This window comes from Schistocerca nitens, chromosome 6, assembly GCF_023898315.1.
Source record: "Schistocerca nitens isolate TAMUIC-IGC-003100 chromosome 6, iqSchNite1.1, whole genome shotgun sequence".
Taxonomy (NCBI): Eukaryota; Metazoa; Arthropoda; class Insecta; order Orthoptera; family Acrididae; genus Schistocerca; species Schistocerca nitens.
In genome coordinates, this window is record NC_064619.1 from 171,673,720 (window position 1) to 171,804,999 (window position 131,280).

A 131,280-nucleotide genomic window follows, 5' to 3' on the forward strand; every position below is an offset into this window, starting at 1 on the left:
TTGATATTGCTACATCATATCTGTATACCAATTCTTCATATTGTCCAACAGGCTTTACGTGTTTCCCTGTACCATACTGATCTCTTCATGACAGTTTAAGCAGTTTGGATCACAGTCCACAATACTTCTGAGTTCAGAGGTGATTGGTAGGAAGCTAGAAGTTCCTCAGACAAATAAGGGACTGGTTCCACATACGCTTGCTGTATAAGTGAACTTTGAACCACAGGTTCTGGTAACAGTGAGATTCTTCATGCTGTTACTGTCCTTGCCTTCAACAACATTATTACGAAAAGCTAAAATATGCCATTAGTTCCAGTTTTCTGATTTTATTTTATTTCCACATTTTTTACAGTCGAGCATTAATCGCCTTATAGAACAATCAAGTTATTTTTGTCGGTCTGCTAAATAAATTTGGCTTTTATTAATCTTTTCTACAGAAGTAGTCAATTTATGCCACCACATGGCATAACATTGAAATTTTCACTAAATGTCAGAGGTATTACTTGGAGACTGGCCATTTCTTTACTTACAGTTTTGGAGATAAGTTTCTTGATGTGTGTAACATTCACTTTTATGACAGTGATGTTTTTGAATTTTCAGCACAGCTTGTACAGTCATTTACTTACCTTCATTACTTACACACAGCCAGTTGACATTATCATTTGCGATATTTTCCTGTGACCTGTTAGAAATAGGTTCTTTTCAGCAGTTGCCGGAGAGCACCAGGAAACAGTTGTGTGCAGCTACGATGACGTAGAAGCCCATATGTTCATATGTATGTATAAAGCATTAAGAGAGCTGACATTATGTGATGAAAGAAACAGGACATCGGAGGATACTCCATGAGCATCAGAATTTCGTAAACCATATCAAAATGCTCAATTCACGTTGAAGTATAGATTTGTATGTCCAGTTTCACAATGAAGTACGCCCCTACCTGATATTAAGCTTTTCTGTGTGGTTTGGTTGGTTGGTTGGTTGGTTGGTTTGGGGAAGGAGACCAGACAGCGTGGTCATCGGTCTCATTGGATTAGGGAAGGATGGGGAAGGAAGTCGGCCGTGCCCTTTCAGAGGAACCATCCCGGCATTTGCCTGGAGTGATTTAGGGAAATCACGGAAAACCTAAATCAGGATGGCCAGACGCGGGATTGAACCGTCGTCCTCCCGAATGCAAGTCCAGTGTCTAACCACTGCGCCACCTCGCTCGGTTTTTCTGTGTGGTTTCCAGGGTTCAATACTGTATTATCTCATGTCTCGTTCTTTATTATGGCATAATGCCATACGTACCTGAAGATAAACATGTGCACTTGAAACTCAGCGAAACGTTGAAACTGGCCAATAGCGTGAAACGAAACACTTAGTTTCAAATAAACTGACTACTTCTGCAGAAAAGGTTAATAAAAGCCAAATTTATTTAGCAGACCGACAAAAATAACTTGATTGTTCTACAAGGCAATTAATGCTTAACTGTCAAAAATGTGGAAATAAAATAAAATCAGAAAACTGGAACTAATGGCATATTTTAGCTTTCCGTAATTATGTGAATGTATTTTAATTTACTTGATAGCTCCCCACCGCAGAAATCTGTTTTGTTTTAATTTGACATGAGAACTGTAAATGAAGATGAAAAAGTAAAATCACAAAGTAAACATAGGTCACATGGACACTACCCTCTCCCAACTACAACTCAGAATGCTCTGCACATGTGCGAATCTGACAGCTTGGGCACACCAGAAAATATTTTTGTGGTAGCATCTGACTGCGTGCTGCTCCTACTGACACAGCTAACAGCCAGAAGTAGGAGAAGGTACTGCTCATTCGTGACTCAACTGAGCATGTGCATAAGCCCACTAGCAGCTGCCCAAATGAAACTAATGTAAATAGTTGTGGTGCCATGCTCATTGGAAGCAATATGTTGTAATGAAGTATTACTTAGCCTTCGTCCTAAAGCATTTGACACATTTTGTTGTTGGCAGACACTTGTGTGTGCACTGTGTTTAGCTATTGTAAATATCACATTTACTTTTTTCTCTCATTTATGTTTTATTGCTGCAGTAGTGAGATACAGTAAAATTCTTTGTTATAGTGGCAGTTCTTACCAATCAAAATTACACAAATTTATTAACTGAAAACTAAAACATGAAAAATTCCTGAAATTTTTTTTAAAAAAAGAAAAAAAAAAAAAAAGAATCCTGTGGTTTTCCTGATTGCCCCGGGGTCTATACACCCTGTTCTTACAGGGTGCTAATGTAAGGCAAGTGGCAGTTCCCCAGATTCAACACTAGAGGCTAGAAATGGGGCTGGACCTGCATCAACCTGCAGTACACAATCTCCACACAGGTATTCTGAAGATAAGTAGGTAAGAAACGCGTGTACACACACACACACACACACACACACACACACACACACACACACACACACAGGGCAGTCAAAAATAGTCAGATAATCTCATAAGGGTGTTGCAGAGGAGGTCATGCTGAGAAATAATAGTTACGAAAACAACTGAGTACGCTATGTAGTTTCAGAATTAATTAGGATGTAATGTAAATTAGCCAACAAGGCCACTGTTCATGCAAATTCAAGTGGCCTGTGTAGTGTCCCTTTTGCAAAATTCACCATTATTGAGGTACAACGTAAATAAAAATGACTGAATGTGACTCAAAATGAATTGCAAACATTGATTTATCTGTGAAAGGTAATAACACTAACTGTAAAAATATACAATATAGATCGATAAATGCAGAAAAGACATTTTTATTGTATGAGATTATAATGTGATTATGTTTGTAAGAGTATAAAATACAATGCAATGCTCATTCTTCTGTCTAGTCTGTTTTGTTCTGTTCGTTCTGGTGTTAGCTAGAATAAGGTACGCAAGCTATTGTGCTGCGCTAGCATTTGTTTCTGTCGTAACGTAATTGCAAATATTTAATGGTGTAAACTGTGTCCTAGTAAGAATATATTAGTATAAAGTGATCTCCGTGTGTTATTTCAAGAACCTACGCCACATTTATCTTATGAAAAGAATATTTAATGAAAATTATTTAGCATGTTTCCAGCTGATGTGGAGCGAGTAACAGTGATCTCTGACTTAACAATTAGCCGCCATTACGCGGTACATTTAAAAATATTTTTTCACAGCACAATGTCTGACAGCTGGAGCTGAATAAATTATGTAAAAATATTCAGTGAGATTAATTGAAGTAATGTTATTAAAACTTGTCTATTTTCTGTGATAGTGAAATGGAGCTGAGTAATACTACGCTATTGCATTTACAGTAATTTGTAGGGAGCCTGGCGCTCGATAAAACCAGATATAATACGTAATTGGCAACCTACGAAATTCATTATTTTGCTTATTATATCTCTTTTGTATTTTTTTGAAAGCTAAAAGTAAAAACTAACTCCACTAAAAATCATTAACAGATCACGATAAATCAAAGGACAAACAAATTTACTAGGAGAGTGTTTCCTCTAAATAAATAGTTACATAATTTTTTTAAGAGATATAATACCTGCCAAATTGATTTCAGTTGTTCTCATAGCTTAGATGATAGCATACGAGACTGCACAGCCTTCAGCTTGGGTTCAATCCTTACTACCACCCCACGTCCAATTTTTGTACTGCTATTTTCCGGTTTTGGGAAATCTAATAAAGAACACGTTTAGCAACACTGTCTCTGGCAGCCACTTGAATCTGCATGCACAATGGCCTGATTGGCTAATTTCTATGACAATTAAAATGGAAACGGCACAAAGTATCAACATTTTTTACTATTAGCTCAGGTGGACAAAAGCTTTGCAGGTGTGCTTGTGCATGCACTAAAACACACACACACACACACACACACACACACGCACGCACACGTAAAAGCTGTCTTTTCAGCCTATTCCTCACAACTGTGAGCCATTGTTGAGTTCCTGTAAAAAGCATTACAGTGGCCTTCTTACTAAGAACATCATATTGTTAAATAAAACGAACTGATCAATGGGGCTGACATCAATGAAGGTGCAATGACAAGAAATGATGAAAACTGCTGCAGTGTGACGGCAGTTGAATATCTGTGCCATAAAAGTACATGTTGTTGTTCTTTTTGTTACCTTCAGTCCAAAGACTGGTTTGATGCAACTCTCCATGCTACTCTATCCTGTGCAAGGCCTTTCATCTCCAAATAACTACTACAACCTACCTCCTCCTGAATCTGCTTTCTGTATTCATTTCTTGGTCCCCATCTATGATTTTTAGCCCCCACACTACCCTCCAATACTAAACTCATGATCACTTGATGTTTCAGAATGTGTCCTATCAACTGATCCCTTCTTCTAGTCATGTTGTGCCACAAATTCCTTTTCTTGCCAATTCTATTCAGTACTTCCTCATTAATTACCTGATCTACTCATCTGATCTTAAAATTCTTCTGTAGCACCACATTTCAAAAACTTATAATCTCTTTTTGTCTAAACTGTTTATTGTCATTATTTGACTTCCATCATGGCTACACTCCAGACAAATACCTCCTGAAAAGACTTTCTGACACTTAAATCTATATTCAATGTTGACAACTGTCTCTCCTTCACACACACTTTCCTTGCTACTGCCAGTCTACACTTTATATCCTCTCTACTTCGGCCATCAACAGTTATTTTGCTGCCCAAATAGAAAAACCTGTCTATTACTTTCTGTGTCTTGTTTCCTAATTTAATTCCCACAGCATCACCTGATTTAATATGACTACTTACCATTATCCTCATTTTGCTTTTGTTGATCTTATATCCTCCTTTCAAGACACTGTCCATTCCATTAACCTGTCCTTCCAAGTCCTTTGCTGTCACCGAAAGAATTACAAAGTAACTGGCAAACATCAAAGTTTTTATTTCTTCTCCCTAAATATTAATTCCTACTCCAAATTTTTCTTTGGTTTCCTTTACTGCTTGTTCAATCCACTCCCTCCTCAATCCCTGCTTCTCGGTACATATGTGCAACTAATACAGCTGAGCTTATTCAGAAGAGGCAAAGTTAACAAGCATTATTAAACATTTGCTTTGCAATTTAGCTTATTATTAATACTAAGGTATTCAAATGTCAACATATAAAATAATCAATGTATATAATTTCGTTTTCTACTTTATACATATTCATTTACCCATAAATATTTTCTTATGCTAAATAAAATATTTGTGTAATGATCTTGTAATTAGAAATGTTCCATACTTTTATTGTTTCCCAAACCATCAGCAAACTATTAATATTTTATTGATTCAATCAACACGCCTTTTACTTGTTATGGCTAATGTGTATGATTCTAGTAGTCAGCAAATTTATACTGCGACTGCACTCAAATAACATGAGAAAAATTTTCAGTTAATTTCTGATTACTAATATTCACACTCCTCCATGGGAAACTCATCAACAGAATTCCTGACACAAAGTATTTGTCAGCAACCTATGATTTATATGTTGTGAACATATCAGCTGTAAAAAGTATAGTATTTGTATTTTCCTATTTCTTTCTGGGTGATAAATTACCTTAACACAGAGCACAGTACACAACTCACTCGAGAGTATAAAGTAGTAAAACTTCAGGAGGAGGATGATTAACCATACCTGAATAAAAGTAGCTTGCTTGCAAGTCAGCTGGCGCAGAATGTGGACCACTACCGTATTTTAATGTTGTTAAACTAGTATTGGCAACAAAAGAAATATGTACACTTTGCAACCAAGTTCAGTTATTTAATAATGTTCTGTTAAACAATACCAAAATATGTTTATTGTAAACTTAACACATTCACAACTTTAGATGGCAAACAAAGATGGAAATTAACAAGTTCACCCAAGAAGGAGTGAGTGCTCTTTAAGCAATGAAATAGGCCTGTCACAATAATTTTTTTGTCTACGAGAAGTCTCAGTAACTAGCAGCTGCGAAAACATTAGCAAGAAATTATAGTACAAGAGATCTTTCAATTGACGACACTTTACTAACTCAAAACTTAAGTCTAAACTTGAAAAAGCACACACTTACACAGTACATTAAAAATGTGACACACTCGCAAGAAGTTCATTCTATTGCACAAATGCAATAATTTACAAATAATAATTCACAATATTCAACTGACAGTGTCAGGTGCTGGTGGAAGGAAGACAGTGTTAGGAGACAATGACATTTACAAAATAATGCTTTTGATGTGGCTTTGTATCAATGTCCATTACATCATTGTTAAATATTTAATAACAAAAACAATGGTATATAATTTCATACTCTTAGTAGCAACATATAGCAACTAAATGAGAGAAACCGAAGTTACCAAGGGTAAAGATGGTCACACCGTCCGATCACAATAAACAAGTGTAACGGAAGTAAAAAATTGTAATCACATTGTCCACAGTTCTTTTGGAAATAACTGATAATAAAACTTATCTTCTATTCATTTAACAATTTTTGTTTCTAAATGACTAATCACATATCACAAATAATTTCTGTATTTTCATTGCTTTCAGAGCACAGCATCTGTATTCTTAGTCATGCAAAATTGTTTATTCTGTCAAGTTTCATTCAGAGGTTAAAAAGAAAGCTCAGAAAAATGCGACTCCTGTTAGAATAATAAATATCAACATGCAGGGAATAACCTACACCCACAATATCAGTATCACCAACTGTAGAAAACACATTTGTTCATGATTCCTATTCCTTTACTGTCCCACAATTGTCAAAGTCACTTCATAGGTAATGACTTCAAAGTAACATTCACATTATATGAAATCATCATAATCGTAATCTGCATAGGCTGAATATTCATTCACAATTGTCTGAAACAAAGTGTATATACAAATTACACAATGGCCATGACAAAACAAGTTTATAAATCATTCAGAAATTGTTAAGTTCAATTCAATTATCTCTTGTGAGGGGGGGGGGAGAAGAGAGGGGGATAGGGGAGGGAGGAGAGGGCAAGGGGGTGGGGGAGGGGAGGGGAGAGGAGAGGAGAGAGGGAGTGGTAAGAGATGGAGGGAGTGGTAAGAGGGGGAGGGGGGAGGGGGAGTGGTAAGAGATGGAGGGAGTGGTAAGAGGGGGAGGGGGAGTGATGGAGGGGGAGAGAGGGAGGGAGGGGGAGAGATTAAGCTGAAAATAAGTTTATAAGCTAAGCAATTATATTAAACTGAAACCTTTGGATCGTGCAAATATTTATTCAGATCACCAGTGTGACACTTGTTCTTCACGTCTATCACAAAGTTAATAGTAGTTTGTAGGATGCACTGGCCATGTATGCACTGATGCAAAAAATTAAGTCCCCATTACAACTAAAATAACAATTTTCTGATATCAAAGGAGAACGCTCTGAGATGATGACGCAGAAACAGGGGTAGCTCTTCACATTAGAGACTATGCTGTTGTTGCAGTAGACAATGGTCATCAATCATATGCTATTAGAGGTAACTGATAGAATACTGCCAAAATAAAAAAAAATAAAAAATAATAAAAAAATAAATAAAAGGCTGTGACGAAGGCAGAGGTAATCCATAACACACACCAATGAGAAAAATACATGTTCAGAATCTGACCCCTGCGCATAAGTAGGTGAGTTAGAATTGAAGGGCGAGGAAATGCAGGGCAGCAATCTAAGGGATAGAGGATAGGATATTGTCAGGGACAGGAAAAAATTGTTTTACTTTATGGCTCATTTTGTAAGTATCACACCCTCCTTAAATGTTGTGTTGAAAACGAAAATATACTCATCAGTTACATAATATTCATAGAAATTACAGATAAAATTTATTAGAAAAGAAATGATTTACATTAAACACATTAAATTTAATAAATAAAATTAAAATAACTTTGTCACAATGTACTGTTGAATAATTTCCAAAGGAACACATTGTCATAACTTCAAACTTCTCTTCCAAGACTTTTATCGCTGATCTGTCAACAATTTGTACAGCTTGAAAAATAGTTAGCCAGAGTTTAAAATTGGAAATGGAAGACTAACGGCCTTTGGCTCAAGGTCCAACTCAATAGTGTTCAAAGATCCCTTCACCTCTGCCTGAAGTATTCATCCCATTATATTTCTCAAAAGCTTGCTGGTTTAATCACCAAAAACTCATAGCAATCTTTACTTTTCACGTGGAATGCAAGTAATGATTTTATCCAACAATGGCAGATTTCTCAGTATCTTTGTGCAACAAACTGTACCAAAGATAACATGGTTTGGGGAGATCTTTACCACAGTCTGTGTAGTATGCAAGAATAAATATGAAAAATCACAAAATATGGCACTTTGGCTGCACAAATATGTAAATCAACACGGTGCCTGCTCAGTTTGGTTCTATCCGCTAATCAGAGCGCAGGGCATGTGGCATCATGCAAACAAGTTTATGTCGGTAACCAGGACAGTGAGACTATTTATTTCAATATTTATTCAATATTGCCATTTCATGAATGAGGTTTGTGATGACAAGATGGTCTATTACAAAGACTGGGGCCTATTTTAGGTTGTGATGTAATCAGGCAACATGTCAAACTGCACAACCATGATTTATTCATTTGCACAACTGAAGAACCATACTTTTAAGTTTTCCATATTTAAACTTGCATATTACAAAATTTGTAGTTTAGCTGATGAATCACATTAAACATCTCAAAAAATAAATAAGTAAACAGAACAAATAAATACATTCCTTTGCTGTATAATAAGTTGTGCAAGTGTTGGGAATGTGACTGGAAAGGAGATCACTGGAAGTATGATATTTTCATTTGACATCACTATCACTTACCAATATTAGCAAACTGTCACCTTTACATTTACAATATTTTTACATATGAATATAGGAAACTGCCAATTTCGCATTACATCACTAAAAACCATAAATTTCTTTTTGTTATTTGCTTTATTGTTTACAAAAAATTTTCCTATCCTTAGGCATTGTTAATGACTTTTGAATGCACAACACAATATTTTATGAATTGGAGTGCCTCAAGAATACATACTAGTGGGAAAAGATAACACTGAAAAGGTCAATAAAACTTGTCACCAAATAAATAACCTTTGCAATATGAAAACAGTTCATAACCTGTAGTTAAATTGCTACAATACAGAATGCTTCTTTGTTAAAAACAAGACACTCCTGTCACCAAAGCAAATGGAATAGTTCAAGACGTGATTGAACAGATTGGACTGGTGGGGTTATAAAGTGACCAAATTGCGAGGTCATCAGTCTCTCCATACAATATATATCAAGCCCTGGGAAGATTCCTCACAAAGAAAAGACAAACCTTAATGACCCTATTGTAACTGAGAATAAAATCAATAAAACCAAGACATAGAAGCACAAGTGGAAGCGAAGGAGGATCATAGGGTGAGTTGGTCCACTTAGAAAGCAGCTGGAGCCAACCAGGACATGTTATGCAATGGAGAGACATCCTCTGTATCCAACCAGTGTTCTTCACCCCCCCCCCCCCCCCCCATTACAACACAAAAACTAGCAACGCGGACAAGTTTATAAAATATCAAGAATGATAACTACAAACGAGACAGTAAACAGATGTAAAAGAATAAAAACATTAAAAAGGTGGGGAGGGAAGGGACCAGCCGGACCACCAAGCAAGGGCAGCCCAGCTGATATGAAATACTTATCATCCAATTTTTCAAAAATCATTAGGTTAAAAAATTTGATTTTTGCACTTCTTACAGTCTGATATCTTTACTCAACAAAGAACTGACTACTTTCTGTTATTCACCACACTTACTCTGCTGCTTAAAATTAAGTAAAACATTGCACAAAATTTTTAAGATTTTGCAGAGGTAAAAAGGCATTGGGCATTGGGGTAAACTTTGTTAATGATTTGATTTTGGCTCACACATTGCAGTTTAAAACTGAGAACAGAGCGATTGCTCGTTTCATTTTGAGTTATTGGAATTTATATCCATGGACAGTTGCGCACGATGCAGCCATTTACATCCTTGGGCATCATGAATCATGTGGTCATAACAATCATAATTTCTCGTGAATAACTGAAGGTATTGAAGTGTTTTGCAAAGGACAACCCACAATGACGCATATTTGTATGATACATACTTGAAACCTCATCATTCACCAAGGTATGGAACTAACTTATCCACAGTAGTGAGAGGTCGGTGGCTGAGGACGTGTACGGATGTCCAAAGCACTGTAGGAAAACCAAACGGTGTGTGTGCAGCTAAAGGGTTAAGAAAGATAGACAGAAAGATGGGACTGACAAGAAGACAATGACAGCGAATACCACAGGTGATCAGGAAACATCAGAAGACACTATGCAAAAGCTGGCAAATTTTAAAAAGCTGAGAAACATGTAACAATAAGAAATAGTAGCAATGAGGGAATAATAGAAAATACGAAGAAGATGAGCCCAGCCTTCAGCATGAACAGAGATATTTGAAGGGATAGGCAGAAGAAACCGTTAACTCACAAGACAGTTTTTGAGATATTGCATGTTATATGTTTGGTTAAATTCAAAGACGTGAACATAATCACAATAAAACAAAACAAATTATTTAGGAGACAGTACTTTCTAGCAAATCACACAGGAATCCTAAGTGGAGTGGTTAGAGAAGGACACACATATGCAGAAGATAACTGTTCAGTAGCATGAGGACAATATCAAGAGAGATCAGATAGAAAAGACCAAGATATGTGGGACATGGGATCAGAAAGAATATCGCTGTATATGGGGAACAACCAGTGGGCAAGAGGAAAGACAAGAATGAGGGTTGTTGATTTAATAGGGTGTATAAGCGGACAAGGATAAGAAAATTCCCGGATTATTTCCAGGTAAAAATTAATTTTCTCACATTTGAAAATACACTTTTTCTGTGTTAAGTGGCAGTATATGTTTCCTCGTAACTGTAAAAGAAATAAATCCTTTGAATGGCTATGGTTTTATACACTGGCGTAGAATTTCTCAGCAGTATAGAAAAATTGGGGGGGGGGGGGGGGGGGACACATGTTTTGGAAATATCTTTGATGTGTACCAACATGTACACTGCATATTTTCGTATTACGAAAGTATAAATGCGAATTCCACCAAATACTGCATGTTACTTTCCGAAGCATTGAAATCGAGATTGCAATGGGCTTTTGTAAGCCAGTCACAGCTCATATCACGTGATCTCACCATCCGATGGTAGCGGATATTCAGAGCATAGGAAACGTGATGTAGTCAGCCAACAAGAACATCGCTGAAACTTCCTGGCAGATTAAAACTGTGTGCCCGACCGAGACTCGAACTCGGGACCTTTGCCTTTCGCTGGCAAGTGCTCTACCATCTGAGCTACCGAAGCACGACTCACGCCCGGTACTCACAGCTTTACTTCTGCCAGTACCTCGTCTCCTACCTTCCAAACTTTACAGAAGCTCCTTTCTTTCAGGAGTGCTAGTTCTGCAAGGTTCGCAGGAGAGCTTCTGTAAAGTTTGGAAGGTAGGAGACGAGGTACTGGCAGAAGTAAAGCTGTGAGTACCGGGCGTGAGTCGTGCTTCAGTAGCTCAGATGGTAGAGCACTTGCCAGCGAAAGGCAAAGGTCCCGAGTTCGAGTCTCGGTCGGGCACGCAGTTTTAATCTGCCAGGAAGTTTCATATCAGCGCACACTCCGCTGCAGAGTGAAAATCTCATTCTGGAAGAACATCGCTGTTAAGTGGTGCAAACACACAAATAGGAAAAGAGAATGGTTTAAATTAATATACACAGTGTTGCTACAAGAAAAGCAAAGTTTTCATGTATAATATTGGTCTCTCAGATTTGTGGAGACGTAGAACCACTGGCTCACCCCACAATAATACTGCTGCCCTACAGCAGCGAGAACAACTTTATCTTTACCAGATAAGTTCTCTGTAGTACTTGCTCTATTCTACACGCATTGTGTATACGCTGCGAGAATAAAAGTATTCATAGTAAGTGACGGCAGTGCAAGTGTTTATTTATCATCATAATTACCACACCCGCTCTCCAATGCCTATAGATTAAGAAGCTCCAAGAGAAGCTAAGCTTTCACATATAATGATGATCTCTTTTGCACGTGTTACACTTTTAAGATACATCACACAAAAGAAATCTTCTGGGCTCAAAATTCTTCTAAATAGCTCTTCCTCAAAGAGTTGATTTTTAAATGAGAGTCAAATGCTCCGATTTAAGAAATCAGTTTCAGCAGTTGCCAGAGTGTGCCAGATAACAGGCGTCACCGTTCTTGCGCAGCTACGATGACGTAGGAAGACCATATGTTCGTACGTGTAAGACATTGTGTCATAAAAGAAACAAGACATCAGAGGATACTCCAAGAGCATCGTAATTTCGTGAACCATATTACAATGCGTGATTCAGCTTATAGTGCACATTCGCATGTCCAGATTCCCAATGAAGTAGGCCTCGACCTGACATTAAACTTTTCAGTGTAAGCTTTCTTGGACTACCAGTACTGTATTATCTCAGGTTTGGTTTTTTATTATGGCATAACGCCGTATGTGCTAGAACATGAAAACGTGCACATGAAATGCAGCAAACAGTTGAAACTAGTCAGTAGCATGGAATTAAACACTTCGTTTCAAATAAATCAACTGCCTCAGCAGAAAAGATTAATAAAAGCCAAATCTCTTTAGCAAACAGACAATAATAACTACATTGTTCTGCAAGACGATTAATGCTCGACTTTCAGAAATGTGGAAATAAAATATGACATGAAACTAACAACATTCTAGCCCTTCATAATTATGTGAATGTATTGCAATACACTTGATAGCTCCTGGTCACAGAAATCTGTTTTGTTTTCATTTGACGTGAGAGCAGTAAATGAAGAGGAAACGGCAAAATCACTAAACGTAAACAGGGGTCACGCGGAGACTACCCACCTCCGCAATACAACTCAGACTGCTCTGCGCATCTGCCTCACATCTGCGATATTTCCGAACCCCTGCCCCAAGCATTTGAGATAGAATGCCAAAAATTTAAAAAAAATCAACTTTTCAAAAAATGTTCATATTGTAGCACATATCTTTCTGAACAGTCTGATGCATAAAACACACATGTTTGAGGAAATGTAAGACACGATATTTGGTCTTCAGCATGCCAAAGTGCAGTACCATGCCTCCTCACACAGCATTCTTCTATTGCATGTCACTGTATTTCCCTCTGTGGAATTCAAATGTGTATATTTTGTAATGGACATTATAAAACTGTATTCACAACAATGGGAATTAAAATGTCCTGTGGTGTCTCTCCTGCTCCCAGTCGCCCTGCCCCTCTAAAATAAATAAATAAATACAAATAGTATGCAAGACTGGTGTGATTCCTCGATCTGATTATGTCTATTTTGTGACTGTCTGCTAGATGATATGAAATAGTCCTGTCTAATGTTGCAGCAGTTCTAACACACACCAAATAAACAAGACTGTTTTGGCACAAATGGTCATTTTTATAGCTCGACAGAATGTAATTCTAAAAGTATCAATACCACATGCCAATTAGGCCTACTAATAGCAAAAAGCTTTATGTTAGGAAATAGTTTCACATTTCGTTTATACGCTCCAGCTTCTCTAGCATGAGACAGAAAAGTAGTAGTATGAAATTTTTGTGTAAATTTGTAATCGTCATATTCTTCCATAATTTGTGTGATGTCCCCATTTCTTCTCCTTCCTCGTTCCAATGAACAATCTTGTCATCACTAATTCTGTAACTATTCCTGCCAGTGTTAAGACTAATTCTCTGGTTAGCTTCACTAACCCTGCCACAATCACCAGTTTATTCTCTGGTTAGGCTTTATTATGTGTCCGTACAACGTGTTTTCTGCACTAATCTCAGAATTGAACTTAACAGCTGCTAGCTGGGGACTTTTCTGACAAAATTTCATTTTTTTTTTTTGGATACACCGAGTAGATAATATTTAATCTTTCTTAACCGTTATTCCTGTTTGTCATTTATTTGCACTCTGGTGGTCTAAATCTATGGATTTTCTACATCTACATCTACATCCATACTCTGCAAGCCACCTGACGGTGTGTGGCGGAAGGTACCCTGAGAACCTCTATCAGTTCTCCCTTCTATTCCAGTCTCTAATTGTTCGTGGAAAGAAGGATTATCGGTATGCTTCTGTGTGGGCTCTAATCTCTTTGATTTTATCCTCATGGTCTCTTCGCGAGATATACGTAGGAGGTAGCAATATACTGCTTGACTCTTCGGTGAAGGTATGTTCTCGAAACTTCAACAAATGCTCGTACCGAGCTACTGAGCATCTCTCCTGAGGAGTCTTCCTCTGGAGTTTATCTATCATCTCTGTAACGCTTTCGGAATTACTAAATGATCCTGTAACGAAGAGCGCTGCTCTCTGTTGGATCTTCTCTATCTCTTCTATCAACTCTATCTGGTACGGATCCCACATTGCTGAGCAGTATTCAAGCAGTGGGTGAACAAGCGTACTGTAACCTACTTCCTTTGTTTTCGGATTGCATTTCCTTAGGATTCTTCCAATAAATCTCAGTCTGGCATCTGCTTTACCGAAGATCAACTTTATATGATCATTCCATTTTAAATCACTCCTAATGCGTACTCCCAGATAATTTATGGAATTAACTGCTTCCAGTTGCTGACCTGCTATTTTGTAGCTAAATGATAAGGCATCTATCTTTCTACGTATTCGCAGCACATTACACTTGCCTACATTGAGATTCAATTGCCATTCCCTGCGCCATGCGTCAATTCGCTGCAGATCCTCCTGCATTTCAGTACAATTTTCCATTGTTACAACCTCTCGATACACCACAGCATCATCTGCAAAAAGCCTCAGTGAACTTCCGATGTCATCCACAAGGTCATTTATGTATATTGTGAATAGCAACGGTCCTACGACACTCCCCTGTGGCACACCTGAAATCACTCTTACTTCGGAAGACTTCTCTCCATTGAGAATGATATGCTGCGTTCTGTTATCTAGGAACTCTTCAATCCAATCACACAATTGGTCTGAAAGTCCATATGCTCTTACTTTGCTCATTAAACGACTGTGGGGAACTGTATCGAATGCCTTGCAGAAGTCAAGAAACACGGCATCTACCTGTGAACCCGTGTCTATGTCCCTCTGAGTCTCGTGGACGAATAGCGCGAGCTGGGTTTCACACGACCGTCTCTTTCAAAACCCATGCTGATTCCTACAGAGTAGATTTCTAGTCTCCAGAAAAGTCATTATACTTGAACATAATATGTGTTCCAAAATTCTACAACTGATCGACGTTAGAGATATAGGTCTATAGTTCTGCACATCTGTTCGACGTCCCTCCTTGAAAACGGGGATGACCTGTGCCCTTTTCCAATCCTTTGGAACGCTACGCTCTTCTAGAGACCTATGATACACCACTGCAAGAAGGGGGCAAGTTCCTTCACATATTCTGTGTAAAATCGAACTGGTATCCCATCAGGTCTAGCGGCCTTTCCTCTTTTGAGGAATTTTAATTGTTCCTCTATCCCTCTGTCGTCTATTTCGATATCTACCATTTTGTCATATGTACGACAATCTAGAGAAGGAACTACAGTGCAGTGTTCCTCTGTGAAACAGCTTTGGAAAAAGACATTTAGTATTTCGGCCTTTAGTCTGTCATCCTCTGTTTCAGTACCATTTTGGTCACAGAGTGTCTGGACATTTTGTTTTGATCCACCTACCGCTTTGACGTACGACCAAAATGTCTTAGGATTTTCTGACAAGTCAGTACATAGAACTTTACTTTCGAATTCATTGAATGCCTCTCGCATAGCCCTCCTCACACTACATTTCGCTTCGCGTAATTTTTGTTTGTCTGCAAGGCTTCGGCTATGATTATGTTTGCTGTGAAGTTCCCTTTGCTTCCGCAGCAGTTTTCTAACTCGGTTGCTGTACCACGGTGGCTCTTTTCCATCTCTTACGATCTTGCTTGGCACATACTCATCTAACGCATACTGTACGATGGTTTTGAACTGTCCACTGATCCTCAACACTATCTGTACTTGAGACAAAACTTTTATGTTGAGCTGTCAGGTACTCTGTAATCGGCCTTTTGTCACTTCTGCTAAACAGAAAAATCTTCCTACCTTTTTTAATATTGCTATTTACGGCTGAAATCATCGATGCCGTAACCACTTTATGATCGCTGATTCCCTGTTCTGCGTTAACTGTTTCAAATAGTTCGGGTCTGTTTGTCACCAGAAGGTCTAATATGTTATCGCCACGAGTCGGTTCTCTGTTCAACTGCTCAAGGTAGTTTTCAGATAAAGCACTTAAAAATATTTCACTGGATTCTTTGTCCCTGCCACCATTTATGAACGTTTGAGTCTCCCAGTCTATATCTGGCAAATTAAAATCTCCACCCAGAACTATAACATGGTGGGGAAATCTACTCGAAATATTTTCCAAATTATCCTTCAGGTGCTCAGCCACAACAGCTGCTGAGCCAGGGGGCCTATAGAGACATCCAATTACCATGTCTGAGCCTGCTTTAACCGTGACCTTCACCCAAATCATTTCACATTTCGGATCTCCGTCAATTTCCTTCGATACTATTGCATTTCTTATCGCTATAAACACGCCTCCCCCTTCACTGCCCAGCCTGTCTCTATGGTATACATTCCAATCTGAGTTTAGGACTTCATTACTGCTTACGTCTGGTTTCAGCCAACTTTCTGTCCCTAGTACTATATGGGCATTGTGACCGTTTATTAATGAGAGCAGTTCTGGGACCTTTCTATAGACGCTCCTGCAGTTTACTATTAGCACATTAATACTGCTATTCCCTGTTGCATTTTGCCTACTCCTACCTTGCCGCGTCTCAGGAGGCGTCTTGTCGGGCCTAGTGAGGGAATTCTCTAACCTAAAAACCCCCATGTGCACTCCACATTGCTAGTAATTATAACAAAGCTGACCATTCGCAAACCCCATCAATCACATAACAAACAGCGATTCGCATTCACCCGTCTGGCTTTATTCCGCTCAGCTCATATAGCTCTGTCCCCTTTTGTCTGCAAGAAATTTTATTTCTAGATGCAATCGAGATTCCTCTGGCAGAGACATCACATACACTATGCATGCATTCCAAAATCAACTTATGATTCATTCAGAAATCAACTTGGAATACGTTAAAAAATGCTAAGAAATCAACAGTGATGTGTTTCAAAATCATATGAATAATCCATAGACCAATATGCGTTGGATGCTAGACGCTTTGTGAAACAAGGCTTTTCCCCTCAAGAATATGAATTTGCCCCCCCCCCCCCCCCCCCAAGGCCTCTACATCTGGGCTTGGTGCGCATGCGTTAATCTGTCAGCTTGGGCGCAGCAGTAAAATTATAATGGGTAGCATCTGGCTTCTTGCTGCTACTGCTTATACAGCTTTAGGCCGTGTCCTACGTGAGCAACAGCTTCAGGCGACAAAACACAACCGCACGTGTAATTACGCAAGTGTCCTATGTGAGCGACATCTGTGTCGCTGCCTGTCTCCCACTGCAACTGGCGACGTTTGAATTCAAACATGTTTGAATCTTGTCGCTGCAGCAAGCACGACAGCCACGTGTCTTCTCGGCAAAGCAGTGGAGTGGACGCGATGGCAGCTATGAAATACTTAACATCCGATTTTATGAAAACTATTCGGTGAAAAAATTTTACTCTTCCGCAACCTATAGCTTGATATCTTTAAACAATGAATGTCTGAATTTATTTTCGTTATTCATCATAGTTGCTGTGCTGCACGAAATTGAGTACGTGGCTGGACGAAAATTTTAAGAATTTGCAGAGGTAAAATCACATTGTGTAGACTTTCCATATTGTTCACTTAAGGCCATACATTATTGGGCATTAAATGTAACCAGAATATCTAAATTGTATTTAAATTGAGACTGGAATGATATCACTTTTCATTCTTGAGATATTGGTTGTTATATCCGCAGACGGGTCGCTTGCGGTGCGTCCGAACCTTTCCTGCACTTCAGGAATCAAGTGGTCGTAAAAATCATCGTATCTCATAAAAGGTTCAAGATATCGAAACAATGAATTTTGGAAATGACAGCACGCAGAAAGAACTATTTTATCATATGATTTAATACTCAATACATTTTTGTAAACGTGTGAGCAAAACTAAAGCAAGACTCTATAAATCACACCATAAGGTTTTGTCCAAATTTTCACATAGCCAAACAAAGGGAGAGAAACAGGTAAACGGGGTATGAAAGTGACCAGCATGAGGTCTAGTTTGGCATGAAAAATATTTAACTGCTTGAAAATAATCAGGGTAATTAACGAAAATATAATTAATAAGCTGAGGAAAAAATGAAATATTTCATGAAAATCTGCTGCCAAGCTATGTAAATGAAGTGTCAAAAATTTCATCTGTTCAAGACCTAGCTATTTTGTACTTAAAAAGACACATTGGTATGGTATTTAAATGTCAAAAAGGCTTTCTTCGAATAAAGTACATGAGGAAGGCAAACAAGGAGTCAGTAAGATCATGCTTTCTGAATACAACTTGAAATTAAGAAATGAAAGAAATCAGTCAAAAATTTATGACGTGATTTCTGTAAAAGAAATAAGTACATCAGAGAAACATTCTACGTGCCTCTGAATGATGCTCGAAATCATGAACAGAAAATGAGGTGCACCAAACATTTCCCTAATATTTTTTATTTATACTTTTAGACAAATCATTACACAAAACGTTTAGCTTTCTTTTCAAAAAATTTTTAAGTTTTACTTTTACAGACTATTTAGAGTAATTGAAACACTTGGCCTTAACACTGACTGCTGTTGAATTACGTTTGCAACATCAAATATCTGTAAAATTTCATGGGTCACTGTAATTTATCAGGAATTAAATGTGTGTGATATACTGGAATAGGTGAGAAGATCAAGGTTTTTGGCAAGCCCTTAAAAATATACTTATTGATGCAATGTAAACAGTATGCATAAAACTTAGTATACAGAATTGTAACTGAGTCAGTAATAATACAAGGATGTCTCGGAATCAAATCCCAGACCTTTTCCTACCATGAAATCACGAACTGTAAACGCTACCCCTACACCACAGCTAGCTTTCATTTGCTGGTATCAATCTGTGTACTTATCTTTGCATTTAGCGTAGTTAGTCATGTAGTAGTCATTCCTCCGCATTTATTGGCTGTTAAAAGTTCTTGATCATATAAAACAACATTCATATTTAATTTATTGATGAGATAGTCGAATGCTCCTCTGCTCATTCACATGTATTCTAAGAATTTGTCTGGTGATCTTCGTAGTTGATGATATTTATGAAATTCTCCATGGAGGTTCCTCCCTTTGTAAATTTCATGCACATCTTTCCTTTTCTCTTTATTTTCTTAAGTAAACCTAATTCTGTAGCCCTACTCTCCAGCTGCAGTATTCTACAGTATACGGAGGCCGTTTTATAGAAACAGCTGGTTGGCTCTAACAAGGGAACCTCCCCATCGCACCCCCCTCAGAATTAGTTATAAGTTGTCACAGCGCATAGGCCTTGAAAAACTGAACACAGATCAATCGAGAAAATAGGAAGAAGTTGTGTGGAGCTATGAAAAAAAAAAAAAAAAATAAGCAAAATATACAAACTGAGTAGTCCATGTGTAAGATAGGCAACATCAAGGATAGTATGTGCTCAGGAGCGCCGTGGTCCCGTGGTTAGCTTGAGCAGCTGCGGATCGAAAGGTCCTTGGTTCAAGTCTTCCCTCAAGTGAAAAGTTTACTTTCTTTATTTTCGCAAAGTAATGATCTGTCCGTTCGTTCATTGACGTCTCTGTTCACTGTAATAAGTTTAGTGTGTGTGTTTTGCGACCGCACCGCAAAACCGTGCGTATAGTAGACGAAAGGACATGCCTCTCCAATGGGAACCGAAAACATTTGATCGCAAGGTCATAGGTCCACCGATTCCTCCACAGGAAAACACGTCTGATATATTCTATACGACACTGGTGACGGCATGGGCGTCACATGACAGGAATGTGTTGTCGACCCACCTAACTTGTACACTTGGCGAATGGGTAAAAAGATTCTTCTGCCTTGACCGATTGAGGTTTTCTTGTGGATGTTTCGATGTTTCTTTAGGTGTAGCATCCCCATACTACGGCGCAGTTACCTCGCATCGGACGGACGGACAGATAAAAATTGTCTGAAAATAAAAAATTGAAACATTTCACTCGAGGGAAGACTTGAACCAAGGACCTCTCGTTCCGCAGCTGCTCACGCCAACCACAGGACCACGGCGGTCCTGAGCTCACACTCTCCTTGATGTTGCCTATCTTGCGCATGGACTACTCAGTTTGTATACTTTGCTTATTTTTTTCATAGTTCCACACAACTTCTTCCAGTTTTCTCGAATAATCTGTGTTCAGTTTTTCAAGGCCTATCCACTGTGGCAACTTATAACTAAATGCGATGGGGAGGTTCCCTTGTAAGCAGCCATCTCGTAGCACACAGGACACCCAAGATTTTCGCCCGATGCTGCTGCTTGTCGCTGGAGTGTTGTGTATCCTGAAGTTGCTTGCTGTCGCTCGCTTCTGTCGTTCACATAGGACATGGCCCAGCCACACTTCAGTAGCCAGAAGCGGGTGAAGGTACTACTCATACGCGACAAATGCTAATGAGCCCGCTCACAACTGCTCAAACAAATGTGATGTAAACAGTTGTGACGTCACGCTCATCGGAGGCAATTATGAAGCATTGCACAGTCTTCCTACAGCCTTTGACATATTTTGTTGGTGGCAGACACTTGTATGAGCACTGTGTTTTGTTGTTGTATGTGGCATATTTCCTTTGCAACTGAAGTTTTATTTTCGTAATTTCTCTCGTTCATGTTTTATTACTGCAGTATTATGCTGTGGTAACGGGATACAGCAATATTCTTTGTTAGAGTAACAGTTCTTACCAGCCGAAATTACAAAAATTTAACTGAAAACTAAAACAATGGTAAATTCCTGGAATTCAACAAAATTCCCAGGTTTTCTCCTGGATGAAAGAACCCCCGCATTTTTCCCGGATCTCCCGGGTCGTATACACCCTGTTTAAGGAAGAACTGATCAGAATTGAGGATCAAGGTGGAATGGAAGGAAAACTGGAGAAGCAAGTACACATCAACCAAGGTGTCATAGATCAACGATAGAGAAGGATACAGGAAAAGAACAGTGTGCCACCAGTGGAGCAGGAAAGAAGAAAGAATACAGAAGCTCTCAGAAGCAAGTTGGAAGAGGAGAATAGAAAGAATGAAGAGATTCTGAAAGGAAAAGTAGATAATGCAATCCATGAAGCGGCTATCCATGGTGCAACATAGGATGTAATGAAAGAAGCAGAATGGACTTCCATTGCCCATTTCCTAACTTGAAGTACCTAATGCTCTATAGAAAACATACTTTTTTTCAATATTTCATTACCTTTTTTTCATCTGACCTCAGCTAAAATTTCACTAATTTTACTTATATCAATCCAACAACCTGAAATTGCACATCTCTGAAAATATTAAAATTATCCAGTGACAAAAACTGCATTACTCATTTACTGGATGTATGCAATTATAAAATGAAAGAATTATGAATGTGATGATTTAATGATACAGGGATTTATATTTAACTTCAGCTGATACATTTTCACAAAATGAAAATATTATACAGAGCAAGAGCTTCTGCATTTTTAATGCTACATTATCAAAATGTTCACAACACAAAACCACATATTGGAGCAAAAAGCTGTAAAGAATGTACAAACATATGCAAAACTTACATTGTCACCCTCAACTCTGAGTTTTGCCTTTCCTTTGCCCTTCTTTTTGGCTTTGTCACCTTTTTCTATCTTTGATTTTTCCAAGAACATGTTTTCTATAGTGTTTTTCAGTTTCTTAAGATCTGTGCTGGACACTGTTAAAAACAAAATATTAAATTCATGTGATATCCAAACAAAAGATTAAGCAATAAAGCTAAGCTCATGCCAAGATGCAATTACATACTTTGCATTATGATTTACAGTACAATTTATGCCCAACAAAATTTTAACAATAATTGACACCAGCCCAGAACCTGTTTTAGCTGAAATACTATCAATATTTCTTCAACTAACAATTATCAAGTTTACTTGGAACAACTATCAGATGTAAAATTTATTTCTGGTTTCTCATGCAACTGTTCTCTCTATTGTTAAGTTATGCTCCGAGCGAAATAGGCAATGAATTTTGCAACTTCAAAAATCACCCACAATTTAAAAATGCAAAGTATTAATAGGTATGGGATTCATATTTCTAACTGCAGTATGTATTTTGGCTCATTTACAGTTTGTTCAGATCCGTTATTTTGAATTACTCATAATATGTGCTATAATGCTGAGAAAGTTCCATTACAAATTTTCTAGAAGTTATTTAGTCATGAGACAGATAAATAAAATTAGTTAACACAATTATATCTATCAAAATATCATCTAGGGGGAAAAAACACCATAAGCCATAGCAACAAGTAAATTTTTAAGTACAGGAATTCACTTAAAAACATGATCAATGAGTCAAAAAACGTTTAGCACTTAGAGATGACTAGCAACTGTCTCGTGGAAATATCACTATCAACACTATGCCTGTGTAACCATTGAAGCATTTGTGAGGTAATAGGTTTTGAGGTGTCACCATGTCACCAAGGAGTAATAGGAATTTTCACATTTCTTAAAGAATCTATTTATTCACTAATGACAATTTTGTTCCCTTCAAAGTAATCCCCCCACGCAAACAAAATACTTGTGCCAGCACTTTTACCAATCCTGTAAGCACTTCTGCAACTCACTTTCCATCATGTGTTCAGCTCCTTCAGTGATTCTGTTTTTATTTCATCAATGGTGGCAAAATGACATCCTTTCACAGTTTTCTTCGGCATTGGAAATAAAAAGGAGTTACAGGGGTCATGTCTGGCAAATATGAAGGATGAGGCAACATACTGGTTTTGTTTTTTGCCAAAAAATCATGAATAAACATTGAAGTGAGAGCATTATTGTGATGCAATTTCCATTAGTGGTTTCGCCATAATTCTGATCATTTTCTTTGGGTTGCTTCACACAAATGGCACATAACTGACCGTACAACCAGAAGGCAGGAACTCATGATGCAATATCCTCTGTAATCTAAAAAACAGTGAGAAGCACCTTCACATGTGATCTAACTTGTCAAATTTTTTTTCAGTCTTTGCTCCTCAGCCAGTTATCATTGAGACAACTGGGCCTTGGTTTCGACGTCATACCCATATACCTATGTTTCGTCACCTGTTATAACCTTCTAAAGAAGTTCTGGGTGGTTGTTGACTTCATTTAGCAATTTCTGAGTGATGTCCAAGCGATGCTGTTTTTGGCTGAAATTCAGCAATTTCAAAACAGTCTTGGTCACTACATGTTTCATGCCCAAAACATCCTAAAAGATTGCTTGGCATGAGTGTAAGGATATGTCCACATCACCAGCAACCCCTCTGATGACGATTCAGCAATTTTGCAGAACCATTTTCTATATTTCGCCAACATTGTCGTCAGTAGCTGATGTGCTAGAGCACCCAGGGTGGCTGTCATCTCCAATGTGCTCTGGACCCTCTCCTTAATACCACTCGCAAACTCTTGTCTTACTCATAGTAGCCAAAAGCCACGGTCAACATTTCGAATACAGTGTTGCAGTGTATTCCACTTTGCAAGCAAAATTTAATGCAAATTCTTGGCTCCATCTTTTCCTAAAGTAGAAATTCACTGAACACTCATAAACATGTATAACCTTTTCCAACTGCAAACAAACTAAATAATCAAAAGAGCTGAAATTGCAAGCATACAAGTGCACCACCATGATTTAGAAAAAAATAAATAAATAAATTTACAATCAAATGTACAAAGTCCACGAAATTAAAAAATTCCCATTACTTTTTGATCACACCTTGTGTAATATGCTTAGTTAAAACTAAAGTGGCAACAGGTGGAAACAGGAAATTTCATGCTTTCGAGACCAGTGGCTCCTTCTCCTAATAGAGGAGAGTAACAGGAAGAGAGAGACTGGTAAGGGTTAAGATACATACAAAATACAAGAAAATAACAACCTGGCCACAGATGAAGGAAGATTTAGTGAACAGGATGAGAGGGTATTAGAGGAAATTTGAAAACCTGAGAACTTTGAAGTGAACGGAAGGGGACTACTACCTGTACACTCCAAGAAAATAGGTTGTCATTGCGGGATAGCTGTCAGCGCCCATTGAAAACATTCAGTTTGTATCGTCTGAGCTAGCCCCCATGCCAAGTATCTTCAAGGCAGCCGTGAATAGTAGTAGTCACAGATAAGTGAAGAGTAACTTCTCACTCATTTCTCTCTTTCAAAGACCCTCTATCTCATTTTCTAAGTTCTCAAGTTCTTCAGATATACATTGATCCCAACAAATCCATACATATAACACTTATATATATTAACACTTGGTTCAAGAATCATGAAAGAAGGTTGTATACCTGGAAGAAGCCTGGAGATACTGATAGGTTTCAGATAGATTATATATTGGTAAGACAGAGATTTAGGAACCAGGTTTTAAATTGTAAGACATTTCCAGGGGCAGATGTGGATTCTGACCACAATCTATTGGTTATGACCTGTACATTAAAACTGAAGAAACTGCAAAAAGATGGGAATTTAAGGAGATGGGACCTGGATAAACCGACTAAACCAGAGGTTGTACAGAGTTTCCGGGAGAGCGTAAGGGAACAATTGACAGGAATGGGAGAAAGAAATACAGTAGAAGAAGAATGGGTAGCTTTGAGGGATGAAGTAGTGAAGGCAGCAGAGGATCAAGTAGGTAAACAGACGAGGGCTAGTAGAAATCCTTGGGTGACAGAAGAAATACTGTATTTAATTGATGAAAGGAGAAAATATAAAAATGCAGTAAATGAAGAAGGCAAAAAGGAATACAAACATCTCAAAAATGATATTGACAGGAAGTGCAAAATGGCTAATCAGGAATGGCTAGAGAACAAACGTAAGGATGTAGAGGCTTATCCCACTAGGGGAAAGACAGATACAGCCTACAGGAAAATTAAAGAGACCTTCAGAGAAAGGAGAACCACTTGTATGAATATCAAAAGCTCAGACGGAACCCAGTTCTAAGCAAAGAAGGGAAAGCAGAAAGGTGGAAGGAGTATATAGAGGGTCTATACAATGGCGATGTACTTGAGGACAATATTATGGAAATGTAAGAGGGTGTTACTTGAGGACAATATTATGGAAATGTAAGAGGGTGTAGAAGAAGATGAGATGGGAGATATAATACTGCGTGAAGAGTTTGACACAGCACTGAAAGACCTGAGTCGAAACAAGGCCCCGGGAGTAGACAACATTCCATTAGAACTACTGACAGCCTTGGGAGAGCCAGTCCTGACAAAACTCTACCATCTGGTGAGCAAGATGTATGAGACAGGTGAAATACCCTCAGACTTCAAGAAGAATATAATTCCAATCCCAAAGAAATCAGGTGTTGACAAATGTGAAAATTACCGAACTATCAATTTAATAAGTCACGGCTGCAAAATACTAACACGGATTCTTTGCAGACGAATGGAAAAACTAGTAGAAGCCGACCTCGGGGAAGATCAGTTTGGATTCCGTAGAAATGTTGGAACACGTGAGGCAATACTGACCCTACGACTTATCTTAGAAGCTAGATTAAGGAACGGCAAACCTATGTTTCTAGCATTTGTAGACTTAGAGAAAGCTTTTGACAATGTTGACTGGAATACGCTCTTTCAAATTCTGAAGGTGGCAGGGGTAAAATACAGGGAGTGAAAGGCTATTTACAATTTGTACAGAAACCAGATGGCAGTTATAAGAGTCGAGGGACATGAAAGGGAAACAGGGAAGGGAGTGAGACAGGGTTGTAGTCTCTCCCCGATGTTATTCAATCTGTATATTGAGCAAGCAGTGAAGGAAACAAAAGAAAAATTCGGAGTAGGTATTAAAATCCATGAAGAAGAAATAAAAACTTTGAGGTTCGCCGATGACATTGTAATTCTCTCAGAGATAGCAAAGGACTTGGAAGAGCAGTTGAATGGAATGGATAGTGTCTTGAAAGGAGGGTATAAGATGAACAACAACAAAAGCAAAATGAGGGTAATGGAATGTAGTCGAATTAAGTCGGGTGATGCTGAATTTTGCTATTTGGGGAGCAAAATAACTGATGATTGTTGAAGTAGAGGGGATATAAAATGTAGACTAGCAATGGCAAGGAAAGCGTTTCTGAAGAAGAGACATTTGTTAACATCGAGTATAGATTTAAGTGTCATTCTGAAAGTATTTGTATGGAGTGTAGCCATGTATGGAAGTGAAACATGGACGATAAATAGTTTGGACAAGAAGAGAATAGAAGCTTTTGAAATGTGGTGCTACGGAAGAATGCTGAAGAATAGATGGGTAGATCACATCTAATGAGGAAGTATTGAATAGGATTGGGGAGAAGAGAAGTTTGTAGCACAACTTGACTAGAAGAAGGGATCCGTTGGTAGGACATGTTCTGAGGCATCAAGGGATCACCAATTTAGTATTGGAGGGCAGCGTGGAGGGTAAAAATCGTAGAGGGAGACCAAGAGATGAATACACTAAGCAGATTCAGAAGGATGTAGGTTGCAGTAGATACTGGGAGATGAAGAAGCTTGCACAGGATAGAGTAGCATGGAGAGCTGCATCAAACCAGTCTCAGGACTGAAGACCACCACAACAACAACAACAACAACAACAACATATATAGTCTCATCCTGTCTGTCAAGTCTCCATCAATTGAGGACCTGGATGACTTTTCTTGGGACCTTTCTTAGATCCTAAGTGTTATCGGCCTCTCTTACTCCAACCTTTAACTCTCTTCTATTACAATGTGTATACGCAGACAAGGAAAAAGAATTCTCAGAATTTTCCTGGGAAAAATACACTTTTACCTGGGTGAAAATACACTTTTTCTGGGAGAAAATATTCCTTGGAACTGCAAAACTTATCAATTCCGTAAGTGGTAAAGGTTTTATACACCACTTCCTAGCACTTTTAAGAAATGAAACCCAGCAAAAAAAGTAATGAGTTTTGGGAAGATCTTTGATGTGCAGCAACATGTACACTGGAAATTTTCGTGTTACTGAAGTATTAATACAGACCCCCACAGCACATTAGTTTCTGAAGCACTGAAATACAGATTGCTACATGCTTTTGTCAGCCAATCACAGCTCAAGTCACGTTATCTTGCCAGCAAATGAAAGCACATGTTCAGAACATAAGACACCTGATGTAGTCAGCCAATAGCTACATCACTGATAAGCAGAGCGGATAAACAAATAGGAAAATTAATATACATGTAGTATAGCTAAAAGAACAGCTAACCTTTCACATACAATAGTTTTTCTTTCTTTCTTTTTTTGCAAGTGTTACCCTGTAAGATATATCAAACACAAATAAGCAAGTAAAATTTCAAATGATGACATAAATTTCTTGTTTTCTGGGCCCAAAATTCTTCTAAGCCACTGGTCCTCAAAGTCTTAAGTTTTGAATGAGAGTCAATCGCTCTGAAACTTAAGAAATTCATCGCACATTTTCACATGTAACATAATTCACCTAGTGGAAAACGAAATTTACTTTGAAAATAATGCTTCTCGAACCACCATTTGGAATATTTTCCCGCGACCCGCTAGAAACGTTAACTTTTGTGACATCACACTCACCGAAAGCAGGTGTTATGAAGTATTGCATAATCTTCGTCGTAAAGCCTTTGACATATTTTGCTGTCAGTGAACACATGTGTACACTGTGTTTTTTTCGTAAGTTTTACATTGGTGTTTCTCTCTCGTTTGTGTTTTATTGCTGCAATATTATTCTACAGTAGCAAGCTAAAGTAAAATTCTTTGTCGGAGTATCAGAGTACCAGTCAACATTATAAAAATTTAACTCAAAAGTAAGGAAACGAAAAATTCCTGGCTTTCTCCCGGATGAAAAAAATCCTGGGTTTTCCCCAGATTTTCCGGTTGTCCTGTGGCATATACCCTCAGTATTACAAACTCCTGCTTTCCAAAAAGTACAAGTTACGGCCTTTCTGCAATGTGACTATCAGAGGTGAAAGGGGGGATGGGAGGGGAGGGGAGGGGATGAGAAAGAAGGAAATAGACAAACTGTTGCAAGTCCTGTGACAGTACCACCTGTCACTTTGTAGACTTTCCGTGAATGCTCTCTGGAATGCAGATGATGTATTGTATTTAGACCCCTGTTGATTTTTGTTATATACGCCACAGAACACACACTAATGTCCAAGTAACTAAATTAACCAAGGAGATATATTTTTTCTTTTATTAACCTAACAACCCTACATCAGGGTAAAATTATTCATGGTTGAATAAATACTAATACTAATTTGTTTTCATTGCAAAGTCATTTGCATTGATTCCAAATGGTTCTTGGTATGCCGAAAAATAGTGCTAAGTTAGCAGCTATTTTGGGGATACCGAAGCATCTCAACATTGCTCAGATAGGCCACATAATACATGTAGATGGAGGACTGTTTTTGTGAAAGAATATGTCACGATGTTACCACATGGGTGCAAAACATGAGACATTACATGTCTGCAATCTATCGCTGTACTGTAGTTTTTTTATTTTCTCTTTTCGAAACAACTATTCCTGAATAAAATTTTTCACCTGCTATTCAGGTGAACTTTCATTTTTTTGCTGGAAGTGATGCTAAACCATTGTCAGCTGTTCATGTCTCCCAGGTGTAACCACAGAGTGTCAGCAATCCTGGAACCTGCACCCTAGTGCAAGAAGCAGAAACAACGAGGCTGTGTCTTCTGTGAAACAGAATGACAATGATTCTCCCTTTGAGAAAACTGCATGTGGGCCCAGGACAGCTGTTGCATCTCATGTCAATGGATAACAATTTGAGAATAAGCATGCCAAAAATCTTTTTATAAATTATGCAGTTGTTTGATTCATAACACATATTAAAACCATGCCATTTTTGTTATTGGGGGGGGGGGGGGGGGGGAGGGGTATTCTCTCATTCCATAATTCTGTTAGTAGAACTGAATTGTACACTTTCTGCTTGAAGATCATCCCATGATACACCTTGTGAACACAATATGAAAATACATATTACTACCATCAACAATCCGAGTTACCAAAAGAAATCATGGCAAAAACAGGCTACTACTGCACATTCAACGTGCTCTACAATCTTGTGGTTATCCTGCCTTCCTTACATATAAATGATATAAACGGATAACATGTTCATATAAAAAAAAATCAATTTTTGAAAATATAACTGGATGGATATAATCAAGGGAGAAAACACATATAAAGGTCAAAGTAATGTCCAAGCTTTCGAAGTCGGTGGCTCCCTCTTCTGTCAGAATGGTGGAAGGTGTGGAAGAGAGATGAAGGGAAATCAGTAGAGTCTGAAAAGACTTACCACACAGGATGAGGAGGAGATACACGTTTCTCATTCTGTCTGGTAAGTCTCCCCTGACTTGGTATTCTGGGTGACTTTTCCAAACTCTCCCCATTTCCTAATCCTTGCAAGTCCTTTTCCTTCATACCTCTTCTTTCCCGTTCAACACTTCTGCCAGAAGATAGAACCACAGGTTACGAAAGGTTGCACATTTCTTTACCTGTATTTGTGATCTCTCCTGCTGCCACATGGTAACATGTTCAGTAACTTATACTGCACAAACAAAATTTATCAAAAACATAAAATTCATTTTCAAACTGGAAAAGGTTTGTTAGATCATTTAGTCTTTCACTTACAATTCACACATATATTCCTAATTAGTTCCTCAGCAAATTCAGGAAAATGAGGAGACTTTGAATAATGATTAATCTTTTTACAGAGAGCTTCTCTGAATTGGTCAAATTCCTCTTTGCTGTCTGGATTCATTCCATCTATTCCAGTTGATACAGTTTCTTTAACACCTGAAAGTAAATACAGTATCAGAATACTACTATTAACAATACTGCAAAGGCATAAAGCCCACAAACTTATAACATGAAAAATACAGTTACGTATATAGCCAGCTAGTCATGTTTTCACAGAGAAAATGTATCTTATGTGTAAACCTACTAACACCTTTCACACTGTGAATACAAAAATCTCCTGCAACCAAGATAGGTCGGTATTTTTTATTTTGTTTCACAATGAGCAATTTCGGCAGTATATTGCTGTCATCGTCAGATCCTCAACATACTGATAGTCAAGCCATTACAAAAAGAATTTACCACTTTGTACAAACAAATTATCAGTGATAAGAAGCACATAAGCACTTGTCTACATATCTTCAGAGAATTCTTATTAAATATGCATTCACACAAAGGTTACAATGAGAACACTTTCCATATATAGGAAAAGACACCACATTGGCTTGTCCAACACAAAAGAGAAAATATAAAAAATTCCATTGTGCCAACTACGTGCCCAGGAGCAGAGGTCAACAAAATAGAAAGTGCAGTCATCGCCATAGCACATCACAAGAGAAACAGAGTGGGCAAGCAGCCTATGGTAGAGCAACCTGTTCCATAAATGGTCAACAGGTGGTGTGTATGTGCCATGTCAATACTTGACAGTCTTATAGTCAGGGTAATTAATTCTTACAGAATTACTGACATTCTTACAAAAACTATACTGGACAATCAGTACACCATGAGATCCCAAATACACAAACGATGGACAGAGTACTTGATATCTACATAGATATGTATGGGATGTCCTAAGCTTAAAATGTTAAATTGGCCAAAAGTTAGAAACATTTTCTCGTGAGTCATTGAGCCTATATTCTCGATCTTTTACAGAACACGAACGTATGTGCTACTTTTATGAATTAATCATTTTGGAAAAAAGACACACACATTTCATTTTTTCTAAATGTTAAAAAAGTTATACATTTTAACAAGTATTATAAAACACAAAACCCTTAATACAAAATAATTTCACAGATCTCTTAATTCAGATATATCAGAAGGCCTTAGGGAACAACACCTGAGAATTTCATTTTTCTACAATAAGTAGACAGAGAAAATGGACATTATATGCAGAAGAAAAATTGAAGTTATGGGAACTGAGCTTTAAAGTTTTTACTTCAATGCATACCTGCTTCATAGTTAGTGTCATCAGAATTGTCCAACAGCTTCCACTTGACGACTCTCCTATGCTGTCTAGCCATCTTTGAATAGATTTTTACTGCATTACCTGAAGACCTGAGCCGTTCTATGTCTAAACAAACCATAGCATCTGCAGTTCGTAATCCTATGCAGAGCTCCACCTTCTGCAACATTTTGTACTTTTGTACAGAGGAAACAGCATCATAAATGCCAAAATGAAGAGTGTTTATACCCAAAAACATAGTTATAGGTAGTCTTTTCCGTAACACATTGTTCACACACTCATTTTTATTTTATTTTGAGTCGAGTCATGAGGACATTTTTTTAGTCCAGTAATATCTGTGAGGTCTCAAAATATTGGTTCTATTACGCAAACTATGGCAGGAGGAATACAATGAGGGTGATTGTAAAATCACCTTGCATCTACAGTACTTGCACCAACTACCTTCTTCATGAAGACACAGTTCACATTGGGGATTCTCACTCCTTGAATCTCTCTCTCTCTCTCTCTCTCTCTCTCTCTCTCTCTCTCTCTCTCTGTGTGTGTGTGTGTGTGTGTGTGTGTGTGTGTGTGTGTGTGTGTGTGTGTGGCTGGGGGGGGGGGGGGGGGCAGCGGCAACCCACAACCCAGCCAGCACTTTTCATTCTTCATCTGCTGTATTCTGCCTAATTGCTAGACCATAGCACTTCTGAATATAGTTTATAGCAGCGGCTGACAGACTGTTTTCCCATCACCAAATTTCTTGCCCTTGAGCCTCCAAAGTCTTGAGCTCATCCTTTTCTGAACAGGACCAACACACGCTAGTTTGCAAATGCTGACACTGTTCCCATAGGGACTCAGTTCCTCAATTTCTCTGAATGCTTTTGAGTCACTAACTCCAAGAAAATTTGTGTGTTGAATGTTGTGCCATTTTTCTGAGTGTTGATAAATACTTCTTACTCCAGCAAATTCCATACTACCAATTGGACCATAATAATTTGTCATGTAATGATTTTCATGTTTACTTTCCCTTCTATCCTTGCATCTGCAATGCTTGGAAAGTACTGATGATGTTTGGTTTGTGGGCCGCTCAACTGCGTGGTTATCAGCACCCGTAGAAATTCCCAACCCTTGCTCAAGTCCAATCTAGACACCTATATGAATTATGATGAAATGATGAGGACAACACAATCACAGTCATCTTGAGGCAGGGGAAAATCCCTGACCCTGCTGGGAATCAAACCTGGGACCCTGTGCTCAGAAAGCGAGAACGCGACTGCGAGACCACGAGCTGTGGGGAAAGTACTGCCACATCAACTATCTTGCCAGTGCACACACCTGTGTGTGTAGCCTCTCTTCTGATAGCTCACTTCAAAAGCTACAGACAAGCAAGCCCCTTTATTATTTTTTCAAGAATAGCTTCCTCAACAGCATATTTCATATTTTCCTGTGCTACATCTTCAATAGCAAAATCTCTTGTAATGATGTGTTTATCAAATATTGAGGGTAGAGCATGGAGGTTCAGCACGCCACATAACATGGCACCTGCAGCCCAGCCATTACCTGTAGACCGTAATCAATAAACCAGTCTAGCGTATGTTTGCAATAATTGCACATTAACTCTAATTCGCAAGCTAGTCCTACATGTATGTTTTCAGTGAAACACTACATTTTCCACATTGTTTGCAGCACACACTGCTCTCTAAACATCTATTATCTTGTATTTTGTAGTTCCAGCATTTAGTTTCTTGTATGGTTCTTCAATTCCAGCTAGTTTTGAAGCACTTTCAGTTGTAATGGCAGCAGCATCACTCAATGTATCACCATCAGTGTAGAGATTAAGCAATACTCGGATGTCGAATACTGCTGAAGACGATGAATCAGACGATTTCTGAGTACCCTTTACTTCTTGGCCAATTTACACACTTTTTAAATACCTTCAGTCTACATCTTGGTATGCTGAAGGGATGACAATTTAATGACTTCACCATATGTTGACTTTCACAACACGCAACAGATTTATTCACAAAGCAAACAATACAAATCAGACAAAATCGATAGTCAACTGTCTGTAGCCAAAAGAAAAGATAACTTTTCTGTGCGCTACATAATTCTGAAGGGGAGACTAAATATTTAAAAAATGCATTTTCCCAAAATTTGATTTTCTAACCGAAAAACTTATTCTGTACACCCCTAAGGCAAATACTGCTGGCTCTAGTGTGAATAGGCATAACACAAATCGTGTGCTATTTTCATATACCATAATTCACACACCATAGTGTGGGTGACAAAGTGTGATCTCACAGACCATAAATCCAGATTCTCCTCTAATGTGGTTGAGATATGATTGCACTTTCTAGTTCCTTCACCCCCACTCCTAGGCATCCAGTTCACACACCAGATATTTTAAATATTCATTTTTATGTGTTCAAATAGAAAGTGTTATGTATGGGTGCCATGTATGAATGTTAATAACAATTTTCTGCAGGTATGTAAACAAATGCTCACATACTTCTCATCATTAACAATGGGCTTGTACACTGTGATAAATTCTCTTTGCAATTCTTTACTATTGGTACATTGAGGGTCCAATGACGACAGCAAGTTATTGTCAAAACTGGTCATTGCGAAATAAAAATATAAACACGAAGTGATCTTGGCTGCAGAAAAATTTTTCTGTTCACCAATGACAGACTGCTACCTGTGAACATTTGCACCCTATTCCACATTATAGCAAGCTCTACAGCTTCAACACTTAAACATAAACATATTCCTAAAACAAAGCAGTACACCAACTACACATCTTCATTTTCTTAGATTAAAATATTAAGAGTTCATTAAATGCATAGTCATAGTAGTTTTCAATATGCTGTAGTAACACTACATTGAGAGAATGGTATGGAAGTGGGATTGAAGTGTAATGCTGTAGGATTGCTTACCGAATGTCTCCATTGCCACTAGCAAGTCAGCTTCTTCTTGTAGTTTCTGTTGTCTCTTTTTTTCTGCTTGAAGTTCTTCAGGTGTCATTGGTTTATTCAGTGCCTCCTTGGCCTGTGCTTTTCTCAAGGCTTCTTCACGATGTTGTCGCTGAAAATACAGTTGAAAGTAAGACTGTATACTTGTATTTGAACTATTTTGTCTCACGTCAGAGAATAAACTATTTTATGTTTATGTTTTCTTCAGCCATTTAAGAGAGGAGTGTGGGGAGAAGAGGTATTTAGGGCCGCTCACAAAGACAACTGCGGGGTAAGTAAAGTTTCACGAAGCAAAATTGACAGCCTATGAAGTGATAATAGTGCTTTTTTTATTCATTTAAAGCACCTATCAATCAGAAACACACCTGCAGCAGAACCATACACGTAAATGAAAACATATTTATAATTTTTAGATGATCATTAAAAATAAACATACTGGTACAATGGAGACATAACTTGTCAATATATAAAATTAAAACTACGATGTGTGATCTTATGGCACAACATTAGTGCAAGAAAACTGAAAATTTCATCACCCTCAACCTCCAACTACCATCATCTGAGATGATTCTCTGGGCCAGAAGCAGAAGCACTTATAATAATTTCAACAACAATGTTTTAATGAGATAACTCTTCCAGTACTCCTTTTCAAATTTCTGTACCTTACTGTAGGGGCCTCTCCCAGGCTTATGACCAACGGGCTCAATGAATCAATAACAGCTGCCTGCAGACAAGAAACCTGTTCTATTGTGCTCCAGGATATTTAACACACTGATACCATAGCTTTCATGTCATACTTACATGGTGGGAAACAGATGATTTTGTAGCTTGCTCTGTAGCCACAGTATTACCTATGTAAGCTTTATTGGCATTTATCAATGCAAATACACTATCCTATCACATTCAGACTGAGGAAATCCCATTCTCAATGTTGTGTCATATTGTGATGGGGTCTAACTTTATGTAGTCGTATGGAACATTGGTGGAAGACTGGACAACAGTTATTTCAGGGCCAACTGTATACAGCATTTGACATTAGGTTAACAAAGAAAATAACCTCAGATAAAGCTTAACTCAGAAATCTGTTCTGTATAAATGTTAAATCCACATCATATCACTGTGAAGTAGGATGAACTTTTGACAGCTAAAAATCTGTAGATCAAACTCGGGGGGGGGGGGGGGGGGGGGGGGGGGGGGGGGGGGAATGTAATTGTCAATGAACAATGACGTGACATTGTAAAACAACACTTTTGTTTTGTGTACTGAAATAATGAAATAGTTGCTATAAACAAGTAAATATGTGATACTATGCCACTCCCACACTGCTGAAGCTTGAATTATTATCCCCCCCCCCCGATTTGTAAGGTTACGTTAAGGAAATTATCAACTACTATGTAAGCAGTGAATCAGATAACAACTGACCTCATAACAATTCTTGGAGACATCTCATAATTTGTGTGATTAGCTTAAGGGCATTTTATAGAAACTAAGCTGCAGAGTAAGGAAAATTAAAAATATTTATCTAGATTTGGACACCAGCCAATAATGACTGAACATCCTGTATAAATGTGCCCTCTTGCCTTGACCAGCAGTAACTATACAATGTGCATTAATTTTTTAACTACCAAACACGTGTTTAAACAGTTATAACAACTGCATGTGCATGGGTGCATAAATTAAAAGCAAGTCTATGTAAGTTATTTACTAAGGTGATATGTGCAAGGCAGTGTTCATGTGATTGTTTCGATAGCTCAAGAGGCTGCACTCTGGCATATAGTGCAGAGGATCTCAAGCTCAAACCCATTCAGTTCTCAGATTTTCTTTCCCCTTGGTACTACTTTCTTTACTGTATTGGTCATAAAGAAACAACACTAAATTTTGAAACCATACCATGTTTTGTCTTTTGAGCCTTCTAGGTCGCTGGAGGGCAGTATTCTTTGTGCAAGAACCTTAAACAATATCAATTATATTGTTTCCTTTAAAGATATCTCAGTATTCCAGCATGTCTACTGAAGACGACAAAGGATGAACCCCTTCTTGCAATCAAATGATAAATCATTTAAGATGAATTTTCGCTGGGAGAAAAATAGTGTGCAGAAATTGAGAGAGTATCAGTTGAAATTCATCAAAAGAAACCTGCTACTGACTCTAATGTGGATGCTACTTTTAACATAAAGATTTTATGCTATAGGCAGCTTTCAAATAGCAATGCAATTTGAAAAAGATGTAGCAAAAGCTTACAGAGCTGGCAACAAGGTATTAGGCTGCATTGCCTCACTAAAAAACATATTCGTCAAAATGCCTGTAGAAGATAATGACATGAAAACCCAGTGTGATTTTTGTCAAATTGTATGTTTTCCTTTTGTCTTAGGTGCAACTGACTGTACCCAAATTCCCATCAAGTCTCCTGGTGGCAAAAGTGCAGAGATATTTAGGAATCGTCATGGGTGGTTTTAGTTAAAACATAAAAGCAATCTCAGATGCTAAGCTTAATCAGAGTGTATTAAAATGTACACAAAGCAACGCGTATAACTTCAGGATGGAAATCTGTCTACAAGCTTGCAGTATCATGAGAAAGGGAAGTTAACAGTAGTCACAAGGCAAGAGTGCGGTGTCTATTCACAATATATTTACATCAAAACAATTACACCACTTCCTTGTTGATCACAGAGACTTTATCATTTTCTCCATTCTATTGTGTTGTCATATTGGCCCAATATGATTTCCAGCAACAAATCTTGTGTGTATGGGGAGAAATTTGAAGATCACTCTTTTTTCTGTTTACTTCCCTCCATTTTTACAATAAGACATCTTTTATAACAAATACAATTAATATATGAATGCTGTGTATCTATGATGTACAAATAATATCTGCAGTCAAATTGCAATCATTGTGTCGACAGCCAATTTTAGCAGTGCTGCCAGGCATATTTCATGCTAACTTAGACCAAACTGGAATCTCCTTTGGTGGATCCAAGTTTAGTATTACAGAATAGAGCATAGTCTTAACAGAGTTCAGTTTTCTGAAATAATGTCAAAACTGACCTCCAGTCACCAACATTTATACAATCGGCCCTCACATCAGTTCTTAAAATGTTGTGAATTCATCTGTCTAGAACTTGAGTTGATATTCTAGAATAAACCTCTTCCGCAAACAGTAATAATTATTCTGGAGCAGTAGTAACATACACTAAATCACCAACATTCTGAAAGTATTTAAGAATAATGAGATTACTGTCTAATCCAAACATGTCTCTACAGAAGATTACAGTATCTCTTCTGCTAAATTTCCTCTGGACAAGGAAATATCACTATCAGAGTGCAATGTTTACCCACTAACAATAAGCTTGCCAGTTTACACTACTTCCTAATCTTATGTCATGAGTTCAAGCATGATTTTCTGCAAGTTATGCATTATTATACTTTCATTTTTAAGTATATCATTACATTGATCAGGTACTTCAAGATAATTTATGTTAATAACATCATTATTTTAATGGACTGTCAGATGTGATCGAAGTTCTTTTCCCTGCCCAGGGATCTAACTGGCTAGCCTCAACAAATTGTGCAGAAGTATGTTCTTTACAGTTTTAATACTTTTTAATATACATGTGGCAGCACATTCTACTGACTAGCTAATGGAAAAGCAACTACTGCCTTTGTGTCACAAGTTTCAACAATTATTGTTATATTCTGCCCTTTCTGAGAGCTTTCTGCTCTGAGGAGTTAAGTTTACACATGCAATGGATGAGCAGCTGTGTCACTAGTCACTGATCCTCAGAAAATCCAGAAACAATATTACAGAATCATAAACAACATTCAACAATGAGAGCACTAAAAATATTGCAAATATCTTTACCTTACATTTGTTGTAGTATCTCTAAAAAGATTGTCTAGAAACAGAAAATAGTGCCTAAGTCTAAAACATGTGCAAAGCCAGCCTGGACACTTTTCCTCTATGGCTTGTATGTTGGCAATACGTTAGTTTTGCTTAGCCAAAAGGAGACAGTTTTGGATAACCTATGAAAGGCACAAAAAGAAACAATCTATTTCCAATACCGTAACTGACATCATTCAATGTGCTTTGTAGGTTATTTGTAGTGTCTTTAAATTTTCACCACCAGAGCTTACATATAAGGGTCAGTCCAAATGAAGTGGTCCAATAAAAATTAATTTGGTTGCTTGACCATTTTTAAATATTTTAATTTTTTATATGTGAGTACCCTCTAATTCAGAAGTTCAAAACAGTTTTAAAAAAAAAATTTACCGTTCACCTTTAATGGTGGCCATTTTCGTTTCTAAGCGTGCGACAATGTTTCAGTTTAGAGATGTAGCAAATATATGGGTTAAGTTACAACATTGCAATTGACATGATTGTTTTTACAGAAGTGTCCTCTACAACATTGTCTACTACACAAAATACCCTAAATTCAAAAAAACCAGTCAAAATGACCTCCACAGCTTAGTACCCAAATTTTCAAAAATCCACTTTTTAAGCCCAAAAATAACAAACAAGGAGTGATTTATGAGAGTCTGTTTTTTTTCTTATAGTTAGTTCTCATACACTACTACCCTCATATAGAGCAAGAACACTCACAAATGTTTTCTTAATTTTTTACGAATTTTTGAAATTTGAAAATTTTCATTTTTTGTTAAGTTTGGGGTTATCACCTCAGGTGGGACTGCGTATAAAAATATGATTTTTGCACATTTTGTACACCTATATGATAGCAACATACTGTAAAAATTTCAACATTGATATCTGACTGTGAACAAAGATATGAATTTTTGAAAATGAGGAGATAATTCAAATTACAACTGATCTTATGGCTGCTGCCTACTCATGTGTGATATTGGTGGGATATAATCAATTATTATTGAAGTAAGGTACTGAATTATATACAAAAGTGGAAACATCACTGAAATTAAAGCGGATGGAGGTTTGTGTGTGTGTGTGTGTGTGTGTGTGTGTGTGTGTGCGCGCGCGAGCGAGAGTGTATACCTGTCCTTTTTTTCCCTTTAAGGTAAGTCTTTCCACTCCTGGGACTGGAATGACTCCTTACCCTCTCCCTTAAAACCCACATCCTTTCATCTTTCCTTCTCCTTCCCTCTTTCCTGATTGAAGCAACCTTGGGTTGTGAAAGCTTGAAATTTGTGTGTGTGTGTGTGTGTGTGTGTGTGTGTGTGTGTGTTATTGTCTCTATCAACATACCAAGGCTTTCTCATTTGGTAAGTTACAGCATCTTTGTATTTATATATGTAACATTTATATTATATCTAAAAACAAAGATGCTGTAACTTACCAAACGAAAGCATTGGTATGTTAATAGAGAGAATAAAAAACACAGAAACACACACACAAATTTCAAGCTTTCGCAACACAAAGTTGCTTCATCAGGAAAGAGGGAAGGACAGGGAAGACGAAAGGATGTGGGTTTTAAGGGAGAGTGTAAGGAGTCACTCCAATCCTGGGAGCGGAAAGACTTACCTTAGGGGGAAAAAAGGACAGGTATACATACGCGCGCGCACACACGCGCGCGCACACACACACGCGCGCGCGCACACACAGACACACATCTGCACATATACAGACACAGGCAGACATATGTAAATGCAAAGAGGTTGGGCAGAGATGTCAGTCGAGGCGGAAGTACAGAGGCGAAGATGTTGAATGACAGGTGAGGTATGAGCGGCGGCAACTTGGAATTAGCGGAGGTTGAGGCCTGGCGGACAACGAGAAGAGAGGATATACTGAAGGGCAAGTTCCCATCTCCGGAGTTCTGAAAGGTTGGTGTTAGTGGGAAGTATCCAGATAACCCGGACGGTGTAACACTGTGCCAAGATGTGCTGGCCGTGCACCAAGGCATGTTTAGCCACAGGGTGATCCTCATTACCAACAAACACTGTCTGCCTGTGTCCATTCATGCGAATGGACAGTTTGTTGCTGGTCATTCCCACATAGAAAGCTTCACAGTGTAGGCAGGTCAGCTGGTAAATCACGTGGGTGCTTTTGGGACAGGTTTTACACTGGGGGCAGTTACAAGGGTAGGAGCCAGAGGGTAGGGAAGGTGGTTTGGGGATTTCATAGGGATGAACCAAGAGGTTACAGAGGTTAGGTGGATGGCGGAAAGATACTCTTGGTGGAGTGGGGAGGATTTCATGAAGGATGGATCTCATTTCAGGGCAGGATTTGAGGAAGTCATATCCCTGCTGGAGAGCCACATTCAGAGTCTGATCCAGTTCCGGAAAGTATCCTGTCAAAAGTGGGGCACTTTTGGGGTTCTTCTGTGGGAGGTTCTGGGTTTGAGGGGATGAGGAAGTGGCTCTAACTATTTTCTTCTGTACCAGGTCAGGAGGTTAGTTGTGGGATGCGAAAGCTTTTTTCAGGTTATTGGTGTAATGGTTCAGGGATTCAGGACTTAAGCAGATTCGTTTGCCATTAAGACCTAAGCTGCAGGGAAGCGACCGTTTGATATCGAATGGGTGGCAACTGTCAAAATGGAGGTACTGTTGCTTGTTGGTGGGTCTGATGTGGACAGATGTGTGAAGCTGGCCACTGGACAGATGGAGGTCAACTCAGCCAATGAACACACCCGTCAACTCCTATCCCTAATAAAAGTCCTCAATCTTTCCTCTCCCACATCCACACCGGCTGTTCAGAGCATCTTCCTACAGGCCAACCGCAAATTAGAACAGCGTGCCACCCTCCACCTCAACTCAACTCAACTATCCAATCTCCTGGTTTCCCACCTTCAGAAAGGCAACTCACTCACCCTCCACAACCTTTCCGACAAACCTCAACCTCCTCTCATTGCACACAGACCCAGTCTCTCCCATCTACTCAACCTCTAACTTCCAGCTCCACTCCCCCCAAAACTCAAAATTCTAATAAACACAATCTGGAACCACAACACCCCAATCCGAAACCTCTGTCCTATACAAAGGCCTCACCTTCAGCCCTACTCCCAGATTCAACCAAAGAGCCCTCGTCAAAGATTTACTGTCCTACACTCGTACTCTCTGCTGGAAATATCACTTTGCCACGAAGAAAAATAATCTTAATCCTACTCCTAATGATCCAACTCCCCAAGACACTATCCAAATTGAACCCTGCCTGCAACAGTTCCGTCCTCTGTCACCCACCTCCTCTTCCTCAAAATCACCCTCTCCAAACCTTCCAGGAATTTCTCACTTCCAGCCTTGCCTCTCAATCCTTCTTGAAAAACCTTAATCCTACACCCAACATCACCACAGCTGAAGCCCACGCTATCCGTGATCTGAAGGCTGATCGATCTATCGTAATTCTTCCGGCTGACAAGGGTTCCACGACCGTGGTACTTGATCGTCGGGAGTATGTGGCTGAGGGACTGCATCAGCTTTCAGACAACACTACATACAAAGTTTGCCAAGGTAATCCCATTCCTGATGTCCAGGCGGAGCTTCAAGGAATCCTCAGAACCTTAGGCCCCCTACAAAACCTTTCACCTGACTCCATCAACCTCCTGACCCCCACCGACACCCCACACCCCTACCTTCTTCCTAAAATTCACAAACCCAATCATCCTGGCCGCCCCATTGTAGCTGGTTACCAAGCCCCCACAGAACGTATCTCCACCTACATAGCTCAACACCTTCAACCCATTACATGCAGTCTCCCATCCTTCATCAAAGACACCAACCACTTTCTCGAATGCCTGGAATCCTTACCCAATCTGTTACCCCCCGGAAACCATCCTTGTAACCATTGATGCCATTTCCTTATACACAAATATCCCGCACGTCCAGGGCCTCACTGATATGGAGCACTTCCTTTCACGCCGATCACCTGCTACCCTACTTAAAACTCTTTCCTCATTACCTTAGCCAGCTTCATCCTAACCCACAACTACTTCACTTTTGAAGGCCAGACATACCAACAATTAAAGGGAACAGCCATGGGTATCAGGATGGCCCCCTCGTACACATCCTCGCTTAGAGGAAGCCTTCTTGGTTACCCAAGCCAGCCAACCCAAAGTTTGGTACAGATTTATTGATGACATCTTCATGATCTGGTCTCACAGTGAAGAACTACTCCAGAAATTCCTCTCCAACCTCAACTCCTTTGGTTCCATCAGATTCACCTGGTACTACTCCAAATCCCATGCCACTTTCCTCGACGTTGACCTCTATCTGTCCAATGGCCAGATTCACACATCCGTCCACGTCAAACCCACCAACAAGCAACAGTACCTCCATTTTGACAGTTGCCACCCATTCCATATCAAACGGTCGCTTCCCTACAGCTTAGGTCTTCGTGGCAAACGAATCTGCTCCAGTCCTGAATCCCTGAACCATTACACCAATAACCTGAAAAAAGCTTTCGCATCCCACAACTACCCTCCCGACCTGGTACAGAAGCAAATAGCTAGAGCCACTTCCTCATCCCCACAAACCCAAAACCTCCCACAGAAGAACCACAAAAGTTCCCCACTTATGACAGGATACTTTCCGGGACTGGATCAGACTCTGAATGTGGCTCTCCAGCAGGGATACAACCTCCTCAAATCCTGCCCTGAAATGAGATCCAGCCTTCATTAAATCCTACCCACTCCACCAAGAGTGTCTTTCCGCCATCCACCTAACCTCAGTAACCTCTTGGTTCATCCCTATGAAATCCCCAAACCACCTTCCCTACCCTCTGGCTCCTACCCTTGTAACTGCCCCCGGTGTAAGACCTGTCCCATGCAACCTCCCACCACCACCTACTCCAGTCGTGTGACCCGGAAGGTGTACACGATCAAAGGCAGAGCCACGTGTGAAAGCACACATGTGATTTACCAACTGACATGCCTACACTGTGAAGCCTTCTATGTGGGAATGACCAGCAACAAACTGTCCATTCGCATGAACGGACACAGGCAGACAGTGTTTGTTGGTAATGAGGATCACCCTGTGGCTAAACATGCCTTGGAGCACGGCCAGCTCATCTTGGCACAGTGTTACACTGTCTGGGTTATCTGGATACTTCCCACTGACACCAACCGATCAGAACTCCAGACATGGGAACTTGCCCGTCAATATATTGTCTCTTCCAGTTACCCACCAGGCCTCAACCTCCGCTAATTTCAAGTTGCCGCCGCTCGTACCTCAGCTGTAATTCAACATCTTCGCCTCTGTACTTCTGCCCTGACTGACATCTCTGCCCAACCTCTTTGCATTTACACATGTGTCTGTATATGTGCGGATGTGTATATATATATATATATATATATATATATATATATATATATATATATATACACACACACACACACACACACACACACACACACACACACCTGTCCTTTTTTCCCCCTAAGGTAAGTCTTACCGTTCCCAGGATTGGAATTACTCCTTACCATCTCCCTTAAAATCCACATCCTTTTGTCTTTCCCTCTCCTTCCCTCTTTCCTGATGAAGCAACCTTGTGTTGCGAAAGCTTGAAATTTGTGTGTGTGTTTCTGTGTTTTTTATTGTCTCTATCAACATACCAACACTTTCGTTTGGTAAGTTACAGCATCTTTGTTTTTAGATATATTTTTCCCACGTGGAATGTATCCCTCTATTATATTCATAACATTTATATTATTTTGACGAATTTAAAATTATTATTTTAAATTAACATCCTTCGAGATACAACTGTTCCTAAACCTGATGGTGAAAGTTAAGAACAGTTTTTCTTCAGACAGCTTCTGTGATACAGAATCAGACCACCCATTCGATGTGGTAAGTAAACTGTGTCACTAGTAGCTTTCTTGAATGATGTTCTTGGGCCAATAGGGTGGTAAAAATGCACAAAAACATCATTGTTTTCCAAACTTATTCTTTCAACCTCTGCAAGCCACCACTGTCAATCATTCACACATGCCACTATGACATTAAACGTTAAAGACAGAGATGTAATTTTACTGACACAATGATCCTCATAACTTTCGGTTTATGATGTTACATAGCATCGAACTAAGTTTTCTGCAATGTCAAGGAATTTGTGGAAATGCCTTGTTCCTTTTATTGCTATAGAGTTTTCAAATGTGGTTTGAAGTGTTGTTTTCATATGCAGAACCACTTCTTTCTTGATCAGAAAATTGGTAATGCCTTTAATATTATCCTTGCAAAAGATATACATGTCCTGTACTGTGAGAATTTGGTCTGTGGTTGGTCTTTGTAGGCTGGCTTTATTTATTTCAGGTTTTGTTGTACCTCCTATTCAATCACATGCATTTTTACCATATAAGGAAAAAAAAAACAGACTCTCATAAATCGCTCCTTGTTTGTTATTTTTGGGCCTAAAAAGAGGATTTTTAAAAATTTGGGTACCAAACTTTGGAGGTCATTTTGACTGGTTCTTTTTGAATGTAGGGTATTTTGTGTAATAAGACAATGCTGTAGATGATACTTTTCTAATTGCAATGTTGTAACTTAACCCAGTGCAGAAATATTCAAAATTTTGCTAACTTCTCCATACTGAAACATTGTAGTGCGCCTACAAATAAAAATGGCCACCATCCAGTAAAGGTGCAAGATAAATTATATTAAAAAACTGTTTTTAACTTCTAAAATATAGGGCAATCACATATTAAAAAAAATTAAATATTTAAAAAAGGTCAAGCAACCATCACTGGACCACTTGATATGGATTGATCCATATATTTTTGCTACTCGTTAGGAATGTATACTGTAGATTGGTTTACAGTGTAGTCTGAGGTCACACTTAGGTTTACAAGTACCAGTTTGGTTGAGAATTGGCAAAACCAACAAACATATTACGGTAAGAATCTCAAGTACATTCACTGAATACTTCAAGCAATTATTTAGAGGACAGTTATGGATCACAGGTTACGTATGTGTCACATTACTCTGGCGATATTTTGGCTAAGTAACATGCACCACACGTGTAATTTTTTTTTAATCCTCTGTAATTCTGTCTTTATACCGATGGCAGATTTGAAATCTGAATATATTCACTGGTTACTTAAATCCACCTAATGACTTATGTTTCCACCACGCCACACTGTGAGTGCTGCCAACTTTGCTTCAGTACTCATACAAGTAGCAGCACTGCCCCTGATCTAGCTATTTAAGCAAATGTACAAAATATAGAATCTACTAACTACACAGCAGAAGCATTTTTTGGAGGACGGGCACCGGCCATCACCTGCACTACACACTAAGTGACTGTTTTAATTCTTTCATTGTATCCCAGCAAAGGACTTCCATTATTGTATTACCAAATACCACAATAATACATGGCTACAACAACATATCCACTTAATCCTCAATAATCTGACACCAAGCAACAACCCAATATTTTATTATTGTAACTTGTAAGAACACACATTAAAAAAAAGTTTTGCATCACCTCTGTTCCGAGGGTTCCGGAACCTTTTTATTGCTCGTGAAAACCACACATTGCCTGTTGTACCATAATACAGAGAGACCTTCAGAAGTGGCAGTCCAAACTGCTGTACACACTGGTACCACTAATACCAGTAGCACATCCTCTTGCATTGATGCATGGCTGTATTCATCGTGGCATACTATCCACAAGTTCATCAAGGCACTGTTGGTCCAGGTTGTCCAACTCATCAATGGTGATTCGGTGTAGAGCCCTCAGAGTGGTTGGTAGGTCATGTTGGCCATAAACAGCACTTTCCAATCCACCCCTGGCTTGTTCGATAGGGTTCACGTCTGGAGAACATGCTGGCCACTCTAGTTTAGCAATGTTGTTATCCTGAAGGAGGTCATTCATAAGATGTGCATGATGGGGGCACGAAGTGTTGCCCATGAAGATGAATGCCTCGCAAATATGCTGCCGATATCATTGGACTATCGGTTGGAGGATGGCGTTCATGTTTCATATAGGAGTTACAGCGCCTTTCATGACCATCAACAGCATACATCAGCCCCACATAATGCCACTCCAAAACTGCAGGGAACGTCTACCTTGCTGCACTCACTGGACAGTGTGTCTAGGGCATTCAGCTTGACCAGGTTGCCTCCCAACACATCTCCGATGATTGTCTGGTTGAAGGCATATGTGATACTCATCCGTGAGGAGAACTTGATGCCAATCCTGAGCGGTCCATTTGGCATGTTGTTGGGCCCATCTGTACCGCACTGCATGTTGTCGTGGTTGCAAAGACGGACCTTGCCATGGAAGTCAGGAATGAAGTTGCGCATCATGCGCCATGCGTCGTGCAGCCTATTGCTCACAGTTTGCGTCGTAACATGTAGCTGCACGAAAAGCATTATTCAACGTTGCGGCATTGCTGTCAGGGTTCCTCCGAGCCATAATCCATAAGTAGTGGTCATCCACTGCAGTAGTAGCCCTTGGGCGGCCTGAGCGAGTCATGTCACCGACAGTTCCTGTCTCTATATATCTCCTCCATGTCTGAACATCGCTTTGGTTCACTCCGAAACACCTGGATACGTCCCTTGTTGAGAGCCCTTCCTGCCACAAAGTAACAATGTGGACATGATCGAACCGTGGTATTTACCATCTAGGCAGGGTTGAATTACAGACAACACAAGCCGTGTACCTCCTTCCTGGTGGAATGACTGGAACTGATTGGGTGTCTGATCCCCTCTTTCTAATAGGTGCTGCTCATGCATGGTTGTTTACATCTTTGGTCAGGTTTAGTGACATCTCTGAAGAGTCAAAGGGACAGTGTTTGGGATACAATATCCACAATCAACGTCTATCTTCAAGAGTTCTGGGAACCGGGGTGATGCAAAACTTTTTTTGATTGGTGTAGTTCAAGCACTGATTACATTTATTGCTTTCCTCATTCAAACCTTCCATTACTACTGAAACAAATAATGAGGGGAAACACCTTTCAGCAGCAATTGAAATTTACATTTGAGGTGGTGAAACTGCAAATTCTTGAATTTTTTCTGTGCAGCTTAGTGCATCATATGAAATGGGTATACAATATTCTGTCAATGGAAAATTCAAACAAAGAAACGTACCTCTTTTTCAGCAATTTTTTCTTGTAAGTTCTTTTGAGGCTTCTTTGACTGGACTGGCTTGACAGGTTCCTGTTTTTCAACATCTTTCTTCTCTTCCTCCTCCTCATCTTCCCAGTTATCCTAGAACAGGAAAAACGAACAGTAGGACCATTGCAAACATATTAATAAAATGTAACTAAGTGGAGTCTATAAGAAAAACTCTTAAATAAAATTTTTCCTGACTGAGGAATTATTATGCTTTCTTCCTAGCAGCTGAATTTAGTCTTTGAACAAACTTGTTCTTGGTCACTTCAATTCTCTCTCTCTCTCTCTCTCTCTCTCTCTCTCTGTGTGTGTGTGTGTGTGTGTGTGTGTGTGTGTGTGTGTGTGTGAGAGAGAGAGAGAGAGAGAGAGAGAGAGAGAGACGAATTAATTTTTCCACTGGAATCATTGCTTTCCTAATGACAATCTTTTATCTTTACGGTCGTGTCTAATTGGAAATGAAGTTAAAAATAGTTCAGAATGTTAAAGCTGTAGTTAGTTTTCTTCATGAAATTAAGGAATTTTGAGTTCTGAAATATACATTTAGAAACATCTTTATGAACAACATGATGAAGACTTTGTAAAACAGCATTTTCATACATTGAAGTTTACTTCATGTAACATTAATGGATCCACACGAAGCATAGTTTCAAATGAAATGCAGCTGCTTATTTAGCATTAACAAACCACTCAAATATCTGTATCTAAAAATTAACACTGAACTGCCTAAATGCATACTTTTCAGCACACTAATACTGGAATTATCTGGTTAGAGTGCATAAGCTGCTGCTTTTTTCAATAGTGTGTTTCAATCTCTTAAGTGAACTGCATTAGTCTTACAAACTATTTCAAAGAACTGATATTATATGATATTTATTTATTTTTATTTATTTAGATTTTTTGTGTGGAGTCATCAATATGATGGCTTTTGCAAACATCAACTACAGTTACAAACACAAAATATATTTAGATCTTAGCCTTACCGGTAGTAATTAAACAGTAAATTGATGCTTGTCAAAAGAAATATCTTACACATATTAAGACAGCCAATAATTTTTTTATACTTTATTTAAACCTAACCATTTAAAATTTGCCATGTGAATAGGGAGACTTTTCAATTAAGAATTCTTTTAGTTTTGATTCAAATTGCCTTTTATTACTGTTTTTCATGGACTGGCAGTTTATTATACCATATCAATCCTCCCTGAGTCACTGATTCACTTGTGGATTTAAAAGTTACGACCTTATTGTCAATTTGATGTGCAAGTTTGGTACACTGTTTCCGATTCAACAGGTAGGTGGGGTGGATAGAAGTTTCATTGATGCATCACTAATACTGAAGGCCCACAGTTTTTTATAAGAGAATCTCTTGGTTTACTGAGTCAAAAGGTTTGCTCAGGTCAAGGAATATTCCGGCTGTGCGCATAGCCCGTTCCATATTACTATATACTTAATGGAAGAAACTGGTAACAGAAGTAGGTGTCCTTAGGTCTTTCCTAAACCTATGCTGCAATTCGGTAAGCATTTTGTGTCTTGAGAAAAATTTAACACCTGTGAGGCATCAGTTGAAAGAGAGAATATCGAATACAGTAGTGGAAGAAACTGAAAGAACCAGAATCTCTTAGCCATATAAATATAAAAAAACATATTGTAGTAAGATTGCACTTATTCATTACAGTTACAGATTACCAGCTTATTCTGTGTCAAAAGGTTATGTAAGTCATTTCTTTCTGATAAGACAGTAAATTCAGTGCACGGGTGTAAGTCATTCTCTCAAATGGGGAACCCAGTGTATAAATGGGATAATTGACCTTTCACTGACAACATTGCCAGATGGCAAAGTTGCTTTGTCCTCAGATGATACAAACATTGTGATAAATAGCAAATCTAGCATAGTTCTCGAAATAACTGTTAAAAAAGCTTCCACATATATCAATATTGGTTTCTAGCCAATTCTTTGCCATTCGACTTTTCAAAATCTCACTATTTGTAGTTCGGAACCTACAAGATGTTTCTACACAGCATGTGCACAAAATATGAGGACATGCAGACAGAAACATTTCATATTTTGCTGACGTGAGATGAAGGAGTCAATAGCGATGAAATCAATAAAGATGCAATGACATGAAATTATGTCAGCAAAGACTGTTCAGAAATGCTGAACCTGCAGTATAATGAACATGCTGTGATCACTGAAAATTTGTGCAATATAGGAACTCAAACGCAAATTTCCATGTGGTCTGATAATTCACAATCCTCCACCACCTATGTTCTCCAAGTGGTGCTGTTCCCTCACAATTCATTGGAGATGTTCTGGTTAACATAACTTATTGGGAAGGAAGAAGAAAAAAAAAACCAGTAAATCAACATTCAAGCCCATTCTGGCACAAATTTTCAATTGTCTCAACAAATTCTTGGTACTGTGATTTCATGATAAAATCTATAGCAAGGAGCACAGCACACAATTGGTGAAATGACTACACAAATCTTTGTGTAATGTCAATATAACCCAATGACATAATTTGCTAAATTCAATTCCATGATGTTATACGGGATAATATTTTGGCATAACTCATCAAGCATACACAAAAGTTTATAATATGAACTATCTGTGGTGTGCATCCAAGAACATTATGCAGAAGCCTGCTCAAAGAACTGGGCACACAAAAAGCCACTGCTTCTCTGCACCTGTAATTAAATTTGTCATAATATATCTTCTCTTTCAAACCATTAGCTCAATTCATGGAATGAATAAAAGTCCCAAGGTCACTTACTTTGGTTCTAATGGGTAAGACTCATTTAAAATAACTTCCCAGTAACTGCGTAAACTAATGTACAGTTTATGAGCAGCACAGAAAATATATTAGTGGCTAATCACAAGCTGACTAACCACAAATAGAAGTTTCCACATTTCTGTTGAAACAAACTTCAAGAAATAAAACTAAAACATTTTCACAACACAGCACATTTTGTTTCCAGAATGAGATCTTCACTCTGCAGCGGAGTGTGCGCTGATATGAAACTTCCTGGCAGATTAAAACTGTGTGCCCGACCGAGACTCGAAGGTCCCGAGTTCGAGTCTTGGTCGGGCGCACAGTTTTAATCTGCCAGGAAGTTTCACAGCACATTTTCTTTATCCCATTTCATTTTAACAGAAAACCTATAAACTGTAGTTTAAAAAATATATACAGGTTACATCTGCCCAAATGTTTATTAGAGGGTAAAGTTGTCTTTGGTAACAACATTAAACAACAACTTGTCTTTATATAGTAGTAAAGAAGGTAACTGATTCTGTAGTTCTTTTCATATTAGTTTAATTTTTAATGAAATCTTGAAACACACATTACCCTGAATGCTTCAGTTTTATGCCTTTTCAATTTATTCATCCAATGTCATTAGCTTTATACAGCACTCAGCTTGTAAAAAAAATGAGATTCCAGTTCTGTCCCTTCCATTGGGTGTTTTTGAAATTTCCACATCTTAAAACATTACTTAACACTTTTCCAAGCATTTTAAATGTGTGAATACCTCAATGCTTGTAAAACATCGCTGTACCCCATCTCAAAATCTGCAATTCAAATTTTTTTTCCGCCAAAGGTACTGGTACAGTATTCTGGTGCATCTCATCTCATTACAAATTACATTTATAATCAATAGCCTTTGTTTTAACCCCAACCCTATAAGTTATATCAACGCATTATCACCACCAGGTCTTTATTTATCTTTTTATGCCAATCTCTTGTTATGCCTTTTCATTGTAAAGCACTTTATATAACCTTCTGCAAACATACGAAGAGTGGAAATGAAAAAAATGCTAAGTACAAAATCACTTGTCAGGGGAATCAAAAAGCAATGTATCTGTTTTGTGCATAACTTTATTTGTATCCAAAAAATTGAAAGGTATTCTGATACGACAGAATTCTTATGCCCATATCATCAACGTAAAAAATGAGACATATCAGAAATTAAATAAATTAATAAAGTTTTTGTGTCAAGCGGATTAATATTATAGGTGCTATGTTTCATTTCTAACATAAATCCAGAAATACAGCAGTAATATTTTAACTAGTAGAACTGTAATCAACAAAAATCATTTCTCATTTCTTTCAAAATTTTTTACGAGAAGAATAAAATTAAAATCAAGAAAAAATTGGTCACCACTGACTTCTGATTCCCACAGAACACTATTCTAAGGATCAGATTTTGCGAAGGTCACCGTAAAACTCCCTGTGTTGTTGACAAAGAAATGGCAACATTGTCAACAGGTCTTTCAGATGAAGTACTATATGCCACACACCAGCCACAGTCTTTCCTCTCTTGAATACATTGACATTTTCCGTTATTTGTATCAGAGTAAGAATTTCTTAATATCGGTTTCAAATGGAAGATTATGACACTCGTCATACTGCATTTGGAGATCTTACATGCCTGCACTGACAACACTGATTCAGCTGCAAGTTTACAACCAAAGTAGCAGTTTTATGCGTTGGAATTGCATGGAGCGGGTTCACGGCTTTAGCTGACAACAATCTCGTTTACATCTTGTAGAATCAATGCCTTGCTTACCCTTCTTTGGTTCCTTATAGCTGTAAAACTTGTTACAGGTCAAAAAGCTGTACCCACTCACCAAAAACATGTTATCTCTTCAAACCATCTCTGGTTAAATGGAGGAGACATCAATGCATGGCATTTGGAACTCCAGCAAGAAAGTACTGCTCGGCACAAAGACCATGTGCCACCTATTAACGAATGTTCGAAACATTTTCTCCATGCTCTGACACTTTAAACAAGCCTACGGACATCCAACAGGGGGGACACATTTATTGCATTTGACCCTACTATACAATTCTGATTTTCATCTATTTTCTCCTTCTTCAGCCTTGTGTGTCTCAGTGTATCTCTGTATCCGTATACAGGAACAAAGTATTGAACTTCTCGTCATATATGTTCCATGAGCAAATGTCCCATTTTTCAAAAATTCATGCTGAGAGATGCACTACTATAATACTTCCCTGTCATTTAAATACACTTTGTATGTCTATTTTAATTACCTACTTGAAAATGATTAGCAAGTTCTATATTGAGCACATGTTGGTTGTGATGCCATTTTCTTAGATACTATAATCTATCCAAACGTCTCACATCCTGAGCAAAAGTTTAGCACAGGGCCAGTGGCATACTTATGTGTTTCATGCAAGAATGTTGTCAGCACTTGCCGTGGGGTATGATGGAAACAAAAGAAAGTGTGTCAGCTGTTTGTGTTATGCAGATCAATCTACGCAAGCACACTGAGTAAGTAAGTAAAGGTTGTTTTAATTAAGTCATTGGAGAAGGTGGCTGGATCAATGTTTATTAATACATCGAACATGTTGCTACTATTAATGAACACTGATACACCTATCTTCTTACATGATTTAATTAAAACAACCTTTACTCACACAGTGTGCTGGCGTAGATCGATTGTGTAGCCATTTCACCACCACATGAGATACATTTATGTCTCTGCAATTAATCCATGAGACACGCACCAATGGACGACGTCACCATGCAGAACTAAATCACTTAAATCAGTCCACTTCACAGCACTCACTGCCATAATCATGAAATATTTCTCTCGAAACTCACAAATACACCCAAAAATAGCAAACAAGACCATGGTTTCAATTTCAGTGCTACAAATACTTGCCTGCCTTCTTGCCTCACATTGTTTATGTCGAAGAATCATCCCTCTCCAAAGCGAAATTTTCACTCTTCTGCGGAGTGTGTGCTGATGTGCAACTTCATGGCAGATTGAAACTGTGTGCCAGACCGAGACTCGAACTCAGGGCCTTTGCCTTTTGCGGCAAGTGCTCTACAGTCTGAAGTTTGGAAGGTAGGAGATGAGGCACTAACAGAATTGGAGCTGTGAGTATGAGCCATGACTAGTGCTTGGGTAGGCTCAGATGGTACAGCACTTGCCCACGACGGCAAAGGCACCAATTTCAAGTCTCAGTCTGGCATACAGTTTTAATCAGGAAGTTTCAATCATCCCACTGGTTATGCATACTGATGCATTGTCAACTGATGAGTAGTAGGTAAGCACTCCCGTAACTGCTGTTGGCCCTGATCTAGACTTCAGCCCACACCTTGCTGTGGGTATTAGCTCACTGACAACTTTTAAGATGACAATGTACTCACCACTATTTCAGCCGCCTAACCACTACTATTTTGCTACTATTTTGGCAGTGTACAATTGTGTGGTAATGTGGAATTATTCAACTGCGAAGGTCAACTTTGCTTGATACAGTGAACAAGTATCCTTCTTTATGAAACCAATATGGTGAATATAAACACAAATAGAACACCTAAAAGAAATTTTGTAATGTACATGCCTTAATATGTAAAATATTGAGAAATGGACCTGTAGTCAATATATAAAAACAATTACATGCATATTGTTTCCACAACGAATTCGTATGTGGACAGGTGATGGTGTATCAGTAATGATGTCAACACCAAGAGGGACTCTCCCTCTTTGCAAATTATGTGGTGAGCGAGCAAAGGATTCCACAACCCATATAGCACCATTTTTCATTCTTCTGTGCTGCAACATTTCTGTCTTTTGTAATCATCTTATATAGGAAAAGATAAGATTGCTACTTACCATCGAGAAGACACATCAAGTTGCAAACAAGCACAATTAAAAGACACTTACAGAAAGCTATTGGCCACAGCCTTCTTCAGCAAAAGGTAAACATACGCCATTCACATACAAGCAAGTTCACCTCATGCGCACACACCCACCAACTCCAGCATCTCAAGCTGGAGACGCTGGAGTTGGCGGTCATATATGCATGTCTTTTTGTTATGCCTATCTGCAACTCAGTACCTCTGCTATATGGTGAGTAGCAATACCAGAGAAGGAAAGTTGCCACCCACCATACAGTAGAGATGCCGAGTCGCGACAGGCACAACAAAAAGATTCACACAATTAAAGCTTTTGGCCATTAAGGCCTTTGTCAGCAGCGCGCACACACACACACACACACACACACACACACACACACACACAGTCTCAGAGAGCTGGTGAGTAGCAATTTTCCTACATTGTTGACATTCCTACCTGGAGTTTCCATTGTTTGATTATGTAATCATCTGTCACTTATCTTTTTTTTTCTATAAATGCTATACTCACTGTTCTAGGATGTGATGAAAAATATCTAAATTGTACAAATTATGTAATACAAAGTTGTTAAGGTTTGATTTTTTTCATACAGTTATTATGTTATTCTGAACTGCAGCTGTTGTATTACTTTTATGCTAATATCTGGCTGTCATAATAACCTTTTGCTTTTCAATTTGGATGGAATATTCTGTGTTAACAAATGGTAATGACTATGTAAAACATACAGCTTCAACTCTGATAAAGTTACTCATTATTGAAACAGAAATACTGTTTTATATATTTCTGATAATTATAATAATAATTATTGTTAACCTACTTGTTTATATTTCCACCGGAACAGCATTTGTGTTTAGCTAGATTTTGTTCAGATTTTACCCCATGTCAAGGTCAGTTTATTCAATTCAAATGTGTGCTGAAGACATAGCTGGAACATCCCTAAGGAATTGTTCATTTTATTATTGTTGTGCTTTCTGACTGATTTATGGAAATTATACCTTTCTGCTTTATTTTCCTCATCCATTACAATGATCACACTATTCAATGTACTGTAACTAGTAATGATGATACTTTACTCTTGGTCAACATTCTGAGTCTTGTTTGCTTATTAACAACTGCCCGCCGCCTCAACCTTTCCTCCTCACATTATTGTTGTGAAGTTTTGTCAGCATAATACAGATTCAGAATAAAAAAAGACATTTACACAAAGAGTTTTCTCTCTGCAGCAGTGTGTGCTCTGATTTGTAACTTCAAAGATGTTTAGCTGAATAAGTCGATATTGTTAGTATTTCATGAAGTAATAATTAAATTAAGAGTAATGCTGAAATCGAAGCTGTATGAGATTTGTAAGTATTTGCTCTCCATAATGATGTATGAAAATAATAATAGTGAAGACATGAAGAAAATGTAAAGACAGAGATTTAATGTAATGATGATGGTGACTTATCAGGGTGTATAAGCGGACAAGAAAACAATATTCCCGGATTTCCCGATTAAAATTACACTTTCTCCCGGGTGAAAATAAATTTTTCCTGTCAAGTGACAGTATACTTTTCCTCGGAACTGTAAAACTTATCAATCCTTTGAATGGTTATAGTAAAAAACATGTTTTGGAAAGTTCTTTGATGTGCAGCAACATGTACGCTGCATATTATGAAAGTGTAAATTTGAATTCCACAAAACGCCGCATGTTACTTTCCGAAGCATTGAAATCAAAATTGCAATGCGCTTTTGTAGCCAGTCCTAGCTCGTCACGTGATCTCGCCAGCCAATGACAGCGGATCTTCTAGCGTAGGATACGTGATGTAGTCAGCCAATAGCAATATCAGTGTTAAGTAGTGCGTACACACAAATAGGAAAAGTTAATGGATTAAATTAACATACACAGCATTACTACAAGAAAAGAAAAGCTTTCACATTCTATATTGGTCTCTCAGATTAGTAAGTTGCAAGAGAAGCTAAGCTTTCACATATAATGTTGATTTTTTTGCGTGTGTTACACTTTAATGTACAACACACAAATGCATCAGTAAAATTTTTAATAAAGACATAAATGTATGATGTTCTGAGCTCGAAATTTTTCTAAATGTACATCCTCAAAGACTTGATTTTTAAATGAGAGTCAAACGCTCTGTGATTTAAGAAATTCATCGTACATTCTCGCGCATAATTCATCATGTATAAAAAGAAATTTACTTTGAAAGTAACGCTTTTCAAACAACCATTCGAAATATTGTCCCGTGACCTGTTAGAAATAGGTTCATTTCAGTAGTTGCCAGAGAGTGCCAGAAACAGGCGTCACCATGCTTGCGCATCTACGATGATGCACGAAGCCCGTATGTTCGTAAGTGTAAAACATTAAAAGATCTTACACTGTGTCATAAAAGAAACAAGACATCAGAGGATACTCCAAGGACATCGGAATTTTGTGAACCATACTACAATGCGTAATTCAGCTTAAAGTGCACATTTGTATGTCCAGATTCGGACTTAAATTTTATTGAGTACCGGTACTGTATTATCTCATGTTTGGTTCTTTATTATGGCATAATGCCATACATGCTAGAAGATGAAAACATGCACTTTTTAAATGCAGCGAACAGTTGAAACTAGCCCATAGTATGGATTTAAACACTTTGTTTCAAATAAATTGACTGCCCCAGCAGAAAAGATTAATAAAAGCCAAATTTCTTTAGCAAACCGACAAAAATAACTTCATTGTTCTGCAAGGCGATTTTAATGCCTGACTGTCAGAAAGGTGGAGATAAAACCTGAAACTAATAACATATTTTAGCCTTCCGTAATTATGAAAATGAATTTTAATTCATTTGATAGCTCACGGCCATTTGTTTTCATTTAATGTGAGAGCAATAAATGAAGAGGAACAGCAAAATCAATAAATGTAAACACGGGTCACGTGGAGACTCGCAACTGCTCAAACAAATCTGAAGTAAACAGTTGTGACGTCATGCTCATCGGAGATTGCATAGTCTTCCCAAAGCCTTTGACACAATTTGCAGTTGGCAAACGCTTGTATGAGCACTGTGGTTTTATTGTTGTATATGGCGTATTTCTTTTGCGACTGAAGTTTTATTTCCTTTTTTTTTCTCCCGTTCATGTTTTGTTGCTGCACTATTATACTGCAGAAACGGGATACAGTAATATCCTTTGTTAGAGTATTGGTTCTTACCCGTCAAAATCACATAAATTTAACTGAAAACTAAAACAATGAAAAATTCCTGGAATTCCGAAAAATTTCCGGGTTTATCCCGATTTTCTCCCGGATGAAAAAATTCCCAGGTTTTTCCCGGATCTCCCGGTTGTCCCGGGTCGTATACACCCTCTTTATAGATATTAGTTTTACATACATGGTAACAGGTTCTGTTGATGTAAAGATGTTACACAGAGAGAAGTTTTGTAACATAAATTACAAATAGTGGTGTAAAGATTATGCGAGCCTACAGATGTTAATTTATGTTGGATCTGCTGTAACCAGAATTAACGATGCAACAAATTGATGAGAGACTTCAAAAGTCCTTACCTAATAAATCCGTAACTGGAAGAATATTGAAGTTAACTACGTATGCCATTTTAAAAAATAAAGATGCGCAATGTAGTAGTATACATAAGTTTAAGGTATGTCTGTGTATAACAACTTCCTGAATAAAAAAGGGAACATAACAATTTTCACAGTTAACAGCTTAAAACAGTAAGATTTCATTGTAAGTTAAAGTGTGGATGTCAAGCCCAGACCTGCATCTTCTTAACATCAACTGTGTGAACATTAAGATTGTTTCACTGAAAACGATTAATTCTGACTGTTTTTATTTACTGTACCACATGATTCAGCAAATTATACATATCTATGTCTTGTGCGCAAGAAACAAATCAATGATGGAAACCATGACTGACCAAATTATACAACTGGGGAACGGCTTGCTTAGCGTAAATGTATGGTAATGTTACTTAAGTAACATTTGAATGCAACTGACATAAAAATATCATTTAGGTGGTGATGAAACTAATACTGTCCACATTAGAGTAAAGGTGCCGATACATTACAATTACATTTTACGTGATAATACTATCGCAAATGTTTCTGTTTTCTCACATATTAAGACTTTTTCTTTAATTTATTTACTCTTGCCTGCAGACCACACACATCTCCGAGGTCTGGAACATTTGTTTGTGTAAGTGGTACTGGTTCTAATGTGATGTTGAACTGTTGTAGGTAATCTGGAGAAATATGGAAATTAAGAGACTGCAAAGAGGTGAAACCTATGGTTCAAACTTGAAACAGACATGATGGACTGCCAAACTAAATGTAGCAGCATCATGTGAGGAACACAATATGAACAGCTCACTGGCAATTTCTGTGTGAAACTATTATAATTTCCAATGCATTTTATTTCTTATGTAATGACTTCTGAAAAAGGCCTTTTTTCTTTTCTGTTAGAATATTTCATCACTAATGATTATGTTTGTAATAAAAACAATGCTCTGTGATTGTGTTAGTGCGCTGACAGACTGCCATTTATAATTTGTTTTGTGCGGAACTCTGAGGTATTTTGAACTACAATAATTGGGGTCAAGTAGTTTATCTACAATTATCAGAGCGAAAGGTTTAGCATAACTCAGACGAGTGTGGTTTTATCAATCTAAATCAGTTCTGTCACAGTTCATTTCTCTGTAGCAGGTGAATAAGTGAGGTATATTTGTTAGAAAACTCTTGTAATCCTGTCAGACATATTGATGGATCAATCAATATAATTAAACGTACATCCAATGAGATCTACATGTATTGCAGAGTGATACATTAGCCAGTGCCAAAGGCACATGGGGAAACAGCAGCAGCAGCAGCAGCAGCAGCAAGTTTAGGGACTGCTGCGCATCGCCTCTGCCTCATTTGTCTCAACTCACTGATGTGTACAACATGCTCTCCAGTGGACTTATTTACAGCTTTTATGATACTTGGTTATTCCCTGCCATCGATGTTTGGCTTTGCACATGGAAATTTCTATTTCCCCAATGTCTCACTGTCACCATGCTCCAACTGCATGTTGTTCCTTCTGCAAGGAAACAGACAGCATCTGCGTACACCGAGTGTGGACCGTACTCGAGTGCTTTCACTAGGACAAATGTACAGGGTTTCCCAGCACTAACATCGGAGTTTTTAGTGAATCTCTAAAGTACTTTAATGTCTAAGAGGTATCAGCCTTCAGAAGACTGTTTCGTTTCAAGAAGAATCATGATCTATTACATTCTGCAAGTTATTTGTGCTTAACTGGTGTTCAATAATGCCTGTATTACTGAAGAAGCAGACTTGCAAAAATAACACATGTGCATTATTTTAAGATGAGTTACACAATAATTACATTTTCAAAATTTTTATTTAAAAAATCAAATCATATTGACATATGCAACTACGTTGTACAATTTATCAGAGACATTATAAAATCCTTCTTGCAAAAATTAAAGTAATTGAAAGAATCAGCAGCTATGTTGTATAACTTTCCTCTGTTTTGGTGACATCATGGCCATTCACATATTTGTAAAGGAGTAGAGTGTTTACTGAGTCATGACATTTGGCTGGGCATTCGAAGAGATAATAGAAACAAGATACAAGAATTAAAAATGTACAATTCTTTGATTGCAAGAAAATTTTAGAAGCTCCTTTATACAACAGACAGCACACAGACAGCTTTCATACATGAATGATGCATAGAGTTTGAGCTTTGACTTTCTAATTCAGCCAAGCTTAAGTTTTCCGAGTACAAAAGCATGTCACACTAGTTTTGATCTGAATTCAAGGATAGCCTGCAGAGACCTGTTAAAGGAACTGGAAGTAGCAACTACTGAATGCTGTCAATATATTTATTCTATAACAGGATTTATCTTTTTCATACCAAAAGCTTAGTACTCTGAAATGATACTAAAATAACAATATCTGCATACATAGTTAGTATAGTAACTCAGGGACACACACTTCCAGCAACCATAAAGCAGATTAGCTACTAATAAAACACAATTTAACAGAACCTAAATTTTTCTTGGTGGCCAACTTCCACCCCCACTTGTCTATATTATTAACAACATAAAATAACTCCAGTATCGCATAAATCGAACATTTGCACATCTTCACTGCAGTTATGCTGGCTTTGAATGAAGTGTCATACAATTATCTTATTGACTTCAGTGTATAAACATTTTTGAACAGTTTGATATTAACCTTCTTTTCCTTGAGTCTCATATAACTTAGAAACTATGGAAGGGACAGTAACATCTCTCTTCTTCTGTTACATAAAATTATTTTTTACATCACATTAGAGGTTATCTTATCAAAATCCAGATGCACTGCTCAGTCATCATATAACTGTTGCTTTTTTAACAGCTACTCCAACAGCATATGGAATTTATGTGGTGATAAATCACACCTGTAAAAAATATTGCTTACAAAACACTCACATAACCCATCCTGAAATATAATTAAAGTGTTTGGGAGTCATACCAACAAAAGGGATATCGAACATACACAAAGAATGGTAAGGATGGCCACAGGTCTGTTTGTCCCACAGGAGAGTATCACAGAAATGCTGAGAGATCTGAACTAGCGAAGACATAAAGGTAGATGTAAAATCTCATGAAAGACTCTTGCAGAGTGGCAAGAATCATAAGTAAGTGAGGAATCTAGGAATAGCCTTCAGCCTTTTTATTTCATTCCCATAGGGACCATGAAGATAAGATTAGTCTAATTACAGTGGACACAGACACATTTAAGCAGCTTGTCACATTCCATACACAAATGCAACAGGATGAAACCCACATACTGTGGGGGTCATTCTGCATCAAGTGGACCAATTTCAGACATGGTTCCCAATTGACCATTTCTGAATCCAATGAAATTTACTGAGTAGGTTTAACAAAGTCTTGAAGGGATATGCACAAAGTTTCAGATCGGTACCTCCTTTGACTCCATTTCTACAATCTCTCTGAAGTGGTCTCAAGTTTGCACTACCTCCACATGTGCTAAAGTAGGCATTTCAGTAAGTTTTATAAAAGGTACCCTTAACTTACAAATCACAGCTTTTGTATACTTAAACAACTCTTTGTCCTGAATAAGAATATATTACTGATTAGATTTTTAAACATATCTGGTGACAGCTGTATTACTTCAAAAATGACAAAACTGTGTTACTTGGAGAGTCTATCTTTACCCAGACGTAAATCTTAATTTTACATACAGATTGAGCCAAGAATTGGCAAAATGACACATGGCCATGCTGTCAATTTGTGCTTTTTGTACATTAGCCTTCGTCCTCCTCTGTTGAAATTTACTATGTGCAAAATTTATGAACTCTTTTTGGGTGCCAAATTTTGGGACTTGTTTTGGGACTATATCTCAGCTATATGTTCTTCAGTCTTTTTATGTTGCTGTATCTAAAAAGATTATTTCTTAAGTTTCAGATGCTGTATGGTTTTAGTCCTATGCCTGCTTACAGATGCTCGAAGTTATTACTTGTCATACACAATGTACATACTAGAATGTGACAGAGTAGACATGAAGCAAAATAAGTGAAAACTGATTTCATGTCAACAAAAGCACAGTCAGTTATGTACAAATCAACTTCAAGCAATAAGCAGTAAGAAAACAAATGAAAATCAAAGTTAGAACTTTAAGCCCACTATACAACTTGAATAATTCATTCCCACTACAGACTGATTAAATTACCAACACTGTCTTGTTCATATCCCGAGAAATTGTACTGCTGCCCAACTTTTATGATTTTAAATGTGTGTTGCTCTGCAATCCAGCAAGTATCCTTAGTAGATGACCAGTGGGAGGAACATTCAGAACCATGACGGGCATAGAGATGACCAAGGCATCTTTTTGTTTTAATGAAACTTCACATACATTTCCCACCCACCTCGCACTGTCATACATACAAGCACCAGACCAACAGAGTTGTAAAATTGTAATTGAAACAGCTGTAATTTCTTCATCTTCTACAGTCATTAATTGACAGACACCACTTGAAACTTTTCTTATGCTGCTCTTTTTTAAGCTAATGGGACTGAATTTGTGATTATTATCTTTTCCAAGCTCTTTGCTCTTTAGCAAACCACCTTTCCCAATCAAACTCTGTTCAATTTCTTTCTGTGAAGAATAAATAATGATGCCTGAAATGTTGTCACTACAGAACTTGAAATGACCACGTGATGTCAAATTCTTGCTATCTAAAGACCTCTGCAAACTAGCATGAGCTGCGAGTCTCTTAGCTGTTCCTCCAATTTCATCACAAGGAGATTTTCCATGACTGGTTCCAAAACAATTCCACTCAGCAGAAATACCAAAGTTCTTTTCATATAGAAATAAACTGCTAAAATTCCTGTACCAGGTAGCAGCTCCATCAATAAAGTAGTAAATGTGTTTAGCTGCTCCTGACATTACCTTCAAATGTTTAACCAGTCTAATTATGAACAAAAGATCTACAATGGTATCATGACGAAGACAGTCACTACCAATACAGACAGACAACTGATATTTCTGTACTTCTTTACCACCAACATAAACCGAAAAGGGATGTAATGTGGCTTGGCTGTTCTCCCAATGAACTTTTGAACAGCACCTAGCATGGCAAATGCAGAATTCTCAGTAAGATACATAAAAATGATCCTTTCAATACCTTCAAGATTTTCTTTCAAGTGCTTTAGATTTGGTCGTTGATGCTTTGAAACAAAATGGTGGCTTGTCAGGCCATGAATTTTTAGAACTAAGTTCCTCATCTATAGTTGCATGACGTGTCTCTAGCACATCCCTGTCTTTTCTGTTGGATCATATTCTTTGAAAACATCTATCAAAATAAGATTCGAGCTCGGGTTTTCCAGGACACTGTTCACTGCAATGCAGCATATAGTCTTTTGATTTTAAATAGCACACAGTTTTCTTGGTTAGCTCCTTGTACTCATCATCTTCGATAGGTGTTGCAGCCAACATCAGTTCGCCATTTTGATGCATTACACATACAGCACTAACTAATACGCCACTTTGACCTGAGTTTACAAGATTCTGGGAAGTCCGATTCACTGCAATGTTTCTTACAATAAGCTATGAACATCTCTTTCAAGTTACAAAATTGGAAGCATTTCTGCTTTTGAACTTTTTCAGCATCGATTCTGAATGCTGTATAATTATTTTTATCTGAGCACAGCTGAGAAAAGCAATCCTCTTCAAAGAACCCAAAGACTTTACGTCAGATCTTGAGTGTTTTTCCTTCATGTTTTACAGGTACTGCAAAGCTACAGTCTCCATCTTTACTTTCCTTGCCTGCTTCACCATTCTCGCTCAAATGCTAAAAATTTTTGCTGTTTGTTTGGTACTTCAGCTGCTACAAGCCAGGGTTAATGTTTGAACTTTGTTGGAATTACCTGAATGATGCACTTTAGTTTTTAGTTCATTAATTAAAATGTCAATATCCCTACATTTATGGCACTGCTTCAAAACATTAGTGGAGCTCACACCAGCAGCAGCAGCTGCTTCTGCTGTAGCCCTGGTGATGGAAACTTCTGCTTCTTGAACTTTTTGCCTTATGTAAGCAATGGATTCCCTTCTACTATTCTGTTGAAGCATTAAAGGCAAATTGGTACGACAATATGGCAGTGCAAAGATCCTTTGGACAGGCATGCATGTCCAAAGCAACAGGCACTGAGGCGACTACAGCCATTATGAAACACAGTAAATAAATTCGCAATTGTGAATAAGGGCAATCATCAGCTGCAGAATGATGACAATGAAAATCTGTGCTGAACCGGGACTCGAATCCAGATTTTCCACTTACCATATGGCTATCTGTGCACGACTCAGGGCTATACCCAAACATCCATTTGTCCATGCATCTCTAAGAGTTGCTACTGAAGTATTCACTGTGTAACAAGCATCAACTACAGCTGTATAATTAATAGACATTTACTCTTGCTCACCCCGGCTAGAGTTGCTTGTGAGCAAATTCTTATCTCCAAATGGTATGTAGGTTCTGGTCAATTTGAAAACTTTAGTAGTCAACAGTTTTAACTTGTTATCATGAGAGATGCCTATTGGCTGTAAACCCTTCTCCAATTTATGTTACTTTTTCCAAAATGGATTACAGCAGGTATTTTGTAGAATCCGAAATTCTGTCGTCAGCAGTGCATTATGATATGAACCTATCTGGGTATCTTCTTAGTCAGGTCCAGATCTAAGTTTTAAAAGCCTTTCATAAAATGAGAGGGAGTGAGGGGGAGGGGGGAGAGGGAGGAGGAGGGGGGGGAGAGAGAGAGAGAGAGAGAGAGAGAGAGAGAGAGAGAACTGATCATAAGATCAACACCGAGAGAAAATGTTTGGATGGTATTTTAACCATGTTTTCAATGTGTCAAATAATGTTGTATAAAATTTCTTTAAAGGAAGGATTTACGAAAATTTATTTTCTTGGGGCGGGGATTTCATCAAAGGTAGACATGGATTTTCATTTATTTTACTGCTGCTTATTGCTTTAATTTGACTTGTACATAACTACACTTGAATTTTTATTGACATAAAAACAGCTTTCACTGATTTTACTTCCTGTTTACTCAACATAACATTCTAGTATAGACTATGAATGAGAAGTAAGAACATTTGAGCGAAGTTGCTCATCCATAAGTAGGCACAAGTATAACAGTAAACTATACAGTTTCTGAAACAAACAGTATTCTTTCCAGATACAGCAAGATAAAGAGACACTACAGAACTTACTGTTGAGTTATCATCCTCCAAAAATATCCTAAATTTGGCACCCAAAACATTTTCATCAATTTTGCACATATTAGATTTTGATAGAGAAGAACAGACACTACTGAACAAAAAGCACAAAATGACAGCTTGGTCATTTATCTTATTACCAATTCTTCACTGAATCTGTCCATGAAAATATGATTTACAGCTGGTTAAAGACAGGTTCTCCAGTAACAACAAATTTTCTGCAATTCCTGAAGTGTAGCTATCAACAGATGTATTTAAAAATCTAATCATTAATATATTCTTATTCAGCACGAAACATTTGGCTTGAAAGTTAGGAGTATGTTTCGTAAAATTTACCCAAAGTTGGTACTTCAGCACACACGTCGGTGCTGCTAACCCCGACAATCTATGAAAGGCTGTAGAAATGGAATCAAAAAGGAGACATTGACCTGAAACTTTGAACATATTCATCCTAGACATTGTGGAACCTTCCATAAAATTTTATTAGATTCAAAAACAGTTTAGTGGGAACCCCTAGTCCACTTGATGTGGAATGACTGGGTGGTACAATGCACAGTATCCTCTGTCATGCACTTCATAGTGGTTTGCTGAGAATGGATGCAGATGTGAAAGGGTGATCATCTCATACAAAATGAAAATGTCACACATAGGGTGCTGAAATTCTTTCATATTAACCTACATCTTCCAATGGTAAGTAGTATCCAACACTTGCCTGCTATCAACAAAAACCAGTATTTGTGTTCTGATCTTGACTGTGGTCCACTTCTCCTCTTGCTTGGCACTATACATTTTCATTTCTCAGTGTACAGTTACGATCCCATGTACAGTCGACTCTTGGCAATTTGAATCATGATACATCAAACTACTTGTAAAGTCATTTGAAAAAACCTCAATAAACCAAAGAAATCTTGGGTGTTTTGGTACACTTGATAATTCAAGATCACGCCACAAGAAACTCCATATCCGATTGCAGCAGCTATGTAATACTTGGTAGTTTGAATTGTTTCATCATTCATCTCCTCTTGACACCCCTTTGTTTTGTAAGCAAATACATCACTTACCACAACACATTGGAAAATGACCGCAAAGAAGTATTCTGTCTTTGCAAAAAAGAAGTGGGCTACTAAGTGTGTGTGTGTGTGTGTGTGTGAGTGTGTGTGTGTGTGTGTGTGTGTGTGTGTAAGGGGGGGGGGCATGCATTGGAAGGTGTCTATTCTGTCACCCGCACTGTCCACCACTCTAAAGTGGAAAAGAAAATATCCCTGAAAAAGCACCATAAGGAGAGAGGAAGCAGACCCAGCAACATGAGTTTCCACTTCCTGCAGGATGTTTACTGAAATGACTTAGTCAACACAGAAGACAAAAACATACCCACTGGGGGTTATGTGCTTCAAAAAGCCTGAGCCATTCACTTTTCACCTGGGTGTTGAACTTGCTTTAAAAAAGAGACATACCACCATTTTTGAGATCTGTGGTGAAAATGCAAGCAATGATGTACTAATTCTTCAGCATGGAAAAATGTGTTCATAGAAATTTGTGTGTGCCTTCCATTTGAAATGTTAAAATGAATTTAAAAAATTAGACCAGTACAAAAATTGAAGTTTATTTTGAATGGTTACTTTATACTTCCACTTGTACAGAAACACTTGTGTTACTGAAATAGAACTACCATTCTTTAACTTAGAATTTTAGTTCAACTTTTTCATGGTTCTAACGTCAGACACTGAACTGAAATCTCATTATCTAACTTTTTGTTGCGCCTTCGAACCTCAAATTAGACAGAGGATACTGTAGGCATTGCACACATTATAGATCATTCCAAAAATTCATCTCAGGGAAGATATATGACATCTTGGTGATACATTGTCACACATCACAGATATTTTGTGAGAATAATATTTATAGCCACCTCCAACAAAATTTCAAAGAATAACTGGCACAGGTCACAACGCACAACTTCATTTGCAACATCTGTAAGGTTCACATTCTACCACGATACGGTCACTGAATCCAATCACAAATCTTATCCAATACTTGGTAAACTCTTGCTATATTTACTGCACTGATCACAATCTGACAAAAATGCACATTATTTGATACTTTGAGAAGAAATTCCTCACTATACACCTAATGGTCATCCCTACACTCACAGCACAGACCCTGATACACTTTTTTCTTTTCTTTTACATTCAACAAGCACCTTACAGCTTCTTGTGGAAGGAACTTCTGGTACAACAATCTTGTCTCCCCTTCCCCATTTCATTTGTGAATAGTAGGGTGGAAGGATGATGGACAATAAACCTATATATGAGCTGTCATTCATGAGACACACAGGGGAGAAAGTAATATATTACCTAAATCTTCCTGGGACATATGATCTTGAAATTTCAACAGTAAACATCCCCATGATGCATACCATGTCTCTTGTGTCTGTTAGTGCTGTCCATTGAACATCTACTGCTATCTCACAGATGAACAAATCCTGTGAAAAACAAACCCCTCTTCATTGGATCTTTCTTATCACTTCAAACTTGGTAAGCATTCCAGACTAATGAACAATGCTCAAGAGCAATTTAACCATGTGTTTTGTAAGTCAAAGGAACATTCAATAATTGTCGCCGGCTTTGACAAATGACATTATGTTAATGGCTGCTGTGATATCTTCTGGTGCACATTTTCTAAGTGGTTGTCAGCCGGCAAAAAACCTGATAGTGGTCAGAGATTGATCTGTACCTAAAGCACTCCGTCTTCAGACTACAAGTGGCCCATAGGGACCATCCGACTGCCGTGTCATCCTCAGCTGAGGATGCGGATAGGAGGGGCGTGTAGTCACCACACCGCTCTCCCAGTCATTACGATTGTTTTCTTTGACCGGAGCCGCAACTATTCGGTCGAGTAGCTCCTCAGTTGGCATCATGAGGCTGAGTGCACCCCGAAAAACGGCAACAGCTCATGGTGGCCTGGATGGTCACCCATCCAGATCTGTACCTAAGCCCATCTGAAAAAACTGCCACTGATAGCACATTACAGTTGCCATATGTTTATGACATTTGTCTCATTTCCTTTGGCACAGGTCAAAGCCAAAGACCAGTATCTAATATTGCTCTTTATCTATTTTCTTATGATTCAGCCAATAAATTTCAGCCTGATATATGCTTTTCCCATTATTTGTTTTATGTGGTCATTCCAGATGGTTATTTCCACATATTTTCTGGTAGTCACTGTCTGTCAGTGACCTGCTGCCAATAGTGTAATTGAACACAAGTGGATCTATCTGCCTCAGGGTCAACTGCTGCCCCCTGTCCAAACATCAATCGTCTACAAGTCGCCCTACATTTCGCTATTCCTGTGGCATTACAAACATCAGCATTGTCTGAGCAACTTCATAAAGCCTCCAATGTTGTCCTCTTGATCATTAATATAAATTGAACACAGTGGCAGCCCCGTAACAGTCCCAAAATTACCATAAACATTGATTTTCTTCTGCTAAGAATATGTTGTGTTCTATCCACAAGGACATCTTAAATCCAATCACAAATCTCATCCAATACTTGGTAAACTCTTAGTGTGTTTACTAAATGACTGTGCAGACTGTACTAAATGTTTTCTGGAGCAATGTACCTCCTCGGTGTTTGCAGCCTGTCAAGTATTCGTTCACCTTCCTTTTTAAACCTTTATGCACGTATCTCTTCCCTTGCCACAATTAGAACCATATTTGGAAAGTTGTGTGTTCTGTCACTTACATAAACACCACTCAAATCCACTGTCAGCTGGATTAATAAGCAACTGCTACTCTACAGAATAACTGTGGGAGTAGTAACATTTGCCCAAGAGTACAATTAGAGATGTATAAGTCACAGAACACCACGAGCCTGTTTAATCTTAGTGCAACTAATCCACGCCAGGTAGCCAAAGGTTTTTTTATAATGAGTGCATAGTTGACAGTCTAACATCATTAGGATGATATTCAAAATGAAGTTACACTCTTTCGGCTGAGCTAGATCTTGAAATGAAATGAAATGATCGTATGGCATTGTTGGCCGGGAGGCCCCATGCGGAGAAGTTCAGCAGCCGTATTGCAAGTTCTTTTTAGTTGACGCCACTTCGGCGACTTGCGTGCGTCAATGATGATGAACACACAACATCCAGTCACCACGAGGCAGAGAAAATCCCTGACCCCGCCGGGAATCGAACCCGGGACCCCGTGCGCAGGAAGCGAGAATGCTACCGCAAGACCACGGGCTGCGGACAGCTAGATCTTAATAGATAGGTAATAAAGATCAGCCCCATTCAGCAACTCCACATTGCTGAATTCACCAAGTTGCAAGCAATCGACCATCACCTATAATCAGTTCCAGGTCGATTAAAGGGGGCTACACATTCGATTTCCATAGAGAAATGTCAACAATGAAAGAAATTATTGTAAGCTTCACTGAGTTAATGCCCATTTCTATGTCGTCATTATTACTTCCTAAATACCAGTACAACCCAACTGCTGGCAGTTACAAGAAAAAGTGGGACTAATGATTTCCTATCTTCTGGCACTAGCATGCAAACAGTGCTTCTCATGCTCAATCTTAGCACATCTGCTGCTGTATTTTTTTACAGGAGTTCCCACCCAAAAAAAAAGGCAGAAACCAATTAGGTTGATTGGTTTCATGTTCCATGGATACTTTTGCACAATAGACCTTAATGATGTGGAACGAGTCATTTTACACTCACATCGCAGATTAATTTCTACATATGATTGCATTCTGAACATTTCTTAGTGCTTTTATTCCCCTACTGTGGCAAGTTAGGACAAGAACGTGTGGCAATTGTGTGCACAAAGTTGGCAGAAACATATCTAGGGAAAGTATATTTCATTCACAAATTCTGGAAAAGAAACATACAAAATGTAAAATCAGAAGATCGGAACTTACAAGGAATAAGAAACCCTAAAAGCACATATGTGCCGAAAGGTACAAACTATTTAAACTCTCTTCTTGTCATCCTGTTGTATGAAAACACTGAACGTACAGAAAATGTTGTCTGTGAGAAACAAGCTGAAACATATTAGACGGAGAGATATTAACAGCATTACTTGAGGAAACATAGTACACTAGATGAATAAAAAAATGACAAACTGATATCACTCAAAATTGATGTAAAAATGGGTTGTCTGTAAAATCTATACCGAAAAATAAACGAAGATGTATGCGGCGCTGCCAACTGGGTCAACCACACAGCTGGCACATTTCATTTTCTTGAGCGCGCACGAAATATTCAGATCTCCGCTACCATATGGACGAGTACAAGTACTTAAATGTGGAAGCAAAAAGACAAGAAGATCCACACTGTTAATTAATTACGCACCTTCACATCTTCATCTTCATCCTCGCCTTCCCACTTATTGAGTTTCACAGTTGTCGTCGGCCTAATCTGTTTCACATCGAAGTTCTCGGCTTCTAGAATTTAAATAAAATCTTTTAAAAAAAAAATCTTTCCTTAAGTAAAGACACAGCGACAGCTAATGTTACGTACCCCACTCTTCATCCATGTTGAGAATTCACGTGAACTTGCAATGCTTCACTATCCAGTAAATTCTAGATGGCAATGCCGACGTATAATTTATATATTTCCTCGAAGCGAATACAATAAGAGCTCCTTACTCTTAAGCAAGCTTCTATGCTAACAGTTATTTAAAACAGCGCATACTCGTCACAATAAACAAACAATATCTACTGCATATGCTAGCAATACAATCACACCGCATTTCATCCGCCATCTTCTCATCGACAATTCCAGCAGAAGAGACCATACACATCATAGATGTTGACAAACGAGAACGGCGACCACAGATACCCGACGACTACCAACGGTCAAAGATGTTATATTCATTAACAATAACAACATAGAATTTGTATCGCAAGCGAAGGTACTCATCAAGGAGGTTAGAATACGGGGGAAGTGGCGTTATCTATGCCGAGCACAGACGTCAGTTGAAGCCAGTGGGCATACCAGATCGCGGGTCTAGTGTAGCAGGGGATACAACCCGTCGACTTAGTCATAGATAGTAATGTCTTCACTTCGAGGCATAGATAATAAAGCAGTTGTGTTCTAATAAGCGCTATCATTAAAATAATTGAATGTGAATCTAAAAGCGATCGCTTGATATTAGATACAGATGCTTGAGTAGCGGATAAGTATTTTTAGCTTTAAAAAAAAATCTCACGAGATAGAATAAACTGATCCTACTTTATTAAGCAATCAATAAAAAAACTAAACTAAAACATAACAGCAAAAGACAAGTGAAACACAAAGGTTAAATAAACAATCAAAACATATAAAATGAAACAGGTTGCAAATGTAACATACGTGTATTTCCACCTATTCGTAAGTAGGATCAGTTTATTCTATCTCGTGAGATTTTTTTTTAAGCCAAAAAACACTTATCAGCTACTGAAACATCTGTATCTTAGGATCAGTGTATTCTATCTCGAGATTTTTTTTAAAGCCAAAAAACACTTATCAGCTACTGAAGCATCTGTATCTTCTAATGGGTGCAGGAGTTCCGACTCACACCCACCCACCTCCCCTGGAGTCGGAACTCCCGCACCCATTAGAAGATACAGATGCTTCAGTAGCTGATAAGTGTTTTTTGGCTTTTTAAAAAAAAATCTCACGAGATAGAATAAACTGATCCTAAGATACAGATGCTTCAGTAGCTGATATTTTTTTTTTGGCTTTAAAAAAAAATCTCACGAGATAGAATAAACTAATACTACTTTATGTTAGTAATAGCGGAGACGAAATAAACAGCACATCTACAATTTGTATCCCGTGTTCCACTTAGGGTTTACTGAAGCGAAGGATACATCGTTCAGGTGAAGAACAGGACAGTAATGCTAGTGAAAACGAAGAAATCGCCTTACGACAAACTCGTATTCCGGACTGTACTTAAGCAACACACTTCGAATGAGCTTTTAATTTGTATCGGGTTTCATTTGCGGTTTAGTGAAGCAGGGGATACATAGTTCAAGTGAACAACAGGACAGCAATGCTAGTTGAAACTAAGAAATCGACTACGCTGAACTTGTATCCCGTACAGCACTTAAGCAATACAGTTCGAAAGACTTTGCTAGTAATTTCATTCATTTCTTTCCATTGTATTTTGTGGAGAAATACTAAGATACAAACACGCGATATCGTTAACGTGAAATTACTACTGGCCCTTACATATGCGAAATAAAGTTTATCTCTCTCGCATTCCTTTGTTTCTCAACATTTTCCTCAGCTCTTTCATCTTTGTAATACATGCACTCTGGCGACTTGTGACGTCATTGTTCAAAGCCGACGGGTTGTATCCTCTGCTAGAAGCGTCTCGCGGGCCCCGAGGAATCATGACGTCACATCATGACATGACGTCGTCTCTCACGCTAGCCAATATCGCTGGCAGTTTTCGAAACGCGGATATTCTTTGAACATGACATGCTAATGCATTGTGGGTGTGTGTGTATAATGGCGGGTTTTGTGATTTGTGTGCGTTAAAGCTTTTCAATCACGGAAAAAAATTGATAATACTTGCTGCAAAAGCAGATGTTTGCAGAGGAGAAAGGATAGTTTATAGTCCAGATAATGGACGGTAAGTAACTTCCGTTAGTAATCTTATAATGCTCAAGAAAAGTAAAGTGTATGGTAAATCTACAGAAATTTCATTCTTTGTGCCTGTAGTATTCTGATGCATTATGTTACCCAGTAAAGTTTCTTTCAATGCATCTATGTGGATTATTTGTGGTAATGGCGTATTCTCATAACAAATGGCTTCGGTATTTAAGTTGCAATCATCGTAACTTTTTTCCTGATCAAAAAGTGTGTAGTAACTGTATTCTAACGTCAGTAACCTGCGCATTTGAAAACTTTTGAATGTTCACAATTACATCATTCATCATAGTCAATATCTTTTTACAGTAAAATAGGTATGAATTGCAATGACTGAATCCAGATTTGTGAGTGATGTAATCTGTTTTTGTAATGGATGTTTCAGTTTCTGAAGTGAAAATCCAAAGAAGAGAAGACAGCGAGAAGTAGCTTTTTGTCTGTTTCATGGTTTATAGTCCTACTGGGGAAACTCGCCATGTAAAAAAACGAGTAACGCATCAAGCTTGGTACCTCTATGGTGATATAGAAATCCGAGCGTTGTTAATAAAGAAATTAATTCAGTGTGTGTGTGTTTCTTTTGATTCCTTTATCATGTTGCTTATAGTAGACCAAATTAAATTAAAATACCCAGGTGATTATTTCAACATAAATTGGACTATGTGCATAGCTGTTTCTAATGGCTTTGCTGCTTGTCAGAGGCAAAGTATGAATATTTACCATCCTCTGGCATGTGCGTTCACTAGTCATTTATGGCAAAAGAAATCACTGTCTGAAAGCATAATTTGCTTGGTAGACATAATTGTAAATGACCTTTTTAGTTATAATTTTACGTTTTTAGATTATAGTACTCCCTGAGAGATTATCTTCTGCATTTCTTGATCCTGACATGACTAGTAATGGATGTTTCACCACCAGGGTTAGGCATACAGCATTAAGTGTCCTGCTCTGCTGTGAGCAGCATGGTAGTCAATGTGTTAAGCAGGCATTTAGGAACTTTGAATGTGAAGTATATGCATCTGTACAGTTGTGGCTAAAAGAACAGCTAGAATGCTAATTACTGTTTCAGGAATTATCCTTTACACAGTTAAATATGTATCTAAAAATGAATTCATGAATAACTTTGTAGTCATTTAATCATTTGGTATTGTAAGACATTTAAATAAAAATACTGCACACCCAAAAATAGTCTGGAAATGGCAAGGAATATCAAATATAAGTAAATACTTTTCCTCAGTAAGATAAAAGTGTAAAATTGCTGATACCTGGTTGTTACCATATCACTGCTGGCCCCAGCAGAGCAGTCTGCTGTGATCACCGGCACATTCATACCAGCCAACGGGTTAATACACAAAACAGGCAGTGCAAGACTTGGTCCGTAATTCTCATTGGTTGAAGCAACTAAAATCAAATTTCTGAGGTGTGCTGGAACTGTGTTATTGGTATATTCCCCAGCATGATTTAAAATGTTTGCATTGAAATGGCACTGACAGTGCGTAATATATTTTGCAACTGAGAATAGATACTAAAAAATTTATGTGGGAATATATTTCAAGAAACCCTTTCATACCAAACCTGACAATTATATTGACACACAAGTAAACCACCTGAATGGCACACTGGGTTATACAAGCATTAGCTGTAGGTGTGGGTGTAGAATAGGTAATTTACACAGAAAACGTTTCATACAAATTTTATTGTAAAGCACACTAAAGTTAAGGGAAAGGTGCAATGCCTAGATGAGATAAACTTGGACACACAAGAACTGGTTTTGCTCAGATATACGGAAAATTAACTGTAGTATTATATGACATACAACACATCTGTGGTGCAAATTTGTGGAGAGGAGAGACTGCATTTAACCTGTTGTGTATGGTGCACATTTTGTTACAGTGCTGGGATGATGTCATCCAGATTTCAAAATTAGTGGTCTAGTAATGAAACTCTCATCAGTTTTAATATTTAAAAATCAACATGCCTGAAAAAGGAAGCTGAATTAGGACTTTCAATTAAATTGCAAAAATGTTCTTGTTTTTCACATTCACTGTGGATGACACTTAAAAGCATGGTGTTAGTAGCTCTTATTGACCTTTGTGTCAGCCACAGTGAACATGTTGAAGGTTTTAAAGTAACAAAGTAGTTGTTGACATTGAGATATTAATGGATGACAGCAGGAAACAGCAATGAAATAATGTGAATTACTTAAACCAGGAATTAAACAAGTCTACATAGCTTTGAACACAGCCAAAAAATGGTTGGTTCAAATGGCTCTGAGCACTATGGGATTTAACTTCTGAGGTCATCAGTCCCCTAGAACTTAGAACTTCGTAAACCTAACTAACCTAAGGATATCACACACATCCATGCCCAAGGCGGGATTCGAACCTGTGACCGTAGTGGTCGCGCGGTTCCAGACTGTAGCGCCTAGAACCGCTCGGCCACCGCGGCCGGTGAACACAGTCATTTCACACTTCTTATTCACTGCATATTTCTGTGCTATAACTAATACAGCAACCTTTTATTTTCTCATCTTTGATCTAGAACACGTGTCGCATCTTACTTGTTTTCCTAGAGCAACTCTAGGTTTACAAGATCCACATTTCAGAATTCTGGTAATTGCTAGCCCTACCTCATGCTGAAAGTGTGGGTTGATAGCTGTCTCTTCAGATATGATTTCATCAACTGCCATTTCAGAAACTTGAAGCAAAAATGTGATTATTCAATTTTCTGTCAGTGATGAATATATCACTAATGTATAGGTATATTCATGATGGTATAGAACAGTGCAGGGCCATCTTCTGCTGGGTAGACTAAACTGTGCACTTCACATCCAGTGCATCAATTTCTTCATAGGTAGTATCATAGTACACTACTATCTCAGACTTGATTGTTGCGATGCTCAATGAAAGAGCATTATACCTTGAAGACACTAAACTAACAGCCTTCTTAAGTTTTTGAATGAAGGATATAAGAAGTAATATATCCAAAAACAATTAAGTTTTACATTTTGCTGTCAGGAACTCTTTTGGAATCTTTCCTTTTATTATTATTTTGTACATGTGTGGCCTTTTTGTTTCCTCTTCCCAGTTTGACAAGCACATCTGATTTGTTTAATGGGGATATTTATGATTACAAAAACTAAATAAATAAATATGTGGATACAGTGCAACCTGCAAATCAAGATCATCCTCCAAAACTTTACGAGCCTAGGAAATAAGCACAATGATTTGGACATAGTAGCATGTTTTAATAAACCAGATGTTTCAGTTATTACTGAGCATTGGTATACCAAAAAAGAATCTTATTATGCACTCATTAACAAAGAATTTCTGCTCATCTTTCAGTAGGGGTATCAAACCTTATGGTAATGTTGAAAAAAGTGGCAATAATTGGTGCTCAAAGATGTAATTCCTACGTGTTGAAGGTGTTACTCAACTTTCTGCGACAAGCTGTAGATGGGAAAGGAAACATAATTTTAGATATAGACAGACCTCCATCTGAAATTACAGATTTGTTTTAGCTAATCTCTATCAGTTGCTTGTAGAGAGAGATAGTAAATACTAAGGGAAAACGGCTGGTAATTATGCTGATAATTGTTCACAGTTTAATAAAACCTTATCTAACACAAATCAGTTTTCACTCATAAGGATGGCGAGTGGCACACACAGATCTAACATTACTGATAGGTAATATAGGGTACCCAGGACTTTGTACTGGGATACTTTCTTTTGTTGATTTGTGTAAATGACAAAATACTGCTCCTCAAATTCAAGGATAGTTCTGTATGCTGATGCTACACCCATTGCATGCAAGTGTAAAGATCGTGAGCAACTACAAAAACTATGAAACTGTATTACAAATGAAATAACTCAGTATTTCTATGAAAGTCATCTCATTGTCAGAACAAGATAGCAGCAGTAACGGATTTTCACCCCACAAGACAGATTTTTAAATTCAGTTGTGCACTGGAACTGATATTGTCACCAAAGAAAACTACTGCTTGGTTACAGTTAAACTTTCTATATTTAACATGTTATAACATGGAAATAAACGGTCCTTATCGGAGCCAACTTTAACTATCATATCTATAAATATTGAAGGCATATCATCAGCCAAAGAACATCTGTTATCCAACCTATGCCGTGACAAAAAATGCAGCGTCCTGTGTATACAAGAGACGCATAGAGATGAGCGACAGAGACGACCAAAAATACTGGGGATGAAACTAGCTGCAGAAACACCGCACACTCAGTATGGAAGTGCTATATTTGTAAGACCAGGGCTTCAGATAATCAGTGCTCACTGCACCGTAGAAAATAACATCGAAGTCATTTCAGTGGAGCTGAGTAACTGCGTGGCTACCTCTGTGTATAAGCCCCCTTCGGCTGCATTTTCCTTCACACCACCCAGGAACTTCCATAACAGCAAGACGTCTGTAGTAATCGGTGACTTTAACAGCCATAGTCATTTGTGGGGATACTCTGAAGGTGACGAAAATGGGGAGGCAGTCCTCTCCTAGGCTGAATCCTGCCAGTTGTCTCTTATACATGACAGCAAGCTACTCCCCTTCCTTCAACAGTGGCAGGTGGCAACGTGGATTTAACCCTGACCTCCTCTATGTGAGTGAAGACATCACACAGCTTTGCTCCAAATCAGTGTGCTCGCCCATACCAAAGACACAACACAGGCCACTACTGTGTCAAGTTCTTCCAGCAATAAGGCCACAGGAGGTGAATTTCAAACAGAGATACAATTTCAAGAAAGCTGATTGGAAAAAATTTGCTAAGATGCTGGACAAGGAGATTAAGTCTGTGCGACCTATTCCTGAAGAATATGACAGCTTTGTTCAAACTGTCAAACATTGCTCCCGGGCATCAATTCCAAGAGGGTGTAGGACAATGTATCTGCAGGGTGTGACACCGGAAACAGCTGCTCTGCTGTACGGATACTATCGACTATATGAAGAAAACCCTTATAGCGAGGAGACTTATCTGGCTGCGCAAATTACTCTCTCCTCAATCTCTGAGGCGAAGAGAGAACAGTGGATTAAACTGATGACAGAATGTGAGATGAGTAGAAGTAGTCAAAAGGCCTGGAGATTGTTACGACACCTTAACAATGATCCCTCCCAACCCAATACGCATACAAATGTGAAGGCAGACCAGATCGCATACCAGCTTTTGAAAAATGGCAAACCTGATCATACCAGTAAAATCGGGAGACGAACCCTGGAAAGGGAGCCCGAATAATAGGGAAACACTCTGTCTCGACCATTCAGTTTGAATGAGCTCGACTCAGCTCTAAATAAGTGCAAAGTCGGAAAAGCAGCAGGGGTAGATGACATAAGAAGTGAACAGATCAAGAACTTTGGTCCAGGCGCAAAGTGCTGGCTACTCGAGCTAATGAATAATTGTATCAAGAGCGGCAAGATACCAAAATCTTGGCGGAAAGCAAAAATTATAGCTATACATAAACCAGGGAAAGACCGGGATGACCCCAAAAGCTATAGGCCAATCTCCCTCCTATGCCACCTGTATAAGGTATTGGAAAGGTTGATCCTCCAAAGAATTACAGATATGATAGAACCATTACTGATCCCTCAACAGGCAGGATTCAGACAAGGGAAGAGCTGTACAGCACAGGTGTTGAATTTGACACAGCATATAGAGGAAGGCTTCCAAAGGTGGCAGATAACAGGAGCGGTGTTTATAGATCTTTCAGCTGCCTACGACACTGTCAACCACAGACTCTTGTTGTTGAAGCTATACAACCTCACCAAGGACTATAAAATAACCTGTCTAATTAGAAATCTTCTGCAGAACCGAAGATATTTTGTGGAATATCAAGGACAAAGAAGCAGATGGAGGCAGCAGAAAAATGGGTTGCCACAGGGCAGTGAACTGGCACCCACCCTCTTCAATATATACACTAATGACCAGCCGTTACTAGAAGGAACACAAAGCTTCATATATGCAGATGACCGAGCAATCACAGCACAAGATCACAGCTTTGAGAGGGTGGAGTGGAAGCTAACTGATGCTCTGAAAGAATTAACTGCTATTACAGGGACAATCAATTGAAACCAAATCCTTCTAAGACCCAGACCTGTGCTTTCCACCTCCGAAACAGACAAGCTAGTAGAACCTTGCAGATAGATTGGGAAGGAACCTCTTTAGAACACTGCAAGACTCCAAAATACCTCGGAGTCACTCTGGACCGTGCTCTTACATATAAGGAACACTGCTTAAAAACAAAGCAAAAAGTGGCTGCCAGGTACAATGTGGTTAGGAAGCTGACTGGAACAACATAGGGAGCACAGCCAGACACAGTGCGCACATCCGCATTAGCCCTCTGCTACTCTGCAGCTGAGAACGCTTGCCCAGTATGGTGCAGATCTACACATACAAAGAAAGTTGATGTTGCTCTGAATGAGACATGTCGTATCACTATGGGTTGTCTAAGAGCCACACCTGTGGAAAAACTGTACTGCTTATCCGGCATAGCCCCCCCGGACATCCAAAGAGATACAGCAGCACGGAGTGAAATGAAGAAGGCATTAACATCCGAAGCCCACCCACTACATGGCCACCAACTGGCACAGCAAAGACTTGTGTCTAGAAAGAGCTTCCTTCACAGTACAGAACCACTCGCTGACACTCTACATCAACACCAGGAGAAGAGATGGCAGGTCAGATGCCAGCATCTGGAGGAGTGGCGGATCCCGCAAGTAGTAGTTCCCCCAGGCCACACAGAGAAATGGTCCACTTGGAAATCACTCAGCCACCTGCGTTCTTCTGTCACAAGATCCAAGAGTAATCTGGAGGGGTGGGGCTTCCAGGTGGACTCTCTCCAGCGTGACTGCGGTGCTGCTGTGCAGACATCAACACATCTACTACAATACACATTATCTCCAACTGTGTGCACCATGGAGGACCTCGTAAACGCTACACAAAGTGCATTGGACGTTACAAATTTTTGGGCATCCACTGTATAGATTAAAATTACCTTATGTTTGACAACACAATCTGTGTCTAATCATTTATTTCATTCTTGACTAGTTTAATTTATAAACCATAATGTATGTATGTATGTAGTAATGTATCTAATATTGTTTTTTTAGTTTGCTTCTGACACGATAAATAAATAAAATAACATGGAACCTAATTACCGTACAAGAACATAACTTGGTAGCATTAATGTCAAGGACATGGGGAAGAGAGATAATGCAGAATCAATTCTATTGAAACACTTAATGTGCTGCTACAGTACACCATACCATTACATACCAGTACCATTACTGGTGACGGTGATGGAGGCTGTTATGAAAAGCTTGCGATATTATTCAAATCTGATATGGCAAGTTGACAGAACTTTTGATCAATGTGAGTAAAATTATTGTGTAAAATCGATAGTGCAGCTTCTTACAGAAGTCTCTTCAGGGCCTTCGGAGTCTTTCACTTACATGTCAACATATTTACTCCCTAATAGTATTTGTTGTCCATAATAGGGGTAATTTTACTCTGTTCAGTGAAATGAACTTGCAAAATACTGGAAGGAAATGGAATTTCACATTCTGATTGAAAGTCTTTAAGAGGTTGCTGCAAGACATCAGGCAGCAAACTGAAAATCTTAAGATATTAATAAAATACAAAGTAAAAAAATTATTTTATTAGCCTCTCCTTCTATAATTATAATTAAACGTTATATTCTTACTCAAGGATGCATATGATAGTTAACACTAAGGTTCAAATTAACAGGGTTTTAATGTTACCATTATATGTAGGGCTGCCAGTACTCATTGTAAAATTCTGAAATGCTTTGTACAAAGTATGAGAGAAACAGCACTTGAATAAAAAAACCATTTCTAGCTTTCAGGGTCATTACTTCCTTCCTCTGGGAAGATGAATATGTTTTGTGACTGGAAATGAGGGGAAGATCACTTAGACCACCCGTATCGAACACTTATGGGACACATTCATGAGTACTGCTCCAAAGTTTGAGATCCATGTCAGATTTAAGCAACACATTGAAGCAACTCAGAGGCTGGATGCTAGATAGGTTACCAGTAGTTTCAAACTATGTGCGAGTATTATTTTGTATAACACTATTGAGAAAATTTAGAAGGCATGAGAAATCAGGGCTTGGATGATAGACAGCCTTTCTTCCCTCTCTCTATTTGCGAGTGGAACGGTACCATTTGGTTGCTTGTGTAGTATGTATATATATAAAAATACGGAAGAAAATTGTGACTGCCTACTACATTAAGAAGTAATAGTTGAACTAACCTAAAGCTTCGTGATTTACTTCAAATGTTTTGTCCCACTGACACACTCTGACAATCAGTGACTTCCATCTATAGCAGTCTTACAATTTGGAGATGTCAGTATTGCTTCGATCTATTAATATTCCCTCATTGAGCTCTTTTTATTTTAAGATCACATAAACTGGATTTTTGAGAAACTACATACAGGAAGATGTGATTGACATATAGCTGTTTGTTTACAGAAAAACAACGATCAAAATTTAAGCATATCGGTAACGCACACAGGGCAACAGCACATATCTGGGCAAGAGCACTATACTGGATTTCGCCCCCTTTTCCCTAGAAACCTTGACTGGAGTAATAACTTTATTTGTAGATTAGTCTGAGGTCTACAGTATGTTGAAAAGCGATAATTTGGTTGACAGTTGTGGAACACAGCGAATGAGAAATAAAGGTTGTGGTAACAGACAGACGTGTGTCTTTGCCTAATATTTGTTTGTGGCATATTTAAATGCATTTTCCTACATATAACGTATTTCTCATAATAAAAAAAAAATAAAACTACTAGGTCATCCCCAAAAAACATATATTAGAAAATGAACAAGCATCCGACGTGTTTTGATGCATATTACGTACAGATATCGTACACAAACTGGAAAAATGCAATGAGCGTTCCACTACGCATCCTTTACCATATTTGATTCGTTTTTCCGCATTTGCTACTGCTGGTATGGGTTCAAAGACAAATTCGTGCTGCAAACGTCTCAGTGGTAGTTAGCCTACATTACTAAGCAGCAGTTAATGCGTTAAAAACATTTAGACACATTGTCCGCAATGCGTAATATGTGTTATGCTATAAATCGCTCTGCCTTTCGACCAATAATTTGTAATGATTGGTTTCAATTAATCACGTAGGGCTCTAGTATGTAACCTTGACAACGCTGCGGATTTATCATGTCACCATAATACAGATTATTCGCATTTAAACCTTCTTTCTACATTTTATTCTGTTAACGGAAGCTTCATTCAAACAATCTGGATTGATTTGACATTCCAAAACAACAGCTGAAGGCAAGTCTGTATAAACACTGTAGCCAACGTGTGACGTCACTTACGTCAACAGAGTTGTTTACAGATCTAGTCACCAGGCAGCGCTGTCACGCTTTCAGCCTTGTTGATGACGTCATGAAGCGATTCCTCGGGGCCCGCGAGACGCACGTATCCCCTGCTACACTAGACCGCAGATCGCTATCTCTGGAGTCCTCGAAGTCGATTTCTCCAAATAGGCCCTGTGTTAAACGTACCCTCATATTGTTACTGCGTTGAAGTGACAGTTCTGAGTATGTGCTTTGAAATAGTTAGCCTTTGTGAACGTACATCGATAATCAGACAGTTGATAATTTTTTTTTTTTTTTTGCTAGCTCTCACTCTTCAAGCCAGATGTACATCATGGCAAAACAGCCGATCGTTTATTCCTGTTTCAGATTAGATCGTAGTGTCAGAAGTAGTAACTCGAGTACACACACAATAAGACCTATGTAACACCTCACTTCCAGATATACTACTTATATTAAGAATTTCGGCACTGAGGTCACAGTTTTTACGAGGAACAGAGCAATATTGTATGAAAATTATTGGTGCAGACTCCAGACGGAGAAGCATTTGAATTGACAGTTCTGAGTGTGTGCTTTCGAATGGTATACTTCCGTGTATTCATGTGTGAATACTCACATCAGACAGTTAAAAAAAAAAATTAACACCAGTTGTCGTTCGTCGAGCATGGTATGCATCACGGCAAAACAGACGATCGCTTTGTTCCTGTTTTAGGTAAAATCGAAGAGTCAACAGTAGTAGCTCGCAGTATATGTAAAACAAACCTTTTTAATCATTTCACTGCAAGATATATTAAGAATTTCGCCACTGAGGTGACGTTTTCGGGGAGACACAAGGCTAAATTGTATGAAATTTATCGGTTTACCTTCCATACATAGAAGCATTCTTTCTAACATAAATTTTTAGCAATATCACATAAAGCCTTTTTCTTTGTTTTTGTTTAATCCAGGACTCTCTGCTCATGACGTGATATTCTTAAATTACTCAGTGCATACTACCAAAGAAAAATCTCACCTGGTAACCTACAGAAACCTAAAAAATGTTAACCATGACGCTCTTCAAAAGGGTTGCTCAGACATCCCTTGGTATGATATAAGCAATGAACCGACTTTAGACGGAAAAATTCGGGAATTATGTCGCAAAATCATTGCACTGTATGATAAACATGCTCCTCAACGCACTGTCAAGGTAAAGAGAGCTCCCGCTCCGTGGCTCACCACTGCATTACGCCAGTTAATGAATAAACGTGATGCTGCACATAGGGCCTTCAAGCGTAGCCCAACTCCCGAGGCGTACGAAGCTTATAGGAAACTCCGAAATAGAACCAAGCAGAGCGTGAGGAATGCCAAAATCAGACATGCCCGCTCTGTCGTATGCGGCATATCAAAACCTGCTGCACTGTGGAAAAAGCTGCACAGTTTCGGTATAGGGAAGCGAAGATCTGACGCTGTTTATCAAGCGTCTGCAGAAGAATTAAACGATTTCTTCTCAACAGCTGTAAACTGCCACGCAGCGACAAATTACCAGCCCCAAGATATCAATCTCTCGAGAGACAAGTTTTTCCTAAAACATGTCACTACCGGCACAGTACACAAGGCAATTACGAGAATCTCTTCCGAGGGAGTAGGAAATGATGGAGTGAGCATTGGCATGATCAAGAACGTCGTAGACACTATTACTCCAGTTATCACAGACATCTTCAACCTGTCTCTTGTCAGTAGTACATATCCTACTGAGTGGAAGCAAAGTTTAATTCAACCTATACCCAAGACTGACAACCCTAAGTCGCCAGGTGACTACAGGCCGATCAGCATACTACCTGCAATATCTAAAGCCCTAGAATACATCGTCCATGAACAGCTGACGGATTACCTCAAAACTCATAACATCCATGACAAATATCAGTCAGGCTTTCGAAAGCACCATAGTACAGCAACTGCATTAATCAAAGTAACTGATGACATTAAACATGCTATGGACAGACGTGAAGCTACCATCCTAACACTGCTTGACTTTAGCAAGGCTTTTGATACAGTTGACTTTGATATATTACTAATTAAAATGAAGCAGCTGAATTTCTCAAACAGCGCAATACACTGGTTCGACAGCTACCTCAAAAACAGAAGTCAACAAGTCATTTGTGGGTCGGAAAAGTCATCATGGAAAAACGTGCGCTCTGGAGTTCCCCAAGGCTCCGTCCTTGGTCCATTACTCTTCTCACTGTACATTAATGATATTTCTTCAGTGATTCACTCCTGCAACTACCATCTATATGCCGACGACATCCAACTGTACATAAGTGCAAGCCCCAAGAACATTGCTGACGCAGTAGCGAGTATGAACGCAGATCTTTGCTCTGTTTCTCGATGGGCACAGAACCTAGGTCTCAAACTAAACCCCAAGAAATCCCAGGTCATACTTATATCTCATCCAAAGTTAATCAGTCGGTACTTTCACGAAACAGTCCCTCAAATACACCTCAATGGTACCCAACTACCATACCAAAAAACAGTAAAAGACCTTGGAATAATCTTGGATGAACACCTAAACTGGGAAGAACAAACAGTTACAGCTTGCCGGAAATCGCTCTCCTCCCTACATGCAATTCAGAAATTTAGAAAAATATTTCCAACCCATGTTAAACAAAAATTAGTCCAAACACTAGTCTTGCCTAATCTTTACTACTGTGATGTAGTTCAACACGGCACAAATAGTGAAAATTCGAGACGCCTCGAGCTAGTGATGAACGCTTGCATTAGATACGTATGCAATATACGGTTGTATGATCATATCAGTCCTTCATACTCCCAGCTAGGTTGGATACGCCAACATAAGGCACGCGATCTCCACACGATGTGCTTACTTCATCGATTTCTTAGCCACTGGTGCCCCCAATACTTATCTTCTCACATTAAACACCTATCATCATTCCACAACCGCAATACCAGATCGGATACGTCTAGCATCTTGGCTGTACCTTTACATAACACAAAATCTTTCTCCATGTCATTCTCCATCTCAGCCATACGACTATGGAACGCGCTCCCCTGTGATCTGCGTCTTATCCGGAACCACTCAACATTCAAGAGTGAACTCAAGACTTACATATTAGGGACGGTATAGCCACCATTGTTGGGCCCCTCTCATCTCTTTCTTTCTCCTCTCCATCATAGCTTCGAATTTTACCATTCTATTTCTCTTCCTCTAACCTATCTACCTCTTCTATATCTCTTTCACCCCATTCTATCGTCTTATGTCTCTGCTTGATGAGAATAACTCACAAGCTGCAAGAATATAACGAGAAAATTCCCAACTAGCAATAGGACTGACATTCATAAAAGAAAAATATGTTTACTTTCATATACATAGTCATTATTATTATTATTATTACTATTATTATTATTCTTGATTGTTATAATTAATTTTTGATTGTTATAATTATCATTGTACTACGTTTATAATCTCTATTTTTTTCTTAACATTAATACTGTATAACATGTAATATGTCCTTAATGTTCTGTAGAAACTGAAATTTGTTGAATCTGAGTATGCCTGGTTAGGTGTAAGAGAGGGCCTGAAGGCCCTAATCTTGCCAGGTAAAATAAATGCATAAATAAATAAATAAATAAATAATTTTTTCCCTAGAACTATAAATGTTTAGGCCATGTTTTTTTTCCATTTTGCATAATCAGGATAAGAATTTCAGTTACAATTTTAATTGAACTTTACACCTACCACTACATGTATATTCAGCTATGATATCTTTAAACATTGAATTTGGAGTACTAATGCAGAAATAAACTACTTTACTCCCCTTTCAACTTTAATTTTGCGTTGTCAGGAATACACATATCAGTATATTTTACTTAATATTTATAGGTACTCATGTAGTCACCTATGAAATCTCTAAAAAGAACTGCTGAAGTGTACATTTAGATGATCATTTTATTTACAAAAACCTATAACCACCTTGGTAATCTGGATGTACGATAAGGGGAATTGTCAAGGCTTCAGAAACTTGAAGCTGTCGTTGGCCATGTCAATTGCGACAAACATTAGCTTCTGGTGAAAGTGTTTCAGAAAATAAATCCCAGATTGCGTCATTTTATTGCTTCGTTTACAGGTGCACTCAGAGTTCTGATTATAGTCTGAAGTGATCAATCAGGTAACATAGTGACAAACGTGAGCCAAACACAAAGTGTACACTTCACATCATATAAACTCTGACATAAATTTATTACTTGCTTTTCGGAAGTATTCTGTTGTTCTACAAGCTGCGACATGGTCGCGATTAAAACAGTGATCCGGTTATAGAGATAGAGTAAATTTCCTTTACTTTACGTCTATGGTCACAGATCTTTTGTCTTCAGACTACTGGTTTCGGTCTATAATGACATTCTGCAGATCTGTTTTATAAAAACATGTCCTAATATACTGTAGTCATAGTAGTATCGTCAAATGTTAAACACAAAATCAGCACCATCATCGTCAAATATATATAAATAACAGCATATGCAAGAGTCATCTTGTCAGCAGCACTACTGTAGTCCATTATATTAGAACATGTTTTTGTAAAACAAATCTGAATATCGTCATTATAGACCAAAACCGATGGTCTGATGACAAAAAAATTTGTGACCATAGACGTAAAGTAAAGGAAATTTATTCTGTTGTTGTTTATATGTAATTTGCTTGGACTGAAAAATGTCAAGATGTAGTTATGGTGTTTTATGTTGAAAATAAACTTAATCTGTTTAAACCCACAACATTATGGTGACCCCGATGTGATATCCAATGTGAACCAATGGCCCATACAATACCATGTTGCACGCTACATGCGAAACATCTGCATCAACCATACCAAGTGTCTTCTGCGAATATCACCACCATAACTACACGATGCAACATCATCACCAAATGCTGACCTGCCTACGAGTGCAGTTAACAACCGTGTTATGGCTAAGCCACCACCACTCTCGCAACAGAAACTGGTTTTGTGGTTTGCGCAACTAGAGAGTCAGTCTGTGCTTCCTGTACTGACGACACAAAGCCCAGCTATATTTTCGCTGCCAAGCACTGATCGTTACAGGACCATAAGGAATGTCTTGATCATCCACCTATAACAGTCTGAGACAAATTGGTTAGAGAAGTTACTCTGTACTGAGGGTTTTGGCGATCACACTCCTCCGTAGTTATTGTGCCGCCTGTGGACTAAAGGCCGGTTCCCACTAGGGCTGCCATGGAAACGGCGTCAACGGCACGGCGCGGCGGGCTCTGCGTCGCGGTTTGACCATGTTGAACGGCTTCCGGTGCCGCGTGCCGCGCTCCAGGTCCGCGCCGCCAATCACAGAACGCGCTGAGTGTGACGTCAGGTACGGAACCCCGGGCCACACGAACTTTCGCCGAACCGCTGGCGCGGACGCGGCGCCAGCTATGAAATACTTATCATTCGATTCCAAGGAAACTATTCGGCAGAAAAATTTGACTCTCGGGCATGCTACAGCCTGATATCTTCTCTCGATAAAGGACCAAATTTCTTCTCGTTATTCGTTGTGGTTACTTGCTGTATCGCATTTACGTAAACCTTCACACGAAATTTTAATGAGTGTGCAGAGGTAAAAAGGCATTGCGTGGACTTTGCGTACAGTTCATTTTAGGTAATACATTATTGCGTATGAAACTTAGTCAACATATCGAAATTGTTTTTAAAGCTGAGAGCAGATCGATAGCTATCACCGTTCTCGAGATATGGATTGATATGTCGGCGGACGGGCTTTGCCGTGTTGCGCGCGGGTTGCTCGCGACGCGACCGGTACATCGTCCTGCTCGTCGTAAACCATGTGGTTGTATCAACCGCAAATTTCGTAACGGTTCAATAAATCGAAACATGTTTTTTTGCAAACGATAACTTGTGAAAAGTCATGTATTTTGTCGCATGATAAATATCCTAAATCTGTTTATCTACCGAGATATAAAAGTAACTCCAGTTTTTCAGAAGGGATAGATGAATTTTTTTAAACAGCATTTGATAGCATGTGGAAGGAGAAGTTAAACCGAAACTAATTTGCTGGTATGTCATAAGATGTAATTTACTAAATATCTACAGCTATTGATTATTTCCTTTGGTAAGTAACAAACTTTTTTTTCTTTATCCATTGTACTTTACTGATTCAAGACGCGTTTGGCCTTTCACTTTAAGGCATCTTCGGTGGAATCTAGAATGATTCAGTTTTGTTTTGATATGTGATACTTGCAGATTATAAAAGAGTTCACATCTTTTTTTACGTGAATGACTGATTACTTACAGTGACTCGAGTTTTTGGCGGACATATACGTTTCCCCTCACATGGTCACATGCTGGAGGTTGAACTAAAACTTAGATTATGGAACATAAGCACATTTTCATGTTCGCTCTTTTTTCTTCTGTCATTAGCAGTAGACGTTTTACTGAAAACTCTGATTTGAAGTCGTAACTACAGTGTGTTCACCTCATGTCCCTTCCTGTCTGGTTTGTTTATGTACATGTTGCCAACCTGCAGAATTATATGCTGAAAACTAATGTTTGTTTATTTTTGTTCTCTTTATATCTGTATGTGTGTGTGGCTAGCCAGTTATAGTTATAGAAAGTTGAAAGTGAATCCAGTAGTTGTCAGACAATGGTTGAAAGATTTGGTGTTCAGCTGATTTCAGTTTTGGTTTAAATGTTTTGTGGAGGAGTGCATGGAAGAGTAAATTCACTGCTTACATTAATAGATAAAATAGTAGAATAGTATTTCAACAGGTGATTATTATCAGAATACTATCACCCAACCCCTTTGTCCTCACTCTTTGACGCCCCATAATACGTCCTGTCAACTAACCCCTATTGTTGTCAAAGTTGTGCCGTAATTTCCTCTTCCTCCTCTATTTAATTCCGTACCTCTTCTTTAGTCATACAATCCTCGTATCTAATCTTCAGCATTCTTTTGAAAGCGACCATTGTCTTCTTGACAGAACTGTTCATCGTCCACGTTTCACTTACATACAAGGCTGCACTCCACACAAATACCTTTGTAAAATAGTATCCAACCATTAGAATTTATATTCGATGTGAACAAATTTTCTTTTTCAGAACGCTTTTCTTGCTATTGACAAGTATTCAGTCAGGTTTGCACCATGAAATGCCTTACAATTTAAAATCTGGTTTCGAAAACTCTGTTCCAAATATATATTATTCTTTCGTGATTCTTAAGCAAGGTGCTGGCGATGATTACATTATGCTCTGTGGGAAATTCTATCAGGTGGCTTCCACTTTCATCCCTTCCACCTAGCCTTTGTGTTCTTACTGTTTTCGTGTACCTGCTACCGTATCACATTTTAAATTTTTGTCTCGCTTAACTATCTGAATAATCTCTTTTATCGTACATTGTTTCAATGTGTTAGGAGATAGTGAACAATCATGAACGGTAGTCATGAAATCTGTTTATGTTGAAATGAAAAACATGAATAATGAAATATGTGAAAGAGTACTTTGTACAGAAAACGAAAAATTGGTATGTCTTCACCCAACTTCGTCTTTCCTTCATGTAGGTGTAAGATATAGTTATTCAAACACACCAGTCGTTTCGGTGGGTCCCACCTCAGTGGCTGTCCGTCATTGGCTACCGCTAGCGTCTGCCGCTTCCAGACGGGAACGCCAATTCCGCGAGCCGCCGCGTCAAAGCGGAAAACGCTTGCTGCTGCCGTTGCCGCACGACGCGCTGCCGCGCTCTAGTGGGAACCGGCCTTAAAGCGAGTAACGCCATTGTGAGCACAGCTTACGGAATATCTGGTGGTCGCGACTTCCACCCAATGTACAGAAGATACTGATGTTGTACACTGGTGATCTCGACATGTTCGCACTAACAGCAGATCGCACTGCGGAAATGTACCCATCCAGACGTGTTTCAGCTATTTGCCCACAGCCTGAAGCAAGCCACAACTTGCCAATCTTATTGCATAAGCTGCTGCTTGCAGACATAGTGTTCCAGTCGCGTCATATCGTCACCAATTATCAAGAAGTGCAGCCACTTGCCTTCCACTGTGAGAGTCTGTTGGTACCACAGATGGTTCGGTTCAGAGGCGCGGAAATGCAGTCTCCCAAGTGGTATGGCAAATGCATCTGACAGTCAGTGATGATGGCGGTTGGCTCCCTAGTTGGTAGCCATTGACTATTCATCACAGAACATTACACAAAGCTCCAATTCTTAGTGGACTCAGGTGCTGATATGTCAGTATATCCATTTGCCCAGCTATATCGTAATTATAGTGATGGCTGCTGCCTTTTGGCCTGCAGTAGTTCCATCATTCTGACATATGGTCGTGCCAGATTGATACTGAATCAAGGCCTCTGTCGAAAGTTCGAGTGGCAATTTATTGTGGCAGATTTAGTTCAACCTCTTCTCGGGGCAGACTTTTTGTCATTCTATCAGTTCTTACCCAACCTGTCATCATTGCCTCCTTGACACTGCTACCATCTTAGTTAGTCATGGATGTAAACACTGTGTAGGTGATATTCAGTGTGGACGACTGCAGGTGATTCTCTATTTGTAGAACTACTGAAGCAGTTCCCTGAAACCACTGAGCAACTACACCTCTACTAGCAATGTTTCAGCATTGGAAGTTGCATTATACAGGTTGTCCCATTTATCTTGACCACCCTAAATAACTATTTGTCCAGATGCAAATTACAAAATGTTTCAAGCAAATGTTCTTTAGCCGTCAGGGGGACATCAGTCAGCATGATTTATTTCGCTGTAGCTTTGTTTTTTAAGAAGATATGAACAGCAGTATGACTTTTTTAAATGGCACCCTGTATTTTCTGTTTGGTAATTCATTTCCTCTCCTGAAGACTTATTCAAAAATGTATCACAGTGTAACATTCAATGAAACAACACATTATTCACTACATAACACAACATTGACGTTGATGCTCCCAGTGCTTAGTGTAGGTACTTGGGGTAATAGAACATATCCAAGTGCTGACTTTGACAGATAACAAATGTAAACATAAGAAGAATGCACACTTGTCATTCCGTCAAACTTTGTCAGTTGAAGAGTTGTGTGAGTAGAAGATATACTAATGAAGAGGAAGTAGAAATGCTACTCATCTATGAGGAATGTAAGTTAGCAGAACAGTAATTGCAATACTGTTTTCTTAAGTACAGGTGCATTTAGTAAAATAGTTTAATCCTTTTAAATGCTGTTGCGTAGATTAGCCATACAGTAAAGGCTGTCCTTCCTACAAACTGCATCGACATAACGTTTCTTTTATTGTTGTTGTCGTTGAAGGTAGGCGAAATGCTATGGAGGCAGCGGAATTGTACAGAGAGCGATATCCTGACAAGAACCCACCTTCCCGACGGATGTTTTCTCGTCCGTGTGCGACGCTTCACGAAATGGGAAGTTTCAACCCACAACAACGAAATTGTCATAGCACTCGCACAGACGAAGCTCCCGAAGTTACTGTTCTCGGTTCCGTTCCTATGAATCCACATGTGAGCACACGACAGCTTGAACACAAGATTGGCATTCCTAAAACCAGTGTACATCGTATTCTAACACATCACCGGTTCCATACTTACCATGTACACCTACATCAAGAATTGCAAGGGAATGATTGCCAGAATCGTGTGCAGTTCTGTCAGTGGGCTCAGCAGCAAATCCTCGCCAACCTGAACTTCTTCTCCAATGTTCTATTTACCAATAAATGTTCCTTTTCAAACAAAGGGCACGTAAATGCAAGGAACAAGCATTATTGGTCCAGCAACAACCCACGATGGCTTAGACAGGTGGAACATCAGTGTCAATGGAGAGTTAACGTCTGGTGTAGGATGCTTGATACTACAATTATTGGCACTTATTTCATCAATGGTAGTCTAAACGGCACAGCGTATGCCAACTTCCTCAGATGAATGCTTCTTCCTCTTCTGGATGAAGTGCCGCTAAGAACCAGAATGCTTATGTGGTATCAACACAATGGATGTCCAGCTCGTAATGCCTTGCGTGCACATCATATTCGGAAAGAAAGTGTTAGTGTATATCCAAATATGTATAGATTATATCCCACAGTGGTAGCCTATAAACTCACAAATTTTATAACTAATGACAGGTCAACATCAGACGCCATGAACACCAAAACGTGTCTCTAGAAAGAACATCACAGCTGTCCGCCTACTATGTGCAGAAGTAAAGACAAGGTTGACACGCTGATAAACTATCAGGGTCCAAATCATACTCATAAGATGCAGTCAAGACATACCGAATTCCCACAAGTGAACTGGAGAATGTGTCAGTTTGGGTCTAGAAATGCAACTGGCTAAAAAGTGGTAGCTGACAATAGATAACACCATTTCCCACCGTAAGGAAGCAGTAAAACACTTCATTGTCCTAAGTATAAAAATAGTGCATAAGATAACAAGAAACTGAAAACATGGTCACTAATGAAAACATGCTGCCTACCAAAAGAGAAGACTGCTATAAAGTGGGCTACAAAGAGTTGCAGAAACAACCAAGATCTACGATCTCACATGTAGGAGACATGTTGTGTGCCTTAGCCAAATAAATCAATGGATTACTGTAATGGTAAAAAAGTACATTCATACTAAGATTCTTATGCAGCAAAATTATAGGTGAAGAAATATGTATATTGTCAGAAATATAATGGTCAAACATATGAAGGCTTAAACTAATATAGAGGTATATAAACATGGATGAACAAAAGTAACACCTATCATCGAAAGAAAAACCCCAAAGTAACAATATGAAAGTTACTAAAGTAAGTCCCAGAACTGACATATGACTAGACACTGACGTGCCCAATTCATCGTGGGATATGCAAGCTAAATTAAAATGGCCATATAGTTATGACAGAATAAAATTAGTCGCTAACAAACTACATGTCTCGTTCACAGAATCGACTATACCATGGCGAAACTCCTCTAAAGCCTAGTATCAGCTAATATGCATTGTCAAACAAATGATGGAAGCCTAAACTGTGTCAGCCAGCTAGGTATTCACAACCAAAACCATTAAACCACGGAGTCCTATTGTGGGTCAAATCGATCTCTCATATGACAACCACTTCAACAAAAAAGTCCCGCTGCACTAATGATATGAGCACCCACTGACAAAGACTATCATGTGAAAGACAAACTGATCTGTTCTTAAAACAGACGTCATATGTTGACCAATAATTGTAAAATGCAATGCAAAAACCTATTCGACCTCAAGTCAAAACTACTTCAATACAGGAAATCCAATATTTCTAACTGAACACAAGTGTGTTGGTCCAATTGAATGGATGAAAACCATAACATTGTAAGTTACATTTTTTTGCAAAACTGAGTTAAGTGCACTTTCGACAACGAAACAAGGGATACTTTTCAGTTGCACAAAGATCCAGGTGTCTACTGTTAATGTCTGCCATTTATCGGCACATGGTGTAACTACAATTATTGAATCACAATCGATAGGCAGTGTCAGGACGTTACAAGCAACAACGTGGCAGACGCTCCAAAGAATCGCGATTTAGGCTATCAATTGCTGACGAAATCTCGATTAGAAGTGAGTATTTCTACCTTTCAAGGTATTTAGTGTCGTTCAGAAACGACTGATGAAGATTTATCAGATGATGATTTAGCCGCAGATGAAGACTACATTCCTGCTCAAGGAAACCAAAGTTCAAGCATTTTGTGTACCAATTTAGTGACTGTGTAAGGTTTTGTTTTGAAATTTTCAATGATTTTTGTGGCCATTAGAAATGTCTCAAACTGTCGTTAGTACATAAGCACACATAAAATTAGCATAACAACTTCTCCTTACTGTCAATAAAAATTATGTTCCACGTGAAAAATACTGTCACGATAACATTGTCACTTGTACTGGTATGTTACTGAAATGCTTAACATATTTGAGGTACGTTAACACAATTGCATTCACCGAAATGACGACATTATTCTGGGAATTTTACATATGAAATTGATATTTATATAGATATTTGCTTTATATCGATGATTCAATGATATATTTCCTTTTCTATCCATATGCATTATCTTCCGATGAAAACGAAGATAAAAAAATTCATAACACAGTTGAAAAGTTGTGTGTAGAAGCCGCTCATGAAGAAACTCAAGACAATATTGTTTCAAAAAAGAGAAAATGGAATGAGGAGTCATGGAAAGTGAATAAAAGAAAACGCTTAAGAAACCTGGGAAAATTATGGGTGCAAGATTTAATTTTTTTTGTGGTATTCAAAAAATTTAAAAACCTCTCTCACACCGGTCTGATTTAGCTTCACTGATCAGGATAGTAAAAACATGCGTATGTTAAGGGAATTTTCATTTACAAAGCAGGCTTATCACATTCACACAGTTCAATACTGTTCTATCCTGATTAAACTGAGCTTAACTTAAATTCCATAAGGCAGTGAAGCAATTTCGAAGTCTCGGTGCCTATTTATTCGAAGTAACTGGATATCTTGAGCATAAAAAACGGGAGGATCGTCCAGTGTAAATCAGACGTTCCCCACTGATCCCGTGCAACACAGCGTAGTAAGCAGACACTTTCAATAATAATCAGTTAAATAATATGCGAACACACTTACTTTAGTTTAGTTCATGTATTAAATTCCTTCTCATACAGAATCTCATCAAGATGGCGACTAGCTCAACAATACATACATATACATCCTCCTTCTTTCACGGCTAATCGGCCAGCATCCTTCATTCTTGTCATAAGAGAAAACATAGATAGCAGAGAAGCTATTCCATGGAGTAAATGGACGCTCCAAGGTATAATGGGGCTTGAAACTACTTTGCATTGATAATAATCGTATATTAAAGTTTAGGAATCGGTAAGATAAGAAGAGATATTTCGAGATATGTACTGAGTTATATAATTTATAAAATTTCTGAAAATACCACGGAGAGACCGCTGCAAGAGACATTACATCGCCCCTCGCAGCAATCAAAGTTGATATGTATCCACTTTGCGAGCTAACTATTGGCTTAGCTAACTCGTTAGAATTTGTGGAACATATGTTCCTATAAATTTTAAGAAGTTAATAAGATTTTTTGATTACAAGAATTGAAAGAGATTTGGTATAGATAACACCGATCTTCGTTACCTAGATACCTAGTTGTTGCTTTCACATGTACTGGGGCATACCCGCATCCCACGTACACAACCAGGGAAGATGGACTTGTTAATCAGGTCTACCTATTCAAGAACTGACCTTCACAGGGAAACCCCAGAAAACCTGGAGGCATAGACCCCAACTAGGTATCACAGATGATAGGAAAGACAGAATAATTTAGAAATTTGAGAGATATTCTAGAATTTATAGGAAAGATATAATCTGCATCATAGCCAAAAAAAATCTTTACACATGCAAATTTACAATCTTCTGAAAAATTTTCTTCATCGATGTCTTGCTGAACTGCAGTGAAACTGATCGAACAGGAGCACAGGAAATGGCACGGAGGACAGGCGTCACATTGGCGTACCGGACAGGAGACATAACGGATTTGAGAGACCAGACGGAACCTCAGGAACAGGTACTCAGGATTGTGGCATGAAACAATGGAAATTCGTCTAAGGAACGGTCAACTATTAAAGATTCCTGGAAGAGAAGAGTTAGTCGAATTTCTCCAGATTCATTTTGAACTCAGATATGGACCAGATCCATCCAATCTTCCATCTGAAGAATGGGAAAATCCATTCGTCTTATACTTTCCACACCTAGGTGTCTTAATCGATACTGTAGTTGCACAATATCACAACTCCAGATCAGAAAACAATTTTTGAAAACATGGATAATTTCATCCATCTTCTTGAGTAAGCCAAAAGGTTCTAATCTTGGTTTTAATTTTTTTTTTCGTTGGCTTTTCCAGGTGGAAGTAGACCTGAATCTTTCCTAATTTGGTTTCAAGTACGAATGTGGATAGCATGTCAGAATATTAAAAAGTTTATTATTTGAGACAATTTGCAAATTTATTATTCATACATGATTACAATGAAATTTTGCTGAAAGAGAATGTTTAATTAAGCCTTGCTGCATGACCTCTCCAGCTGAAATTAATCTTTGTTAATAGTGATTGACGATCAAATTTTTCTCTTTTATACTCCGATTGCCACATTTTCACATGAACGTATATGAATGCAATATAACAATAAACAAATCCAACTGGAAAATGACACATTATTATTAATTCAATGAAGAACTTTCTTATTAACTCTAATTTTATAAACAGACACTAAGCTAGTTAATTAAATTCTCTTAAATAAAATTTAGTTCGTGCCAAAAAAAAAACCAGTGAGTCTTTATGTCTGTGGACAGTTGCAATCGATTCTAGTTTCCTAACACGGTTCATTTGTTCTCCTGTGAACTGTCAGTTTACAAACTCTAACTTCACACACAAGCGCCGTATTCGATCATATAGTTTCCCCCGTAAACTTATTATCACTGGAGATTAACACTCCGTGAATGTATATTATTTCACACGCACAAGCTTCTTTGGTGATCATCGCGTAGACAGATAACCTGTAAGTCTTCACAGCAGCAATAGCTACAGTTCCACTTACTTTTCTAAATATTCCTATACTATCACATAAGCAATTGCTTACTGTTCATTAAACCATCACAGATGCTTGGCATGCTGTCATTTAACCTAATCACAGTAGCTGAGGCATACTGTCCTTTGCACTTCAATTTTTTTAACACCCAAATACTTCATAAAGACTTTTCATTTAATTTGAAACACTTTCCTTAAAAGTACCTCTTTAGGTCTACATGGGGAAATAATCCTTTTATTCTTCCAGATTCCGGATATGCTAATAAATACGCACCAGGATTCGGTATATCAACTATTATATATGGACCTGTATAAATTAGATTCCAGTAATTAAAACTTCCGGGCTAAGAGGCCGTGGTCCAATAGTAGAAATACTTCTCCCTGACGTTTCGTTGCCAGCTGCGGGCAACATCATCTGAGGTGAGTCTATGACTGGCTGCTAGGCCGTGGAGGTCCTGTTGATATAGAGCGCGTAGAGGGCGCCACCACTCGTCACGTGTTGTCAACAGTAAAACTATCTCTGGCTGGCGTCATTACTCTCGATCGAAGGTAATCGATTGTCACATCTTTGGTACAGAGTCGATCGCCATATCTTATCTAGCTTCAAGCCTTCTTCTTTCCTGTTAAAATTATTGTGGTGTTTAAAAATCTCTACAGCCTCTCTATACATACGTGCATAATAATGCGATGTCTTAGCTAGCACGCTCGTCTCACTAAATTTTATTTCATGGTCACCCGTTTCAAAAACATGTTCCGCTACAGCCGATTTGTCCGTGTGTCCCAGTCGACAGTTCCTTTTATGTTCAGTTAGGCGAGTATTGATACTTCTTTTTGTGGTTCCAATGTAAACCTTCCCACAACTACACGGAATCTTATAGACACCAGGAGTAGCTAGAGGGTGTCGTGCGTCTTTCGCCGATCTTAAGCATTCACTAATCTTCTTGGTGGGTCTGAAGATTGTTTCAACTCTGAATTTGGCCAGCACTTTCCCGATACGGTCCGTAACATTGTGGATGAATGGAAGAAAAACTTTCCCCACCGATGGTTGTTGTTGTTGCACGTTTTCGGACATTTTTCTTCTGGGATGGAGTGCTCTATCTATCTCCTTGCCAGCGTACCCATTTTTCTGGAAAGCGGTTCACAAGTGGTTTAGTTCCTCTTGCAAATAAGCTGGCTCACAGATTTTATTAGCCCTGTCCACCAATGTCTTGATAATACCTCTCTGCTGCCTGGGATGATGGTTTGAATGCTTATGAAGATAACGATCGGTATGCGTATCTTTTCTGTAGACTTTGTGACCCAGAGTCCCATCTGCTCGTTTAATTACTGAGACGTCCAAAAAATTTATCTGTCCATTACTTTCTGTCTCCATAGTGAATTGTATTTTTGAATTAATGCTATTCAAATGCTTCAAAAAACGGTTCAGTTCTTCTTCACCGTGATTCCATATGACAAAAGTGTCGTCCACATACCGATACCACTTCAAAGGCCTTTTTCTGGCTGACTGCAGTGCTTGCTGTTCAAAAAATTCCATAAAAATATTAGCAACGGCTGGACTTAGAGGGCTACCCATTGCCACTCCATTAATTTGTTCATAGAACTCATTATTATACTGAAAATAAGTCGTGGAAAGGCAATGTCTAAACAAAGCTACTGTATCAGTCGGAAATATGTCAGATATGCAAGCAAGAGCTTCGTTGACAGGAAAAATGGTGAACAGAGACACCACATCAAAGCTGACAAGAATATCACTGGGGCTGACGGTAATCTCCTTCAATTTTTCGATGAAGTGCATAGAGTTTTTAATATGATGATCAGTTTTTCCAATAAACGGTTGTAACAAGGTGGCAAGATGTCTAGCCAGCTCTTGAGTAGGGGATCCAATAGCACTTACTATCGGTCTAAGTGGGACATTAGGTTTATGCACCTTAGGTAGCCCATATAATCTAGGAGGATAAGCTTCCGTTTTACAAAGATCTTTTTTATCCTCTGAAGGAATAGAAGACTTTTTTATTAATTGATTGGTAACTGTCAACACTTTCATTGTAGGATCCTTTTTCGACTTTTTATAAGTGGTAAGATCCAAAAGGTCACTGATCTTCTTGTGGTAGTCTTCACTCTTCATCACCACAGTAGCATTTCCCTTGTCAGCAGAAAGTACAATAATACTCTTGTCCGCATTAATCTCCCGTAATGCTTTCTTTTCTCCTTGAGACAGATTACTGCTAGGTGGCTTAGCTTTACGCAGTATCCTGGCTGTTTCCATCCTAACTTCATCAGCAGTGTGTGATGGTAACAGCCGAATCCCCGCCTCTATAACAGGACCTCCACGGCCTAGCAGCCAGTCGTAGACTCACCTCAGGTGATGTTGCCCGCAGCTGGCAACGAAACGTCAGGGAGAAGTATTTCTACTATTGGACCACGGCCTCTTAGCCCGGAAGTTTTAATTGCTGAAGACGCCGGCCGTGATTAAATTAGATTCCATTTTCTGATGGTCTTCTTCAACCTTGATGACTTGATGTGTCTTCTTAAAAGAATTTTCTGTTCGATATTGAAAGTCTGAATCCGTTTCATGTTTCTATCATGGATTTCCTTTTGCTGTCTTGCTTTCTCCGTAATATTAATGAGAGCATTGCGAATTTTTTCTTCCCATGACATTTTGGTGTCCTCGAGTTTAGGCAAGTTATCTACCCAAAAGTTTCTTTCGTTATCTCTGAAAATCAGTTCATTCGGTGTAAAGTTTGTAGAACTATGTGGTAAATTATTATAAATCTGCTCAAACTCGGTCAAATAGTTCATCCAGGTAGTTTGTTTATCATGACAGCACATTCTCACGAATCTGTTTAGTTCCCGGAAAACCCGTGCAATTAAATTCCCTTGTGGATGGTAGAAAGATGTAAATATCTGTTTTATTCCTAGTTGTGATACTAATTTTCTCCATAAATATCAAGTAAATATCTTCGCATTGTCAGAGATTATAGATTTTGGAATCCCTGCATGAGGAATGTAGTCATTTACAAACTTTACTGCGGCAGCTCTTGCAGTTGCTGATTTTATAGGATATAGTTTAACATATTTTGTAAACACATCACAGAATCCAATAATATACTTAACACCACCTCTGGCTCTAGGACGTGGTCCACAAATATCACATGATATAAGCGATCTTGGTGCTTCAGGTATTATTGAGTGAAGTGGAGTTTTATTTCCCTTGTTGTCCGGCTTAGCCTTTTGACAGAGAACACATTTCTGTATGACTTTGTGCACTTTTCGCCTTGTATTTGGGAAGTAACAATAATATCTAATCTTATTAGCACACTTTACACCACCAACATGACCCCAGGTCAAATGTGTATATCAAATTAATCGTTCTTCATATTCTTCGGGTATGCAGACACACCACTTTGGATTCTCAGCCTTCCCAGATTAAAAAAAAAAATTCTTCACAATCCGGTAGTATTCCATATTGACCGTAGGATTTTGTTGATTGAATTGTCGTATTATAGCATTCCATCGCCGATCCTTCTTCTGAAGCTGAGCCATTGTCTTACATAAATGAATATAATATAACTTGTAATTATTTTCTTGAAGAAGAAGCACTGGAAATTCTGGCTTATTATTTACATCCATTTCAGGTGTTATTACTTCTGGAGATCTTGACAACACGTCAGCTATAATATTTTCTTTTCTGGCTACATGAATAATTTGAAACTGATATTCTTGCAGCGCCAGCGCCCACCTTGACAAGCGAGGATGCAGCAACTTACAAGTTTGTAAAAAGGCTAGTGATTGGTGGTCACAATAAACGGTTATCCTTGAGCCATATACATAATAATTAAACCTTTTCAAAGACCAAATAACTGCTAAAGCCTCCAATTCCGTAGTGGTATATGCTCTTTCAGAGGTGGATAAAACTCTGCTAGCAAATGCAATTGGGCAAAAGGTTTTTACACCATCGATGTACCTAATTTGAAATAAACAAAATCCTAACCCCACATCTGATGAATCAGTGGCTAAACAGAATCCGACATTCATATCAGTGTGGTATAATAACGTAGTATTTATCATTTGATCCTTAATTTCACAAAAAGCCTTTTCACAATCATTAGACCATTGCCATGGTACATCTTTCCTCAGGAGCCGGTTTAGTGCTTCAAAGTTAATTGCTTGAGTTTTAATAAATCGACGAAAAAATGAAGGCAAGCCTATAAAGCCTTTCAGTTGTCTTCTGTTTCTTGGAGTTAGAAAATTTTTTATCGCACTAATCTTCGCTTCTGTTGCAAGAATGCCTTTTGCATTAATCATATGTCCTAAGAATTTAATTCTGTGTAGAGAAAATTGGGATTTTTTTTTAGATTTGCAGTTATACCAGTTTGTTTGAACACAGCAAAAATCCTCATAATAAGTTGTACATGTTCCTCCCAAGTTTTAGAGGCAATTAATAGATCGTCCACAAAAATTGTTATTCGGCTATGTAGTTCTGGTCCAAGCGCATAGTCCAACGCAGAAATAAAAACTCCAGAGCTGATATTGAGACCAGACGGAACGTTTTGAACTGATAGCTTCTCCCTCCATATACAAAAGCAATATATTTTCTTGAGTCCTTGTCTAACTGGACTTGCCAGAACGAACTTCTCAAATCAATACTGGTTAAATAGGATACATCTTGAAATTTCTGTATTAACTTATCGATGTTCTCCAGATGTGTGCTCACAGGTACTATAATTTTGTTAATTTCCCTTGCATCTAATACCAATCGAACTTTACCTCCTGGATTTGGTACAACAAGCAACGGAGAACAATATGGGCTGTTCGACGGTTCAATAAGATTCCAGTTTAACATTTTTTGTATCTCCTCCTGAATTGGTTGTTTTAATTGCCAGGGAATGGGATAGTGTGTGTGGCAAAATGTCTTATGGGGCTTAATCTGTAATGTACAAACATATCCTCTAATAATTCCGGGCTTTTCATCCAAAACTGACTCATATTCTGTTAATATATTGAATAATTGTTCCCTCTGACTATCCGTTAGGCAATCTGACTCAGCAATCTTCTGTTCGACTGTTTGTCTGAAATCCTCTACTTGAATTGACTTGATCGGTAGTCGGTACATATTATTATTTTGAGAACAAATCAACTGCACAGCAGCACCACGGAAATATCGCTCATACACTGCCTCCTTTCTCAGTAAGATCAGTGTAACAAATTGATCTTCGATTTTAAAATGAACCTTTCTTCTACCAAGTCCAACTTGCAATTGCAGGCTTGCAAAGTTCCAGTGCCAAGAATACACTCTACTAACAACTTTTCCACTACAAGGAATGTGCATTGTTTAGCTACATTTCCCAATTTTATCTCTATAAGCGTTTGTATCTAGACGTTCTGGGATTTTGCTCCCACTGTACCTAGAACTCGGCAATTTTGTACTGGAAGAACAGGGATTTTCTTAATTTTACTAATACTGCGAAACAAACTTCCGGATACTACGTCTATAGATGAAGCTGTGTCCAATACCACATTGGTTAAAATTCCTCCCACTTCTGTGATGATCTCGGACACAGGAACCCTTTTATGACTACACAGGCCTCTAAATCTCTCGTCATTTCATCTGTCATTAATTCGCCCTCATTATATCTCAACATTGCCACGGAATTAATTTTGTTTAAAACAGGTTTGCCCCTTTTGTATTCCCCAGCCGACTTTACGGAGCTTACAGTGGCACCCTTCAGTGTAAATGTCGATTATTATTTCCTCTTGAATCATCTACTACTTCTGTTATGATTGGTTGTTGCTGATGACTGGTTGTGTTATTTGCTTCAAATCGAGGGTCACAATTTCTGTACGCATTATTATTGTTTGAAAACTGCTGGTTCTGATAATCTCTTGCATTTCCAAACATTGGATTGTGTCTGCGACCTGTTCGATTGTCTCTGAATCTGCCCCTCGCAGCACTGTTATTGAAATTTACATTTCTGTTGCAATTGTTTCCGTTGAATCTCTGACTGTTCCTTGTATAATAACTATTAAATCCGTTTCCGTTCCGGTTTACGTTTGGCGCCTCAATCGCTCTCCTCTGCATAACCGGTTGTCTTGGCCGATGTTCATCTTCCTCGATCATATCTATAGTGTCAAGTGTAGTCATGAAAGAGTCAAGGTCATGCTCATTAATATACAACATTCTATTTCTGATGCTGGCCGGAAGTCGAGATTTTAATATGCCAATCACGTCTTGTAGAGGCATAGGCTTATCCCAATACCGCGATTTGTTTATATATTTCTGAAAGTATTTCTTTAAAGACCCACGTGAAAAGGAAAAAGGTTCCAGGTATAATACCTCCTGCCTTAAACGTTCTTGTACTCCTTTGGACCAGTATTTGGATAAAAATGCTCGTCCAAAATCTTCATATGTGTCCCAAGTTGATATCATATCAGATGCCCATATAGCTCCTGACCCCTGAATATAACCGGTCATGAAACTAACCTTTTGCCACTCACTCCAATTATTTGGCAATACTCCCCTAAAACTTCTTATAAACATTACGGGATGAACATGTTTCTTGTCTGGGTTGTAGATCTGGAATTGATGTTGTTTCAGAATTTTCTCCTCAGTATTGTTTTAACAATTACAGTCATTATGACTACCCCCATAGTGTTGTGATTGATGTTGATTGCAAAAACGAACGTGTGCATTAATGTCCCTTTCTGTATTTGATCGGTTAAATAATGTAGCTTTATTGATAGATCTTGTTATGGGTTCATTTCCTTGCGTGGAACGCAAATCTTCTCGAGATAGGTTTAAAGATCTCTCAATGTTTTCTTTCCATTGTTTAAGTTCTTCGCCTAGTTGTTCTCTGGCTTCTCGCAAACCTTTATTAAATAAATTTTCTTCAGAACTCTCAGTCATAGATTGTATAGCTGCTCTGACCGTATGTTCAATATTGTTTGAAGAAATGCTTTGCCTTTCCAAACTTAACTGCGAGAATTTTCCCGCGAGAATGTTTACCTTATGATCAATCTCGTCTTGTCTCTCTATTATGTTATTTATGGATTTATCCAAATTTTGGATGTCCTTCGGAATCTTGTCTTGTGATTGCCTCAAATCCTGCATATCTGCTGACATCTCATTTACTTGTTGCTTTAATTCATCTTGAACTTCAACTAATACCGGAATTACCGCCATAGAACATTGCATTTGTTCTTGTGCTTGAACTATCTGTGGGATTGACTCGACCTGCTCTTTAATAGTATCAAGCTTAGTAGCAACATACTCGGTTAGCTCTAGGCATAAATTCTTCGCATTTTCATTACACTGCTGAGTGACTTGCTCAATTTGAGCAGCTAATTTTAATTCTGTCTTTTCATTCTGAATTTTCAATTCTTCTGCAGTTTTATTTAATTTATCGTCAAGTTTCTGAAAACTCTCTACTAATTTATTATTTAATTCCGCTTGATTAGCTTCTAATTGCTCATTCAGCTTTGTTTGATTACCTAGTAATTGCTCCTGGACTTTCACTTGATTGGCTGCTAATTGTTCCACTTTCACTTGATTGGCTGCTAATTGTTCATTCATTTCCCTTTTAGTCTCTATTTGCGCTTTAGTTACTTCTGTTACATTTTTGGCTAACAGTGTTAACTGCTGCATGATTACAGTCAATGGGTTTATTTCGTCCTGCTCAGATGACATCGAAACACTTAAGCTTTGTTGTGGGCCTGATTAATGCTGCCGCTAGGGACTACTTCAGTTAAGCTAGCGTCTAATGTTTCACTAACCTCAGAAACAGCTGAGGGCTGTTGTGATTCGCTCTGCTATTGCATTGCCATTTTATAAGCCGCCCTAGTAAGAACAACAAATATATAAAGTCACTCGCATCTGAGTTAATAATGTCACTGACCTAAACTTTGCACAATACTCACTTATAATAAACACTTCCTATCTAAAGTTCAACCCAACAGTCACTCAATCAATCTGATTCAAACCGATACACATTTAAATATTTATTCTAAATTTCTATCTACAAAAATTTAATTGTATATTGTCTGGCATGAACGACGTTCTCGTAGGTTGTGGCGAAATTGTGACTTCTGGAACAGGCCTCGTCTTCTTTTCTCTCGTGCTCATGCAACATAAAATTCACACAATGTTTAAGTAATGCTCAAAAATGTGTCCTGTCACAGTGAACCCAAATTTAATTTTTTTTGTGGTATTCAAAAAATTTAAAAACCTCTCTCACACCGGCCTGGTTTAGCTTCACTGATCAGGATAGTAAAAACATGCGTATGTTAAGGGAATTTTCATTCACATAGCAGGCTTATCACATTCACACAGTTCAATACTGTTCTATCCTGATTAAATTGAGCTTAACTTAAATTTCATAAGGCAGTGAAGCAATTTCGAAGTCTCGGTGCGACGAAAATTGTCAGTCGATCTCCTGAAAACATTTGCAATAATTATTAACTTTCGGTGATCACATGGGGAAGATGGGAGATCTGCTGGTAAGACCGTGTTAGCCTATTTATTTGAAGTAACTGGATATCGTGCAACACAGCGTAGTAAGCAGACACTGTCAATAATAATCAGTTAAATAATATGCGAACACACTTACTATAGTTTAGTTCATGTATTAAATTCCTTCTCATACAGAATCTCATCAAGATGCGGGTAATCGGCCAGCATCCTTCATTCTTTTCATAAGGGAAGACATAGATGGCAGAGAAGCTATTCCATGGAGTAAATGGACGCTCCAAGGAATAATGGGGCTTGAAACTACTTTCCATTGATAATAATCGTATATTAAAGTTTAGGAATCGGTAAGATAAGAAGAGATATTTCGAGATATGTACTGAGTTATATAATTTATAAAATTTCTGAAAATATCGCAGAGAGACCGCTGGAAGAGACATTACAAAGAGTCATTCAGCCATTTCAACATATCTGCCGATATGAATGCAGGACATTCACAGAAGAAAGGCGAAGAACTATCGATGAAGAGTTTTGGAAAACTGGTTATTGGCAGCAAGAAACGTTCTTCATAGTAAAATGTGTTTCAGCTGCCAACCCAAGAAATCCAAAACAAAACTGTAAGAAGTCAAAAACACAAACATTTTCTTGGATTGTAATCGAGTGTGTACAGAGTTCTTCCTGAAGACATTAGCTATAAGCAATCGCCAGTTTACCACAGCTGCGTTATACAAACCAAGAGTGGAAGGCCAATCTCTGGTTGATCGATGTGGTAAACATGCTCCTGGAAATAAAGTACCAGAAGATCACCTCACTACCGCAAGGAACCACATAAAAAGCTGTCCTCATTATATAAGTCACTATTCTTGTAAACATAATCCTGACAGGAAATTCCTGTCGCCAGAGTTATCTGTCTCAAAAATGTATATGCTTTGTACTAGGAAGTGTGAGGAAGAAAACATTTTGCCAGTGAAGGCCTGAATTTAGCGTAAAGTGTTCAATTCAGAATTTAATCTATCATTTTATAAGCTAATGAGTGACACCTACAATACTTGTGACCCATTATAAAATTTAATCAAAGCAGAGGTAGATACCAGTAAAATTAACAATCTAAAGCTTGAGAAAGAGCTTCCTCTAAGGAAAGTTGAGCAAGCAAGAGCCGCTAAGAAAGGAGATATAAAGAAGTCAAAAGAAGGCTCAACACATGTACTTACTTTCGACTTTGAAAAAACATTGCCCACTCCAATGCTAACAAACACAATAGAAAGCTTTTGACATTTAATCTTGGAATACATGACTGTAGAACAAATCATGCTCTGGTGTATATATGATTTGAAAATACCACTTCATGTGGACCTTCAGGAATTGGTTCTTACTTACTGGAGTATGTAAGATCATTGCCATCTGATATTAAACATGTGATTGCCAACAGTGACAGTTGCGGTGGGCAAAACAGAAATCAAATTTTGGTTCGATATTGTTCCTCATACTTCTATTGAAACTGTTGATCAAAAGTTCCTCGTACCTGGACAGAGTTAGCTTGAAAATGATGCTGATTTTTCTCACATTGAGATGAAGAAAAAGCAAACCCAGTTTATATTTGTGCCAAAGGATTGGATGAAGCTTGTAGAAAATGTCAGGTTGACATTTCATGTGAAAGAAATGAAGCAAGATGATTTCCTATCTACAGAACCAATTGCAGAACATCTCATCAACAGAAAAATAGATACTGAGAAGCAATAGGTTAACTGGTTGACACAGAGATGGATGCAATACAGAAAATCTGAATCAAAAGCTTTCTTCATCAATGAGACATTGAATGGAGACATACAACTTCGAAAAATAAATCTTGCACGTCCATGTAGGTCTGGAAAAATACCTGAACAGTTTCCACTATTTCGACATGGACCAGTATGTTTAAAGCATGCAAAAATTGATGGCTTGACGTCGTTGTTACAGTTTATTCCTCCAGTGTAGCACAACTGCTATAACAGTCTAACACCGATTGAGAGCTCACCAGAAAGTCAACCAGGACGTCATGGTCACCCTTGTGGTCGTCCTCATGGTCGTGGCAGAGGTCAACATCATCTTTCACACTTTCCACAGTGCACTGCACAGCCAGAAGAATGCTACCCTGACAACTGTGACAGTGATGAAGTGAATGAAAGCGAGTGAGAGGAAAGAGTTTATTCTTTAAAGGCATAGAGATACAAGTCTTATGAAGACATTTTGAAACCATAATGCTACAAGTGAACTTTATGGATATTTTAAATTATGACGCCTTACACCAAGGACCTTCAGATACTTATCATATATATGTCCCTCAAGTGTAAAACTTTGTATAATCTTCTGTTGCATTTTGCATAACCTGTGACTTTATATAAACACTGAAATGTTTAAGGTCGATTTTCTCACAATAAATGGGGCTACTGATACTACTATGATTTTCACCCATTCAGTTATGCAATAAAGAAACACAAAAGTGCTCCACTGTTACTGAAATCGAACCATGAAAATTATGATCATCAGACTATGGAAACACTGTTGATACTGTAAAACATGAAGGAAGATCAGTAAGAACTAACATTAACTCCTCAGCTGTCGCCCTATCCCATTTAACAAGAGTTAAAACAGCACTATTAACACATATCACAACTAGATGGAGTCATCACTACGAAAAGGAAGTGCACAACCACAATGTAACTACTACATCACACATCTTATAATAAAATTGGTAGAGAACTGAGCCAGTAAAAATACAGTAACCATTCTACAAAAGGCTACATCAAGTGACATTTCATGAAGGTATCCTTTCTGTGTCAGGATGTATACAACAATGAAATAAGCACAACACCTCAGCCTAACCATAACACCCTAGTGAGACCATGTTGGTGCAAAGCTACTAAAAACCCCTCTATTCACTTCATCATACCTGTAGCTACCATAGAACAGGTAGCCTATAAAATAAAATAACATCTTAATTTACACAGCTGTTGGTGAGTTTCATTGACATTGACAATTACTTAACCAGATGAGTCCCCTGTCCATGATGGACCAATGGAGACTAATAATTTATGTGAGGGATCACTTATTAATTCTATATCAAACCTGACATTTCATCATATTGTGTTTATAGGAAGGATGGGTAAAGTTTAACATCTTGTCTGCATCGATATCCAATTCCCATCGCACCAAGGCATATCTACAGCGAAAATCGGTGTTAGTTGAAAAAGTTATGCCACCACCCATCAAAAGAGTGTGTGGGTTGCTATGGTACAGCTGGCTGAGAACCCTACAGTTAGTTGGGAACCTATTGTTATCTGAATGGGTCATGAGGCCTACTGTTTGTATCTACTAAATCTACTGCTACAATTGCTAATATAGTGCTATACAAACTGAGCCACAGCAACTCACACGTTTGTATGTACTATTATAACAGATTTTCTTGTACAGATACCCTTACAGTTTATTAGAAATGAGAGGTGTATGTTGTGTGAGGTGTTACAGACTTTGATGCTACTTCTGCTAAATCTCAAACCTTAGAAAGACGACTGTGTATACTCTACAAACTTGCATACAGTGGATTGAGAAGAATATCTTATATCACTGGTAGTTGACCCCTTTTGCTATTTCACTTACATATGGAACTAATATTTCTCTCTGTCATGTAACTTTAAGCTTTAGAGTGTGGTGAACCTGTGCAACTTGTACCCTGGAATACTGATTGCTATGGAGGGACTTCCTATGGTGGACAAATCTTAACTGCTCTTCAGCTGTGTTGTCAAGTGCTTGTTGGAATACAAAGTTAGCATTTCAGACTTCTGGTCGGTGTTAAATACAGGAAGTACTGTGATCCAGCAACAGGCACTCGTGATTGTTCATCATGTGTAAATGTTATGTGCAAGAATGGTACGGGCCACCATTAGGAGGGTGAATGTGCACCTCTCGATTTTCTTGACGTGTGAATTGAGAGAGAGAGGAGTGGTTTGACTTCATCTGTTATTCCACCCGCATATGGAGAATGTGAGAACGTATAGGTCTCTATGTCAAGTAACTTCAGTTGTAATGAACCTGCATGACTTGCACTCTGTGGTATGGATCGCAATGGAGAAAATCAATCTGTGGACAGTCATATCTTATAACTATTCTCTGATTATGTTGTCAAGTATGTGTTGGAATCCTGCTCAGTAGTTTGCTGTGTTGGAATGTCATAATGAATAACATGGCAGAAATTCATAGCAGAGACTCCTTCTGAAGTGTTCTGATAAATCTGAAATACTTCAGATAGAACTTGGAATTTTAGGTAGCAGAAAATTGCTCAGTGGAGGCTACATAACACTTAAACTCCCCTACATTGTTTCATAATGTCTTCAAACTGTACCAAAATTTCCATCACAGTACACGCCAGCTGTAACAAAATGCATACTAAACTACAGCGTCCATCATTATTATCCCCACTCTCACCACCACAACACTGTTCCACACTTTACAGTGCTATTTACTAGTCTGTGAGTTCCACCAGTGCAAATACGTCTCATATCATGGGGGTCAAGCTGAGGTCATCCATTACTTCCATTGAGATATATGCAGTTGAACCTGAATCTGACATATACTAGTTCCAGTTGTTTACTGCTACGTATTTTCACCGTAGTTAATGTTTCCTGCCATGTGTATAGAATTTATAGTTCAGTGTATGTGTAGCGGTTAAATTTACTTACCTTCAGGTTTCCCTCCAGTTCGCTACTGGCTTCTTGTGGACAACTTAATCACCTACAAACAACCTACATCCAAACAAATACCCTATGGTGGATTGATATGTGATGAAAATATTAGATGTTCTGTCTACAACACGAAATATTTATTATTTACGGGATGAGACACTTAAAGATGCACTAGTATCCCTGATATTAGATCATGTTCTATTTGTAGGAAAGTTGGTTGCAGCTTCGTATACACTGACATCAAATCTCCATCATGCCATGTTGTAACTACAATGGAAATCTTTATTTTGCTTAAAAATCATACAGCTACCCATCAAAAGAGTGTGTGACGTTATGGTACAGTTGGCTGAGAATCTTTACTTATGTATCTATTAGTACAGATAGTTGTGAACATATTGCACTCTATAGTATGAATATACATTATCGAATTCTCCAAGGGGCTACTGTTTGAATCTACTGAATGACTACAGCCACTAGTATGGTACTAAACAGACTGAGCCAAAGCGACCCACATATCTGTATGAACTATTATCGTACATTTTCCTACACATAAAAATTAATCAGAAATGATTTATAAATCTCCTGGAAACGTTTGATGTAAATGTCTGTCTTTTCTGTATACTAGGGTGTGAGGCTTTTGCAGTCTTTCATAACGAGGTGTGTTCTGCAAACTGCAGGGAATGCTCTGCTGTGAAAAGCTGCATCAACTCCTACATATGAGCAGGCTCGAGTTTTGTGTATCTTACAGAAAACTGTTCGTTAAAAATGTGCGTGGTGTTCTCAGTTTCCCAGTCGTCGCGTTTTTCGATCTACAGGAGATATTACTCCCTTAATAAGTCGCTGTTTCGTCACATACATTACTGACGATAATTTTATAGGAATGATGTAAACATACTATAATTTTGAAACGGTATAGGAAGTGAATTTGCTAATAATTGACGTTATAATCCTCTGGAAAACTATAAACGAGTTGTGTCAGGCAGAATTAATGTTGTATTCGGTGAGCAAAGTAGGTACTATTCCAATATATCTGACGCTGCATCTACATTGTTCATTTCAGATTTGTAGCTATTCTTCCTATATTACGAGCCCCAGGAACTACGCATGTTACTGTAACACTACATACAGTTCCTCTGCACTTCTCTAGTAGATTTGTGACATTTGGATTCTATTTTGCACTCGTTCAAGTTGACATGAAAATTCAGTGATTAGCTGTATGTAAGTCACCTGATACCATTTAGAAATCCTATGGAGACGACTGATGTTAACTATTTTGATGCGGAACTTCCTCAATTTACGTGGAAAACTGATTATTTTGCACAGTCTATCCCATTTTCAAGAACTGACAGTAAATCTGATATGTTTTCTGCCTCTGTGATAACGATATCGCTTTGCATATGGTATTCGAAGTCTGTCTTAAAAATCCAGTGGCAGTGGCTGGTTTCACCTCCAGTCAAACGATTAAGATCACAGAAACTTTTCGCCGTTGCAGTGGCAAAGGTCTATGATTTTGTAAAGTACAGGTCTTATTGTAAAGTAAAAGACATTAAGGGATAGATCTACATTTGGTGTGACGAATTCGAAATGTGTCAGTGCCATGAGGAACATTCTATTCTTGTGTAACAGAATTGATGCTGTAATGCATACTGATACGTAAAATTCGATCAACTGCAGTCAGCTAACAGTGTGTGTTAGACTTGGGTACAGGAGTGACGCCAGCTGCTGAGGGCTGCTGCTTGCTTGTCTTGGTCGCCGGCGGGCCGAAGTGAATGATTCATAACTACCGGATGGTTATAATTAAACTTTTTCTATTTAACACGTTACAACAAGGAAACTAATTACTATACAAGTAACACAATTGGTAGCATTAATGTCAAGCACATGGAGAAGAGAAATAATGCTGAATCAATGCAACACTTTTAATGTGTTGCTACTGTACATTATACCATTACATAGTGGTACCATTACTGCTACAAAAACGGCTCAATACGGCGCCCACCAGTGTCCAGAAGAGTCTGAATGCACATGATTGCATTGTGCACAGCAGCATGGAGCATGTCCGTAGGTATGCTGGCTACCTCTCTTGATGTGCTGCACTTCAGATCAGCACATGTGTGAATGTTCCCCTGGTAAAGCCCATCCTTCAGGTAGCCCCACAACCAGAAATCAACAGGGAGTAGGATCAGGTGATCGTTCCGGCCAAGCACTTGGAAACGACCGGATGATAATTCTGTCGTTTCCAAATGTGTTTTGGAGAAGCAGGTGAACTTCATGAGCGATGTGTGACTGGGCCCCATCTTCCTTGAAAACTGTGGAGTTCAATACGTCTCTTTCCTGTATGGCGGGTATGACGTGCTGGCGAAGCATGTCGCAGTAAGGCCAGCCAGTCACACTGCAAGTCTTTGTTTTTCGAGCGTCAACCTATTCAAAAAAGAATGAGCCAATGACGAACACAGCCGTAAAGCCTCACCATATGGTGACACGTTCACCATACAGAGGAGCTTCATGCACAGTGACCAGAGGTGAAGATCCCCACATTCGGAAAGTTTGTGTATTCATCTCATCCATCAGAAAAAAATGAGCTTTGTCTGTCCATAAGATGGTCAAGAGCTAGCCCTTGTCAACTTCAATCCTTGCGATAAAGTGGAGAGAAAAGTCAACACGTCATTGTGCGTCCTGTGGTACAAGTTGCTGTATGATACGGATCTTGTACAGATACCATTTGAGAATGTTTCGAAACAACTTCTGTACAGTGGACCACGGGATGTTCAACTGTTGTGACACAGCACGCACACTGCCTGACGATCGGGAATTGTGTGCAGCGTTGTCTGCCAGAGCACCAGTAATTTCATCTACCATCTGTGGTGCAACTGGTCGTCGGCCTCTTCCCAGAGCAATGCCCAGTTGCCTGGTGATTCGAACTTTTTCATTATGCTGTGCACAGCAGGTGGAGAAAGAGGGCTCTTCTGTATTCCTTTCAGCTGGCGATATTCTCGAAGTGCAGCTGCAAAATTACTGTTGTTTTGATAATAGAGCTTCACCAATAATGCTGTACTCCCAGCTCATGTTGACACATCAACAAGTGCCCTGCGACTGGGCAGATATGTGAGACTGTGAATCACAATGACTGATCATGCCACCTGGTGGCGATAGTTGGAACTGGACGGTGGCGCTGTGCCACATGGAAATCATGCACCCCATACTCTGGACATTAATGCTGCCATTAATGCTGGTAGTCATACGGTAATTAGTTTCCGTGTTATAGCATATGAAAATTTAATTAAGCACACGGTATTTACAAAGTGCTGCCGCTTTCACCGCGTGACACCTCTTAGGTTTCTGACAGTACTCTCGAGTTATTGTGTCCATATTCCCGCTTTCAGATGGAGGTAGCAACCTGTGTTACGTCGCTGGTGATAGCTACAGTCACCTACCACCAGTTGCAGCCACGCTCACTTGGTGGTGACAGTTCAGTTTCTCGTCTTAAGATGTGATATACAATTGGTGTAGACCTTTACTCCCACAGAAAAATCACACTTCCCCGTCATATGTGTCTGCCGCATTCATTCTCAATTGTCGATGCTACATGGCTTCTGCATATAAGTTCGCGTTTTTGACAGCTCTGTGGTCTGAGACCACACATGTCCTGAAAATAACACCACCCCCAATGTCATCCTATCCTCTCTCAAACTCCTTGGACCACTCACTGCAGAAGTCCTCTATCAAATCAGAGGTGCACTCCTCATCATCTCCTACACACAACGTCATCCCTGTGCATTCCATTCCAATATCCATCTAAGAATTATCCAAGACTACCAGCTGGAATGCCTACTGGTATACCATAGAAACACCTTCCAACCTGACAATATTCCTCACACTATATCCATTCTGCAGCAGAGCTTGTTAGACACTATATCTACCAATGTTCCTACCACGACCAAATATCCTCACCATTCCACCCTCCCCCCCACTAGCCCTGCCCTTCCTTTGAGAATCCCATCGAATGTACCACTCCCTCCTGTGAACTCATGACTGTGATACACAACATTGGCAAATATAGAGATACATAAGGAATGTATTACATGCAAAAAAACGCCGGGATTGGCGCCTGCTCGCATGAAACTCAACACAACATTCCCCATAAGCTTTTCCAAGCCCTGGAAAGCATTCCATCGACTCTCAGGCGATAACCCCACACCTCACTACCCACTCCTCCACAACAACCTCCTGACAACGTGAGTGAAGTTGACCATTTTGCATCATATTTCTCTGACGCATTCTCCATCCCTGATGACTCTCATTTTGATTATTCCCTGTTCCCTGCCATCCACGAACGAACTAACACTGTTATCCAACCCTGGTTCCCAGCTTCCAGTACTTGGGCAACACACTACAAACAGAATTAAATACATAAATCAATGTACATGACATAAAACAAGTACTTCACAGAAAGTGTAACACATCCCTGGTCATGACTGCATCACCTATCGACACCTGAAAGAATACTCCCTCTCTTTTCTCATCACCTGCGAGACCCTTTATATCGCTATCCTCTCTACAGATCACTATCCAGATCTCTGGAAAACCTCCAAAATTTTACTTCTCCTCAAACCACACAAACCCCCTACTCGTGCCTCCTTTTATCACTCCATCTGCCTCACCTTAATATTCAGCAAGATCTTCGAACCTATGCTCTCCAAATGCACCCATCAACACCTGAAACAACACCACCTTCTCCCAGTTAACGGGTGTGGCTTCTGTCCCAGTTACTCTCCTCATGACCTGCTTCTGCACCTCACCCATCCCCTATCCCACCAACGCAACTCGCATAAATCTGCTATTTTTGTGTCCCTCGACCTAGAGAAATCCTACAACTATGTGTGGCATCCTACTCTCGTTTTCAAACTTCCGATATATGCACTTTCAGTTAATTAGTCAGCTTTACTGCGGACCTATGACCTGTGGACCTTGCCAGTGGTGGGGAGGCTTGCGTGCATCTGCGATACAGATAGCCATACCATAGGTGCAACCAAAATGGAGGGGTATTTGTCGAGAGGGCAGATAAATGTGTGGTTCGTGAAGAAGGGCAGCAGCCTTTTAAGCAGTTGTGGGGGTCTGGATGATTGACTGATCCGGCCTTGTAACATCAACCAAAACGGCCTTGCTGTGCTGGTACTGAGAATGGCTGAAAGCAAGGAGAAACTACAGCTGTAATTTTTCCTGAGGGCATGCAGCTTTACTGTCTGGTTAAATGATAATTGCGTCCTCTTGGATAAAATATTCTGGAGGTAAAATAGTCCCCCATTTAGATCCCACGGCGGGGACCACTCAGGAGGACGTCGTTATCAGGAGAAACAAAACTGGCGTTCTAGAGATTGGAGTTTGCAATGTCAGATCCCTTAATCGGGCAGGTAGGTTAGAAAATTTAAAAAGAGAAATGGATAGGTTAAAGTTAAATATAGTGGTACTTAGTGAAATTCTTTGGCAGGAGGAACGAGACTTCCGGTAAGGTGGATACAGGGTTATAAGTACTAAATCAAATATGGGTATGCAGGAATAGGTTTAATAATGAATAAAAAATACATACACAGATAAGCTATTAACAACAGCATAGTGAATGCATTATTGTAGCCAAGATAGACACAAAGCCCACACTTAGCACAGTAGTACAATTTTATACAACAACTAGCTCCGCAGATGATGAAGATATTGAAGAAATGTGTGATGCAATAAAAGAAATTATCAGATAGTTAAGGAAGACGAAAATTTAATAGTTATGGGGGACTGGAATTCCACAGTAGGAAATGGAAGAGAAGGAAAAGTAGTAGGTGAATATGAGCTGGGCATAAGGAATGGAAGACGAAGGCACCTCGTATAATTCTGCACAGAGCTTAGCTTAATTATAGCTAACACTTGGTTTAAGAATCATGAAGGGAGGTTGTATACGTGCAAGAGGCCTGGAGACATTGAACGGTGTCCAGTGACACCTATGAGCTGAGGATGACACGGCGGCCGGTCGGTACCGTTGGGCCTTCATGGCCTGTTCTGGAGGAGTTTCTAGTTAGTATAATAGCTATAATTATTAGTCTGCAAATGACGTGAATGCTGATGTGATTGGCCGTGGTGGCCGAGCGGTTCTAGGCGCTTCAGTCCGGAACCGCGCGACTGCTACGCTCGCAAGTTCGAATCCTGCCTATGGCATGGATGTGTGTGATGTCCTTAGGTTAGTTAGGTTTAAGTAGTTCTAAGTTCTAGGGGACTGATGACCTCCGATGTTAAGTCCCATAGTGCTCAGAGCCATTTTTTGCTGATGTGATGTTGTTCAGTACATCGTCCTTATTCACCAAAATAAACATATGCACTTATACTCATTACACCCCGTTCATACATACACACACACACACACACACACACACACACACACACACACACACACACACACTGTCCACTTACGTTAATACACTACTGGCCATTAAAATTGCTACAGCACGAAGATGACGTGGTACAAATGCGAAATTTAACTGACAGGAAGAAGATGCTGTGATATGCAAATGACTAGCTTTTCAGAGCATTCACACAAGGTTGGCGCCGGTGGCGACACCTACAACGTGCTGACATGAGGAAAGTTTCCACCCGATTTTTCATACACAAACAGCAGTTTACCGGCGTTGCCTGGTGAAACGTTGTTGTGATGCCTCGTGTAAGGAGGAGAAATGCGTACCATCACGTTTCCGACTTTGATAAAGGTTGGATTGTAGCCTATCGCGATTGCGGTTAATCGTAACGCGACATTGCTGCTTGCGTTGGTCGAGATCCAATGACTGTTAGCAGAATAAGGAATCGGTGGGTTCAGGAGGGTAATACGGAACGCCGTGCTGGATCCCAACGGCCTCGTATCACTAACTGTCGAGATGACAGGCATCTTGTCCACATGGCTGTAACGGATCGTGCAGCCACGTCTCGATGCCTGAGTCAACAGATGGGGACGTTTGCAAGACAACAACCAAATGCACGAACAGTTCGACGACGTTTGCAGCAGTATGGACTATCAGCTCGGAGACCATAGCTGCGATTACCCTTGACGCTGCATCACAGACAGGATCGCCTGCGATGGTGTACTCAACGACGAACCTGGGTGCACAAATGGCAAAACGTCATTTTTTCGGATGAATCCAGGTTCTGTTTACAGCATCATGATGGTCGCATCCGTGTTTGGTGACACATTGGAAGCGCGTATTCGTCATTGTCATACTGGCGTATCACCCGGCGTGATGGTATGGGGTGCCATTGGTTACACGTCTCGGTCACCTCTAGTTCACTTTGACGGCACTTTGAACAGCGGACGTTACATTTCAGATGTGTTACGACCCGTGGCTCTACCCTTCATTCGATCCCTGCGAACCCTACATTTCAGCAGGATAATGCACGACCGCATGTTGCAGGTCCTGTACGGGCCTTTCTGAACACAGAAAATGTTCGACTGCTGCCCTGGCCAGCACATTCTCCAGATCTCTCACCAATTGAAAACGTCTGGTCAATGGTGGTCGAGCAACTGGTTTGTCACAATACGCCAGTCACTACTCTTGATGAACTGTGGTATGGTGTTGAAGCTGCATGGGCAGCTGTGCCTGTACACGCCATTCAATCTCTGTTTGACTCAATGCCCAGGCGTGTCAAGGCCGTTATTACGGCCAGAGGTGGTGGTTCTGGGTACTGATTTCTCAGAATCTATGCACCCAAATTGCGTGAAAATGTAATCACATGTCAGTTCTAGTATAATATTTTTTGTCCAATGAATAACAATTTATCATCTGCATTTCTTCTTGGTGTAGCAATTTTAATGGCCAGTAGTGTATAACGGTAAGACAAAAATTTAGGAACCAGGTTTTAAATGGTAAGACATTTACAGGGGCAAATGTGAACTCTGAGCACAATTTATTGGTTATGAACGCCAGATTAAAACTGAAGAAAGAGCAACAGGTAGGAATTTACGGAAATGGAGCCTGGATAAACTGAAAGAACCAGGGTTGTAGAGAGCATTATAGAACGATTGACAAGAACAGGGGAAAGAAATGCAGTAGAAGAAGAATGGGTAGATTTGAGAGATGAAATAGTTAGACAGCAGAGGATCCAGTGGTTAAAAAGATGAGAACTAGTAGAAATCCTTGGGTAACAGAAGAGATATTGAATTTAATTGTTGAAAGGAGAAAATATAAAAATGCAGTAAATGAAGTAGGCGAAAAGGAATACAAACGTGTCAAAAATGAGATCTATAGGAAGTGCAAATGGCTAAGCAAGGATGGCCGGCGGACAAATATAAGGATGTAGAAGCATATATCACTAGGGCTAAGATAGATACTGCCTACAGGAAAATTAAAGAGACCTTTGGAGGAAAGAGAACCACCTTTATGAATATCAAGAACTCAGACGGAAAACCAGTTCTAAGTAAAGCAGGAAAGCAGAAAGGTGGAAAGAGTATATAGAGAGTCTACACAAGGGCGATGTACTTGAGGGCAATATTATGGAAACGTAAGAAAATGTAGTTGGACATGAAATGGGAGATATGATACTGCTTGAAGAATTTGACAGAACACTGACAGACCTAAGACAAAACAAGGCCCTAGGAGTAGACACCATTCCATTAGAACTACTGATAGCTTTGAGAGAGCCACCCATGACAAAACTCTTCCCTCTGGTGAGCAAGATGTATGAGGCAGCCGAAATACCATCAGACTTCAAGAAGAATGTAATAATTCAAATCACAAAGAAAGCAGGTGTTGACAAATGTGAAAATTAACGAACTATCAGTTTAATAAGTCACAGCTGCAAAATACTAACACGAATTCTTTACAGACGAATGGAAAAACTGGTAGAAGCTGACCTCGGGGAAGATCAGTTTGGATTCCATAGAAATATGGGAACACGTGAGACAATACTGACCCTACAACCCTTCTTAGAAGATGGTTAAGGAAAGACAAACCTACGTTTCTAGAATTCAGAGAAAGTTTTTGAAAATGTTGACTGGAATATTCTCTTTCAGATTCTGAAGATTGCATGGGTAAAATACAGGGAGCGAAAAGCTATTTATAGTTTGTACAGAAACCAGATGGTAGTTATAAGAGTCGAGGGGCACGAAAGGGAAACAGTGATGAGAAGGGAGTGAGCAGGTTTTGTGGCCTACCCCAATGTTATTCAATCGGTACATTGAACAAGTGGTACAAGAAACCAAAGAAAGATTTGGATGGGAATTAAAGTACAGTGAGAAGAAATAAAAACGTTGAGGTTTGGTGATGGCATTGTAATTCTTCTGAAACAGCAAAAGACTTGGAAGAACGGAATGGACAGTGTCTTGTAAGGAGGATATAAGATGAACATCAATAAAAGCAAAGCAAGGATAATGGAATTTAGTCAAATAGATCAGGTACTCCTAAGGGAATTAGATTAGGAAATGAGACACTTAAAGTAGTAGATGAGTTTTGCTATTTGAGCATCAAAATAACTAATGATGGCCAAAGTAGAGAGGAAATAAAATATAAACTAGAAGTGGCAAGAAAAGCATTTCTGAGGAAGAGAAATTTGTTAACTTTGAATATAGATTCAGGTGTTAGGAAATCTTTTCTGAAAGTATTTGTATGGAGTGTAGCCATGTATGGAAGTGAAACATGGGCAATGAATAGTTTAGACAACAGGAGAATACAAGCTTTTGAAATGTTGAAGATAAGATGGGTAAATCACATAACTAATGAAGAGGTACTGAAAAGAACTGGGGTAAAAAGAAATTTGTGGCACAACTTGACTAAAAGAAGGGATCAGTTGATAGGACAAAATCTGAGACATCAAGGAATCATCAATTTGTTATTGGAGCTAAGTGTGGATGGTAAAAATTATAGAGCTAGACTAAGAGATGAACACAGTAAGCAGATTCTGAAGGATGTGGATTGCAGTAGTTATTCGGGGATGAAGAGGCTTGCACAGGCTAGAGTAAAATGAAGAGCTGCATCAAATCAGTCTCTGGACTGAAGACGACAACAAAAAGAAATTGCATCCTTCCTATCCAATTGCCCATCCTTTGACACCGTTATCAACACCAATTCCAGTACTTCCACACATCTCCAAGGTTCCATCGTTCCTCCTCTCCATTATTTCCTCTACACTGTTAAAGCATGGATCTCTGCCCAACCAAAGTTCTATAAGTCCCTCCAAACCCTCCAATGCAATGCACACCATGTCACTTTCAACATCCCCCCATGATCTCATCAAATTCGCACCTGTTCTCACCCACATCGAACACCTCCACATCTCCTGTATTACCGCAAACTAGATTCCAATAACCTCTTTGTTTTGCCATCGATCACCAAGCTTGATAGGCTGCTGCAGCTTCACAAACAGATCCCTCCATCCCTACCCTACACACACCCCTCAAGGTCTAGGAAACATATTCTCTCCCTCCACAATACCTCTTACCCAGTGCATGTCCTTCAGATGTTAAGTGAAAGCGCAGTGCTCCAGTGCTTTTTTCATGGAAGAAGATCATATTGCAATTGTGCTTTTTATTTGTATATATTTCTCATGCTTCAAATTGTTTGTCATTAATCTTTTTAAATTAAAACAAAATAGCCCCCATATTCTTTTTTCTCTCATCTTTTTTTTTTAGAGTGCTTTCGGCTGGAGTGGAGTATTGTACAGCTGAAAGCCCACCACCCGCTCATGCAGGCCAGGTGTGGCGATGAAAGAACAATAAAGGAAAAAAACCAGCTCTGTGGTGTTTGGTTACAGTACGAACGTCATATGCTCCACACATATTTTTGTTCTTTGTGTGGAAAATTTACAAGCATAGTTCTCAAATCTATTTTTTTTTCTGCTTCAGAGCCTGTGCACTACCAGCACCAACAGGAGGACATATGTGCATCTCTTGATTTTTCAATTTCCACCCAGAATGTATCTGTATATCTGTAGGTTAAAGATTATCGGCACCTGCACTAGCTGTCCCAGCTTTCCTCTCTCATTCCCTATTGAGTGGTCTTGGTTGGGGCAACTCTCTGGTGCTTGTCAGTAGTAACCATGCCAGCACATTCCCTACTGAGCAGACATAGCTGGGGCAGCTCTCTGGTGCTTCCCAATTCCAGTGTTCCTCCCACATCCCCTGTGCTCCCTGGTAAGGTATTTGTTTAAATCCCTCCCATTGTTTACAAATCCAAACTTAGTGTTAGGAGAAGCAATACTCAGTGACCTCTGAGTGGATAGCAACTGGGGAAAACCTGGGCTGGATCTGCACAAACATTCTCAGTCTCAGACATTGTAATTCCAGTATTCTGGAACTTGGATTCTGAGAACTTGTGCCAGTATTTAAAGTCTGGGACAGCATACCAAAATTCCTGGCTGTTATAAATGGCCTGAAAGGAATGAGCTGGATTGTGGCATTGCAGAGATAAGCCAGTATGCTGCAGTCACCAACTTGTATTCCAGGTAGACATCTAGGATTTGGGTGTCCAAGTTTCAGATTGTGAAGTCATAGAGCGAGGGCCAGTATTCCAGCGAGACAATCCACCATTTTGAACGACATTTACTTACAACCATACTCCCAATGACACAGGATACAATTGGGATATTTTTTAATTTCTCACCAAAATTTGAATTCCCACCATTATCTACAAGGACAGTCGGCTTTTGACAGATGGGGTGGGAGTAAGGATGGAGGTAGATTGCGAGTAGGGTGGAGATGGGTTGAGGGTGGGTGTGAAGGTGGGGGTGAGGGTGACGATGGGGAAAGGAGTGGGGGCAGGGAAACCCATGACTCATCGATGACTTCATCGATGACTTACGTTTGTGCCAAAAAAATGCACTACATACTTCCTGTGGCTAAGTATTGGCCAAAATTCGAGGGCTATTTTTCTTCACAGAGGGGAGGAGATTGTAACAGGTAAAACTATAGATCCAGAAACAAAAGTCATAGCCCAGGACTGCCAGGACGTCACAACCAGGCAGCAGGTGCTGGTCACTGGACTGAGTGATTAGCTCCTGTGTCGTCAGAGCACAAGTGCCAAAATCAGGCCACAAGCCATGGGCACAGCCATAGCTGCCAGTCACCTAAGCTTTATTAGCAGCCTTCAGCAGCAGCAAAACATCTGTGACACTGTTCCATGTGTCAGTGCCCTGGTGCCAGCCTTTGAGAAGCCTGTGTGGTTTGACTGACTTCCGCGTCATTGATGCACACTGCCGATTAAGCCAGATACCACCCATTGCCCTGTTCCAGATGGTTCCAAATGACACTAAAACGTCTCACCTTCCGCTATTGTCAGTGCGTGTAAGTAGCATTTAACCATGGCCATACCAGCCCATCAGTGTGTTCAGCCAGCTGGGCGGTAAGTCACGCTCAGTCTGTGTCTGTCTGTGCCATCGTTGTAACTCTGGCGTCTCCTGGCCATCAAGGAGGGACCTGTTCCTATCTGCCCAGCCTGGGCAGCCACCACCACTCCAGCCACTACTCCCTTGGGATTGCTCGTCAAAAACAGAGCCCAACCAACAGTTCGGTATCAAATGTTGGGTAGCACTGTGACATTCCGCTATACCGGCCGACATACCCGCTGCTGCATTGTGCTGCAGCCAAGCCGCGTGTGGTCTCTGCACCTTCACTGAGTCAGTGCTCCGTGACAATGTACCACTGTGTAAGCAGGTCGCCTGTCTGGACCTCTGGACGTTACCTTGCAGGCCGCTACAGCGGCAAATATATGTGTCAGTATCCTGACGGGCTACTCATGCGCTTGTTAGTTTGTGGATTTGGCGCCCTCATTTCTGTAATTTCCGCCCATTCTGTTTCTGTCGCCTGCTGCTCCATTTTGCAGGAACCACTGACCATTATTATTGTTCTACTGGTTGTTCTAGTCTCCTCTCTGCACTCCATAAATGTGTGCATAATTTTCTCCTCCTAACACAGCATGGAAATAATTACCTCTATCCAAAGACTCCTCCTGATACTGCATGGAAATAATTACCTCCATCCAAAGATGTGTAACTACTGTTTCACCTACTGTCGTTGTGATGATGTGGAGGTCCATTGAAGTTGCTGTAATGGTTTCACCTTCTTTTCTTACTACTCTGCTCGTTGAACACGAACTCCAATTCACAAAGTGTGTTTCAAAATGTTTCTATATGCTTGTTGCATAGTCCCTGCCAGTATCTGTTGGTAATTTGACAGCAATATCGAACAGTATCCCTGGGAGTGCATTGCACATCTAGGAATTGATTCTTCTTCACCATTGCATCTAGAATTTCTCTGTGCTTTTGAAACCGAATCCAGCATAATCTTTGCATATCATCATCTCATGTTTCATTCTTTATTGTGTCTCTTGTGAGCTATAACTGGACAACAAAGTCTCTCTGAGCTCCTTGTAAGATATGCAAGTGGCAGCTATCCATTTTATCTTATCTGCTACAGTTGCTTCGAGGTGTCCATTCATTAATTCTTATTTGTATACCAGTTCCCATTGGCAAGAGATAGTGGCATCGGCAAATAAAACTGTGAAATCCAAGTGTCAGGTGGGGCATGGTTCCATTGTCTTTATAATTTTGAATAATCCATACCTGGATAATGTGCTTAAAATTAAATGCCTCCACTTCACTAATGCGTGCCCTGACTGTCATTTCCATTCTTCATCTTATCTTCCCCTGCATTCACTTCCACTGCTGCTTTGTGGCACACAACTGTATGTTTCACTCAACCTGATTCCTAGCCTGAAAAAACTCAGATTTCCCGTTGCAGATTTCTGTAATTCTTGTCTGCCTCTTCGTTTCTTTTTCCCTTCCATGCAGTGATGCTTCCTTGTTTCTTCTTAAATGGTAGAAGTATCTGTAACTCTTCAGTTTCTGCTATTGACATCAGGTTTGTAATATCAGAGTCCACTCTAACTTCCCAAATTTTATCTTCTATTTTCTTCCTATTCTGGATTTCTAACAGATTTGTGCTTCTTCTAACCATTTATTGATAGGCTCTTCAACCTTGTCAATGTGCTCCTCAGCTACATTTACATCTACATCGATACTTTGCAAGACACTTAGAGTGCATGGCAGAGGGTACCCTGTACCACTACCTGTGATTTTCTTTCCTGTTCCACTCGCAGACAGAGCAATGGAAAAGCGACTTTCTATATGCCTCCGTATGAGTCCTAATTTCTTCGTGATCCTTACGCGCATTCTATATTGGCGGCAGTAGAATCGTTCGGCAGTCAGCTGCAAATGCCGGTTCTCTAAATTTTCTCAATAGTGTTTCTCGAAAAGAACGTCGCCTTTCCTCTAGGGATTTCCATGTGAGTTCCCGAAGCATCTTCACAACACTTACATGTTGTTTGAACTTGCCGGTATCAAATCTAGCAAGCCGCCTCTGAATTACTTCGATGTCTTCCTTCAATCCGACCTGGTACAGATCCTAAACACTCGGGCAGTACTCAAGAATAGGTCGCACCAGCGACCTATGTGTGGTCTCCTTTATAGGCGAACCATACTTTGCTAAAATTCTCCCAATAACCCGTCTTCCCTGCCACAGTTCTCACATGCTCGTTCCACCTCATGTCGCTTAGCAACGTTACGCCCAGATATTTAAGTGACTTGGATGTATCAAGCAGGACAGTAGGAATACTGTATCAGAACATTACAGGTTTGAAGCTCCTACTCATCCTCATTAATTAAAATTTTTCTATATAAAGGACTAACTGCCAGTCATCACACCAACTAAAAATTTTGTCTATGTCGTATTGTATCTTTCTACAGTCACTCAACTTCGATACCTCACCGTACACTATGGCATCATCACCAAACAACTGCAGATTGCTGCCCACCCTATCCACCAAATGATTTATGTATATAGAGAACAACAGTGATCCTATCACGCTTCCCTGGGGCGCTCCTGACGATATCATTATCTCTGATTGACACTCGCCATCGAGGACAACATACTGGGTTCTGTTATTTAAAAAGTCTTTGAGCCACTCGGATATCTGTGAACTTATTCCATATGCTCGTACCTTCGTTAACAGTTTGCAATAAGGCACCGTGTCAAATCCTTTCCTCAAATCTAGAAATATGGAATGTGCCTGTTGTCCTTCATCAATAGTTTTTAGTGTATCAAATGAGAAAAGGGAAAATCTGAGTTTTGCACGAGCGATGTCTTCTAACACCATGATGATTCGTGGCCACAAGCTTCTGTCTCAAGAAAGTTGATTATATTCGAACTAAGAATATGTTCAAGGATTTTGCAGCAAACAGAAATTAGGGATATTGGTCTGTAATTTTGCGGGTCCATTCTTTTACCCTTCTAATATACTGGAGTCACCTGTGCTTTTTTCCACTTGGGAGTTTGTACTGGGCGAGAGATTCACGACAAATGCAAGCTAGCTAGGGGGCCAATGCCGTAGAGTACTCTTTGTTAAATCGAACTAGGATTCCATTCGTACCTAGTGATTTATTTGCTTTCAAATCTTTCAGTTGTTTCTCTACACCAGGTATGCTTATTATTATGTCGCCCATACAGGAGTCTGTCCGATGGTCAAGTGACAGTACGTTTCTATGATCTCCTCTGTGAACGATTTCTTCAACGTGAAGTTTAAAACTTCGGCTTTCGTTTTGCTGTCTTTATTTGCCACACCACACAGGTCAACAAGGGACTGAATGGAAGTTCTAGACTTACTTAGCGATTTTATGTAAGCCCAGAATTTTCTAGGGTTCTGTGCCAGATCTTTTGCAAAGGTGTTACGGTGGTAGTTGTATGCTTCGCACATAGACCTTTTAACAGATGCACGAATTTCTACTAACCTGCGCTTGCCATCATTTGTGTGTCCCCTTTTGAACAGAGAGTGCAACAGCCTCTGCTTCCTCAGCATCCACCGAATTTCGTTGTTAAACCATGGTGTGTCTTTCCCATCCTTTATCCACTTACTACGCACATACCTCTGCAGACCACGATTTACAATCTACTTACAATTCGCCCATAATTCCTCCATATCCATCGTACTGGAACAAAGTGATGCCGATTCACTAAGTGAGATGCTAATAATTGGTTATCTGCTCCATCTAGCAGGAACACTCTCCTAGCCTTCTTGACTGATTTATTAACTTCCATAATCATAGTAGAATGAAGGCTTTCACGATCGGGTGACATGGCTGTTGATATACTTTCCGGGATGTGAGGTCGTGGTCCAAAATCTTTTCTGCTCCTTACGTTTCGTCCAGGACTGCGCTGGACTTCCTCAGAGGCGCTGCTCCGCTGAGTCTTGCCGACTGACTGGTCGGGTGTATGAGAGCGACTTACATATTGTGAGAAAGGGGGGCGTGGTTCAGGTGACACGTGATGAGCAGTGATAATCCATAGCAAAGATAAGGTTGACTATCGATTACCACCTTGTCAAAGATAAAAATTGTTAGCAATTTTGTAGAGCCACTGTCCATATATCGCTAGGTTTCATAGCCTCTGCTTTCCTATTAAAATTATCGTGATGTTTATAAATTTCAATAGCTTCTCTATATAGTCGAGAATAGTAATTTAACGTTGTAGATAAAACTTCGGTATCCGACAACTTCACTTGGTGGTCGCCTGGTTGAAGAGCATGTTCCGCTACAGCTGATTTTTCTATTTTTCCAAGTCGACAAAGACTTTTATTCTTCTTACGCTTCTTTTGGTAGTACCAATATAAACTTTACCACAGGTACATGGAATTTTATACACACCACATGTCGACAGGGGAGGGCGTTTATCCGTCACAGATCGTAGTACTTGACTTATTTTCTTTGTTGGTTTAAAGACAGGTTTTATGTCATGTTTTCTTAAAATCTTACCGATCCGATCTGTTACTTTTTTAATAAAAGGGAGAACTACTGTATTTTTCTGTCCTGTGGAATAACGTTTACAACTATGGAAGCTACGATAGAAATGACTACTAGTAGACATAAGAAAAAGTTCGGAAAGTTACAAGCTAATGTAACAACAGCAAGTAATACGATGATGACTGATACTGTTATAAACAAGTCAAAGAAAGTGTTATCTCAAGACGAGATTTCCGTCCTTGCAAAAGGAGGAAATTACGCTATAACACCTGTGAAAGTACCACTTGAAGATATTATCGCGAATATAGAACAGGTATACGAAATATCCCTAAGGCAACCGTGAATGCAATTCGAATTGAAACCACTAGAGTTTTAAGCCACAGCAGACCTCTAGAAAGTAATTTAACAAAAGGTGAGAGGAAGGCTCTTATGGGTTTGAATGCAGATGAAGAAATAGTGGTTCTTCCTGCAGATAAAGGGAACGCTACTGTTGTTATGAATACAGAAGATTACCGAAGGAAAATTTTGAACCTTTTAACGTCAGGGCAGTATAAAAAACATGTGAGGGATCCTACAGCCAGTGTACTTAGGAAAACAAATAATTTGATTAAGTCATCTACCTCTATCCGAAAAGAAGATAAAAGAACTTTGTTGAAAAGTGAAGCAATGTGTCCTCAATTGTATGGTGTACCTAAAATTCATAAAATAGATTTTCCTTTAAGACCCATAGTCAGTGCCATCAATTCTCACACTTATGAAATAGCAAGATATTTAACAACTTGTTTACAACCATTTATTGGAAAAACTGGCTCATATATAAAAGACTCGCGTCATTTTATTGAAAAACTAGAGGGACTAACTCTGGCCCCTGAAGATATTCTTGTAAGTTTTGACATTGTGTCCTTATTCACAATGATTCCTGTTAACGATGTTATGATTTTCATAGCGGATATTTTTCCAGAAGATTTGACTGTTCTTTTCAGACATTGTCTTACATCAAGTCAGTTCCAGTGGGATAATGAATTTTATGAACAACTTGATGGAGTAGCAATAGGTAATCCATTAGGCCCTGCGATTGCCAATCTTTACATGGAGAAATTTGAACAATCAGCCCTAGACAAAGCTAATAAAAAACCATCTCGTTGGTATCGATATGTAGATGACACATTTGTGGTTTGGTCCCATGGCAGAAAGGCCTTGGACGATTTCTTTGATTATCTAAATAAAATTCACCCAAAAATACAGTTTACCATGGAAATAGAAAAGGATAACAGAATATTTTTCTTGGATGTCTTAGTTATGAGATGGTCCGATAGAAGCTTGGAATATAAAGTTTTTCGGAAGGCAACACATACGGACAGATATTTACATAAAAATTCTAATCATCATCCACAACAAAAAAGGGGTGTCATAAAAAGCCTTGTCGATCGAGCGGAACGGATATGTACACCTGAACATTTGGATGCTGAAGTGAAACATCTGAAGCACGCTTTTGAGAAAAACGGCTACTCAAGAAAAGAGATAAATAGAATTTTGCGTCCAAGGAATAGAAGACCAAAAGATAAGAATGAACCACAACGACAGAAAAATACAGTAGTTCTCCCTTTTATTAAAAAAGTAACAGATCGGATCGGTAAGATTTTAAGAAAACATGACATAAAACCTGTCTTTAAACCAACAAAGAAAATAAGTCAAGTACTACGATCTGTGACGGATAAACGCCCTCCCCTGTCGACATGTGGTGTGTATAAAATTCCATGTACCTGTGGTAAAGTTTATGTTGGTACTACCAAAAGAAGCGTAAACACGCGACTGAAAGAGAATAAAAGTCTTTGTCGACTTGGAAAAATAGAAAAATCAGCTGTAGCGGAACATGCTCTTCAACCAGGCGACCACCAAGTGAAGTTGTCGGATACCGAAGTTTTATCTACAGCGTTAAATTACTATCCACGGCTATATAGAGAAGCTATTGAAATTTATAAACATAACGATAATTTTAATAGGAAAGAGGAGGCTATGAAACTTAGCGCTATATGGACAGTGGCTCTACAAAATTGCTAACTATTTTTATCTTTGACAAGGTGGTAATCGATAGTCAACCTTATCTTTGCTATGGAAGCAATGGCCCTAAGATGGATCCTTGTGGGACACCACATGTAATTTCTTCCCATTCTGATGATGACTTAATTCACTAGTCCCTTGTACTGACACCCTTTGTTTCCTGTTAGCGAGGTATGACTTGAACCATTTTGCAGCACTGCCCGTGACACCATAGAATTCTAATTTATTTAAAAGAATGTGGTGGTTCACACTATCGAATGCCTTTGTCAAATCACAGAAAATACCTGCTGCTTGTAACTTGTTATTTAATGAATTAAGTACATTTTTACTGTAGGTGTAAATAGCCTTCTCGATATCAGAACCCTTCAGAAATCCAAACTGTGTTCTTGATAATATGTTATTTGTGGTCAGATGGTTGAGAAGCTGCCTGTACATTACTTTTTCTAAAATTTTTGAGAATGCTGGCATAAGTGAAATCGGTCTGTAGTTTGATGGTATCTCTTTATCCCCTTAATTGAATAGAGGCTTAACATTTGCCTATTTTAGCCAGTCAGGAAATTTCCTAGTTATAATTGACTAGTTACACAAGTAACTTAGAATTGTACTAAACTCACAAGAACATGCCTTAATTAACTTTGTTGATATTTCATCGTAACCACTAGAATGCTTTGTTTTTAAAGATTTTATTATGGAAGTTATTTCTTTTGGTGAAGTGAGTGACATATTTATGTACCTGAAGCTATTTGTAAAGGCTAGTTTCAGATATTCAAGGGCATTATTTACTGATCCTGACAATCCCATTCTATCAGTAACAGATATAAAGTACTTGTTAAATAGATTTGCCATACTATGCTCATCGGTTACTGATGTGTCATCTACCCTTAGTGCTATTTGCTCCTGTTCCTTTCTGGTTCTACCAGTCTCCTCTTTCACTATATCCCATATTGTTTTTATTTTGTTCCCTGACATTGCTATCTTCTTCTCGTAGTGCATTTGTTTAGATGTCTGAATTACTTTTTCAAATATTTTACAGTATTCCTTGAATTTAGCTAAATAATCAGCATTGGAGCTATTCTTGGTCGACAGGAAATCTTTATTCCTTGTGTAATACATGGTTTTATTATAGACTTCTGTTTAATTTGAGTAACTTTTAGAGGAAATTTTTTTTAACATGGTACTGACATTGTTCATGAGTGTGTTATATTTTTCATTCACGTCATGAGCACTATAAACGTCTTTCCAGTTCATATATTTGAGCAGTTTTCTAAAATACTCAATTTTTGGTTGATTGACTACTCTCCTCTACTCAGATTTAGCAGTCTTGATAATCTGCTTAGAATTAACATCTAAAACATGGAGCTGCATGTCATGATCTGATAGTCCATTTATAACAGGTTTTATGATATGATTTTGTTCCTTTGATTTGTCTATAAAAATGTTATCAATGGCTGTCCTTGAGGATTTAGTGATCCTAGTTGGAAAGTTTACAGTGTGAGTTAGATTGAAAGACAACATTACTAACTGCAGTAAATGTTTACTGGAAGATTGCATTAGAAAATCTGTATTAAAGTCACCAGCAATCAAAATTTCTTTGTTTCTTCCTGTTAAATAACCCAAAAGAGCTTCTAGGTGATTTATGAATAGATTATAATTTCCTGCAGGTGCTCAGTAAATAGTTACTGTGATATAGGATCTGTTATGGAACTCTACTTCTGTTGCACATGCTTCTAGATGCTGCTCTAAACAGAATTTATTAATGTCAATATTCTTGAATTTATGGCAACTCCTCCTCCATCCATATCTACTCTGCAGAAGTAGGAAGCTAGCTTGAATCCTGAAATGTCTAACATATCTATACCAGTGGTCACTTGATGTTCAGAGAGGCAGATTATGTCAATTTGGTTAGGTGAATTCATTTCATCGATACAAATGAGTAGTTCATCAACTTTATTTCTGAGTCCTGGAATGTTGTCGTGTAATAAAGATAACTGATACTGCATACTAATGGGATTATAACTGCTTTGGTGAAGATGAACTGGCAGTTTCTGATTACTTTCTGTTAAACATTGTTTAAATGGAGGCTGTATGCTAAAATATTACTCCTATTCATCTGTTTCCTCAAACTGAGTGTGTCTGCCAATCTCTCTTAAAACCCATTTCTTTCCCCCTTCCCTATTCTAAAAAAGGCATTCCTCTGACACCTGTGACCACTGGTATTTTACCACTTGTGACAGTGTCCCCCCTTAATTTTTCTGCAATCAACCCAGACAGTTTTCCCTTCCCTTTCTTATTGAGGTGGAGGCCATGCCTAGTGTAGTCCCACCTATCGGTAGCATCCACAGGAATCAAACCAATATGGGAACCTATATCCGTCCTAAGCAGTGACTCCAACTCCAAGTTCACCCTCCCTACGGAAGAGTTCAAATAAGGCCGATCATGGCCTCTCAACACAGACACAAATCCCACACTTGTATGTTTCGTTGCTGATGCTGTCTTCACCAGGTCACTCTCTATGGAATATTCAGAGTCTCTGTCAATGCTATTTCCTGGACCACCCACTATAACCACGGCATCCTCATTTGTGGAATCCTTGCATAAAAAATCTACATATTCTGTTACCTGACCCAGATCTGCACTAGGCTTGAAAAAGTTTGTGACCTGGTGCTCTGGACCTAGATTTTCCTGCAGTAGTTGGCCAATACCTCTACCATGGGAACTACCTAACAACAGAACTTTCTTTCTATTTACAAATTTCCCTACCTTTTTCAAGTCCTTGAAAGCTTGTTGTGCCCTTTCTACAGCTTCAGCTACATGAGGCTCATCCGATTCTGACTGAGGCAACAGGTAAAATCTATTTTAAAGATTCGTGACAAAGCTGTCTGATGCTCTCCAAATGTGGATTCACATATCCCTTACTGATGTTCTCATTATCTTTTTGTTGGAAATTTAACCAGCCTATGTAATTGCTTAGGCAGTGGATAAGTATTATATAAAAATTTATGTCTAGAGTATTTTTTGTTGATATTATGAATCACAATGTGTATGACAGCGCAAAAGTGGTCCTGTTTTAGTACAGTAAACTGATTTTAAGGACAG

At 38.9% G+C, this 131,280-nt stretch overlaps 1 protein-coding gene across 1 annotated transcript; it reads right to left on the bottom strand.

Annotated features, from left to right (window-relative positions):
* Nucleotides 1-5,713: 5,713 nt before the first annotated feature.
* Nucleotides 5,714-70,338, bottom strand: LOC126262532 (eukaryotic translation initiation factor 3 subunit J). The gene is made up of 7 exons (XM_049959204.1): nucleotides 70,051-70,338; nucleotides 69,883-69,974; nucleotides 47,072-47,191; nucleotides 34,049-34,196; nucleotides 29,783-29,947; nucleotides 21,754-21,887; nucleotides 5,714-6,808 (listed from the first exon to the last, which is right to left on the bottom strand). Exons 1-7 carry the CDS (start codon nucleotides 70,064-70,066, stop codon nucleotides 6,752-6,754), a joined length of 732 nt encoding a protein of 243 aa, XP_049815161.1. The 5' UTR covers nucleotides 70,067-70,338; the 3' UTR covers nucleotides 5,714-6,751.
* Between the last annotated feature and the right edge of the window lie 60,942 nt (nucleotides 70,339-131,280).

What these genes read in the sequence shown, in the direction of transcription:
- LOC126262532 (XM_049959204.1), bottom strand. An exon ending in AAAAAATTGCTGAAAAAGAG is followed by an intron (nt 34,197 to 47,071) that starts GTACGTTTCTTT and finishes CTGTATTTTCAG; the next exon opens with CGACAACATCGTGAAGAAGC. An exon ending in TCAGAGTTGAGGGTGACAAT is followed by an intron (nt 6,809 to 21,753) that starts GTAAGTTTTGCA and finishes ACTTTGTTTCAG; the next exon opens with ACAATTGTGAATGAATATTC.